The 143,860-nt window shown below is 31.5% G+C and overlaps 12 protein-coding genes, 1 long non-coding RNA gene, 1 other non-coding gene and 1 pseudogene across 26 annotated transcripts; 8 read left to right on the plus strand and 7 right to left on the minus strand.

The window, feature by feature from the left end:
• Window positions 1-4,851: 4,851 nt before the first annotated feature.
• Window positions 4,852-11,428, minus strand: OPR3 (oxophytodienoate-reductase 3). Of its 2 annotated transcripts, none has more exons than XM_039024820.2 (5): window positions 11,152-11,428; window positions 10,908-11,048; window positions 6,942-7,072; window positions 6,517-6,699; window positions 4,852-5,716 (listed from the first exon to the last, which is right to left on the minus strand). In XM_039024820.2, exons 1-5 carry the CDS (start codon window positions 11,229-11,231, stop codon window positions 5,055-5,057), a joined length of 1,197 nt encoding a protein of 398 aa, XP_038880748.2. In that variant the 5' UTR covers window positions 11,232-11,428; the 3' UTR covers window positions 4,852-5,054. The 2 variants fall into 2 exon arrangements, with proteins under 2 accessions (XP_038880748.2, XP_038880750.2); XM_039024822.2 differs by having other exon boundaries at window positions 10,908-11,062.
• A 4,992-nt stretch (window positions 11,429-16,420) lies between these two features.
• On the minus strand, window positions 16,421-32,344 carry LOC120070932 (uncharacterized). 5 transcript variants are annotated; one of them, XM_090310595.1, is made up of 5 exons: window positions 32,205-32,344; window positions 31,784-31,854; window positions 18,714-18,857; window positions 16,758-16,942; window positions 16,421-16,661 (listed from the first exon to the last, which is right to left on the minus strand). In XM_090310595.1, exons 2-5 carry the CDS (start codon window positions 31,788-31,790, stop codon window positions 16,653-16,655), a joined length of 345 nt encoding a protein of 114 aa, XP_090166721.1. In that variant the 5' UTR covers window positions 31,791-31,854; window positions 32,205-32,344; the 3' UTR covers window positions 16,421-16,652. The 5 variants fall into 5 exon arrangements, with proteins under 5 accessions (XP_090166721.1, XP_038878774.1, XP_038878773.1 ...); XM_039022846.2 differs by lacking the exons at window positions 31,784-31,854; window positions 32,205-32,344 and adding an exon at window positions 19,371-19,502; XM_039022845.2 differs by lacking the exons at window positions 31,784-31,854; window positions 32,205-32,344 and adding an exon at window positions 19,322-19,495.
• Window positions 29,883-31,145, plus strand: GRF6 (growth-regulating factor 6). Its single transcript, XM_039022974.2, has 3 exons — window positions 29,883-30,175; window positions 30,246-30,630; window positions 30,725-31,145. Exons 1-3 carry the CDS (start codon window positions 29,992-29,994, stop codon window positions 31,143-31,145), a joined length of 990 nt encoding a protein of 329 aa, XP_038878902.1. The 5' UTR covers window positions 29,883-29,991.
• Window positions 31,969-45,202, minus strand: ELF8 (binding protein). The gene is made up of 24 exons (XM_039022973.2): window positions 44,842-45,202; window positions 41,049-41,115; window positions 40,695-40,889; window positions 40,415-40,515; window positions 39,818-39,871; window positions 39,525-39,641; window positions 39,362-39,425; window positions 39,044-39,258; window positions 38,887-38,971; window positions 38,071-38,171; window positions 37,859-37,951; window positions 37,055-37,123; window positions 36,841-36,933; window positions 36,463-36,729; window positions 36,302-36,382; window positions 36,066-36,224; window positions 35,713-35,808; window positions 35,129-35,230; window positions 34,920-35,027; window positions 34,580-34,804; window positions 33,972-34,238; window positions 33,798-33,869; window positions 32,955-33,272; window positions 31,969-32,566 (listed from the first exon to the last, which is right to left on the minus strand). Exons 1-24 carry the CDS (start codon window positions 44,980-44,982, stop codon window positions 32,423-32,425), a joined length of 3,234 nt encoding a protein of 1,077 aa, XP_038878901.1. The 5' UTR covers window positions 44,983-45,202; the 3' UTR covers window positions 31,969-32,422.
• A 6,057-nt stretch (window positions 45,203-51,259) lies between these two features.
• On the plus strand, window positions 51,260-54,932 carry LOC120070724 (RNA polymerase III RPC4). 6 transcript variants are annotated; one of them, XM_039022581.2, is made up of 12 exons: window positions 51,263-51,480; window positions 51,627-51,698; window positions 51,856-51,922; window positions 52,005-52,060; window positions 52,146-52,203; window positions 52,320-52,359; window positions 53,173-53,268; window positions 53,373-53,419; window positions 53,528-53,588; window positions 53,819-53,910; window positions 53,987-54,223; window positions 54,489-54,932. In XM_039022581.2, exons 3-12 carry the CDS (start codon window positions 51,878-51,880, stop codon window positions 54,636-54,638), a joined length of 882 nt encoding a protein of 293 aa, XP_038878509.1. In that variant the 5' UTR covers window positions 51,263-51,480; window positions 51,627-51,698; window positions 51,856-51,877; the 3' UTR covers window positions 54,639-54,932. The 6 variants fall into 6 exon arrangements, with proteins under 6 accessions (XP_038878504.1, XP_038878509.1, XP_038878507.1 ...); XM_039022579.2 differs by having other exon boundaries at window positions 51,268-51,480; window positions 51,547-51,698; XM_039022582.2 differs by having other exon boundaries at window positions 51,268-51,480; window positions 51,663-51,698.
• An 875-nt stretch (window positions 54,933-55,807) lies between these two features.
• LOC120071475 (cytochrome P450 CYP72A616-like) lies at window positions 55,808-59,051 on the minus strand. Its single transcript, XM_039023786.2, has 5 exons — window positions 58,684-59,051; window positions 58,389-58,609; window positions 57,264-57,508; window positions 56,546-56,921; window positions 55,808-56,429 (listed from the first exon to the last, which is right to left on the minus strand). Exons 1-5 carry the CDS (start codon window positions 58,949-58,951, stop codon window positions 56,004-56,006), a joined length of 1,536 nt encoding a protein of 511 aa, XP_038879714.1. The 5' UTR covers window positions 58,952-59,051; the 3' UTR covers window positions 55,808-56,003.
• A 31,462-nt stretch (window positions 59,052-90,513) lies between these two features.
• On the plus strand, window positions 90,514-92,318 carry ELF4-L3 (ELF4-like 3). Of its 2 annotated transcripts, none has more exons than XM_039022423.2 (2): window positions 90,514-90,655; window positions 91,649-92,318. In XM_039022423.2, exon 2 carries the CDS (start codon window positions 91,686-91,688, stop codon window positions 92,028-92,030), a length of 345 nt encoding a protein of 114 aa, XP_038878351.1. In that variant the 5' UTR covers window positions 90,514-90,655; window positions 91,649-91,685; the 3' UTR covers window positions 92,031-92,318. The 2 variants fall into 2 exon arrangements, with proteins under 2 accessions (XP_038878351.1, XP_038878352.1); XM_039022424.2 differs by lacking the exon at window positions 90,514-90,655 and adding an exon at window positions 90,754-90,893.
• Window positions 92,319-100,670: 8,352 nt separating this feature from the next.
• On the plus strand, window positions 100,671-102,408 carry LOC150038032 (uncharacterized). The gene is made up of 2 exons (XR_016527579.1): window positions 100,671-101,570; window positions 101,892-102,408. It is a non-coding gene; the product is annotated as an uncharacterized LOC150038032 (long non-coding RNA).
• Window positions 102,409-104,342: 1,934 nt separating this feature from the next.
• LOC120071001 (uncharacterized) lies at window positions 104,343-105,068 on the minus strand. The gene has a single exon (XM_039022984.2). It carries the CDS (start codon window positions 104,932-104,934, stop codon window positions 104,563-104,565), a length of 372 nt encoding a protein of 123 aa, XP_038878912.1. The 5' UTR covers window positions 104,935-105,068; the 3' UTR covers window positions 104,343-104,562.
• A 1,432-nt stretch (window positions 105,069-106,500) lies between these two features.
• On the minus strand, window positions 106,501-109,910 carry LOC120071000 (mechanosensitive ion channel protein 10-like). 2 transcript variants are annotated; one of them, XM_039022983.2, is made up of 7 exons: window positions 109,837-109,910; window positions 109,613-109,671; window positions 108,021-109,488; window positions 107,801-107,924; window positions 107,400-107,693; window positions 107,123-107,325; window positions 106,501-107,032 (listed from the first exon to the last, which is right to left on the minus strand). In XM_039022983.2, the coding sequence occupies exons 3-7, from the start codon at window positions 109,421-109,423 to the stop codon at window positions 106,759-106,761; spliced, it is 2,298 nt and encodes a 765-aa protein (XP_038878911.1). In that variant the 5' UTR covers window positions 109,424-109,488; window positions 109,613-109,671; window positions 109,837-109,910; the 3' UTR covers window positions 106,501-106,758. The 2 variants fall into 2 exon arrangements, with proteins under 2 accessions (XP_038878911.1, XP_090166792.1); XM_090310666.1 differs by lacking the exon at window positions 109,837-109,910 and having other exon boundaries at window positions 109,613-109,747.
• Window positions 109,911-116,513: 6,603 nt separating this feature from the next.
• Window positions 116,514-118,161, plus strand: LOC120071547 (RING-H2 finger protein ATL52-like). The gene has a single exon (XM_039023875.2). The coding sequence runs from the start codon at window positions 117,370-117,372 to the stop codon at window positions 117,904-117,906; it is 537 nt and encodes a 178-aa protein (XP_038879803.2). The 5' UTR covers window positions 116,514-117,369; the 3' UTR covers window positions 117,907-118,161.
• Window positions 118,162-118,812: 651 nt separating this feature from the next.
• Window positions 118,813-121,433, minus strand: VPS2.1 (SNF7 family protein). The gene is made up of 5 exons (XM_039023874.2): window positions 121,130-121,433; window positions 120,179-120,309; window positions 119,599-119,703; window positions 119,221-119,481; window positions 118,813-119,107 (listed from the first exon to the last, which is right to left on the minus strand). Exons 1-5 carry the CDS (start codon window positions 121,164-121,166, stop codon window positions 118,970-118,972), a joined length of 672 nt encoding a protein of 223 aa, XP_038879802.1. The 5' UTR covers window positions 121,167-121,433; the 3' UTR covers window positions 118,813-118,969.
• An 8,010-nt stretch (window positions 121,434-129,443) lies between these two features.
• WAV2 (alpha/beta-Hydrolases superfamily protein) lies at window positions 129,444-134,331 on the plus strand. The gene is made up of 8 exons (XM_039023844.2): window positions 129,444-130,156; window positions 131,460-131,495; window positions 131,748-131,826; window positions 131,955-132,009; window positions 132,274-132,390; window positions 132,586-132,750; window positions 132,841-133,084; window positions 133,929-134,331. The coding sequence occupies exons 1-8, from the start codon at window positions 129,919-129,921 to the stop codon at window positions 133,943-133,945; spliced, it is 951 nt and encodes a 316-aa protein (XP_038879772.1). The 5' UTR covers window positions 129,444-129,918; the 3' UTR covers window positions 133,946-134,331.
• LOC120072398 (small nucleolar RNA snoR2/U65) lies at window positions 132,057-132,200 on the plus strand. Its single transcript, XR_005480458.1, has one exon. It is a non-coding gene; the product is annotated as a small nucleolar RNA snoR2/U65 (small nucleolar RNA).
• A 2,056-nt stretch (window positions 134,332-136,387) lies between the features above and the next one.
• LOC150038033 (PHD finger protein ALFIN-LIKE 3 pseudogene) lies at window positions 136,388-138,202 on the plus strand (annotated as a pseudogene).
• The last annotated feature ends 5,658 nt before the right edge of the window (window positions 138,203-143,860 follow it).

The raw sequence follows: 143,860 nt of genomic DNA on the forward strand, positions 1-143,860 counted from the left end.
CTGCCATCCTCAGTGATCAGCTCCACCGCACCATGTGGAAATATTTCTTAATGATGAAGGGACTGAACCAGCGTGATTTTAATTTTCCTGGGAAGAGCCGCAGTCTTGAATTGAAGAGTAAGACCTTTTTCTTGACTTGGAGGTTCTTACTGCATATGCGTTTGTCATGCCAACACTTGGTGCGCTACTTATAAATCTTCGCATTCTCATATGCGTTAATCCTCCATTCTTCTAACTCGACTAGTTGCGTTTTTCGTGCTTCTCCTGCTTTCTTCAAGTCAAAATTCAGCTTTTTTACCGCCCACAGTGCCTTATATTCCAACTCCAAAGGTAAATGACACATCTTGCAAAATACCAACGCATATGGGGACATACCTATTGGTGTTTTAAATGTGGTCCAGTATGCCCATAACACATCATCAAGCTTTGTTGCCCAATCTGGGCGTGAAGGCCTTACCTTCTCAAGTATCAACTTAATTTCTCTATTGGACACCTCGGCCTGACCATTCATTTGCGGATGGTATGCGGTGGCCATTTTGTAGAGGATGTTCTACTTGTGCAGTAGCTCCTTGATATTGCGATTGACAAAGTTGAATCCTTCATCACTTATGATGGCACGAGAAGTGCCAAATCGAGTGAAAATATTTTTCTTTAGGAACTGGGAGACTACCGCTGCATCACTTGCGGCGCATGTTATTACCTCTACCCACTTGGAGACATAATCGATGGCCAATAAAATGTAATGCTTGTAATGCGAGGGAGGGAATGGCCCCATGAAATCAATACCCCATACGTCGCATGACTCAAGCTCCAAGATATTGTTCATTGGCATTGCGTTTTTCCATGAAATGTTACCTATGCGCTGGCAGTGATCACATTTCATTGCATAGTCAGCCGCATCCTTGAATAATGTAGGCCAAAAGAATACACTTTGCAAAACTTTGGCTGCTGCCCTCCAAAGTTCCCAACATATGGTGAGTCGTGGCATTGTGACAGTATGTGTTGTTGAGCAGCATTTGGTACACATAATCGAAAAATCTGGTCTGCACCTCTTTTATACAGATTCGGTTCATCCCAATAATAATGTCTACATTCATGCTTGAGCTTCTTCTATTAGTGGTAGATGTAATCTTGCGTTGTTTGGACAAAATAGACAAACACTTAGACAAAATTTTGAAAAGAAGGTTTGAGCAGAATTTTGAAGGATAAAAGATAAAACAGTGTTATAGCTATGAATTAACTAAGTGTTAGTCAGAAAATACAAAGTGTGGGAAATGCTACTAAGTGTATGCATATAACTCATCATGGCAGTGCAATGAATAATGCAAAAAATAAAAGATCAAGAACATCGCAATAATTGACAAAAGATGATAAAGAAGAGGCTATTGCGTAGGGAAAGAATTGCTACTTAGTTGTATTAAAAATTAACTAAGTATACAAGAAATTACAATCAACGCAATACAAAACTTTTTGCATGTACAAAGAATCAAGTAATCAGCTTCTTTACCTAGAAAATCATGAATGAAATTATCTTATGTTTTTTATTCAGATGAGTGCACGATTAAAAATTAACACCACGCTTCCATTAACGCAAATACATTTTTGCTAAGGACGGGCAACAATGCATGTATCACCGCAACACACCCCTTAACTCAACGCAGTTTTGGACGGGCACACGGTATTTCTACTAGCGCAACACTACCTCAACATAGTGTGTTTTCGCTAAGGACGGGCTAACAATACATACGAGCGCAACACACCCCTCAACGCAATGCATTTGGGTATAATGGACACAAAGTGTATCTATTATCATGAAATGCACCCATCATCGCATTGCATACCAATTTTTTTTTCCTTTTTAATTCATCAATGCAAGTCACAAGGACCTTGCAGTATTCATTCTCTTCTTATGAAACAACCATTCACCAAAATACAAGAATAACACATTTAATATCAAAAAGTCAAGAAATTAAAGAGAACATGGAAATAAACGCAAGAGAATTAAGTGAAAGAAAATAAATTCATAAAGCATTGAAAGCAAGTTTAATGAAGCAATAAATGACAAAATTCATGCAGCAATAAAGACAATAATTAAGAAAGCATGTAAACATAGTATTGAGATATGAACCAAAAGATAATTTTCTGTGATGAACGCAATCCACACCTCCGCAAGCGATCCAGCTTGTCTGCACAATGTCGTCAAGGACATTGTTCACCTCCTTGCCTCATACTGCAGTGTGTACGAGAAGAGATACAATCTAAGTCCTTCTGGAGTCACACCGGGTATGGAGAATGCACTGCACATGTCTACAAACCTTGTATTCTCTGCAATCGTAGGTCTTGAAATTCTGACGCTTAGTCTGGTTCTGATGTGCTCCTGCGTGAAAAATATACCTGATCCCTGGGTCAGCTTAGATTTCTGGATCACTTCAGTACTCATAAACCGTCAGACTACTCTTCACGATAAACAACCAGTACAAAGAGATCTGTCTTGCAAAATATCACAAACGTGCTCAACACTAACTATTAGCAATCCCCGACAACGGCGCCATAAACTTGTAACGCTAAAATTTTAATTCCTTGTTATGCATGCATGTGTTGATAGATAATGTGCTACAAGCTCATGTCCCCGACAACGGCACCATAAACTTATAATGCAAAGTGTAATCTTAATGTTTAGTGAAAGTAAAGGATGATAAGAAAATGAAGATGGAATCGAAGGAAATAGAGGAAATGCATTGATCACAAAATGTATTAATCTCTTAAGCCACAATGTAATACAATACAGAGATAGAAGAGATATGGAGGGTCAGATGGGCAATGTCTTGCTTCCATCAGATGTGTGTCAAGGCTGTCGGTAGTGCCATGGATGGGGGGTGGAGTAGTCTCTCTCAAGATCTATCTCCGGCAAAGCTCCAGTCGTCACTCGGAATGGTAGGAGGAATGAAGAACTCTCAAGAATATCTTCTCACACTTTCGTCTGGATCACAAGGATTTGCCCGAAGGCAGAAGCTCGGATCCCTTCAAGTTGTGTTCTAAGGCTTCTATTTATAGAGCTTGATCACTGAAAGCATTAATGGTCCTTCTCTGAAATTCTACAGCTAACGACATGATGGACCTGCTCTAATCTCTGCTGCTAACGGCGTGGTAGGTGAAATGTCAACATCACCTTTTGATACTCCCAAGGTATGCATTCATGCTTGGTTTCTGAAGTATCATCGCATTCCACCACCCTTGCGTTCATCTCTCTGTTATGATTATTACTTTGTAGCCGCAACCTTTATGCGATGGACGCATGCGGTTGATGGCCGCAACATTCATGCATCGAACGTATGCGTTCACCTCTACGATGGCGAGATTCATCGTCACATGCAATCGATTCATGCATTAACTACAAAAATAGACAATTGGACGCAAAATAACGCATAATAGTGGGTTAGCCGAGATTTTCATTGCTGAACAATGCAAGCTCACTTTCTCATGAATTCTTAGTACAATCACCGCATATTCTACTTAACAACCCTCATAATTCTAAATAAAAGGCTTATAATAACGTACATTTCTGCCCGTCATCAGCAACAATTTCTATATAGTAAAATTATAGTAGATAAAAAGGTTTTCCAAAAATCAACAATAAATTAGTAATGAGGATTAAATTTCAAATTTATTAAAAGTAAAGTGACTAAAATTGGGTCATTTAAAGTACAGAAACTATAGCCTAAAAAAAGGGGGGAATTGGAGTGTATGGCGGAGTTTGAGGTTTCATTCTGAAAAATGACAAAACCGTCTAGAAATAAGAATTATGGCAACTCATGTGACATGCACATGACCACAATTTTCTAAATCCCTGATTTTGCAATCTCATGTCTTCAATCGTTGTTCAGCAACTCTTTCTTGAATTCCATCATCTTGGCTAGCTTTTAACGACCACCCTCACTAGGTTGCCGGTTTTTTTTCGCTTGCACACATGTTTTCTGCTTTTATTTCTACTTTGAACATCATTTTCAACAATGACATTCTGGGATTGATAGTGTTTAAAGTTAGCTTCAAGATCCAATGAGCAAAATAGTCACAGGGAATGAAGATGATGAGAGACCCTACAACTGGTTTAGTGTCAAAAGCAATCATATTTCCAATGGTCACGTCGTCATGAAGTTGCAGTAAAATCAACTTTGCTCTTCTCACCTTGGAGGAAATCTTGTTGTATACATTCATAAGTTTCTAATGACCCCCATAGACTGCTCGTCATCTTCCCTTGCATAAAGGACCATATTGGGTATTTTTAATTTTGCTTCTGGAATGTTTAGATACTATGTATTTGTGGTTCTAGAATGTCTAGGTAGAGTGTATTTGTGATATTCATGTTGTTTTTTAAGGAGCGTATCTATGCATTTTCATTTGTACTTAATTTTGTTGTTTTAGGATAGTTTTGTCATTTACTAATTAGTATTTTTTATTATACAAATTTGTTTTGCTATTTTTATAATTTTGAAACTTTTTTGCCATTTTTCCAAATGAAACTTTAAAATTTGATGTTTCTCTTGTCAGCCCAAAAAAAACTAAAATTGAACAAATATGTATCAAAAAGACCAAAATGGTATTTTAACATATATGTATGTGTCTATATATATATGTATATGTGTCTATATATATACATGTATATGTATGTATATGCATATGTATCCATATATGTATCTATATATGTGTATATATATATATATGTATCTATGTACGTATATATATATCTATATATGTATATATTATATGTATCTATGTACGTATATATGTATCTATATATGTGTATATATATGTATTTATGTATGTATATAGCTAGCAACACTTCCATACATCTGAGTGCGTAAGACATATCAAATTAGAGAACTATTTTACATAATTTGTAAAACAAATACAAGTATTATGATTATAAATACAATTAGGCAGTACCCAACTTGTATTTCCTCAACTCTTCCAAGATCGTGATAATACTTCAAATCACTGAGAAAATTACACTAAAATATAAGAACCTCAAGAATATTATGCTCAAAACAGTCCAATCAAAGGCGAGAAAGAGGCTTATTTTCATCACTTAAACTGTTAAGAAATGGGTAATCTGTATAGCCAACAACAGGATCTTGTGTATAGAAAGTCTTCCTAACATACTTGTTCAATGGTGCACTGAGCTTAAATCTCAAAGCCAAGTCAGGGTTGGCAATGAAAAGCCTACCATACGACACCAAATCTGCGTCTCCGTTCTCGATTGCTTCCATTCCTAGTTTTCGAGTGAACCCGCCGCTGCAAATGAATGTTCCTTGATAAGCTCTTCTTAAAGTCCTCATAAACTCAGCTTCCTCGTCTTCGCTTCCCGGCCTGCCCGACTCCGTCTGGCCATAGGCTGTGTACCGAGGCTGAGTTACATGGAGATAACTTAGCTTCGTGCCAACTTCTTGTTGGAGTTTGTTGAGTTGATCGACGACATGTAGACCGAGCTTGAGAGGATTGGAATCCATTGCGTCGAGGTGGTCGATGGCAGGAGAAATTCTAACACCAACTCGATACGATCCAATGGCAGAAACTACTGCTTGAATTACCTTCAATAAGAACCGAGATCGGTTTGTGAGAGATCCACCATATTGGTCTGTTCTATCATTTATACCATCTTTTAAGAATTGATCAAGGAGGTAGCCATGGGCTGAATGGATCTCAATCCCATCAAAGCCTATTGGTCATAACATAAACATCAAATTAATTATCAAAATTTATCTCAAGATTGCTAATTGCAAGGCATCTTTCTTCTTCCCACAAAAATGAAATATATTGGCAATAAATTTATCTCAAGATTCAATTTAATAACTATATGTTTTTTTTTTTTTTGTGAAAGTTCTGTTTACTTTCTTACCATTTCTTTACTATGGTTTTTATCTTTTCTAAGGAAATATTTGAATTTATAGCCAATTCCAAAAACAAGAAACAGACTTTTAATAGCTTGGTTGTGGATTATGAAAATAACCAGATGACCAAACAAAGAAAGTATTCATAAGTTTAATTTTCAAAAAATCAAAAATCAAAAATCATGAATCAACGCCTCATTTGGTAACCATTTGGTTTTTAGTTTTTAAAAATTAAGTCTATAAACACTTATTTCACCTCTAAATTCTTTATCTTGTTATCTACTTTCTACCAATATTTTTAAAAATCAAGTCAAATTTTGATAACTAAAAAAAATATTTTTAAAAAACTTGTTTTTGCTTTTAGAATTTAGCTAAAAATTCAACTCATTTATTTAAGAAAAATAAAAATAATGGTAAAAAATGAGAAAAAATAGGCTTATTTTTTAAAAGTCAAATGATTATCAAACAATGGACTGGTTCGTTTTAGATAACATATATTTCCAAAACACAATTATTTTCTAATATGAGATTCAGAAAAAAAATGTTGCAGAATGCGAAATCAAGATTCGTCTCAATCAGCAGATAATTCAGAAATTGTAAGTGAAATAGGTGTTTATAAGCTAACTACCTGCTTGAATAGCATTCAAAGCAGCATGTCGATACTGCTCAACCACGGCCTCGATCTCGTAAATACCAAGTGCTCGTGGGCTTGGATATGTGCCATAGGAGCCATCAGGAAGCAAGATTCTCCACCTCTTTGAAATGGGTTTGCTTGTGGATGAAATCGGTGGCATCCCACTAGGTTGATAGACTATGAGTTCATTCAGAATCATCAAAATTAGAGAGATCAGGAAGGAGATAAGAGATTGATTGCTAGTTTAGTTTACATATTCATGTCAAGCACAAGTTAATGCAAATAAATTTTGAGTGAAATATATCAACTTCATTTTTAAGCATATAAATGCATATAAACTTGTTGACTTTAAAATTTCCTTTTCGTATACTAATAATATGTAAGTTAATAAACATATCCTTGTCAGATCATAGTTGTACCTTGGTGTGAAGCTCGGCCTACGTGCCAGAGTTGACAGAAAATAATGCTGCCTTTGGCATGAACAGCATCCACCACTGGTTTCCATGCTTGCACCTGTTCGTCAGTGTAAATTCCAGGAACATGTGGAAATCTGCGAAGTTCAGTTTATTAGATACATGATTTAACTAATAATCTAACTATAAAGAAGGAATTTTGTAGAAAATGTCTAGGTCAGTTCGGACACATCTCAACTAATTTTACTAGACAATTCATTGTACATTGAACACATTTCCTAACTTTTTTGTTCTACCTATCGCCTTTATTGACCACTAGATCTACATGGTTGTTGATTTTGTAAAAAGAAAAATTGTAAAATACGTTTAGGAATAAATTATTTAATGTTCGGTTAGCCACCTTATGAAACTGAGTTAAAAAGAAAAATTGTAAAATACGTTTAAGAATAAATTATTTTAATGTTCGGTTAGCCACCTTATGAAACTGAGTTTTATGTCATTAATATTTTATTTAAAAAGTGATTTTAGAATCTATGGAATCAAAAAAAAAAAAGCACTACCCTAATAATAGGTTTTTTAAGTAATTCTATCTCAGCTTGTTTGGATTGCATATACCATTTAAGTCTAGATAATTAATGTCTATGTCAGGATATATAATAAAAGATAATCAATGTCTATGATTAAGTATATGTATTTGTTTTACCCATTTTATAAATATAAACCAAAATAAAATAATTACATAAAAAATATTAAAACAGTATTGATAATTTTATACTTTTAATTGATTTTGAAATGGTATTTTTAATATAATAGGTGTATGTTTCACTACTCTTGAAGATAAAAATTATAACTAATTAATTAAATGTAAGAGAGCAAATTGATATAATCATAGATTAAATTTGATATTATTAAATGTTTAATGAAATTAATTGATTAATTAATCAATTCAAATAAAAATAAACAAGTATTTTTAAAGTAAACGTTAATTAAAAATGACGTTGTTAACTAAACCATTTAAATAAGTATTAATTATTCAAAATAATAAAATTTTATCTTAAATAGTAAACATAGTATCAAATGTTAAAAGATAAATATATTAATTAAATTTTAATAAGTCTAAAGAATATATTTATATCTAATAATTAATTAAAAACAATTAGAAATAACTAATTAATTAAATTATATTTGTATTGTTCATCTAAGTATAAAAAGCTCACATATATAAAGGATATTAAAAAATCTATGATTAAAAAAATAGATAATAATATCTTTAGCTTTAAAAAGTGAAATCGTGCCAAACAAACAATGTATTAAATATTTATTTGAAAATTCATGACAAAACACATGAAACAAACTAGTCCTAAGAGGTTAAGATTCAAATTCTCACCTTTAATGCTGGTAAAAATATAAATGTTTCTTGTTTTCTTTATTACAACTATTGTAGGGTGGGGGATTGAACTTCCGACGTCTTGGATTGGAGTATATGTCAATACCACTGAACTAAGCTCATTTTGACATAAATAGTTCTTGTTGAAAGCTATCGTCAATATATTTCAATTACATCTAATAAGATATGGACCTAATGAACATTGTTCATTCAATATGGAACACTATACAATATAAGTGGAAGCCATGCACCACATAGTTGGTATGTTGGCATCCCAGCTTAGCTAAATCGTGTTCGTGGGATAAATCGTGCACCACATACACTTTTCATTAATGTACACAATTTATACCATTTATCCTATAGTTCACGATTTAACAACGCCATTTTTTTTAGAATAGTTTGTCAACCATCCTATTTTTGTTATTATTTATTTAAATTACATTATTTTTAAAATATTATTAGAAAATCCATCTAGAGTTATACCTATTTTTAGATAATCTATCAAATTATTCAACTGTAGCAAATTCTTTTTTCTTCTGCTACACCAGTCCATGATGCACTAACTTTTATTGAAAGAGGCCTTAAAAAGAAGAAAATACTTTAATAAATTGGCAGTTAGCTTTCTCAAAAAAGTAATAATAATTAAATAAAAATAAGATTTGGCTATTAATGCCAAGGGCCATTCCTATTGGTTTGTTTATATTATATAAAAAATAAATATTGATATACACATTACATTCAAGAAAATCTGCTATTACTGTATACATTAATAAATGCTGTAAGACTCTGATATATTACTATACACAGATGACACTTCACAGCTTCTTAATTCAAATTAATCAATTTCTTTTTATGAGAAATTTTTCCGAATTTTATTAAAAACTATGGGCTTAAAAAAAAAAGACTAGGGTCATTTTCAATGTTTAGAGAGGAGAATGATGCACAAAATATAAATATGAAAAGAACATCTATCGAAATTTAGCTTAGCATTAATTATCATATGCTTCTTTTTTAATGTTAGAAGTTCAAACCAGCGTATTAGTAAAATTAATTTAGCTTAAATAAATTTTCTCAAAAAAATGAAAGAGTAAAAAAAGAAAGTTGGTCCTTTCTCTTTCAAATTTGCGATTTAATCTAAACATTATAAATATTTTAGAAACGATAATTGTATACACGTTAAAATTGTAATATAAAGTACTACTCCAAAATGGTTTTTTTAAAATCCAAAATGGTTTTTCTAAAATAACTTGTAGATAATAGATTAATAATATTCTAAGTTTAATGTTTTGTATTTCTTATAATATTAACGAATAACAATATTATCTTTATCTAAAAATTAATTTTTTTCATTTATCTATATTTATTTAACAATAATATATATATAAACTTGCTAATATTGATATTTTTAATAAAAAAAGCATTTTAATTAAGTAAACACATTAAATTTAAAAAAATTAAAAAAAAATATATATTCATTTCCAAATTCACAATGTTGAAATTATTAAAAATAAATGGTATAATTTTGAGTATATTATAATAACATTAATATGATATTTAATTTTAAACGAGTAAATAAAGTATTTAATATTCAAATTAGTCACATTGAAGAAAACAAAAGTATCCATATTTCTTAATCTTAGACATCAACCATCTCGATAATTATTGAATTTTTTTTCTTTTTAAAGTATGATATTCAATCCAGCACCTAACCTAAGCTACATAACTCTCCAAATCAATCGAAAAAATATCTAATACGACGATATTATTAAACAAATTCCATACTGCCTAACTTGAAAAAAATAGATTAAAAATCACTTTTGATCCTTGAACTTTTTTTAGAGTAATAATTTAGTCCATGTACTTTGGTTTGTAACGATTTAGTCTCTATACTTTTAATTTTATAACAATTTGGTCTCTGAACTTTAATATATAATAAGATAGTCCTTATACTTTCAAAATTGTAACAATTTAGCCCCTCAAATAAAAAAAAAATCAAAATTTGATATCAATTTTTAATATTTTATAATGTAGATTTTATATTTTACAAAAATATTAAGTCTCTAATCGATCTGACGATTATTTATGTATGAAATCTCATTAAATTTTATCATTAATTTCTACACTAGAGACTAACTTGTTACAAATTTTAAATTACATGGACTAAATGATTATATTGTAAAGTCTAAAGTTTAAAGTCTACATTGTTACAAAATTAAAACATAAGGACTAAATTGTTATAAACTAAAATTGACCAAATCATTATTTTTATAAAAGTTTATAGAATAGAAGTAATTTTTACCCAAAAAATAACAATAATAATATGTTAAAACGTGTTAAATGCACATATACGATTGCAAATCCTATAGGTTACTTTACTTGTTAAACTTGTAACGCTACGAGATGGTGTAATTACCAAAATAACCCTCCTCCCAAGTTATCAGTGATCACTATCCATGTCAGCAGCAAAGTTGTGGGACCCAAAGAACACTAACTCACCAATCAACCCCACCACTTTGCCATAATAATTACTCTCATACTTAATTTACCAAAATAGCCCTAAGTGGAATCAAAATTTCGAAAATTACCCAGCGGCGGTGGCGGAGATCGAAGTCCCTTCGCTGATCAGAAATCCACCGTCGGTTGACCTTTGAGTGTAATATTCGGCCAGCGCCGCCCCCGGAATTCCATTCAAAGCTCTACATCTCGTCATCGGCGCCAGAACCACCCTGCAAATCGATCCCTATATCAACAATCATTCAAATTAACACTAACAAACAATCGAACTCTCTCTCCGAAATTGACCAAAATTAGGGCTAAAACTGAAGAAACCTGTGAGAGAGATCGAACTCCCCCATCCTGAACGGAGAGAACAACGAGACGCTTCCATTTCCAGTCGGAGCTTCAGCCATTTGCGATGAGTTCCGATCACATTTCGCCGATGGTAACGAGATTCAAGAGGTTTTTCGAGATCCCGCTCTTACAGAAGGCGTTTTGAGTGAGTGGGAAGGGGAAATTTTGATGAAGGAATTGTAATTGAAATGCTTGCGACTGGTCGGCGAAGGAGATAATGATCGGGTGCATCCGGATCTAGAGTTTGGCGTTGCGTGGACGATCACTCGCCGCTGGATGGATCTTGATTGTGTAGGTTGGTGGGTCCCAGTCGAACTTAGGGTTTGAAAACTTTTTGGATTATGAATATTGTTAAATGGACGGCTTGGTGGCTTTGGCTTTCCACGCGTATTTTAATTCCACGTGTATTTAATTCTTTTTCTTTTCTAGAAAAAATCGCCAATAATCTTTTTTTTCTTTTTACAAATTTGTGAAGTTTGTACCACAAATCCGAGGCGGTACCTACCTAGACGTTGGAAGATCGATCATCATTCATATAAATATTGTAATAAAAAAATTTAAGTTGAGGGTACAAATTTTATATCAATTAAAATATACTCACTTTGATTCTTTTTTTATAAATTTAAGTCTCATACATATTTTATGAACAGAATAGAAAATAGATACAAATTGATCAACTAATAAGAGTTTAGGTTAAAAATGACACAATTATTATTATTGGTCCAGGATTTTAAATGATGTAATCTCAAAACCTATGAATATAACTTGAAGAGATTTATTAATTTTTCCTTTAAACTTTTATAGATATGGTAATCTTAACTTTAAATTTTTATTCGTGAATAGAATTTCATATACAAAATCATTAATAAAAAGTTTCCCATTTGTATTTAGTGAATAAAGCATTTATCTTAATATGAAGTTATGATAAAAAATGATAGTTAAAGAGTACAAAAGTTAATGTTAATAAGTAAAAAATTTCCATGTATATTTTGATATGAAAGTTAACGAAATGGTAAGAAATTTTTTAAAACTTAAGTAATTTTTGGCTCGCAAATTAAATTGTATCATTGAAAAACGAATATATCTTTACAACATGTGTTTGCATGTCCATGATATAAGTTTGCTGACCTAATTAGTTAGATAGATCTATAATACATCTAGAGCATAAAATTACACTCTCATTTTTACTATAATAGTTTTAGAAGCTTAAAAAATGAAGATTTCAATTGAAATATTTTGTAACAAAACAATATTTTGAGTTTATAGGTGACTATTTCTCCATTCATTCATTTTTTTTTTTTTTTGTTAATCCCATCCATGCCCCTGGCTCCAAATATAGATGCTACAAGTTTAGTCTTCCATTTGGGCTACACAAGAGCTTCCTTAACAACATATATTAATTTTTTAATTTAATCACATATATTGCAATTTGAAATAGATTGTTTAATGTATATAAAAAAAATTAAAACAAATATAAGACTATTATAAAGATTTTTTTACTATTTAATATAATTTCGTATTTGAAAAAAAAAATAATTATTATAAATTTTATCCTTTGAAAATGGTTCGAATTTGATTCGCAATATCATTTTATTGCACAACATTTATATACATAATGAAACATTCGTTAATTTGTAATAAAAAAAAAAAGGCTGGAACATCAAAACATATTCATATCTATTTAGTTCAATAATAAACGGTTTTATTTTTTATTAGAAAATGTATATGCTTCTTATTAGCCAATCATATATACAAATAAAAATCTAAAAACCTAGAAAGAAACATTCTTTCTTTGAAAATTAATGGTAAACAGGAATATCTTATTAATTAATTAATTTAATGAAAAAAATTAATCCTACCAAAATTGAGAAGAAAAAAAAGTAACAAATATTTAAAAAGTGATAAGCGCTCACAATATTTGATATATGCAAAGTTAGATATCCTTTCAGAATTTTTGCAAACATTCACAAATAAGTCTAACTTAACAATTGATTTCAACCGAGAGCTTAGTTAGAAGAATGAATAATTCTTAGATCAAATTTAGCATCTATGATTGTCACTCTTAAATCCTAAGATAATTCGCTCTAAAATTTGTTTGATCAAAACCAATCTAATAAATCAGTTTAATCATCAAATTTTAAACAATATTTGAAAAAGACCACCAAAAGGGGCTAAAAAAACACAAAGTTTTAATAATTTCATTAATCTGAATTTTGAATAGAATCACAAGTCATTTTAAACACCAATGGACATTCAAAAGGTCCAAGAAAAATACAAATAGCAGAAAATAAGTCACAAGAACTTGAAACTCATTTGCATATTAAATAAGAAGTCAAAATGCAAAACTAAAAATGTAGAAATGATTCATATAGTTTTAAATAACTCCTTTAGAAAGCGACAAGTTTGATATGCACGTTTGACAATGTTTGACATTACAAATTCCAATGCAATGTACACTTGACAACTCTTCCTTCACAATTTATGCACAGTTTTTTTGTTCTTTTGTATACTTAACCTGTCATCTTTCAAACTATGCAATTTTTTCGGTGTCATCTTCACTCCATTGTCTTCAAGATTCATTGAACTAACAACATACATTAATTTGTACTTGAAAATTTTTGTTTTTTCTAGTGCATTAGTTTAGCCTTCGAAGACGTAGTGTGGAAGCCTCTTGAATCTTTTTTGTTTTACTTTTTGTAATAGCTCTTTGAGATATATACAATAGATAAATGGTTGGATTGTAAAAAATAACTAGTCAAAATAAATTTTAAAAATGAAAGGAAAGAGAAGAGAATAGAAAATGAAAAATGATTACTATGTGTTAAAAGGGAAAATATATATATATATATATATATATATATATATATTTATTTATTTTTTTTGAAAAAAAAAAGGTTGGAATGGAAGAGAAAGGAGAGACGGGGGAGAGAAAAATAGATAGGAGTTAGGGTAGGAGAGAGAAATATGAATATATGTATGAAAATGAAATATATATATAGATACACGTGTGTGAGAGAGAAATTAGTTTGAAAACTATAAAATTTAGATCCATTTGGTAATTATTTGATTTTTTTACTTTTAAAAATTAAGTTTATAGATACTATTTTCACTCTCAAATTTCTTCTTTTATTATCTACTTTCTATCAATGATTTAAAAAATCAAGTCAAATTTTGATAACTAAAAAAAATAGATTTTAAAAACTTGTTTTTAGAATTTGGAATTTGACTAAGAATTCAACTATTGTACTTAAGAAAGATGCAAATTATTATAAGAAATGGGGAGAAAATAAGCTTAATTTTCAAAAACAAAATGATTATCTAACAAGGTCTTAAATGTCACTAACGTCAAAATTTGGCACATTCAAATATTAACCATCCAAGTTAATTCTTTTTTGTGGAATTTAAATTTGAAAAAATAAGGGAAGATAACTACAAGATAATGTAGATTTGAGTTCGAATAAATCAAGGTGTCAACTAATCATTGATCCAATCAACTAATTTATGTAGATAAGAAATAATCTATCTCATCCAATTCTAAGAGGAAAAGGTAAGTTTCATGTCATTCTCTCTATAAATACAATATTGTAACTCGATATGAGGTAACTTACTTCTGAGATATTAAAACCTCGTTTTGAACTTAAATTTCTGGCTTATTTCTCATTTTATGTTTTTCCATCTTTGACTTTGACATCAAAGCCATTTTTCTTTATTTTAAGAGTTTTCTCTTTTCAAAATTAAAAATTACACAATGTTACAGTAATTCCAAGAACATAAAATAAAATACATATAGTAAAAGAATAGAACAAGACATAAGGTTTGGTAAACCAGTTTGGTGCAATACTACATATGTCTGGGAGACAATATGCCTGAGGAAAGATATTTTCACTAATGAACAGTTAAACATTTACAACATTGTACTTATCTATAAATACAAAGCTTCTACAGTGACACACAAACAGTACTCTAACTTAGTGAATAATACTTAGGCTCCCCTTTAGGGTGAGAATCCCTCTCATTGATAGCTTTAATCCTTTCTTATTTCAAATGAAAACCATTTCACTTGATATACTTAGACTCCTCCTAAGTGCGAGAATGTCTTCTCATGTAAAAGACAATGCTCCAATGTGATTAAGAGAAACAACTTAAAATCTTCAGAACTTCCAATTTCACAATCGCTCGGATTGACATACTTCTTGTTTTTTGACAAAACACAAGATACGACTCGAATCTTCTTCAAAAGTGGTAACTCTAAAATGAACAATACAAACACTTAAATATGCACAGAAAAAAGGAACAATCATACCATTACCAAAATTAGTCAAGCCTCAAATAACGAAAAAAATCTTAAGAAGAAACACACATGATTTTTTAGATAAGGAAAGAATTTTCAGATAGAAACTATATCGTGTAAGACATCCAGTAGAATAACTCATGGGACAAGATGAAAGACAAGATTACTAACATCTACGACACACCAAAAGAAATAGTCAACATGGAAGCATTAAGAGTTGATACTTTCATTTATTAATTACTATGGTCCATGTCATTAATAGATTTTTTGTTCAAAAAAAAAATTTGATCCCTAAATTTTCATAGAAGTATTTAGTTATTGAACTTTAGTTGGCAATAATTTAGTCCCTGTACACTTACATTTATAAAAATTTAATCCCTATATTTTGAAATTTATAAAAAAAAAAAAATTAGACTTACATGAGAAATCTTTCAAAATTGTCCATTTTTATTATGTGTCCTTTATATTAAACAAAAATGATTCTCGATAAATTTATAGATCAATATTTGTAAGAAATTCATTAAATCTTAATAATACTTTTCACAATAAGACTAAATTGTTACAAATTGTAAAGTAAATAGACTAAATTGTTATTTTATGATGTAGCTTAAGTAGTTTCAAGGAATAAACCTCCAAGAACCAATCATATGAATCTTTCATTAAAGTGATTAGGGGTGGAATCAGTTCGATTCGGTTCGGTTTAGAGATCAAACCGAACCGAATTAATTTATATATAAAACCGAAACAAATAGTAAATCGGTTTCTTCTTCTTTTTTCTTCTTATTTTTAAACCTTTTTTGTGTTTATTCTATCTTTTATTTTCCTTCTTCCTTCCACTTTCTCTTGCCTTTTATTTTCCTTCTTCCTTTTTTTGCAATTTGTATATTCTCTTTTTTTATTTTACAAATTTTTCTAAACATAATTTAAATATCAATCCACAATAAGAACATGTCCAAATGACTACAAGAAAAAGTTAAAAACTAAAACGTTCTCCAAAGTACACAATATACAAATTTCAAACAACTATCTTCAAAGTTTAAGTAACATAAAAGCAAATAACAAGCCAAACACTTAATAATAACATAGTAACATATTCCAAAAGTCCAATCAATACAAACAAATTTGTTCGCTTGTCAATCATTATTCTCCTTCTCCTTGTTTTTTGCATTTGCCGCTCCGTTCAATCCTGTTATGAAGACTAAGAAACAAATTATAAACTTGTTAGTAGTTACTATAATAAATATATGAATAAATATGTTAAGAAAATACATAAATATGTTTAGAATATACGAACCTTCCTCTTCATCTTCAATTTTCTCCAAGTATTGTCGTAAACCAATGCTAATTTGTTCAGAACGTAACCAGTTTTGTGTACATAGTTTTGTGCACATACAAGTGCCTCAACAGTGGTTGGAGATAATGAGGTACGAAAAGGATCGATTACTCTCCCACTAGTGCTGAATGCGGAATCAGAAGCAACTGTAGATACCGAAACTGCTAAAAGATCTCGTGCAATTTTGCTAAGAATATTATATCTGGAAGAATTCCCCTTCCATCAATCTAAGATATCAAAGTTATCCTCACGTTTAACACGAGGCTCCAATAAGTAAATATCAACTTCTGAATCCACACTTTGCAAATCATCTTCATCCAAATCTTTAAAATTAAAACGGAAAACCTCTGAAGCACTTGCACTTGTAGTTCTAAATGGAGAACTTTTAGTGGTACATGAAGATTGACCCCTATTAGCAACTGATAGTGACAAATTGTATTCATTGAACAATGCTCTCAAAACACCCTCTACCTTACTTCCTACGGATTTTGCCGCATCAACATCAAATAATTGATTTAGGCAATATAAAAAAAAAAATCCATCTTATAACGAGGGTCCAAAACAAAGGCAACATACAAGAATAAATTTGTTCTATCTTTTTTTTCCCAATACTTATCAAACTTTTCTTGCATTTTCGTTGTCATTTCTTGCAAAAGCACATCATTAGGACCAGTTGCACTTGAATATTTTTTTATGCAATTCTGAACAATATTAATCTCATGGAAGACTGTATTGGAAGTAATATACAAAGACCCTGAAAGCCTAACAATTACTTCATAGAACACTAACAAGAATTTGGTAAATATTCTCGCAATTTCCCAATCCCTAGTGGTTGGTTTTTCCTCCTCATTCATGTAGACTGTGTCGTAATCTTCTAACCTCTCAAATGTATTTTCAAATTTTACAGCTGCCTAAAGCATCAAATAAGTAGAATTCCATCTAGTTGGAACATTAAGACATAACATACTTTTACTATCTATGTTCTCCTCTTTGATACACTTCTTAAATGTGGAAAGTCGAGCAGTAGAAGATCTAACAAACCTCACAGCATCTCAAATTCGAACCAATGAATGATTAACATCTTTTAGGTCATCGCATACAATTAATTTCAATATATGTGCACAACATCGAACATGCAAGAATTCACCATCTAACACCAACCCATGTTTAAAACGCTTCTTCAAATAAGCAATGGCAGTATCATTTGACGAAGCATTATCAACTGTCAATGTCATAACCCTTTCAATACCCCACTGTTGTAGACATTTCTCAACCTCTTTTTCTATCGTCTCCCCTCTATGATTGTCAATTTGAGTGAAATTAAGAATTCTCTTATGTAATTTCCAGTCTTTATTAATAAAGTGTGCAGTCAAAACTAAATAGTTCATATTTTAGATTGATGACCACGTATTGGTTGTGAGTGACACTCTATATCTTTCTTTCACAAAAATGTCTTTCAACATCTCTTTCGTGCTATCATATATTCCCAAAATATCCTTAGCAATTGTTTTTCGAGAAGGAAGAACAAAATTAGGTTCTACTAACGTCAAAGTCCCATTCACAAACCTCTTAAATCCTTGGTTCTCCACGAATTTAAATGGCAACTCATTTATTACAATCATCTCAACAAGTAGTTTCCGAGCACTCTCAATAGTAAACATCTTATAACTAACGGATGAATATAAACTATCTCCAATACTTTCATTCTTCTTAACGGCCAACTTACTTTGTGTTACATCTAACTTACACTTCTTAATCTGATAAGAATTTTTTTTACAGTAGTTTTCAATATGCATTCTCATAGTTGAATTTCCATTCCTTCTAGGATGACATGCATACACCATACCACAATAGTTACATTTAGCATGTGGATCATCATCACTATATTTAGAACATTTAGTAAAGTAGATCACATACCATAGATGATTTTTTCCTCTTTCTTCCATTTGCATTTTGAAACTGTCTCCTCACTTTCATCTTTTCGTGGTGGTGTTGGTGGTGGCATCACAACAACATCATCATTGGAATCGTTGCTCTTGCTCAAGCTCATTATGATGATACCTATAAAGGGGAAAATAGAGAGAAAACTTATTACCATCAAATAAATGAGATTAAAATTCTATGAAAATCATTTACTTAAACTCAAAATTCAAATATTCCATTCCCTCCTTCGGCCTCCACCACATATTCCTTTTTTTATTATTTAAAGAAAAATTTAAAATTCAAACATAAAGTCAAGTGAAAAAAAACTAGGAAACAGAAACTTGAATGTCAAACGGAATGGGTGGAAAGAAATTGGAATCTTCTGTGGAGATCGTCGATGTCAAGGGAGAAGGAGAACTGATGGAAGGTGAAGAGATGGAAGCTGAAACGTGAAACCTGAACGGAGGGAAATGGAATCGGAACCGTCGTCGTCGACGTTGAGGGAAGGAGGGAGAACTAGGGGAAGGTGAAGACTGAAGAGATAAAGACGAAGAGATGGTTATTGAACGGCGAACGTGAATGGCTGAGGCTGAAGACGAAACCTGAGGTCGTGAACGTCGAGTGACAACTGAGGGAAGGTGAAGCTGAAACCTGAGGCTAAGGTCTTGAACGCGAACGGCGAACAGCTGAGGCTAAAGATGAAAAGATGAAATTGAATGACAAACGCGAATGGTTGAAGCTAAAGTGAAAACGAAGAGATGAAATACGTGAGCGGCCCGAACCCTAAACATATATATATATATATATATATATATATTTATTTATAATTTTATATATTTATATTAAAACGGTTTGGTTCGGTTTAGGAATCGGTTTTCAAACTTGGAATCGAACCGAACCGTTTAAATTCGATTTTAACATTCCAACGAACCGCATCAAACCAAATTTTTCGATTTTGTTGATAAATCGGTTCGGTTCTATTCGATTTTGCAAATTGATTCGGTTTATGCAATTTTGCTATCCACCCCTAAAAGTGATAAATTGTTTCGTACCCGAGGGGAAAAATCCTATTTATAGATTTTTATTACAAGTAGAGGTAAAAAGGAAAATAAGCTGGTCGAAGAAGTATGGCCTCACCAACCTCCTAAATCTTGAACATGAATATTCGAATTAAAGAACTTAAGAAAATATATGGAAAAGAATCGGGTAATATGAAATTGATAAGAAATAAAGGTTTGGAATATATGGGTTGAGAGAAATTGGTTGCACAAAACATAGAGCTCGTCGGAGAAGGTGCTTCCCATCACCTTCAACCATGGGTTCCACTTCATGAGTATCACTTTCTTCTTCATCTTCCTTCAGATCGGATCGCACAATCTCGAGGTCGGAGGTACTAAAATTTTCTTCCCTTACAACTTCCACGCAACCGATTGGAACTAGGGTTTTAAAGTTTTTAATCCCTTCGCCCATGGTCGCATACTTCTTCAATATCATATTTTCTCTATCTTAATTGTTTTCATTTTCTTCAATTTTGTTGATTACATGGGTCTCAATGAGATTTTTCCTAAAATTGTCGTCGAGATTTTCTATTTCGAAAGTTTCCAACTGAGATTTCTTTTCTTCAGTATGCAAACTCAATTATTCTTGAATTCCTACAAATGATTTGATATTTGAACTAAACTTTAGGTCATTTTTCTCAATGAACATTGAACTTCTTTTGTTATTTTCTTTACATTCTCCAATGCTATAGGATCAAAGTAGTCATTTTGTTGGGTTCTTGAGTATGTTTTATCTCATAATATGTATAGGACTTATTCTTTTGTTTTCTTGAATAGGAACCAATCAACCTTTCTTGGTCATGTTTCTTAACCAAAAGAGTAATTTCAGGCCTTGAACGTTCTTCTTTGATTGTAAAAATTCATTCTCGATGATTTTTTAACTTTCTTATTTCTTAACTTGAATTTTAAAGGGTTCACCCTAAATATATGTAGGTTTTTTTGCAACAAACACAACACTCAAAGTTCCCTTTTATGATCGTTGTCGCCAAAATTATTTTAGTTTTCCACTGGCGGCTATCAACATTGGCCCAGGCAATTATTCTGATACCAAATTGATGTGGCCTAAAGAGATAAAAGGAGAATTCTCTCCAATATTCAATCAAAGTCTTTATTATTTACTAAAGCTTAAAGATTAAATTGTTATCGATTTGAAAGTGTTGGAAATGGCAGGACCCTCAGAACGACGAATAGTGAACCATCAAGGCACGATGGTCAAGCGAAGAGAAAAAACCTGCAAAATATAAACTCATTATAGACTGAGTTGCAGAGCTTGCTCTCTTTAAGACGTTTCGCAGCTGTCTAAGTGTGCAAGCAGGTCAAAAAAATGTCATGTCGTCCCCAGGATAAAACAGCCAAATGAAAACCGATCGGAATATGCATCGTTACCGACCAGAACATACACCCTTTATAAACTCACTGTTCGGAAAGCTAAGATGGAGAAGGAGAGGAAAAATGAAGTGGAAAATGAAAAATTAATTATGTTTGTCGAACTGCTGAAGGTCACGCCTTTTTTTTGTTAAAAATAATAAATAATAAATAATAAAATAATATTTTTATTAAAATTAATCATCACACACACGTCTCGCCCGCCCGACCGGACGAACAATGACGCGCGTGTGAGACATCCACCGAACCCACATTGGTCTATCTTCTCATTCCCTCCAAAACACGGGTACCCCTTGGGACCCAAACCCAAAACATAAGATTGGAGTACATAAAGAAGACTTCCAACACCAAATTTTCCAATGTGGGATTCTCCAACCAAAAAGTTGGTTCCCTCTTGTTTTGAAAAGTTAAATTTTCACCCAACAATCCCCCACTTGGAAATTTAAACAAAAAATAAAAAGAGAGAAGATTTCGATCGAGTAGTTTCAGTCTATACAACACTGTGCATAAGTAAAGGTGTCTTACGACTTGAACCTTTACATAGTGTAGATGATTCGGAATATACTAGAGTAACCCTTGGTTTTAAACTCTATCTCTAGCAGCATCTCACATAGAGTGTTATTAGGGTGTAGTACGAAAGCCCGTGCTTTAAGGCCTAGCACGTGAATCCCAGTTTAGTGAATGCTCTAGAGAGTTTGTCTAAAAACTCCATAGGAAGCGGCCCTCACTTCCACATTCACACAGGTGAGTCTATCAAGAGTATTCATGTAACAAGGTACCCCACTTGTCATCAAGTATAAATTTCATTAAGAACTGAGTTCAACCTTTCTTACGCTTCAGGATATCATGCTCAAACTTTAAGTCATAGGAATGGAACTCTGTGTTTGGTTTAGCATGATTCACTGTATATCACTCATGATCAGTTATTACCCGTTGAACCTGTTTCTTGGGATTTCAAGTCTATAGGTTGGGTTTTCCTCACTGTGATTCATCTTTCGATAGGCATGAGTCCCATCCTTTTTGAGGTTTTGAAAACCTTTTCTCTGGCCAGTCCTTTCGTCAAAGGATCTGCCAAATTTTCATCAGTTTGTATGTGATCCACTCTAACTGTACCAATAGTGAGAAGCTCTCTAATGATATTGTGCTTACAACGTATTTGACATCTCTTTCCGTTGTAGTAACGGTTCTGAACTTTTGCGATTGCTGCAGTACTATCGCAATGGATCAATATGGCTGGTACTAGATTTTCCCATAAGGGAATCTCTTATAGCAGACTTCTAAGCTAGCCTGCTTCTTCACTAGTTGTCGCTAGTGCTATCATTTCTGACTCCATCGTAAATTGGGCTAAAATAGTCAGTTTCTTGAACTTTCAAGAGACAGCTCCGCCAGCTATATTAAAGATATAGCCACTTGTAACCTTTGAATCATCCGAAAGAGAGTTCCAATCAGCATTGCTGAACCCTTTCAAGACAGCGGGAAACTTTTGATAATGTAATCCTAGGTTTTGGGTTTTCTTCAAGTATCTCATGACTCTTTTTATAGCATCTCAATGCTCTTTACTAGGTCTACTTGTAAACCTGCAAAGTAATCCTACAGCGTAAACTATGTCAGGCCTAGTGTAGTCGACAGCGTATCTAAGACTGCCTATGATGCTCGGATAATCAGATTGATTAACACTGTCACTAGTGTTCTTGAACAACTTGACCGTAGGGTCATGAGGAGTACGGGCTAGTTTACACTCAAAGTAATTATATTTCTTTAGAATCTTTTCTATATAGTGAGATTGATCCAAAGAAATTCCCTTTTCATACCTTTTTACTTTTATGCCTAAGATTACACTAGCTTCTCCTAAGTCTTTCATGTCGAAGTTCACACTCAATATTGATTTTACGTCATTTATGACGTGCAAGTTCAACCCAAAGATCAATAAATCATCTACATATAAACACAAGATAGTGCAGAGGTTATTATCAAACTTATAATAGATGCATTTGTCACTTTCATTGACCTTGAAACCTTTAGATAGGATAAGGTTGTCAAATTTTTCATGTCGTTGCTTAGGAGCTTGTTTTAATCCATAGAGAGATTTGTCTAATTTGCACATCTTATTTTCTTGACCATAGACAACAAAACCCTCAGGTTGTTCCATGTAAATCTCTTCTTCAAGTTCACTGTTTAGGAAAGTGGTTTTTACATCCATATGATGTACTACAAGATTATAAAAGGCCGCGAGAGAGAACAGGACATGGATAGAGGTAATTCTAGTGACAGGAGAGAAGGTGTCAAAGTAATCTATGTTTTCTCTTTGTCTATAGCCCTTTGCTACTAACCTAGCTTTAAATTTATCGACATTCCCATCAGGTCTAAGTTTCCTTCTCGAGATCCATTTGCACCCTATTACCTTACATCCTAGGGGAGATCTACTAAGTGCCAAGTTCTATTTGACTTAAGTGAGTCCATCTCATCATTTATGGCTTCTTGCCATAGGTTGGCATCTACTGAGGACAGAGCAGCCCTCAAATCTTTAGGGTCTTCTTCTACATTGTAGGTCAGGAATTCATTTCCGAAATCTTTGACGGTTCTAACTTTTTTGCTTCTTCTAGATTCTTGGTCAGTTTCCTCTCTAGGGTTAGGATTTCTAATTAGGGTTATACTACTTGATCCAGAGCCCCCACTATTCCTTGATTTAAAGAGAAATCTATCTTCAAAGAAGTCGACATCATTTGACTCAATGATCACTTGATTCCCTAGATCATAGAACCTGTAGGCTTTACTATTTAAGGCATAACCTATAAAGACACTCGTAAGCTCTACTAGCCAACTTTCTCCTTTTTGGGTCAAGAATCCTTACAAAGGCTAGACAACCCCAAGTTCTAAAGTAAGACAAGTTTGGTTTCTTATTCTTGAGAATTTCGTAAGGCGAAGTTTTGTTTTTAGATTTTGGTATTCTATTTAGGACATAACACACGGTGAGGATGATTTCACCCCACTAATAAGACACGGCTCCTGAACTAAGTAAAATAGCAACTACTAGCTCAGCTAAAATTCTATTTTTCCTTTCGGCTTTTTCGTTCATTTTAGGAGAATAAAGTGCGGTCTTTTCGTGTATTATTCTATGTGAGTTAAAAAAAAACTCATTAAAACTGTCTGAGTCGTACTCGGTTCCCCTATCACTACAAAGTCTTTTAACCTTTCTATTAAAATGATTCTCTATTTCAGAAACAAAAAGTTTGAACGCATCAAAAGCATCACTTTTGTTTTTCAGTAAGTATACAAAAGTAAAATCAGAGCGGTCGTCAATAAAAGTAATGAAATATCTTTTACTGTTCCGAGTCAAGATGCCATCAAATTCACAAACATTAGAATGAATCGAATCTAGAGGCTCAGAATTCCTAAGTATAGATTTATGCAGAGTTTTAGTAAGTTTAGCCTGACTACAATACTCGCATTTATCAAAATCATTAGTGGATAACTTAGGTATCATTTCCAGCCTAATCATGTTACTAATTAAATTTTTATTCACATGACAGAGTCTAGCATGTCAAATATTCATAGAATACAAAATATACACAGAAGATTTCATTTTATTAAAATCTAAATTTAATTTGAACACTCCCTCAATTGCATACCCTTTCCCTACAAATACATTATTTTTGGTAAGGGTATATAGGTCTGCCCCTATAGTTTGAGTAAACCCGGCTTTGTTGAGGAGATAGGCCGAAACGAAATTCTTTCTTATCTTCAGAGTGTGCAGAACGTCCTTCAACGTGAGGGTCTTTCCAGAGGTAAACTTCAGTTCCACCTCGCCGATTCCAGCAACTTTCATGGAGTGATGATCTCCCAACAGAATATTTGTATCCTTAGTTTCAGTATAAGTTTTAAATAGACTAAGGTCGTGACAGACATGGCGCATAGCACCATTGTCTATCCACCACCCTTCACAACCACCGACAAACACAAACGGAACAGAGCGCCAACGGAACATACACCCTTTCTAAACTCACTGCTCGAAAAGCTAAGATGGAGGAGGAGAGGAAAAATGAAGTGGGAAATGAAGAATTAATTCTGTCTGTCAAATTGCTGAAGGCCATGCCTTTTATAGGCCTTCAGCGTCGAACCGTAGGGAGCGAAAAAAGTTCTCTGCCTCAGAACGTGCGCGAACAGAACGGGATGTGCGGACGAACGCGGACAGAACAGACCGTTTCCTTCTTTTTTCGGTTAAAAAATAATAAAAATAAAATAATATTTTTATTAAAATTAATCATCACATGCGCCTTGCCATGCCCGACTGGTGGCGCATGTGTGGGACGTCCACTAAACCCACATTGGTCTATCTCCTCACTCCCTCCAAAACATGGGTACCCCTTAGGGCCCAAACCCAAAACACAAGATTGAAGTATATAAAAGAGACTTTCAACACTAAATTTTTCAATGTGAGATTCTCCAACCAAAAAAGTAGTTCCCTCTTGTTTTAAAAATTAAATTTTCACCCAATAGAAAGTATGAAGACTAAATTCTTATCGACTAAAATTTAGAAACCAAAAATATTTTTTTTAACAAACTTTTCTTTTTTTCATAGAAAAAACTTCATAAAACCAAAACTTTAAAGAGATGTTTAACATACAAGTTTGACATCTTAAACTGAAAAATGTTAAACACGAAAGATTAGACCGAAGAGTTTGAGTAACCGAGTTTTTTTAAAAAAATAAAATAAAATTATGTTTGAATCAAAAAGTTTAGAAGAATAATACCTAAAATTTGAGTGTAGTTTTAAAAAATTTTGGGTTAATGAAGTATTATATTTAATTGCATTCAATAAATAAATGGTTAGATTTTAAAGTAGTTTCAGTTTTCCATTTTAATTATTTTAACATAGTTAGAAAATTAGTTACCCACTTAACACAATGGCAGTTAATATCATCATCACATCAATGTCTTTTTCTTTTTCTTCGAGCAAACATCAATGTCTATCTTTTTACATTCAAAATTTTAGATAATTTATATCTCGTTTGATAATCGTTTTTTTTAGTTTTTTGTTTTTGAAAATTAAGCCTATATTTTCTTATTTTTTTTACCATAATTTGCATCTTTAAGTATAAGAGTTAAATTATTTGCCAAAATCTAAAAACAAAAACAAATTTCTAAAAAATTTTTTTTTTTAGTTTTCAAAATTTGGCTTGGTTTTTAAATATAGTGGTAGAAAGTAGATAATAAAACAAGAAATCTAGAGGTGGAAGGGGTGTTTGTAGGCTTAATTTCAAGAATTATAAACTAAAAACCAAATGATTATCAAACGGTGGCTTTAAAATTAGCTAACATCTTAAGGTTTATTGAAGGACCTCTAGTATGGTTAACTTTATTAAGGTAATACCAAGTCAAAATGAGCTTAGCTTAATGATATTGGAATGACCCTTGTTCCTAAAAGTTAAAGATTCAATCCTCCACCCCACAATTATTGTACTTAAAAGAGTGGTAAGAACAGCAAACTTATGTTTCCAATCCTACCAAGAAATTTTCAAACACTTATATTTACAAGTTCAGTCATGAACTTTCAAGTTTGTATTTAACAAATCTTTGAACTTTCAATTTTGTATTTAATAAGTCACTAAAATACAAAAGTGTATTTATTTTTAGTATCTAGTCTTTCTTTTTGCGTTGTATTTAATAAGTTATTAATGTATTTGACATCATTTTAAAATTTTGACTCGATTCAACACATAATTGAAAGGTTAGGTTTTGGTTAGATTCACAATCCACTCTTTTAAAATTCTAAGTATGTCAAAGACTCATTAGATATAAAGTTAGACAATTTAATGACCTGTGAGACTTTTTAAGGAGTGTTTAGTTTAAAAAGTTTGTGGGCCATATGATTAAAAAACATCAAATTGGTATCTTTTTAACTCCTTACAGCGTGTACTTCAAAAAAAATAAAAATTTCTTCAGACTCTACAACTTAACTCTTTGTTCAAAAAGTCCGATCAGCCCAACCTATCACAATCCAACTCGAACTGTATGGGTTGGGTTATTATTAAGTTTATGAATTGGATTGGGATGGATTGATTCATAGATTCACTTAAAATAACTCAAACTTATTATTAAGTTTTAAAAGTACGTTTTTATTACTTACAATATAATTACATATACATATACATTTTAATTTTACTTAATTTCATGATTTTCTTAGATTATTTATGCTCCAACAACTATTAAAAAAATACTTTTTAACAATTTAGAAAGAATTTCCATAATATGAATAAATATTGAGTTGCATAAAGATAATTAAATAAAAAAATTATATATAAACATGTTACTTATTTTTCAAACAAAAATTTAATAATGGCCTGAGTATCCCAACCCAAATGTTCTATGATTGAGTTGAGTTAAGTTCATTATTTAGGTTGAATAAACTTACAATCTAAACAATCGAATTTGATAAATAAAAATTAAAAATGAAAACAAAAAAATGTTCTAACTCAACCCAACCCACAAACACCTCAACTCTAAACACTCCTTTTAGTTAACATGACATACACTCAAGGATAATAACAAAAATCCCACAAGATTAAAGATCTCTTCAAACTCAATGACTTAACTCATTGCTACGAATTAGTGGTTGTTCAAAAAATGAGATGACCCGAAGAATCCAATAAACTCAATCCAACCCGTATAGTAAATTGGGTAAAATTGATTCATGTTCTTCTCAAGATAATAACAAAATCCCACAAGAAAGATGGTGAGGTGGAAAGGAAATGGGAAGGAAATAAAATAGAGAAAGGGAGGTGGTTTTTAACAGCAAAAGTAAGCCTGTCAAAGTTCAGAGTGGGGTCCTTTTTTCTTGTACCTTGAAAAGCTATATGCATGTGGTTTGAATCTGTCATTCATTCAGATTCAGATAGCAACTGTCCATAAAAACAGTAATTTTCTACAAGTGCCAAACTTGTAACACAAGCATCCAAACACATTACACTTTCTTCAAACAAAAACCCATCTAAATCCACTTCCTTTTCCTTCTGCCATTGCTGCTTTGAATGTGTTTCTCCCCATTTCTCAACCCTTCAACCTCATCATATAATGATAGGTTCTATCTTCTTAATCTAAAAATTTAAATTAAATTTTTAGAACTTAAATTAATTTAATATGGCATCAAAATAAGAATGTAAGTTCAAATACTACGATTTTGTTTCCTTCATATTTTGTACTTAATAGTTCACAAATAGTTGAACCACTTAAGTGTTGAGATGTATTAAATTGTTACATTTACTTCCGACCAACCACTTCAGAAGTTTTAGATCCGTTTCAATGGTTGAGTATAACCATTTACTTTCAACCAACCATTTCAAGAGCTTTAGATCCACTTCAGAAGTTGAGTTTGCATAGTCAAACTAAACCTTTTAAATTTTCAAAACTTGTGTTGATTTAATATGGTATCAAGACAAGTATAAGTTCAAACTCCTAATACGACAATGTTGTTTTCTTTATATTTCGTATTTAATAGTACACACACAAAAGTAAGTGTTGAAATATATTAATAGTTGCATTAACTTTCGACCTATCACTTCAGGAATTTTAGATCCACTTCGAAGTTGAGTTTGCGTAATCTAGATTTGCAGAACCGAAGATGTCCATCCGTTTGACGAAATATAAATGATAACCCCAAGTTTTTCAAACTCACCTCCCAACCTATGCAATTACTTTTACAAATCTAAACCATCAACCAAAACACAAGTCACATACACACAAGTTTTCTATACACTATTTTCTTTACACAAGACACAGTAAGGTTATTAAAATGGTAAATCAAATATCTTCCAAGAGTTTGGCAAGGTAAAAAGTGTCGAAATAAGGAAGGAAAAGAATCTCTAAGCAGCTAATAGAAAATTAGAGAGTAGATATGTATGAAGTGGTGAAATGTTAAAAGAGATCGGAGAGAACATCAACCAAAAAGTAATACTTGTGTAGTAACTGTAAAGTAGAAGGAAGCACGAAACAGTAAAGAAAGCACTTGGGAAACAAAACAAAGCAAATTTCAGTATCAGTCTGAAACACACAAGAGGAAAAGGATAAAAAGAGAAGAGTGTGTTTCTGTTTTTATCAGAACATAAAAGACCCTTCCCTGAGCAGCTGAATCACTCATTTTTATAAATTTCCAAAATTACAAAAAAGGTCAAATGGTAAGTGGGGGTTGCTGAGAAGGAGAAGTCTGCAAAATTCCGAGAGAAAAGTAAAAGAGATAGAAGCAGACAGTAAAAGCTCAAACCGTACAAACAATATATATATAAAATATCTTTTTTCTTTCTTTCTTCTTCTAAGGCATTGGCTTTCTGACACCAACTCTTTTGTGTCACATTTTATAATAAATTCTCTTAAATCTGTATTTACACTGTTATTTATTTCCCCCTGCTTTAGTTTGTGGGTTTCTGTAGAGATGTCAGAGACAAGAGCTGCAAAAAAAAAAAAGGGGGAAAAAAAAGGCAGTTTCCCTCCACAACCAGAAGTTACAGAGAGATGCAGTCATAATATGAAAACACTTGAACAGACAATAAGAGAGAGAGAGAGAGAGAGAGAGGTGGGCATGCAAGCACTATAATCAGAACCATTAGTTTACCCATGGCTGAAGATTCTGCAACCCAAATGGTCTATTAAATAAATATACAGTATCAGACTTGAGCAATACTCAGAGGGCTCTAGTAATAACCTAAACAGAGGAGGTTTCCCACACTCTTGCTTGGTTTCATCATCTTCCTTAGAGCTCTGTTCTGCCTGTCTTTTGAGGTTCTTGGTTGTTTTTCAACTGATATATAGACTCGTTTCTTTTATCTATTTTAAGTATGAGTACCAGAAATATGCTTCCTTTCACATCAGCTCAGTGGCAAGAGCTTGAACATCAAGCTCTCATCTTCAAATACATGGTTTCTGGTATCCCTATACCTCCTGATCTCCTCTTCAGTATTAAAAGAAGTGCTTTGGACTCTCCTTTCACTTCTAAGCCCTTCCCCCACCATCCTCAACATGGTAAATCAACATCCTTCCCTCTCTCTTTCTCTCTCTTTCTTCCTCTCTGAAATGTTTGTGTTTCATGCAGTTGGATGGAACTATTTGCAGATGAGTTTGGGGAGGAAAATAGACCCAGAACCAGGGAGGTGCAGGAGAACTGATGGGAAAAAGTGGAGATGTTCAAAAGAAGCATATCCAGATTCGAAATACTGTGAGAGACACATGCATAGAGGGAAAAATCGTTCAAGAAAGCCTGTGGATGTTTTGAAAACAACAGCAACAAACGACATAAACCACCTCTCAAATCCAGCATTTTCTTCCTTAAACAACAACTCATCCTTACTCTCCTATCGACCGTTCCCCGCTCATCAAATATCCTCAACTCCTAATGGGAATGGCATATCAACCAAAGACACCAATACCCTCTTGCTTCTTGAACCTGGTTCTTACTCGGACAGAAACCCAGATTACAGGTTTGTAGAACATTCTTCTCTTTGGAGTTGAAGTTTTAACATTACATATTGAGATTCTGAACTTTGTCCATCTTATGTCATTAAAACGAAGTAGGTACACTTACGGGCTAAAGGAGGATGTAGATGAACATGTTTTCTTCTCGCAAGAACCATCTGAAGTCACTGCGAGAACTGATTTCTCTTCGTCCATAGCTAATTCTCTGCAACTGACACCACTAACAATGAGTTGTTCTTCTCTATACCCAAAACAGAACAATAGCTCCTCTTTGCAGAGTGATCAATCATGTTATCAGCTTCATCAGAGCCTCACAGACCCTTTGAAGCAACAAAAGAGAGATGAATCACAGAAGACCATTCATCGATTCTTCGATGAATGGCCTCCAAAAGAAAGAGGATCATGGCTTGATTTCAACAATAAATCGTCAAATACTAGCTCAGTTTCCACCACTCGGCTCTCAATTTCCATTCCCACAGCTTCAAACGACTTCCCCATTTTCAGATCAAAAAATCCATAGTGAAACCTAGCCCCAAACTCCCAATTTTATTTTCTTTGACCTTTCTCTTTCTCTAAAGTTAGCTTGTTCCTGTGCAGTTTGTTCCTGTGCTTGATCTCCAGGGTGACCCCAGCTGTTCCTAGTTGAATTTTGTTTTGTTCCCAGGGATGTACTTCCCTGCTGAGTTTTCACCCCTTATTTTTTCTTATGTAGGGTGTGGTTGAATTGGGCCATGGGTTGTTTATTAAACGAATGTTCCATCTTTTTTGTGTACTTGTTGACTTTTCTACATCACTTCTTACGTAGGAGGTTTCTTATCACTTGGACAATGCTGCTAGACCATGGGGCTCAAACTTAGTGGAATAGTCTGCCTAAACTGATTATATTGAAGGGAAGATGATATAAAATTCAACTTCCCCAAAATCCATTTTCTTATACTTGTCCCAGCAACTAAATTGCATAAAGTAGGGAAAATATAGGCAATCTGCTGGTTACAAAAGTGAAGGTACCAAAATTATAACAGTTGCAACTTTCAATGTCAGTAGTTTTACTGCCCATCCTCAATTGTTAGCATACAAATAGGAACGTTTCCATATTTAAACAAAATATATTTTTGTAAAGCATTGCAAGGAAAGGTAAACAATGCTTCTACGACTAACCTGCCATCGATATAATGAAAATTCAGAGTGGCAGCAGAGTTGGTGTTGTTGGCACATAAAACAACGCGTCCCTGAAATCTCCAACAATAAGACTAAGATAAGATTGGATTCAGTTCCATTTATTAGCAATAAATAAAGATTTAAGTGAGGAGTCAAGGCAACCTTCGAAAATCTTTAATAACCTGTTACAGAAAAACAAAACCCCTCTTTTTTTCTACTAATTAATCAACGGTAAAAATTACATGATAAACAAGAAATACAATTTCTTTACTCTACTCGTGTTAGTCCTGAATGCAAGTCATCAGTCCATCTCTCTATCTAATTTCCAATTGTTATAGAACCACTAACTACATAAATACAGAACAAACTTCACTAAGTTGAGGGGCTTATCAGGTGAGAGAGAGAGATATTTTAAATTTACTTTTCTTTTGGCCGTAACATCACAAAAGGTTTAGTCAAGACATTGATGCCTCAGGACGCTGGCAGTAGAAGCAGCCAATGTAGTTGTAATAATCCATCAAGTTGCTTCCTTTCACCTTAACTTTAAGGGCAGCTGGTACGACGTGATTGGGATATCTATTAAACTCCTGAACCAAGTTTGAGAGTCAATGATGGTATCCAGTTTGGATTATTGCTATCTCATCTGATTTCTCCATCACTATCCTCAAGTCCTGCAGAGTTTTCTCTTTGAAGTCTTGACTCTCGCTGTGTATCCTTAGGCTCATCCTCTTCAGATTCCGACCAGGTGGCCCTTCGTCTGGCAGCATTGGATGAAGGTACACCCTGCAATTTCAAAAGTAAAAAATAACTAAATGACTCAAACCAAACTAATTGAGTAAAATACCTAAGAGTATATAAAAGCATTGGTCTAGCCCGCATACAAAAACGAGAGCCACTTTATATAAATATAAATCAGCAGTTACTTTGATTAGCAATTCAACCTCAACAATGGAGACTTTAGAAAGGACGGGCAAATCGAATCTAAATTATGATCATGAAGAAACTAGGTGAGATATATTAAACCCTTTTTGTTAATAAGAACACCATTGTTCCTCTAACCCTAGATGCAATGATTTAAAGCACAAATTAGGTGCAGTAGCAAGAGGCAGTATCAAGAGTCGGAGATGCTAATATTTTCTCAAAGCTAATATCAAGGAATAGTATATATTACCGCTTCATCCTCAGCATCAGAATCTTCAAGCCCAGCTTCAGCAAGAACATCTTGATCATTCCCTTCTAAATCATCTCCCTGATCATTCATTTGGCTCCGGGATTCCCTATAACTTATGTTATTATCTCCGTTGTCTAGTTCTTGATCATCCATCATATCATTGTCAGCCTCCTCTGTCTCATAATGTGATTTCCCCTTCCTGTCTTTCTTTCTCCTCTTTCCACCTTTCCTTCTCCTCTTCTCACTATTACCAGCTTCATCATCATCAATCTCTGACCTCTCTCTTCGTTTACCAGGTGTGGTGCTCTTCCATTGCTCCTGGAGAAAGTTTAGATCACATACCTTTAAGCTTTGATTCTCCAGTTAAATATCTCAATCGACCAAGAAGGAAAAACATCACTTGAAATAAAAGCACTACAGGTTAAAATAGTCATCCAAATAACATGCAACAGAATATCACATCAACTTCTTATGACAAAAAGTGTAGCATTACTCAGAACTACACAACTGTAGTGCGTACATGCGAACTCAAGCATAGAACCCTGCTCTAATGCGAATTATGCTACAAACAAATAAAAGGAATTTATCTAAAATATTGCACCATAGAAAAGGTAAAATGCATCAACTTTCCCTCTAAACTACTAAACTCCGTTTGAAACCATAAACTCCTGCCTACCATGATAAATAAATGAATGAAGAAGAGTGTCTGAACACAATTCCTTCAGCACTTTCGCTTACTAATACAAAGCAGTTACTCAAAAATGAATTCCCTTTCAAATTTTTTAAGCTCTGTGATAATATAAATCAAATACTCAAAGAAACAATATAATTCAAAACAATTACCTTCACACGTTTAAAATGCTGCTCCTGTTGCATCATCCGTTTTTCCTCATCTTCCAGTTTTCTCCTCTCCAACTGTTATAGCAAATAATATCAGACAAGAATTCATCATTCACAATAAATAAATGTGTTTTATAAATAGGAATAGATACAACTTATGAAATTAACAATTCGCACTTGAAATTTCCTTTGCTCATCTGCCTTACGGCGGGCATCCTCCGCCAATGCAACTTGACGTGCAAGTTCTTGTCTTTGACGGATCTGCTGCTCTTCATGTTCTGCTGCTTTGAGGTGAACTCCTGCAGCCTCCAGTAAGTGCTTACAGTAACCAACATGAGTATCAATCTTCTTCTCATCAAAGCCATGAAAGTGGAGGTTGGAAGCTGCAGATAACTGACTAAAAACACGAACAGCATTTTCCAACTCCGCTACTGTTGAGCGCACCTAATAAATTTCAATGGGGCAAAAAAAAAATTAATGCAACACCCAAGCAAAAGGGGAGAACATGTGGGGTCAAAGATTGAGGCAGCATAATGGGATAACATAATTTGTAATGTAAAGCATTACTATGAACAAATTCATAATTTACATGGCTTTACAACTCAATTATACCATAGACACAAGGAGCTAAATAACTGATATAGCAAGCAAAAACTTGAGGGAATGATGAGCATATTTCCAGGATAACTTATTAATGAATTCAGGCCTCCTTATCGAGATAAAGAAATTTCTCCACAGATATACAACATCAATAAATATTTAAGCCAAAAATATAGAGAAAACACCTCATCTGCTGTCCTTTTTGTCTTTTGTAGTGTTGAAGCTGAAAACTTCTGCATTGCTACACCAGCATCAAATCTTAAAGTGTAATTTGAAGGTGCCAAGTGGATAGCTCTTAGTAGGGTCTTTTTGCAGTCTTGCCATTGTTCGGCTTCATAATATGTACGAGCTAGATATAGAAGAATTTGATAATCCGTATTGTAATAAAACTTCCGCAAGCAATTTTGATACTGCAAGATAACATTTGGCATTAATTCATGGATAAAATAATGACAATGACTTTTTATTAGTAAGATTAGGACAGGACACCTACAATTCAACTGTGGACAAGGTATAAATACATACCATTTTAACAGCTAATGAAAAATTTCCTTGAGCAAAATAGACATGTGCCAAATTGATCCACACATCTGGCATCTGAACAAAAATATTCCCACTTGCAGCTTCTTGAACCTACAACAGCTAAAAAGTTAGCAACAGGTGCTAATGGCCTTAATTTTACAAATAGCAGGTTCTAAAAGGTTCTAGTATGAAGTAACAATACGAGTGCTCACTTGTGTAAAAATATCTTTTGAAACATCGAATTGACCTTTTTCAGCCAAGATTACCCCAGCTCCATTAGCAGCATACAAATTAGCTGGATGTTGTACCAGAACCTGCTCAATTAAAGATTGAATACCAACCATTAAACTGCAAGATCAAGGACAGGAATCACAATTTACAATAAGGAAAAACGGAAGATTCAACAAGGGCACCACAGAGTTACGAGATTGGAGTCCTCACAAATATTTGAACTTCTTTATCTGTTCAAACTAAGGCATTGAAAAACTCATATACAGCAAAAAAAACATATTTTAAAACTTCGCTTATAGAATATCACACATACTCTTTTTAATAGAAAGTAATACGTCCATCATCGTCCATTTAAACAACTGCAATAAATGTGTCTTTTAATCAGAAAAATTCAAGTATATGATATAAGATGCTGAACTTCATTCCATCAACTTTGATAGATCAACGTTGTTTAAATTTAATGAAAAAGCCAGCAGAAACATTCAACCATGTGTGGATATTGAATCAACCATCGGGACTTAATTGACAAAATAAACAGCCAGATGACAGAGAACTGAAAACATACCCTTGTATATAGTTCCTTGGATTTTTCCAAATGAGTAGCCTCCAACTTGGGATTTCTTTTTTCATTTCGAAGTGCAGCAAAGTAGTTCCAGTTCCCCTGTCCAACGTTAAAAGAAAAAACAGAGAAAATAAAAATGATGTTTCAATGGGAAATAAAGATGATAATGCTGAAAGTAATTTGAAAACACCAATAACGCTCTAGAAGCTTTATATAACCAATACAAGGTGGGATGCAAGTGTGATTTCCAGAAAGATGGCACATTGGAAATTTACAGAAGCTACACATTCCTTAGAATCAAGATAGTAATATTTGACAAGAACTAAAATGAATGTGCACAATTAAAAGTAACCCACCAGAGAAAGAGTTGCATAAGAATCCTTTCCATCAGTGGCTTCACCTGCAGCCCGGAAAGTTTCTTTTGCCCTAACCCAATCATCATTTTTTAACTCAAGCTCGCCAAGCATAGACAAGGCATTTGAGCACTTGTCATTCACTTTCAGAGCATCATTAACCTATGAGAGGAACATATTATTAAGAATACAAAATTTATTTCAAGACAGAAGTAGATGTGCCAGAAGAGTTAACAGACCAATTCGATGCTTAATTGAACATAATTTCTAGCTTTTGCAATGGATGCAAGCCTCAGGTAAGCATCTACATAGTCTGGATACTGTAACGAAGACAGGAGATGTTAAAAGCCAAGTGCAATAATGAACCCCAAAGAGCTATTAATATAGAACTAACACATACCTTAAACAAAATCAAGCGGTAGAGTACACTTGCAACTTCAATTTTATGCAATTGCTCTAATAATCGAGCCAGGTTAAATAGACTTGTGACTTTCTTCCATGGTAGTACAATTGAACGACCTTCCCTCTCCAGTTGATAAAATAATTCCACGTCCTTGTATTGAAGAACAGACGCACTTGCTTCAATAGCAGGGCATCTCACTTTACCATCAATAAAATCTAGCCAAATTCCATCACCTAAAGCCTCCTTGAAAATTTTCTCCGCAAGCTGACAAGAATAGGAAGTAAGAAAGAAAATAAAAGAGGAAGCACTTCATAACTTGACCTAGAACAATTTTCGATGTAAACAATTATAATCTCAACATCAAACCATACACACCTCAAACTCTTCTCTTTCAAAGTGAAGAACCCCAAGATTGTTGAGCACTTCAATAGGTACTTCTTGACCTCCCTTTCTCAAGAGAATGCTGGCCTGTAATAACACTCATCACCAAAACAAATCATTAGATTAAAGGCAATAAGGAATAACAAGTTAGGAAGTAAATACCGATCATATAAAGAATCTAATTGCAAAATAAATAAAAAGTCCTTACAGTTTTGAAGGCATCCAAAGCAGCACCTTCATCAGTTGAAATCAACAATTCTCCAAGATCTAAAAAAGCCTGCCATGCAATTTAATTCTTCGTTACATTACATGTAGTGAAAACTAAACGGTAGTTCGTCCATACATATGGCAATAACAATAGTACTTGCTTTGACAGAAAAGCAGAAATTTAGATGTTTGTCCTAGGGATAGCCTCCAATCAAATGTAGAACAAAATATTCTAGTTCCACTTTTTGTAAAGAAACTGAACAGAAAAATAATTGGAGAATGAGTGTGACGTGATGTGACATACAGGCTACAGCTTTACACCCCCGGACTAAAGAATTATAAAATTAAAGAAAACTCTTCTTCTAAGCAAACAATAAAATTTTCAGGAAGTTCAATTTTAATGTTGAACGTGCACTAGGCCTAATGTCAATTGGAGCTAATTGTTTTATTGCCATCATTTTTCAGCTGATAGATTATAGAAAACTTGTTAGTTACAGAGGCAATTCTTGCTAATGCTTTCAATCAGACAAGTAATCTAATGACCATTTGTCAAATAATTTGATCAACTGTGAAATGCCACACAAGCTCATGAAAGAAATAATCTGTCAATGCCAAAGCACCAAAAGTAAGTGTAAGGGAACAATCACAGCTTTGTAAAGTAATAATGATAAAATTAGGCATTAGTACCAAGGCATGATCAAGGACAGGGAATCAAATAAACAAGTCCAACATTAAGGGTGGGAGATGCCAACTTGCAACATCAAGACATGATAAAGCCTCTTAAATCCCCCAACTTAAGGTCTACCTGTGCATCACGTGGATCAATTTTTGTAGCTTTCCTTAAAGATTCCTGGGCCTTCTCAGCGTGTCCAAGTTGAACATAAATATGACCAAGTACCTACATCAAAACCAGTAACTCAACTAATGAGACACAAAATAATGAAGGCTAGAAATACAAAAACCTTGGGCCTACAAGTAACTGGAACACATCTAAATATCTTTTTAGTTTCAACTCACTTTCAATGTCTCACAATTGTCGGGATAAACCTCCAAAACTTTCTCAAAGTTTGATAATGCACTTCTAAGATCTCCCATCTTCAATTGAACCTGACCCAAACCTAAACCAAATAAACAAAATATCAGAAATAATGAATTTAACGACAAATCGATATGGCAACATCATTAGACAGAATAGTAAACTATTGATGCAGTTATCACTTCAATAAACCCCCCTGAAAAGCCATAATTTGTAAGTACACCTGCAGTAAACTAAACACAAGGGGAAAATAGGAAATAAGCACTTCAAACAAGAAGATAACCTAGTCATCTAAAGAATACACTTCAGGGTCATTATTACAATAGGGCAAAAGCCTTGGGACTGGGGGCATGAAGCGCCCACAATTGAAAAATATATTTATACATGAAAAAATAAATTGATATGACTAGTAAGATCATTGAAATGTTAATAATCAAAGCTTTTGCAAGAGAATTTTTAGAGAGAGACAGGTTTTTTGGAGCAATTTTTTTTCTACTTTTTCTGGATAAAGAAACGTCATTTTTTTTTTTTACTAATTCAAAGAATGGAGAACTCATTGCCTAGGCACCCTTGTTTAAACATTCATCAAGATAGCTAAAAGATTAGAGCTTCAAAAGCAGTGGCACATTACAGTACCTAAGAGTTTGCAAGGGAGAGAGAAGAGGGGAGGAAAAGGTCTGGAAAAAAATATATTAAAAAGACTTGGCATTACCAAACTCAAACTATTCTAACATACCCAAAAAGAAAATAAATCATAAAGCCACAGACAGATAGAAAAAATTGGGAAACAAACTTACCATAATAAGGAAATACAAACTCACGGGGTTTATTAGCTTCCTTTGCAGATGCCATGTAGTACAAACCAGCTTTCTCATAGTCTCCCTACAGACATTCTACCATCAGTATAGTAATCTTCTCCTTCTTAAGGTTATGAGATCAAGAAGGCTACCATACCTTGCTATGGTAAGATCGAGCAAGATTATAAAAAGAATGAGACTTTGTAGGCCCATGGTTGGTAATGGCAAGTGCAGTTTCAGTCAATTGCTCCACCAAAAAGTGTTGGCCAGTAAAGAAAAAGTGATTTGCCAAGTAATTCAGAGCCATTGCACAAAAAGGGTATATTTCAAATGCCCTCTGCATCTTTTCCATCCCATTTCTGATTCGACCAGCTGCGGTGGTGAATATACACCACAATGGAATTACTCAAACGTATCAGAAAATATGACCTAGTAAAAATAAATGAGAAGGAACGGAAGCCATGATGAAACCTACCTTCATTTGTGTTCAGATCAATGATTGCTAGAGCAACAAGAGCCTCAACATTTTCTGGATCCAACTGCAAGTATAAAATTAAGAAATATTAAGCCAACATCAACTTCAAGAAGGTAAGTTCGCATGAGTTTAATTGATGATTGAAAAAGCTAATATCACTAGCCTGCAACACTCTCTCAAATGCTTGCTGAGCTTTTCCATATTGTTTTAATTGGTAGCGGCAAAGGCCTATGCCAAGTCTTACAGCAGCAGGGCAATCAGGATACACTTGCAAGGCCCTCTGTTAGAAAATTCATGTTACAAGACCAAAGGCATCATCAAATTGGTTTGAGATAATTGTACCTTCCAATGAACTTAAGTAATCAAGGAAGAGGGCAAGTTGGCCCCCACTGAGCATAAAAGATTACAAAGTGGATTCAAAATCACTTAATGTGCAGACATGCGAAGACAACCAACCTTGTACAGCTCTAATGATTCAGAATAATGTCCACGGTTGAATTCAACACATGCCTGCAGATATGCCAAAGTTGTTGAGGGGAGAGATCAACCAACACAAACTCCTTCAGTAATCAGTCTTGTTTTAAGAATTGGATCACACCTCAACTAAGTTACTAGCAAACTTAAATATGAAGCAACAATAATAATTTTACACCACATTGCTGAGACCAGGGTGAAGCACATGATCCATCAGGTACATCAGATAGAATAGATAAATTGAATGAGAATTGCAAACTTTGAAAAGGTTCATAAGATCAAGTACAGCATATTCTAAAGCAATTAACATTCAACTACTTCCAAATATCAGATAAAATAGGCATGCAGATGCATTTCATCTTGCAAGGGAATATATAAAATAGTAGCGTTGAAATTTTTTTTATTATAAAAAAAAAAAGTCTTTCAGAAAAAGCCACTCTAAAATCAAGGAGTATTAAAAGAAACAATCTATAATCAAGGAACCAAAAAAGTAATCATCTTCTAGATGACACCTTTTCCATGATCTAGAGTTACCAAAGACCAGTTAACTATGAGTCAGGTGAAAGATTTTGCCCGTACTTGACCTAGAAGAGCAGGAACATTGTCACGATCTCCATCTAAAACAATCTTGAATGCAGCAAATGCCTGTTCTACTTCCCCTTTGGTCAATAAAAGCTGACCTGTGAACATTTCAAGCATTATAATTCCAAGCATGCTTCAAAGAATCATTGAAAAGACAAAATCAAAGGAAGATCACAAGCAGTTTAAAACAGATAGCAAAAGGCAATCATTTGAGTTTAATTTTAATGTCATAACATCTAACTAAACTTAAAACAAAATTTTAACTAGAAGAGTTTACCTTTTCCGACCCAAGTTGAAGGTTCATGCATATCAATTCTTGACGCTTTGTTGTAATATTGTGTGGCCAAAATGAAATGTTCTTCTTTTTCTCGTTGTTTTGTCTCAATTTTTCCAAGATAGCTGTAGTAAGCACCTAAGGCATTCAAGATTGCGATTCTTTCATATCTAACATCAGCATAGTATTCATCGATTTCTGCAACATTAATGAAATTACAAATGTTGAGATAAGATTAGAAATTTTTTTAGGCTGTGGGCTTGTTTGTTCTACTCAAGTAGCCGCAACTAATTAAAGTATTACACTTACTAAAAATAAAAATAACCAAAAGTCCAACATTTGAAAAGAAGCCAATACCTGGACTCGACCCTTCCTCCAGAATTTGTCGGAATTGTTCCAGTTTTCCTTGCTTGAAGTATTCCCTCTGGAATGTGTAAACGAAATGATACACAGAAACTCAGACATGGATGTATTACATGCTAAAAGAAACCTCAAAATATATATACTCAGAAATAACATATTCAAAAAGAATAGTTTGTCCTAAAAGGCATGAACTTCTAAGTTTGATAGTCAAGTTATAATTGATCTTGAAGTAGCAATTGACTCATTGTAGCCAATCATCATTCGGACAGCATAAACCAGAGGTGGAGAAATGATGGACATTAGTTTTAAATTAAAATTAAATGCATGGGAAAAATAATTCTATACTTAATAAATATGGAATTGAACCAAATGAATAATCTAAAAGTGTATAGTGGATAACATCACCTCTGGCTGCGGATTCAAGTAATCATTTTTTTTCTTGATAAGGAATTGAGCTTACATTGACATAAAAGAAAGAATGTACAAGGGCATACAAAAAAACAATCCAACAAAAAAGGAGACTCCAACAAACTACAAAAAGGACCTCCATTCCAACAAAATCAAACTAAACTCATAGTTACAAAAAGGCCTAGTGACCGATGTCTACAAAGAAGCATTTAACCTCACAACCTCCAAGACGTCGACACACAACCTCTCCACCTCTCTAAAAATCCTATTGCTCCTCCCAAGCCAATCTTCCAGGGAAAAAAATAAATAAATAAATAAACCTAGCTTGACACAAAAAAATAATAAAAATAATAAATCCTTTCTCCTAGAAAGGAAATTTTAGACGCACCTCTCCTCAATAATAGTGTAACCATCTCTATTCCAAGACAAAGATAACAAAGGTCCCAAACCAACCAAGCCTGAGAAACTAGACAGACAGACATCCCCAAAACAAGAATAACAATTCAAGTGGTCATAGAAAACCTAGTGACACAAAGTTTATGGTAAACCCTCTAACATGTCGGCCAAGAAACACATAAAATCTGAAAAAACCTTTGTCCAAAAAAACCATCAAATCTAGAATAACCTTTCGCCAAAAAAATATTACATTTGAATAGGAAATGTTTTTACACATCTATACAACCAAGAGCTAAGCTTGTCTCCAAGCTCACACAGTCACCAAGTTTTCTTTATAATTGTGAGTGTAAGGGCCAACTTGCGCGTATCTCAACTAATCTCACAGGACATCTTACCTAATCTCCTATATTTAGGTGCCAAAGAAACTAGTAAGATACTAAAAGAGACAGTGACTGTGCACAAACCAAAAGAGAGGCTATCGTTATAAAGCTCGACATTGAAAAGGCTTTTAATACAATCAACTGGAATTTCCTCGATAATTTGATGATTGTCAAAGGTTATGGGCGCAAATGGAGGAAAATGGATCAAAGTTGTATCTCCTTGGCAAAGTTTTCCATTATCATTAATGGTAGACCAAGGGAAAAATAAGGGTTATTCTTCATCAAGGTGATCCTCTCCCCCTTTCTAATTATTATGGCGAGTAATTATCTAAGCAGGATGCTTTCTCAAGAGGCTGAAAATGGTGTTTTCGAGGATTTTAGAATTAGAATGAAGGTCTATACAACAATCATTTGCAGTCTGCCAATGACACGATTCTTTTCTCCTCTCCAAGAAAAGACAAACCATCTCTTCTATTAAATACCATTCACACCTTTGAAGATGCCTCAGATTTTGGTATGAACCACATGAAATCAGAATTCTTGCGCTTAAACATGGATACTTGGTTGATTGTCTCAATTTTGGATCCAAGGTTGGTAATTGGCCCTCCATATATTTGGGCTTACCTCTCAATGGAAAGGCATTCTTGGTGCCATTTTGGGAACCTATTGTTGAAAAGGTAGAGAGGACTTAAAGGTTGGAGTGGTACACATATCTCGAAAGGGGGACAATTAACTTTGATCCAAGCAACACTTCCCATGTACTCTCTCCCTTTTTGTGATCTCATCCAAAGTCGCGGCTCATCTAGAAAAGTTTTATAGAAATGTTTTCGTGGAATGGAAATACAAACAAGAGGGCCTTACACTCTTTGAAGTAGCAGAAGATTAAACTCCGTATTATTGAAGGGGGTCCTGAGCTGACTGACTTAAAATTAAAAACCAAAGCCTCCTTGCTAGAGATACCACGACGAGAAAACTCACCCTTCAGAGGCATCTTATTGTTTACAAAGAATGACCCCTCTCTTCAACCGAACCAAACAATGTTCAAATTATTCGAGGGCCCATCGAAAAATATCATACAGAACAAGGAGTTGACTCTTGACAACGTTGTCAGCTTTGTTGGAAATGTGGCAGCCACTTCCTTTTGGAATGATACATGGATTGGAACTTCCTCCCAAAGAAGCTTTTCCTAGAATATTCGCACTATCACTACACAATAATTCTACTATTGCATACTATTAGAATAGAGAGACAACACCCTAGAATCTTCACTTGAGAAGGCATCTCACTGAAAACGAGATCAATGAACGGTCCCTACTATCCACAATTATTATCTCCCCTCTTCCCTTGATGGAGGATTGTTGGAAATGGTCCATGAACTCCATGGGGTTATACACAGCCAAGTCTCTATCAAGCAAACTTTCTTCCAGTGGAATCATCCACCCAAAAGATCTATACTCAATCATCTGGAAAAGTCCCATATCTAAAAAGGCCAAAGTTTTCCAATGGGAACACAGCCATGGATGCATAAATATTGTTGATATATTGATCAAAAAAGCCTCTTGGATCGTCTCTGCCGCTAATAGGTGTACCCTTTGCCACAACTACGAGAATAGCAGGACTATTACTCACCTCTTTGTCACTTGTGAATATGCTCATGCTTTTTGGTCAAAGATTTTGGAGGCCTTCCATTATCACATGGTCTTCTCCAATGATCTTCTTATCCTTCTACAGTCACTCCTCACCTCACTAGTCACCCATTCATAAAGGAAAAAGAGGTCCTATCGACTTTCTTCATTAAAGCTTTCTTTTGACACATTTGGCTTGAAAGGAACTGACGCATCTTCAAAGACAAAACTATGACATTTTCATCCTTTTTTTAACACCTTACTTATATTGCCGTTTTTTTGGTGTAAATTCACCCCATTCTTTAGTGATTACAATCTTACTTTTCTTACTTCTCAGTGGAATAGGTTTTTGTAATCTACATGGCATTCCTTATCCTTTTGTAATTTCATTCCATCGATGAAATTAGAAAAAAATAAAAATTAAAAGGATAATAATAAAAAGAAAGAAAGAATAAGAAGATTGATGGCTACCATGGACCAAACACATTCCCTCTAAGTCCTTTATTATACAATCCCCATCTAGTTCGCACGGTTACCCAATTGGAAACCAAAGCACTCCATCAATCAATCTTCACACTCGTACCCAAATTGAAGTTTAAAAAAAAACAACAAAAAAAACAAAAACAAAAACAAAAACAAAAGAAAAGAAAACAATATGACTAGGTTCCAGTCGCATAATCAACAACTTAAAAAGAGCTCCTTACATTAAAATACCCGCAAAAAGAAAAAGAACACGCACGCACGCACGCACAAAGAATTTGGTCACCCCCTCGTAGATCAATAATTATTAGTACGATACAAGCACAATACTGCATCAACTTCACCCATTACGCATATCACTCAAAAAGTTCGAAATTAGGTATTCATAACTGAAAACAAAACCTATTCATACGACAAAATCAGGCGTCACAAGATGAGCAAAGGAGGGAAGTTGAAATCAAAGTACATAGCATTGTAGTTATAGAGAGTAGAACGAACCGCGATGATTAGCCAGAGATCTAACGGAGCTTGCTCGGCCTTGAGTATGTCGAGAATGTCGGAAGCGTCTCTGGGGAGTTGATCGAGAGCTACTCTGACCTCCTCCTCCGAGTTCTGTACCGGTATGTACACACAAGCCATGCTTTTCCTTCGAAACGCTAAAGCAGGGCAAGCGGAGGAGGGGAAGAAAATCACAGAATTGTTCGCCGGAAAATCTCGAGCCTCTGACCGCCTCTCTTCTCCGGGAGAAAGGAGGAATAGAAATCAATAGAATTTGAAGAACAAAAGAATGAATCACGAAATTTGATCATAGGGCACTTTCGTATTTTGGTATTTTATAGGGTTAAGTATCTATTTATACTATCTAAAATTTATATTGTATCTATGCGTTTATAAACTCTTGATTTTACCTTTTGCCCTTTTTGATGCTGGTCATATGATCATGTTAGGCAATTTTATTTTTAAATCAAAAAATAATATTTTCTTCTAATTTTAAGCATCACATATAAATTTAAAATTAAAATAAATAAACGATACCGATACTTTTTTATTTCGAATCACGAAAATAATTATTAAAAAAAAAAATAAATTTTATCACATGTTATCTCTATTTCAAGTTAGAAGGGGAAAAAAATTAAAACATATCACATTTTATCCTTAACTTTTTTAGCATCATATATTTAAAAAAAAAAAACAAGACAAAAAGAAAAAAAAAATCATATTTTGTCTAGAGAGGATCTCTACTTTACGTTTAATAAAGGGAATTTTTTTAAAAAAAATCACATTTTACCTTGAACTAATATTTATTCCACATTTAAGTAAAGTAAAAACTGTTTTTTTAAAAGTCATGTTTGTGGCTTTAACTAATATCTACTTCACGTTAAATAAAAAATTGATATGTGTGTATTTGAGTACATATATGTATTACCTTTGATTCAATAATCGATGGTTGATATTGTCGTATGATGATGCTTGAACACGACAAAGTATTAGGGTGATATTTGTGAGGCACTTCGAGAACATACAAGTACACTCATTGCAGCTAGACGAGGGGGAAATGTAATGATCTTTTGATGTATTGTTTGTAGAGGTTCGTGTGATTGTGGTTAGATTATGAGTCATTATTTTGGTCGTGCAATTGCATTTGGCAGGAAGTTGGACAGTTTGATAGCTATGTAGTTGTTGACCAGGGAGGAACACATGCAACTCCATTTGAAATCAATAGCATCAGACGTTATATTCATAGGGCGCAACACGAGATTTAATTCCATAGTTTAAAGATCTCTTAATATCGTATATAGGATCGAATGACAATACTAAATGGGTGATTACAGTTATCTGCCACTTTTAACTTTGAAACCCTAGTTGATATACGTGTGACAACCAAACTTTAATGTCAATCTAACAAAATAACATCAAGCAATCAATTCAAGTTGATAGTTAATATCACAAATATGCAAAGCAAAAGATCAACAAATCCTAACATGCAGTCTAAACATTACAAAACAAACTAAGTACAAAAATAAAAGGAATTCAGGAAAAAGAAGACACTAAAATGCATAGTGGTACAACAATTTGCCTACGTCCACTCTCCAATACACCTAAAACCTACACAACCCCCCCTTTTTACCTAAGTTAAAAGAGAATCTCGGATCCTCTTCACTAGTTTATGATCTAACCTTTTTTTCTCTCACATCCCAAATACGTGCTCACGCGTTAATATAAAAAATCAATTTTAAAAAAAAAAAAAAAAAACTCAAATATTACCTCTAAATAGGTAAAATTCACAAGTTTATCCTATGACACTCCAACAATTTCCTCTCGACTATTACACTTGTAAAAATGGAAGAGAATGAGAAATATACAAACTTTCCAAACACTTAGAGGATGAACAGATGGAATAATATGTTTTTTTTTTCAATAAGGTTTTTAGGATGATGATGAATGATTGATTAAAAAAACAAAAAATAGGATTGATTATAAAATTCGAAGGGTTTAAGATTGATCATTGAATCTATGGTAAAAGGATTAATGGCTGTGATTAAATGATGAGAGAATGAATGAAATTAAATTCACGAATCATAAAAAATTGGATGGAATTTGAAGGAGATTCACCTTTTTCATTTTTAAAAAACAAAAATTCATAGATTTATGATGTTACATGTTACAATCTCATGTGATCTCATTTTTTTTTTTTTTCTTCTTTTTATTTTCATCTATCTCTTAAACAACATATCACATGTCATCTTAGTGTTGAGCCGTGTTTGCCATGTCACTCTCATGTCATCGATCACATCAAATTTGTTTCCAATATTTGTTTACTTGTATCTTTTTTCGTTTGAGGTCCAATTTGAGTTATTCGAAGTGCATTGAATTTTTCTCTACAAGCCTACGTCTAAATCATTGGTAAATAAGCATTCATTATCATCAAACATATGGTATACCTGAAGCTCGTAAAGCTAACATTGTGGCAGATGATTGAGCTTGACGGGGAGCATATATGGCTAAATCTCATTGTTGGTAGGACAATTTTCTCAATTGGCTTTATCACTTTATCTTTTGGTTGAGGCGGATTTGGCCTCATTCTTTACATAATCGATGGATTTTTTATTTTCTATAAAATAAAAGCAATATCTTACGAGTTTGATTGTCTCAACAAATTTACCCTTATACCCAATGTGAGCATGACTCAATTGACATAAAAAAAAATGCACATTCTCAATCAAAAGGTATGAAGTTTGAATTCATCCACCCCACACTGTACTAAAAAAACAAATTAACTTTTATAACACATTTTATGTATACTCGAGTCGTGAACAAATTGTACTATTGTTTGATTAAAAAAAATCTAGATCATATAAAAAAAAAATATCCCAAATGTTGCTATTTATTTATAGAAAACATCATTGTTCCTTTGAAAGTTATAATATTGTTATTCACATGTCATTGAAGTATAAAAATAATCATCAAAGAATGGTTAAAAAATGTCCTCAAAATTAACAAAAAAAAATAATTATTATAATATTAGGCTTAGGTCTGATCTTAATCTAACAAATATTATAGTCATTGTCATGTCGTTCCACATCGCTACCATATTAATTATTTCATCATTCATTCTAAAGGATTTCTACCATCTGAATAGAATAGGATTTTTATTTTATTTTTCGAAATAAGGAGCAAAGTTGAGGTAGATTCATAATTTGGTAATTGTGAATTTGAAATTTTCTAAGTAAATAAAGAATATACAAATAAGCCAACATCGAACTAATATAAATTTTGTTCTGTTGACCTTTTGACTAGAGGTTCAAATTTTTCATCTATTGTATTGTAAAAAAAAATTATTAAAAATTAATATAATTCTACGTTCCGAGAAATAAAGTTTAAATTTAATTGGTTAAAAACTTTTTATTATTAATTATCATCCTTGCTATAGATTTTGGAAATATGTTCTCAATATTCTATTTTTCTTCCATGAAAATTAATATCATTATCGAAATAATTTTGATAACGATTAACTTTGAGATACTAAATTTAATATTTATTGGAATACTCGACTAAAATCGAATAAACTATTTCATTTTTAACCAACAAATTTTTAATGGTTGTTTGATTGGCAACTCATTTTTTTAATGTATTCAAATTCAACAAATATGTGTTTGACAGACAACCATATTCCGTGTATAAAAATAGTTTTTGGATTTTATGATCTAAACCGTGCAAATTTTGAAGATATTTTCTTTTCAATGTGTCCAATTTTTTTATTCTAAATTCTAAAATATAGAGTTATATTAAATAAAGATTAAAATATTTAAAAATATTGTATGTCGTATTAGAGACTAAATTCATTTTTAAATTAATATATGTATTATTGTATTATAAATTATACAATATTACAAGATAATAATTATGCAAATTTTTAACATAAAATATTTTATAAACATATCAGAAATAACTTCGATAAGTTTAGCTTTTATGATTTACCAATAAACCATCAAACACATTTTAAACCATTATTTAAACTATAATTAAAATTCTGAATATTGGCAACATGTATTTGAAAACAAATAAATTTATGTTTTTATTAAATCTCTTGTTTTCAAATTTTTCTACCAAATAGACCATAGTGGTATAAATTTCTAACATTAACATATATAAGTTATTGGGTAAAATATTTTTTTAGTCCATGAGTTTTTAGAAATATGTGTGGTTGGTCTCTGGACCTTTAAATTGACCATTTTAGTCGATGAAATTTCAAAAATATGTTTGAGAAGTTCATCTTCACTAACAGAAATGTTAAAACTAAACAAGATTTTATATTTTTTATTTCAATTTTTCATTAAATACTAACTTCCAATCATCGACATTGTCTCTTAATCAATTTAAAATAATTAAAGTGAAATTTTAAATTTAATTCTAAACACGATGAAAAACAGTGAAAATTAATCAATTATAATTATATTGATTATTTTAAATTTACTGCCCTATATTAACCTTAGAGAATTGTTGGGTTGTGTGCCATAAAACTCGTAGTTTGTAATTACTAAACATATATGAATTTTATTCATACAAGTGTTGTTGATTGTTTTATAACTCTAAATCCATTAAACTACAAACCCTTGGCTATCGTCATGAATACGTGGATTTTATGTGGAGACATGAACTAGATCAAATTCGAGTAAAATAACCTAAACAGTCTATAATACTTGGATTAAGTTGGGTACCTATTTCTAAAGATACTATCGAATACAACACACTTTATGATTGTTACAGATATTGTAAAGTGTCATAAACAATGTGATCAGTTCGTTCATGTAAAGACATGCGAGCGAGGGTATTCTATGCGATGAGAATGTGTAAGACATATCACGAAATAATTATTGTTACGTATTGACATCGTCTATTGTTAACATATATTAATTTCACTTATTGATTACCTAGATAACTTGATCTGAATCCTAAGCTATCTATAAACTTCTGTTTATTTGCGATTGTCCCTTAATCTGCATATGTAAGGGTAAGCTCAACATTGCTGCTCAATATACCTCACGTTTAAGGGATAAAGACCGGGTAGATGGTTGGGGACATGGAATTTACAAAATGAAATTCACTCCTACCCATTTTAAGGATAGTAAAAATGTTGCTCCCTTAGGGGCTGATCCTGACTCTTGAACAAGGGGCCCTATCCTCTTGTTAGTCCGATAGATAATGGATTTAGTGATTATGATCTTAAATCAATTGTTCATTGAAGGGACAGTGGTACTTAAGGAGAAAAGATGTTACTCAGGAGTATTTCAGTATTTGACTTAGCTAAGGTTACGAACAACCTGTGAATGATCAACTTATCGATGATGGTTATATCAAATGGACCATAATATATCTACCGTGAAGGGAGTGCAACTACATGCTATAGTGGACAGTCTTTTTAGTTAACGAATGTTGATTAACTAGGTTAAATAGTTTGACCGGTTAGTCTTGGATTGTTGGAGCCCATGATCTGTAGGTCCATTGGGCGTCTTTGCTAGCTCGCTATGGACAAAATTGAAGAACTAAGTAAAGCAAGAATTTGAAATGTTCAAATTCGGGCTTTAGGGAAAGTTGTATTTTATATGAGATATGATTTACAATTATTTATTTATTAGAGTATTATTGAACATTAGCATGAAAGTGTTTTTTAAACTTGATTAATGTGACTAATCAAAGTTATGTGTCAAAAACAATTTAACATGTGATATTAAATTTGTTTTTAAATATTTTCTAAATCACGAAAATGTTTTTTTTTCATAAAAAATTGATTTATTTGTTTTTTAAATTAGTTAGTGGAAAAATCTAAATTCATTTGTTAGATTTTTTCATTAAGTGGACTTTGAAGTGACACTTCCAAAGCTTGACACCTAAAGATTACATACTAGTGGAGTTTGAGGTAGAAGACATGCAAGATAGAATTTTGCATGTAATTTTGTCTTTAAATAGTTTGGTTTTTTAAATGTATAAGAACTAATGCTTATTTGACTCTTGACTTTACTCTTCCACCAAAATCTCCTTAGTCTCCTCTTCACTATAGTGAAATTCCCGTTAGTTCACTAGTAAAACGGTCCCACAATCGTGTTCTTCAATCGGAGAATAACAAGGATTTACAGTTGGTGGTGTCAATCGAGCACGAAGAGGAAGATTGCGGTGAATTATACAAAGGTTATATTATATAACCGTTTAGGCATGTTTATTATTAGTTTTATGTAATTAGAATGTTATCGATCTTCGCTTTTGCTATTGCACACTTTATAAAATTGAGTATTTATTTAAAAAAGCAAAGTTAAAAGTATAAATTTTAAAATTTAGGATAAAATTAAAACAAAACTCAATTGTAAATTATAATATTTTGAAATATAGGGATTAAATTATAAACCAATTTTTTAAGAATAAAAAATCATTCTAAGCCCTAATCAACGGGCTTGCATTTTGCAAACATCACAAACAACCCACGCAAAAGATTGGAGGCGTTCTATCCACCGACCACCGGAAAAGGCTTTAACCACCGCCAAATCTACCAATTCTAATCGATACTGAGAAGAATCGTTAGTCTCATTTAGCGTTCGGCGACCAACATTCCTTTTTTTGAATCTATCGATCACCCATTTAGAGGTAAATGCTTTTTTGACTTCATTCACCTTTTATTTCTTTTACAGTTTAGAATTATTTTGTTCTTAGATGCTATTTTTCAATGGAACCGTAAAACTGATTAAGCACAAGAACAAAATTATGGAATAAATTTATATATACGTATAAAGCGAACGATGTTCAACATTGAGGCAATGACACTGCAGTTCCGGTGCGTCTCATTCACTCTCAGAACAGAACAGGTAAAATCTTCTGACGCCATTCTTCTTCTTCTTGATGCCCTGTTTCTTTGCATGTTTATGAATGTCAAATCACGCTATAAACGATCGTTTTTTTCCCTTTTTTTTTGGTATTGGTTGTGGCATTTGACAATATTATAACTGATCATTTTTTTTCCAGATTTGAACGAACATTTGAAGACATGGAACAAGATCCGCCGAAAAACAAGACAGCTGCTCCAAGGAAAGTATGTTATGGCTCTCTCATCTATCTACTTGTTTGACGATTTTAAAATTTTTATTTTCATCTGATGGAATGGTCTGCTGCAGTTGAAATTTGCTCCAAAAGCACCTATTCGTCGTATACCAAAACCTGAAGTCAAAGCGTGAGAACATTGCTTTCAAATATAGTAGCACCTTCAATTGTTCCAACATTCTGTCGTAGTCAAAATGTATGTTTGTTTTATGTAGAGAAATAGCAGAGGATGCTGATGCTGCTCAAGCCAGGGATTTACTAAAACGCTTCAATGTATGTTTGTTTTCATTTATTTTCCGTTTCCTTTTATTGTTGTGCATATAGAATATCCAGTTGTTTTACACTCTTGTTCTCTGTTTTCACTTTAATTTCTTGATGTATTATTGCAGGAAAGCACCCTTAGGACAAAGCAAAAAATTGGGAGAAAAGGCGAGTTGCAAACTTCCATAAATTTGTCATTGTTCATAACTAATTTTTGGTTTTGAGCTTAATGATTTTATTTATTTAGTAGATAATTTTAAATTTAATTGATTAATCTTCTGATTGTTTTAAATTGGATGTGAAAGGTTACTCATGTAGTGCTAGTTCTCGGTCATGCTTCTTTTCATCGATTGATGATCGTAGTTGGCTATCATTTTTTTTTTAATTTCTTTTTTCCATCTATTAGTCATGATATACAAAATTCGATAGTAGGATTGATATGCATATTGGTTTATGTGTAACTATGTATTAATCTATTTATATATGCGTGATTGAAATTAAGTCTAAAGATTTGAATATCTTAGGTTATTTTGCTTAGGATTCTTCTTCAGAACAGACATCTATAAGATCACATGAATATCTTAAGAAGACTGAGGGCAATTTTCCATCTGCGAAAAATTGAGGGAGCAGAAAATTGTAATATGCTTTAATTTTCTTGACGAGCAATACAGTTCCGTATTTGGAATTTCTACCATTTGTGTAGCCAAAAGAGATCGCATATTAAGTTTACTAGACATCATGAGTGTAATAATGAATTTGTAGAATAATCCATGAAGTTCTGATAATATGGTTCAACATATCAATTATGCATCATGTGGTCTTGCCCCAACTGTGCTACCTCGCATATCAGGAAAATGTGGTAACTTTTGTTTGTTAATGAACCTCACATCTAATCGAAATTTACTAGCACAACGACTAAAGATTTTTAGTTATTTTAACACGCCTCTGTTTCATTTGCCTGCCTGTTATATTAATATGCAGCGGCACCTACACAAGTTGCATTTGGTTCTGGAGGTACTTCGAGCACCTTAAGATCATATGGTGTTTCAAAAGCTGGAAATAGACCAAGAAATGAAGGTTGGCTATTAAACTACTAAAATCTACTCTACTCAAGATGTAATTGTTTGATTTACTGCACATGAGAGGCTTTCAATGCTCTAAACTGAAAGGTGATTATGCAGATGGAACTCTTCCGTCTAGTACAAGCAAGGAGTATGTAGAACCATGGGTCAGTAAAACATACAAGTCATCAATTATTTTCCTTTTCAATTCCTATTTGCGTCTGCCTTCTCCATCAGTATGTCAAATTAGTAATTCTATTTTCATTTTACTCCAGGATTATTACAGTTATTATCCTGTAACTCTTCCTTTGCGGAGACCATATTCAGGAAATCCAGGTATCTTTGTAAGTTCATGTTATTTACAAAAACTAAAAGGAAAATATTGCAGTGGACAACTGGATTATTCTGAGATGCAATTTATCCTCTACATGTGTGGTTTGCATACTTATCATTTCTGGAGTACAGTTTTCATGGTGAAAACTATACCTGTATCGATGAAAACTGTACCCACATCCTCTGCATTCTTCATCAATTATTTGCTCTAAGTTTTATGCACTACTTCATAGATTCTCTAAACGAAGAAGAATTTGGAGAAGCTTCAGAAAACTTCGCCTATGATGAAAATACAACTACTCCAGCAATGGATCTTGGTTTATTGGTTAGTCATTGGATCCTGTTGATGGCATATCTTGAGCCTCTTGTTTCCAATTTTACGCTTAATGGTTGATTGGCAGGAGGAGAATCCAGAAATGGACGTCTTTTTTCTACAATTACCACCTATGGTGCCTATGGTAAAGCAATCTTCTACTGTAGAAGGGACGGGGGCAGCCAACAGCCTGGAACAAAGTAAAGGTTCACAACCTCGACAGAAAGCCTGCTTGATGAATGAGTTACCTTCGGGCTCCATGGGTAAATTGCTTGTGTATAGGAGTGGTGCTGTCAAGTTAAAGCTTGGTGATATTATATATGATGTGAGTTTATTTATTTTTGTTTCCTACCATAAACATGAGCATGCCAACTTCTTCGCTATCTACTCTTTCACCAACTTGAATGATCTCTTGAGATGAAATATTTTATATTAGAAGCATGAAGTCTCTGCCTCAGCTTTTTAAATTTTTCACTTGATGAAAATATTTACTACTTATGTATAGGATGTTCTTATTTATTTAAGGGCTATTCTTAGATGAAATCTTAGATTTCGCGTTCCTTCTCACACCAGTTTTAAAATACGGGCAGGTTTCTTCTGGAATGGATTGTGGCTTTGCACAAGATGTTGCAGCTGTCAATGTGGAAGGGAAGTGTTGTTGCATCGTTGGGGAGCTTAGCAAGCGTGCCATTTTAACACCAGATGTGGACTCAGTGTTAAAGAATATTGAGGATTTATAATTATTTTCTCTGAAGGTGGAATTTTTTCATAGACATCAATGTGTAGAGAAATTGACGAGAGTGATTTTTTTTTTTTTTTTTTTAAATCAAACCTCAAGAGGATAGAACAACAAAAGATAACAGCAGAAAAAGATGCACTGGTTCATGCAAAACAGAAGAGTGACTATTTTCTCTCTTGTTTAGCTTCGAGTGCCTAGATTTTTAATTATGAACATTTGTCATGCGATCAAGTAGATCGATTATACTAATTACAATTTTGACAAGAGCAATAAATCTCATTCTACCGTACCGAAATATTTTGTTGGTCCCCCCTTCTTAATGCATTTCAGTATTATAACTTGAATGCGATGTATGTCGTTATCTTAATAAGCATTCATTGTCATTGCGCCTCTATGCGAGCACCTTTAACCAGGCGCTCGCTTGTTGATTTGGAAGATTAGGAAGACAAAGAAAATGGTGAAGAATATGAAAGAAGATACAGAAGAGGAGTAGAAGAAGAAGAAAAAAGAAGAATAATAGTACGAAGAAGTAAAATAAGAAGAGTTGGAAAAGATTAAGAGGAAAAAGAAGATGAAAAGTCTGAAGTTATGAAAATGCACCTTCATTAATGTGAAAAGAGGTTGCATGCTGCATGCTATATCTCTCCTCCATGATTGACAGATGGCCATTATTTCTCTTTTCCAATCAATGCTTTGGTAGTATCATTTGTTAATCAAAGTCTACTACGGAAACAGATGACATTATTTAAAGTATGTTCTTTTTAGTTGTCATAGGCTCACTCTTATAGCACTAATATGTAAGTTGTTTTTGATGGTGTAAGTCTAATTTACTTAAATATTAAATAGCTTACATTGATATTTTCTCATTTTTTGAGAATTAAATACTCCTTTTCTTTTACATATAATAGTTGTAGATAATGTTAATTTATTATTTTATTAAGTGGGCCTTGTTTCACTCAGACGACGCCTTTTCGTCGTCTCTCGTCTTAAGGTGATTAAGAGACATGTCCCCTTAAGATGCGCCTTGCGCTTTAAAAACACCGTTGTCAATATGTTGCAAATATCAACTGCGATGAGTGAGATCTAGAGAATGTGTTACATTCTTTATCTTTCGAGGTTTTACATAGTCATAGAGGTGAGATGCTTTCAAACATTAGGTGATCAACTGTAGGCACTAAAAATGCTCTCACTTTGCACGATTCTTTATTAAAATAAAAATAGCATATTTACAGAGAAATCATTTGACTAGTAGATTCTTATCAGTTCTTTCTACAGGAAAACAAAGTACAGTACAAGGCTAGATAATTTGCAGAAATGCCAAACATGATTTTCATCCCTCAAAGGTGGTACTTCATTTACATGCAACCTATAATTGGTGAAGTTTCAGCTGGGCTCCATGCTGTGGTTGAAGAGTCATGACAGTATGAGGAGCATGTGCATAAGAAGGAGAAAGCTCAAAAGAGAAATTCTGTAGAATCATAACCAATGCGACCTTAGCTTCTAACATAGCAAAGTTTTGTCCAATGCAGGTCTTAGGCCCCCATCCAAAGGCGAAGAAAGCCAACTGATCTTTGCTTGCCTTCGAAACTCCTGCCGAGAATCTCTCTGGTTTGAACTCTTCTGCATCTTCTCCCCAGTACTGGGGATCGTGGTGAATAAGCAGCGTAGGTAAGGTAACATCAACCCCAGCTGGTATTAAAACTTCGCCTATCTTTGTTTCTGCATAAGTATGTTGATATTGACCAATAACTGGGGGGTACAACCTCAGGACTTCATTAAGTATCATGGTAACCTGCAGAGTATTGTTTTGTGAATCAGTAACTTTTTTTTCCTTAGATTTTTGAAAAACAATTAAAAACTTGTACCAATAGGTAAATGAAGATTGCTAAGTGTGGAATGAAAACTCACAATCTTGAGGTGGTTTAAAGATTCAAAACTTGGTTCATTCTTCCCACAAATTTGCAAGACTTCCTGCCTAGCCTTTTCTTGCCATTCTGAGTGCATGGCCAAAACGATGACTGTCCATGTTAGCAAGCTTGCTGTTGTTTCCTGCCCTGCAAGGTAGAACTGCTTGCACTCTTCCATCACTTCATCAACTGTCAGTCCATCACCTTCTTGTTGATTTTCTTTCTTCTTTGACTGCAAGAGCAGGCTTAACAAATCATCTACATTGTCTTCCTGGTTGCTCATGGAATTTTCTTTTCTTAGAATTAAACTCCCTATCATGGTTTTGATCTCCTTGTTCATCTTCTCTCTCCTCCTGTTCTTAGCTGTTGGAATAAATCTGCATATACACAAAGCCACATGTCCATCTTGAAAGTTGGATTTCACAATAATTTTAGCTTCATTTTTTCCCATGGTTATAGAACTTGGGCTCCATACTAATCAATTCTAGTTATCTTAATTTGCAAACTAATTTTTTTTTCATCTTCTGCTTATACAAATTATTTCTTTGGATAAGAAACAGTTTTATTGATAGAATGAAATATCCAAAGATGACAAATTATTTAGTCATGGGTGGGACAACTATTCCTACTCAAGTTGTCATTCTCAACCCAGCCATTCAAAAGACAGGAAAAGAATAGATGGTCAGGGAAGTAAAATTTATGAATAAGAGAAATTAGACCTGAAACCAGGAAGATACAAGGTCTGCATAGCATCAAGAGTAAGATGAGTGAGTTGTTTGAGAAGTTCAAAAATCTTCTTCCCCTCTTCAAAGTTGGAGCTAAAGGCAGCCCTGGATATAACATCTGCAGTTAGTCTCTGAAGTTCAGGCCATACATCCACTTCAACACTGTCTTGATTTGCAGCCTTTTCCTTCCATTCCTCTATCATGTTGCTACAGCTTATACTAAAGGCTGGCATCATTCCCTTCATCAACCAAACATTTATTAGTATGTTCTGAACTTCCTTCACTTGACTTTCGGCTCTCTTTGAAACAAAAACATTGGTTACTGATAAATTATTTGCAACTTAGTGCTTTTTTTTAGAAAAATATTATAATAACTTAGCCTAGAGAAAACAAATTCTTTTGTACTACAAAATAGATAATATTTTCAATTTTGTTCAAAACCGTTTTACAACATTTGCTTTGTTAAGCTACAAGATTTAGTCCTTGAAGTGAAAACAATGATGTGATAGGAATGGATTAGGGTATTATTAGAGTATTAAGAGCATATTAGTAATTAGCTCAAGAGTTTGTTATACTTGTTGGTTATAAATAGAGGACGAGGGGATGAAGAAGGGAGGGAATGTTTTGGTGTGTGATCTCAAGAGGGGAGCGTCCAAGTACCTCGAATAACTTGGTTTATCTTGTAGTTTAATTACCTATCATATCTCGATATATTTGGGTTCGATCGTAATATTTAAATAAGTGTTTCAACTTTCAACCTGGTGTGTAATGAGTTAATGAATTTTCAATTTTGTATCGATGAATGTCTCATAAACCAAGTGTCTATAGGACATAAAATTGGAAGTTCAAGGATCTACCAGACATTTTTATGTTCTAGTATATAGAGTACAGAAACCAAACTTAGGGCCCAGTTTGATTGACTTTAAAAAAAAAAAATTATTTTTCAAAAAACTCATTTTTATTTGAATACTTTTGATAAAAATTGATTAAAATATACTTGAAAAGTTGTCAAATACTATAATTCTTCCAACATGACTTATTTTTTGAATTAAATACTTGAAAATGAATTCCAAACATATTCTTATAATCTATAACCATAAATATATTTTCAGAGTATACCTTGAGCCTTTCATGATGAAAAGCAGGATTGATAATCCTCCTATGTTTAGCCCATTCCTTCCCTTTTAGAGTAGTTAATCCCCTTGTTAGCTTCAGAATAAGTGGGTTCAATGGTGGCTTCTCAAAGCTACCCGCCTTGTTCGATAGTACTTCTTTCATCATTTCGGGGTCCTTCACTATCAATCTCGGATTTGTTCCAAACCAACACATCGATACCTTTCCTACACACAAATGACGAAGTATTAAAACTTATTCTAATACAAGATACAACGAGATACAACACGACACAACATACCATATTTTTTAGCGTTTACTGCTGTGAACGGATCGACACGTTGAACAATCTGATGATCTAGACTCATAGGGGTGGACCATGCTTCAGTGATCATCCTCACAAACTCTTTGACATCACCAACCATAGGCTTGTAGGAACTGCCCCTAATTCCTTGTCTTTTCAACTGTCTTTCCACCAATTTGGGTCTCCACCAAATGGAGTGAAAAGCTTTTGCTACTCCAAAAACAACCAAACAAAGTGGCAATGAATAGAACACAGAGTATTCCATTTTTGTTTTAAACGATCAAACAAAAAAGGACCTTCACAGTACTTTGTTGTTGTTGTTTACATTATTTCATTTGGATTTTATATTCCCAGTTGGTCAAACTTCTTATCTTGAAGAGCTAAAGTTTGTCATAAAAAGAATTATTAAATTATTAGAATTGTTGAAAATTTGATTTTGCTTGATGAACAAGGTGTTAAAGGCCCACCTTTTTTGGTTCAAATATTGGGCCATCAAAGAACCGTAACACCATTTCTGTTGGGCTGGGCCCGCTGTTGGCTCGATCATGCGTGCGGTACAAGGTATTGACATTTGTATACTGGTAAAAATTAAAAATTAAAATCTTAGAATAATTAGCATAATAATAAAAAGGATAGAGGTTAATTTTGACAATGAATTGCTTATCTACATGAACAAACTGCCAATTTTAGCCATTTTGATTGCAATTAAAAAGTTTGATCTTATAGAACCGACAAATCACCAAAAATAATATCCACAATTTAACTATAGTTGTCGGAAGACCAACTACACCCAACATCTTTGGAAATGGTAGAAACATAAAAATCAACAAAACTTACAAAACCAACAACATAACGGGCTATATAGTGAGTAGCCTTATTACATACATGGGGATAGATGAGGAGACAGGACCCGACCGACTTGTCAAATCTCAAATTTTGACAACAACATCCTTTATTTGGGTAAATCTTTCAAGCAATTGTTTAGCAAGTTCACCACCTCCTTCACATCAGATTCAACCACTAAAGAGGCAGGGGAAAGTAAACAAGAGGAGGAAAGAAAAGATAAACCGTCGATAATAGCCCGAGTCTCGAGCAACTTTATGAACCACTCATGTCTTGTAGCCTGACCCTTTAAGAGATCTGAAGAGTCACGCACCACCCAACCCACACCACCTAGATACATATCCTTGTTCCAAGAAAAATCAACGTTCATCTTCCACTCGCTAATATGGGGGAGGGGGCTTCATTAAACATGACTTGTCAAGCTCTCCAACTGGCTGGGGCAATGATCAGATTTTAGAACAGAGCCTCCCCTATCAAAGGTCAGAGTAACATTTCTAAGCAAAAACTTCAACGGACCCTTTGACCCATTGGAGTTTATAGAGATTTTGTGGTTCTAAAGGCACCACAAAATTGTGATAGGCTTGCTTCGCTCCCCCTCATCAAGGTTGTTGGCCATCCAATGCCATAGCTCCCATGGATGCCAGGAAGACCTGCACGATATAAAAAGAGACCGCATATTAGGAAGGAACTTAAGCCAACAATTCTTGGCCAACTCACAAAACCAGAGAGCATGAGATGCAACTCTCGCTCTTTTCTGCAAAACAAACACAAAGGGTTAGCAAATACTTCTTTTTTAGAAATATTGACATTGGTGGGGATGTTATCATTCTTGATTCGCCAAACACAATGCTTAGCTCTGGGAGGGCTTTAGCCTTCCAAAGGGAGTTCCACAATAGCTTCCCAAGGTTAACAAACAAGGAAACTATTTTAGAAGTCGAAAAGGAAATAGCCAAGTGGTAAACGCTTTTCACAATGAAGCGACCTTTGGGATTGTAATTCTGAATGATCACATCCCTGGTAAATGTGGTCCCATCCTCATGTTAAGAATGGCTTCCGCATTAAGGGAAGGGAAGCTGCTTCTAACGAGACCCTCATTCCAACGACCATCTTCTCCTAAAAGGCTATGAACTAACTTCACAGCAAACTAGCCATTACAAAGAGAAGGGTACAACTTCCATTTCTGTTAATCCATGAGTCAAGATCAAGTCGGATACAATGGCCATTGGGTTAGAGATCTTTGGGATTAAAGAAATCCGTATTTTGTTGATGTGCTTAACGTCTTTCCCTTCATTCAGAACTTTCAAGCACACTTTCGTAACAGTTGCTTAACGCCTCCCTTCAAACTGTTATTTATAATACATGTGAAATTAATAGTTTGATTGTTTCTTTTAACGAATGTGTACTTGTTATGAAAGAGAAATGGAAGACATAGACACGTGAAATTAATATTTTGATTATTTCTTTTTAGGAAAAACAAACTTAGAGCTAATGTTTTTGTTTGTTTGTTTAATCAATAGAATTGTGTTCATAAAAAAGGAAAAAAAGAAAAAAAATGTAAAGGGTTTAATATTAAGATAATTGTTTTAAATGATAAAACTACTGAAAATATTTTCAAGTACAGAAAAATGTCACTATCTATTAGTGATGGACCGTAATAGACATTCATCACTGATATCGATGGATGTTCATCGCAGTCTATCACTAAGATAGTGTTTCTTTATTTAAAAACAACTCTTTATATTAGCTATTTTGACCATTTTTTTAAAAAGAAAATTTCATATTAAAATATATTTATTATTTGCAAATCTTTTCATCTCTTGCCTCTTTAGAAAACCAAAGGTCAATTACATTTCTTTCTCCAATACTAATTAATCTACTTATCAATTCTCATTAGCGTATTATTATTTTAAAAAATAATTAAAATAACCATATAGTTAAAAATGAACAGGGTTGCATGTGATGTACGCTTGGTACTTTGGCCTTTGGAGTATTGTTGTTGACATTCAACATGCGGAAGCAATAAGAATCTTAAATACTATTCTATTAATTTTAGCAATCAAGGAAGCATGTTCATATTAAAAAAAATAGGGTTTCTGAAGTTGACATTTGATGAACTCTTCAAATCAACAACTTTTCAGCTTGAAATTGATCAAGAACTTAATGTAGACCACCCCAAGATCGTTTCTACAATCCTCTAAGACCTTATATTGAATTGTGGGATCCAAAGTGAGAAGGAAATTAAGGGACTTTGGAGAAAAAAATGGTTTTTTTTTTGTCTTAGTGCATGATGGTCCTTGAGAGAACAATTCTCTCAACCAAATCAAAATTACATCAATATCATTTTCTCATCAAGTTTTTTTTTTTTTCTTTTGTACAATACCGACATGTACTTCAATTTCATGAGAAATTGACACCAAGACTCCATAAAGTGAGTAGAATGAGGTGTAATGGGTTGAAAAACCCACTTTGTGAAATTTCACTTTTAAAAATTGTTTTTTTTTTTCAAATTTAAAATAAAATTTAAAGTTAAATATTAATTAAATAATTAACATTAAAAAAATAAATTAATTTTAAACAAAATCAATTCTAATAATTAATTTTAAATAAAATTAATTCTAAATAAATAATTAACTAATTCAATATCAAATATTAAATTAATCTAACTCATATTCCAGACATGAATCCCTATTCATATAATTAATAATTAAATCTTATTTAAATATTTTCCAACTCTCCAATGATGTGTAATTCGATAATTAAACGTTTAGTTATATCACATATAATTAACAATTCTCGTAATTCGAATTTGAACGTTTCAAATTCTCTCATCACTCCATTCTAAGGTTTTGTCTATTTATGGGCTAGTAGGGGACCTAATGAACTTACAGATCATGAGCTCCAACAATCCAAGATTAACCGACTAAACTCTTTATCTTAATTAACCAACATTCGTTAACTACCAAGTCATTCCACTAAAGCCTAGTAGTTGCATTCCCCTTATTGTAGATATATTTTTGTCCACCCGCTATAATCATAATCAATAATTCAATCTTTCACAGGTTGTTCGTAATAATGGTTGGGCCATAAGTTGTTTTACTCTCTAAATTACATCTTGCTCCTTAAGTTCGACTGATTCTTTAATGAATAATTGGTTTGTGATCCAATAGCTAAACCGAATCCCTCTCGGTCCAATGAGAGGGTGGGGCCCCTTGTTCAAAACCCGAAGTCAGAATTTAAGGGAACAATCTATCTACTATCCCTAAAAGTTGGTGGAAGTGGATTTCGTCTTGCACCCTATATCCCCAGCTATCTACCCAATCTTACCCTTGAAATGGGAGGCTTATTGAGCCGGCGCTGATGGGCCAACCCTTATTTATGCAAATCTAAGGATAATCTCCAATAACAAGAGTTCATAGTTAGCTCAGGATTAAGGTCAAGTTACCTAGGTCATCGCTTTGAAATAGTCAGTCTTAAACATTAAACAATATTATAAAGTAAGAGTGACTTATTTCTTAGTTTGGTCATATACAAACTCTTTGCACAGGACGTCCTCACTCGCATGTCTCTACATAAACGATACAGGATCACATCATTTTTATTAAATACAAAGTGGATTACATCCAATAGTGTCCTCAGAATAAGGTATCCAGCCTTATCCGTATACTATAGACCGTTTTGGCTATCTACTAGAACTTTATCCACTTTTATGTCTCTACATAAATTCCAAGTACTCATGTAATAGCCATGGATCTTAGTTTGTTAGATTTAGGTTCTTTTTAAAACGAAATGAACAATTCATACATTGAGTAATAACTTTATGAATAAACCTTAATAACATCTTTATTGCAAATAGAATATGTTTATGTTTACAAACTACGAGTTTTAGGACATACAACTCAACAAACTCCTACTTAGACTAAAACTCCAGTGAGTTTACATATATATAAATATATGCAAGGTTTAGTATGAGAGAATAAATACAATAAATTAGGGCATTTTTATACCCATGAATACTACCACTTACCATAGATTTATGAAGCTTATAGTTCTAGTCCGACTAAGTGACCCCCAAATACTTTAGCCGTGAGGGCCTTTGTAAATGGATTAGCTAAATTGTCTTCTGAGGCTATTTGCCTGACGATCACGTCTCTCGGTGTACTATCTCCTCGATGAGAGGGTACTTGTCATTGATGTGCTTTTCGCACTTATGGATTCTTGGTTCTTTGGAATTTGCAACTGCTCTACTGTTATCACAATAAAGGGTGATCGATAGATGCATATTTAGAACCACTTCTGAATCAGTTAAGAACTTTCTAAGCCAAACTGCTTCCTTTTCTGTTTCACATGTAGCTACATACTCCGCTTCCATGGTGGAGTCAACAATACAACTTGGCTTTATACTCCTCCATACTATAACACTTCTATTTAAAGTGAATATTGATATCGAAGTAGATTCCTAGAATTTACATCGGTTTGAAAATCAGAATTAGTGTATCTTGTAAGGATCAGATCCTTAGCACCATACATGAACATATAATCCTTCATTCTTTGAAGATACATGAAGATGTTCTTAACGGCAGCCCAATGATCATATCCAGGATTGGACTGATATATATTGACTATTCCAGCTGCATAGCATATGTTCGGGCGTGTACACAACATGACATATATCAAACTTCCTATTTCTGATGCATAGGGAATTCATTTCGTAACTCAACCTCTGAGGTTTCTTAAGACATTGTTCCTTAGACAAATGAATTCCATACCTGAAAGGTAACTTGAAAATTTGCATTTTATATCTTGACAACATCTTGTTTATACAAGATTCCTGAGATAATACTAGTGTGCTGTTCTTGCGAGTCTGAACTATTTGGATTCCAAGAACATATTGTGCATCCCCCAAATCCTTCATTTGGAATTCCGATGTCAGCCATCTCTTAATATCAACCAGAAATTCTATCTCATTTGCAATGAGTAGAATATCATCAACATATAAAACGGGAAAAGCTAGAGTCCTATTGATAATCTTCTTGTAAATACAAGGTATGTCAACGTTATGTTCAAAGCCATAAGATTTGATCGCAGTATAAAATCTCATATTACAGGATCGAGGTGCTTGTTTCAACCAATAAATGGATCTTTAAGCTTGCAAACGTTTTGCTCTTGCCCCTACTCTATAAACCCTTATGGTTGAGACATATAGATACTCTCTTCAAGATAGCCATTCAGAAAGGCTGTCTTGACATTCATTTACCATATTTCATAATCGTAAAAAGCAGCAATGGAGAGTATTCTAATAGACTTGATCATGGTAACTAGAAAGAATGTTTCTTCATAGTCCACCCCATCTCTTTGGGTAAACCCTTTTGCCATGAGTCTAGCTTTGTAGATTTGTACCTTACCAGATTGGTCTCGTTTTCTCTGGTAGATCCATTTGCAACAAATAGGTTTTACCCCTTCTGGTTGATCTACAAGTTATGAGACTGAATTAAAGTACATAAACTCCATTTCGAGATCCATGGTTTTTATCCATTGGTCTCTATCCATACCTTCCATTTCCTGTTTTAAGGTCAACGGATCCTCTAAGCCATCATTAAATATGACGACTTGAGTTTTTGTCAAACACATGTAACGATCAGGCTCTTGAAGAACTATCCCAATACGTCGAGGCATTCTTAACTCTTGAGAAGAATGTGATGGACTAGTTTCGTTAACAACTCTTGTAGCTTCTGTGTACTTTCACTTAATACTAGCTTACTGCAAAGTTGATGATTTTTTATGTGGTCTTCCTTTAAGAATGTTGCATTTGTCAATACAAATACTTTAATTTCCTGAGGATGATAAAATAGACCACATTTTGTCTCTTTTAGGTATCCTACAAATAGGCATACTTTTGACCTACGTTCCAATTTCTTTGAGTTTTTCACCAATACACGTGTTAGGCATCCCCAAATCTTGAAGTGACATAAACCACCTTTATGTCATCTGCATAACTCGTAAGGTGTTTTTGAAACACTTTTCGAGACAATCATGTTCAAAATATATACACATCAGTCTCTATTACATGTCCTAAAAAAGAATTAGGCAACTGAGCATAACTCATCGTCGAATGAACCATGTCTAATAAGATTTTATTTCTCCTTTCCACCACTTCATTCTGTTGAGGTGTACCGGGTGCCTTAAGCTAAGACTAAATTCGGTATTCTATCAAATAGTCCTAGAATTTTAAGTCCATATATTCACCACCTCGATCTGATCGAAGTGTTTTAATGTTTTACCTAATCGGTTTTCATCCTCTGCCTTATATTTCTTGAACTTTTCAAGTGTTTCAGACTTATGATGCATTAGGTAAATATAACCATATCTAGAATAATCATCAATAAAACTGAAGACATATTCAGACCCTCATCGTGCTATGACATTCATCGGACTACAGAAGTTTGAATGTACGAGCTCTAAGGATTCTTTGGTTCTAAGAGTTTTTCCCGTAAAAGATCTTTTGGTCATTTTACCCTCAAGACAAAATTCACATGGTGGTAGAGAGTTGTCTTTTAACTGTGATAGGAGTCCACTCTTAACCAATCTCTTAATCCTATTGAGATTAATTTGACCAAGTCTTAAGTGCTAAAGATAGGTACTAGGAGAAAATTTTCATTTCTTATTTTATGTTTTAGCCGTTTTAAATATCTTTATATTCAAAACAACTTTACCTTAGTTGGTTTTAACACATATAAGTTATTTTCCAATTTTGCAGAACATATTTTAATACCTTTTAAAATAATGAACACTTCATTAACTTAAAAAGAAACTTTATACTTTTGTTCTAGCAAGCATGAGATAAATATTAAATTCCTTCTCATGGCAGGTAGGGGTGGACAGAAAATCGTATTAATCGATTCGATTTGCAAAATCGAACTGAACCGAATCGATTTATCAGCAAAACTGAAAAATTCAGTTTGATTCGGTTCGTTGGAATAAAAAGGTTTCCTTTCTTCGGCTTTTGTTTGAGTTTGTGGCCGCCGCTCTGATTCGTGATTCCGATTCGTCATTCGAAACTCGAGCCTTCGTCTTCACTCTTCATTTCAGCTTCAGCCGCTCGTTCGAAACTATGACCTCATGTTTCGTCTTCCCTCAGTCCTCAGCCGATTCCATCTCTCCATCTTTATCTCTTCATCTCCGATTCCATCTCTTCGTCTTCAGCCGATTCATTCTCTTCGTCTTCCCTCATCGGTTCTCCTTCTCCCTCGACATCGATGGTCTCAACAGAAGATTCCACCCATTTTGTTCGGCATCGGGAATTAAGGTAAATAAAAAAATGAATATGTTGTTGTGGTGGAGGCCGACTGTCGAGAGAGGGAAGAGTTCAATTCAATGGAATATTTGAATTTTTATTTTAAGTAAATGATTTTCATAGAATTTTAATTTCATTTTCTTTGATGGTAATAAGTTTTCTCTCTATTTCCCCCTTTATAGGTACCAACACAATGAGCTTGAGCTTGAGCAAGAGCAACAATTCCAATGATCATGTTGTTTTGATGCCACGAGTACCACCTGAAGGATCTCTTACCGAAGAGTTCTATGAGCACGTTTGGATTGCTCCGATCTCATCGTGCCCGAAAAACATATTATACATTCAATACATACAATTATGCAAACAAACACTTAATTATCGGCATGCTAAGAAAGAGAAAATAACAAGGGAGAGAGTTTCATACCCGTTGAAGACAATCTTCGACACTTTGGAACTCAACACAGCAGAACCCTCCATGCGATCTACCAATGCCTATCAACAACGTCAACAATAGCAGCATCAACAACCATGAACACGAACATCGTGGGGACGACACCACTAGTAAAGAGCCCCAGGTATTCTTAGAATGATAACCCAAATCGTGGTCTTTGGTGAATTTGGTAGAGGAAGCAGGAAACACAAATCGTGTAGGCGATAAACAAGTGGGAGGGAGAAAGACGCTATCGCATAGCAGATTGCTTATCGTTTAGGAGAAGCTACACGATCATGTATGATTTACTAAACGATCGTTTACGAAAAGGTATATGATCGTTTAACTAAATCGGCACACTATATGATCTTCTAGAGAAGCTATGCAATCATGTAGGCGACAGTGTGCGATCGTTTAGACGCGAAGTAGATGATCGTTTATGCGGAAAGTGCTATCGTATAGGCTCTCAAAAAAACTTAAGCGATCGCTTTCTAATTCTACCTATGCACTCTCACAATTTTTTTTTTTTTTTTACGACTTTTCGATGGTCGGTTGAACAAAATGAAAACTATTTTTAGTTTAACTCATTGGTTACAATAACAGACGTTGCCCCACTAACCCACGCCTGAAAGTGAATTTTGGATTAATTATCATATAATTAACCAACTAACTAATTAATAAATATAATTATATTATATTTTTATCCTATAGTTTGATATCACATATCTATTATAGTATTTTCTCCTCTACTTGATATAAATCATATTTATATCTAATTTCCTCCAAAATAATGTATCTCATACATTTAACCAATTATATCATATATAATTAACCAGTCCAATTATATCATATATAACCGAACTTCCTCTTGTCAATTTGAACATTTCAAATTAACCCAAACACTGGTTTTTGACTTTATCCAAGCTACCTAGGGGACCTAATGGACCTATGGCTCGATGCTTCAATGGTTCGTGAATAGCCGACTAAACTCTTTAGCCACGAGATCTATCATCCGTTAACTGTCAGACATTCCACTAAAGACCAACAGTTGAACTTTTCTTACCACAGATATATTTCTGTGTCCATCGGATATTACCAATCATGAGTACGATGATCCTTCACAAATGCTCGTAAGTACAGTTGGACCAAATTATCGTTTTGCCCTTGTAGTTACATCTCACTCCTTAAGTACCACTGATTCCTCTAATGAACAATACAACATAGTCCAACTATGTGTAAACACCTCTTGAGCCAAGAGAAGATGTGTGGCACCACATCGTTCAAGCCCCGGAATCGGCCCTTAAGGGAGCTATCTACCTACTTACCCCTGCCTCGGGGAAGGAGTGAATTTCATCTTGTGTAGCTAAGTTCCCAGCTCCTAAATTAGACGAATCTCCAAAATGATAGGTTTGAATCGGTGACCTAGTCACTCGCACCCATACATATCAAAGGACCGCCCTCAATGGCAGAAGTTCCCAACTCACTCAGGATTGAGGGCATGTTACCTATGGTCATCTTAGTGAACTGAAGTCTCTGTCATGAACGGTGTTATATAACAAGACGTTAACACTTCGTGGTCAGGTCTTATACAAACTCTTTGTATAGGACGCCCCCGCTCGTATGTCTCCAACATGAATGATCAGGATCAGACCATCTGTGACACGTCACAACACTTGTGGACATTCCACAAAGCGGGCCGCATCCGTAGCATTACTAGGATAAGGTTTCCCTCCTATATCCATATACTACAGACCATTTTAGTTATCACTCAAGACATGGTCCACTTGTATGTCACCACATACATGTTTGAGTCACATACAGATAACCAGAGAATTTATGTTTATTGGTTTGTGGTAAAGTAAATAAAACAAGTAACTGAGCAAAATACAAGATGTGAAGTAAATATCTTATATTAACAATACAAGCGTTCGTACAAACTATAGGACACGAGACTTTAGGACATCAACCCCAACATCACCATCACGAAAAGATGAAAGTGAGGAGACAGTTTCAAAGCATGTAAATGGAAGAAAGAGGAAAAATTCATCTATGGTATGGATTCACTTTACTAAATGTTCTAAATATAGTGATGATGATCCACATGCTAAATGTAACTATTGTAGTATGGTATATACATGTCATCCTAGAAGGAATGGAAATTTAACTATGAGAATGCATATTGAACACTACTGTAAAAAAAAAAGTCCTTATCAGATTAAGAAGTGTAAGTTAGATGTAACACAAAATAAGTTGGTTTTTAAGAAGAATGGGGGTATTAGAGATAGTTCACAATCACATTCATCCATTAGTTATAAGATGTTTACTATTGAGAGTGCTCGGAAACTACTTGCTGAGATGATTATAATAGATGAGTTACCATTTAAATTCATGGAGAACCAAGGATTTAAGAGGTTTGTGAATGAGACTTTGACGTTAGTAGAACCTAATTTTATTCTTCCTTCTCGAAAAATAATTGCTAAGGATATTTTGGGAATATATAATAACACGAAAGAGATGTTGAAAGAAATTTTTGTGAAAAAAGGATATAGATTGTCGCTCACAATCGATACGTGGTCACAATCCAAAATATGAATTATTTGGTTTTGACTGCACACTTTATTGATAAATATTGGAAATTACATAAGAAAATTCTTAATTTCACCCAAATTGAGAATCATAGAGGGGAGACGATAGGAAAAGAGGTTGAGAAATGTCTAAAACAGTGAGGTATTTAAAGGGTTATCACATTGGTAGTTGATAATACTTCATCAAATGATACTGCCATTGCTGATTTGAAGAAGCATTTTAAGCATGGGTTGGTGTTAGATAGTGAGTTCTTGTATGTTCGATGTATTGCACATATATTGAACTTAATTGTATGCGATGGCCTAAAAGATGTTAATGATTCATTGGTTCGAATTCGAGATGCCGTGAGGTTTGTTAGATCTTCTCCTGCTCGACTTGCCACATTTAAGAAGTGTATCAAAGAGGAGAACATAGATAGTAAAAGTATGTTATGTCTTGATGTTCCAACTAGATGGAATTCTACTTATTTGATACTTGAGGCCACTGTAAAATTTGAAAATACATTTGAGAGGTTAAAAGACTACGACACAGTCTACATGAACAAGGAGGAAAAACCAACCACTATGGATTGGGAAATTGCGAGAATATTTACCAAATTCTTGTCAGTGTTCTATGAAGTAACTGTTAGGCTTTCAGGGTCTTTGTATGTTAGTTCCAATACAGTCTTCCATGAGATTAGTGTTGTTCAGGATTGCATAAAAAAAATATTCAAGTGCAACTGGTTCTAATGATGTACTTTTACAAGAAATGACAACGAAAATGCAAGAAAAGTTTGATAAGTATTGGAAAAAAAAAATATAGAACAAATTTATTCTTGTATGTTGCCTTCAATTTCTTTTGTATTTCCTAAATCAATTATTTGATATTGATGTGGCAAAAGTCATAGGAAGTAAGGTAGATGGTGTTTTGAGAACATTGTTCAATGAATACAATTTGTCACTATCAGTTGCTAATAAGGGTCAATCTTCACGTACCATTAAAAGTTCTCCATTTAGAACTACAAGTGCAAGCACTTAAGAGATTTTCCATTTTGATTTTGAAGATTTGGATGAAGATGATTTGCAAAGTGTGGATTCAGAAGTTAATATTTACTTATTGGAGCCTCGTGTTAAACGTGAAGATAACTTTGATATCTTAGACTAGTGGAAGGGGAATTCTTCTAGATATAAGATTCTTAGCAAAATTATACGAGATCTTTTAGTTATTCCAGTATCCACAGTTGCTTCTGAGTTCGCATTCAACACTAGTGGGAGAGTAATTGATCCTTTTCGTACCTCGTTATCTCCAATCACTGTTGAGGCATTTGTATGTGCACAAAACTAGTTACATTTTGAACAAATTAGCATTGGTTTATGACAATACTTAGAGGAAATTGAAGATGAAGAGGAAAGTTCGCATATTCTAACTATATTTATATTTTTTTTAACATATTTATTCATATATGTATTATAGTAACTACTAACAAGTTTATAATTTGTTTCTTAGTCTTCATAACGGGATTGAACGGAGTGACAAATGCAATAAAAAAGGAGAAGGAGAATAGTGATCGACAAGCGAACAAATTTGTTTGTATTGATTGGACTTTTGGAATTCAGTACTAGTGTTTAGCTTGTTATTTGCTTTTATGTGACTTAAACTTTGAAGGTAGTTTTTTGAAATTTGTGTATTGTGTACTTTGGATAACTTTTTTAAACTTTTTATTGTAGTCATTTGGACATGTTCTTATTGTGGATTGTTATTTAAATTATGTTTAGAATTTAAAAAAGAGAATATACAAATTTCAAAAAAAAAGAAGAAGGAAAATAAAAGGCAATTTAAATTATGTGAAAATTTTGTAAAATAAAAAAAGAGAACATACAAATTTCAAAAAAAGGAAGAAGGAAAATAAAAGGCAAGAGATAGTGGAAGGAAGAAGGAAAATAAAAGGTAGAAGAAAAAAAACGTTTAAAAATAGGGAAAAAAAAAAAGAGAAACCAAATCGAACCAAACCGAATGGAACCGGTTTGGTTCGGTTCAAACCGCACAAACGGTACAGTTCGGTTCTATATATAAATGATTTCAGTTCAGTTCGTTTGACCTCCAAACCGAACCGATTTTACCGCTGATGGCAGGAATGTAATTAAGATTTTCAAGTTAAATGAATCTATCATCAATAATAACTTTATATCTCCCACTGCTTTAGCTGAGATAACCTCTCTGGTCCGTACCTTAAAGGTTGTTTCGCCTTCTGTAAACTGCCTCCAAGAACTAGTTTCTTGAACGAAGGCACAAATATGATTAGCAGAACTTGAATCTAATATCCAAGTTAATTTATCATTTTTCACTAAACATGTCTCAATGACAAGTAAATTATATTTACTATGTTGTGCTTTCTTAGTTTCCTCATCTATAACATTCGTATTTACTACTTTTAACATATTTAGAACATGTTCATTAATAGAGGTTCTATCCTTTATGTCGTGATTATAAACTTCTTCAAGAATCTCGTTCATGACAAATTGTCCAAACAATGCTTGTAACAAATCCATGATTTCTTTAGCAGAAACCATGTTCTCAAATTTCCTAATTAGTATATCAAATATATTTGCTAAGATATGGATTCATATCTTTTCCTTTGCCTTAATCCATCTATCATATGCATTTCAAACTCTTTGGTTTGCATATGAGCTGGAAGATGGAGGACATTCCTCTGTTAGAACAAACTTTAAATCATCATCTGCTAGTATTGCGTTTATATTTGATTTCCATGTTAATAAATTAATACCGTTAAATTTATCGGAAGTGAGTAATTTAGAAGAATTCAACACGATGAAAATATAAATAAATTCTAATCAATATATTGCTTTTAAATCCAATCAAATTTTAGCAAAAGAAATAATGTACCCAAATTTCATTATTTATTTGCTATGATACTTTAATGAGTCAGAATAGGTACTACCGATGGGCAGTCAAATACTCCTTCACTTAAGCAATACATTCTTGACTAAATACTAATTCTAGAATAAATCTTATTTCTATAGTCATTTAGTTATCATTTTTGGTTAAAAACTTACTAACACTTAGTAACTCTTATAAGTGTAACACTCCATTTTCAGACATCAGAGGTCGGTCCCAACGATGCTACCGAATTGAAAAGTAAAAGTTGGGAATGGACCTAAGAGATCCTATCCATTCTTGGAGTTTGGGTTGTTCTGAGTCCTATGTTACAACCCTTTGAGGGGATAGCCGATGTAAAACGACTAGCTTATGCCGCCTAAAAACGATAAGCAGATGCAACATAGGATTCTCATGGTCCAAACTAATGGATGAGATCGTAGGATACGTTGACACACATCCTTCACCCACTTACTATGAACTACTTCCCCTATTCACCTTACTATTGACCTATGCAAACATTTTCCGAATGGAGGTCACTCCCAGGGTGACACGAAGTCGAGCATGAATCTCACAGTGTGAACTCTTAGGGACTTGAGAGCTAAGAATAACATATCGTATATGTTATTAATCTCCCACTGAAGTGTTCTATTTGTTTTCGGTAAATATTTACTTAGGTTTATTTTTTATAATAAACAATTTAAGTCTAGGTGATTATCCAAGTATAACGTTTATATTTGGATTTAACCTACGATACCTAGGTGATAAACCATTTTATTACCTCATATCGTTCACGCATGCTCAAAACCGGGTTAACAACGCTCAAGAACCAATTAAAATCCCTAGGTAGCAGGTGTTCTATAAACCACCAACTTAAGTACCCCTAGCCCTAGATAAGATTTTAGCCCGGGGGAGTTTGTAACCAAAGTTTTACAAGATAACCTATTTTAACTATTAAAACAAGTTGCTTTTTGTTAACCCTAAGTGAGCATGCATCTTATCTTTGTTATGGATTTTAAATGTCTAATTCATTATATAACACTTTATAAGATGTAGACATGCTTTCAATCTATAGCATTCATCAAGCATTCCACAATTAATACAACACTTTATATTAAAACATGAAACCTTAACACATGCGTACTATATATTATAACCATTTATAACATACTTTCAATGCATGTTACATGCTTCTTATGGTGGGATTTTAAATCTACATGTCATACTATATGCACATACAAGAATTATTTAATTATAACATATATTCATGATGCATAAATAATTAAACACACATTAATATGGATCAGTGGTGACAGAAAATTAGAAGTCAATTTTACTCGAAAACTAAAATCCATTGGACACGGTATGTGATGCATATTCTTAACATATGCGTTGATGGTCATGCGTTGGAATGATAATGCGTTAACAAATGTATGCGATGACCATGCGTCCTGTCACAAGTTTTCTTACGTTCACGCCAAGTATAACATGAACGCAAGTTTCTCAGGTGATCCGAGGTCAAACACAGGGACTTGTAGCTATATGTATGCGGTAATGTGCATGCGGCGGTTTAAATGGAAAAGAGGTTGCTAAGTTAACCCTACTTCTACTCTTATCTAACAGATAACGCAATGAGAATATGCATGAGAGGTATAGACACGACAACTCTTGACATAAAATAAATGTATGGGAAAATAGATAAAATGCGAAGATGATTTCATTGCAACCTTTAAGAGTGATCGCAAGAGCAACCTTAGTCAACGCAAGCCATGCAATAATGCTACACACACGTGAACCTAACTCTAGGACGTATGCGGTGTATCTACGATATTGTCGAGAAGCCTATGCTGTGTGATAGCAAATGGAGCTTATCCCTAAATTCTTCATTCTTGCCTATGCGTTCCAATCCGCTCTCTCGAGTCTTAGATTTTTGTTTTAGATTACTCTCCCAAGTATGTCTAAATGATGAGTGAAGTGCTCATAGGACAAGGTAACCGCATGAACTCTGCTAACCTAAGATTGTTCCTATCTCTAGTGACCAATGCATACATTGCTTAATGCGACCAACCACTTACCCTCCTGGGGAGTTGGTTCTTGCTGACTCTATTTATAAACAAGCAATGCGTTAGCCTATAGACAGACGTTGTCGCAGCTTCACATTAAGCAAATAAGGTTACTCACACACTCAGGCAACGCACACCTCTCGGTGGGTTGCTACATGCTTCATATCCCTAATCCACATGGATAAGTATGCGATACCCAAGCAATCTTACTAGGTGTTGCAATGAAAGTAAAGATGCTAAGTAAAGAAGATTGAGATGGAGTCGAAAGAGATAAAGAAATGTATTGAAAACAAATTGTATTAATTCCTTAATCACAAAATGTCATACAATACAATATGAGAAAAGAAAGGAGATTGAAATGACCTGCTGGAAGCAAAGACTTGCTTCCAGCGGATGTGCATCAAGGCTGTCGGTGGTGCCATGGATGGGCAGAGGAGCTGACTCTCTCGAGATCTAGCTCCGATCATCACTCGGAATGGATGAAGGAGGTGAAGAACTCCCAAGCGTCTTCTCACGTATTTTGTCTGAAACACAGGGGAAATCCCCGGATGATTTGAATTTCTACTCATCGGCTTCTATTTATAGAGCTTGGATCGCTGACAACATTAATGGACTGCTCTGAGTCTGACATTTGGCTCCTTTAGTCCTTTTTAAACCTCTACCACTAACGGTGTGGTACATAAAATGTCAACATCATCTTTTGGTTTTCTCGAGGTAGATGCGTTGATGTGTTCATTCCACCAACCTTGCGTTGATCTCATCAATATGCGTTGTTGCGTAGCCGCAATCATTCAATGACCGCATTCCCTTAATACTGCAACTCTACATGATGACCGCAATCGCTTGACAAGCGCAATTCCCATGTGATGGACGCATGCGGCTGATCACCGCAACATCCATGCATTGATTTAATGCGTTTGCCTTGCGAAGGAGAGTTTCTCCGCATGCGGTCGTTTATGCGTTGGTCTGGTTTTCGCGTTTGCGTCCACTTCCTGCATTAGCTATAAAAATAGAATATTGAACGCATAATTAATGCAAAATAATGGGTTAGCTGAGATTCAACATGTTGATTGCCGCAAGCTTATTTTCTCATGAATTCCTATCATGATTGCCACATATTCTGCTTAACGAACTTCATAATTCTAAGAAAAAAACCTAAGATGACATGCAATGACATGCATTTCTGCATGTCATCAATCAATTTTGGCATCTTAAGCAAGAAAACAATCTAAATTATTACAATAATAATTGAAAAACGATTTTAAACCACAATAAGACCGCACAAACTGACTCGAACCACTTGAAAAACCCTCGAACCAGCTCTAAAACTCCAAAAACTGGCCAAAATCGATCAAAACTGGTCAAATCAATCGAACCGAATCGGTCCAGACCATCTGAACCAACTAAGCCATATTCAGTCGAGCAGGCGACTCGAACAGAGTAGCTGGCGTGCGCGAGCTGACGAGTCACAGGATGGCTAGAGTGCATGAGACGTCTGAAACTCACGAGACGGCTCAAACTTCACGAGATAGGTCAATGGGTCACGGATGGGGTTTAGGCTGTCTGATGAGCGTTGCAACGCTGCGAGGTAGTAGCTTCAAAAACGTTTTTCTATAGCTAAGCTCGCTTCTTTCTTTATTTAATTACAACCTAATTGCAACTCTATTGACTCTAACAAATGTACAGACATTTAAGCATACATTAAGGCCTATAAAAAAAGAGCCAATTACAACAACTATCACTGAATTGAAGAGAAATCTAATGCCAAAATTGAAATTATTCATATCAACACCCACTTTCACATAACTTATGAAAAATATCTAGCAAGCTAAAATTAATATGAATTGAGTGATAAATCTTGCTTTGATTTCAATTGTTGGTATTGACATTCAACATGTGGAAGTAATTAGGATCTTGAGCACTCTAATTTCATTAATTTTGGCAATCAAGTAAACATGTTCATATTAAGGAGATAGAGTTTTTGAAGTATGGAGTTTTTGAAGTATACCTTTGATGAACCCTTCAAATCAGTAATTTCTTAGCTTGAAATTAATAAAAAAAAAACTTGATGTATACTACCACAAGATCTTCTCTACTATCCTCTAGGATGTTAGATTGGATTGTGGGATCCAAAATGAGAAGGAAATGAAGGGAATTTTGGAGAGAAAACTATTTTTTTTTTTTTTTTTTTTTTGGTCTTAGTACAAGTTTTTCTTCTTTTGAACAATACCAACATGCACTTCAATTTCATGAGAAATTGACTCCAAGGCTCCATAAAGTGAGGGAATGAGAAAGTATAATGGGCTGGAAAAACACAATTTGTGGAATTTCACTTTTAAAAATTTTTCTTTTCAACTTTTAATTTGAAATCAATTCTTTAAAATTTAAAATGAGATTTAATTTTAAAATATTGATTCAATAATTAATATTAAAAAAATTAATTAACTTTAAACAAAATTAATTCTAATAATTAAATTTAAATTTAATTAATTTTAAATAATTAATTAAACAATTCAATTAATTAATTAATTTAATGTCAAACATAAATTAATCTAACACCTATTCCAAACATGAATTCCTATTCATGTAATTAATATTTAAATCTTATTTAAATATTTCTCAACTCTAATTAAACGTTTAATTATATCGCATATAATTAACAATTCCCATAAATCAAATTTGAACGTTTCAAATGATCTCATCACTCTATTTTAAGGTGTAGTCTGTTTATGAGCTAGTAAGGGAACCTAATGAGTATTATGGGCTCCAACGATCCAAGATTAACCAACTAAACTTTTTATCTCAATTAACCAACATTTGTTAACTAGTAGGGGAACCTAATGAACTCCACTAAACCTACATATTATGGGCTCCAACGATCCAAGATCAACCGGGTAAACTTTTTATCCCAATTAACTAACATTTGTTAACTACTAGGTCAGCCTATTAAAGTCTAGTAATTGCATTCCCCTCACTGTAAATATATTTTTTACCACCCAATATAACCATAATCAGTATCAAAGTGAGTCGCATATTATGAGCTCCAACGATCCAAGATTAATCAGGTAAACTCGTTTGTACTAAATACCAAGTAAGTTGCATCCAATAGTGTCCCTAGAATAAGGTACCCAATCTTATCTGTATACTATAGACCGTTTTGGCTATCTACTCGAACTTGATCCAATCTTATGACTCTACATAAAGTCTAAGTAATCATGTAATAGGCATGAATTTTAGTTTAATGAAATTAGGTTCTTTCTAAAACGGAATGAGCAATTCATACATTCAATAATAATTTTATTGAATAAACCTCAATAACATCTTTATTGCAAATAGAATTGTTTATATTTACAAATGGCGAGTTTTATGACATACAACCTAACATGGATTGGACTGTAAAAAATTGTATAAGTTAAGATAAAATATCATTTTTATTCTTAAGTTATGCGTCTCTATTTAATCCTAAGGTTTCAAAATATTATATTTTTAGCCCTTAAGTTTTGAGTTCAATTTCAATTTAGTCTAAAGATTTCAAATGTTACAATTTTACCTTTGAAATTTGAATTTTGTTTCATTTTGGTCTCTATTGGTTTCAAGATTTACATTATTAATTTCATTTTTTTTCACTCAATACTCACTTCAGCCTTTGATGTTAATGTTTATTAATTAATTTTAATGGCGATGGAAAAAATAATAAAACTTAATTAACTAGAATTCTTTTATTTTTATTAAATTAATTAATAACCATTAACACTAAAGATCATAAGTGGTTGTTTAGTGAAAATCCAAGTTAAAAGTTTAAATCTTGAAATTTAAGGACTAGACTGAAATAAAACTCAAATCTCGAGGATAAAATTATAATATTTTTTAATTTAGGGACAAAATTAAAAGTGTAACATTTTGAAACTTTGAGACCAAATAGAAACTAAACCTAAAACCTAGAGACCGAAAGTATTCCACCCTAAAAATTAAAAAGAAAAGAAAAGGCACAGAGTTGAAACACTGTGTAATATAAGGGGTAGTACTGGAAATATATGAGATTTTAATATTAGTGTAAGGGTGTATTTGAATTGACTTTTTAAGTGTTTATAAGTGAAAAAAAAGTATTTATAGACACTTAGAATGTCAATCCACAAGTCATAATTGTCTTTAACATAGGCTTTGTTGCAACAATGAAATATGAAATCTAAAATGGCAATATGAAGGTTTTTTAAAACCTTAGTCGGAAGCGAGATTGTTTCCCCCTTTTTAAATCTACATGGAAAATAAAATTCAGAACCCTATTATGCATTCTAAATAAATTATAACATGCTGAGAACAAAAATATAGAGAGAATTTGGAGTTTGGATTACTAACCTCTTGAAAAACCAATTCTTCACGAATCTTCCTCTCGATCTGGCCACGATCACTTCATTTCTCCTTAGGATCACTAACAAAAACAACAGGAATACCAACCCAAATTGGACACTACCAAGAGATAATCCTCTTTATTTTCCTTTAGGGATTGAGAATTACAGGAGTGTGTGGGGCTCTATAATTAATTTGGGAGAGTGAGAGATTTTATGAGAGAAGAAATTTTGTAGGGAATTTTTTTCTTCTTCGTGAGAGTGTAGAGAACCAATTGATCACAAACGGTCTTGGTTTTGGAAGATGAAGATTGTTGTTTTTAAAACTATCCATTCACCATCATCAAGAGAGAAAATTAGGGAGGAAGTTAGAAATAACTCCCTCCATTTAAATTTCAAATAATTTAACATTTAAAATAAATTAAAACTAGTTTTGATTTATTTAATATATAATTATACACTAACCACCTTATATAACATATATATTATACTATATGTCATATCTAATATAATATAACATATAGTTTTAAAATGTCTCAAGTAAGATATAGTATTTAATATGAATTAAATTCATATTAAAATTAATTATATGATTCCAATTCATATAGTTAATATTTGAATCATATTCAAATATTTATTTCCTCTAAAAAATATATATTATAATGTATCAAATAAATTATATTAATTATATTATATTATATATAATTAATTCCTTCAATTAATTTAAACATTTCAAATTAATCCAAAATTAATTTGATTCTCACTAATCCCAGTTGAGCTACAAAGAGGACCTTATGAACTTACAGATTGAAACCCAATGGTACTTGAATAATTAGTTAAATTTCTCAACCTCCATTAACTGTCAGTCACTCCACTAAAAAAGCTACACATTTCGCACTACAAATATATTTTTGTATCCATTGGATATGATCAATCAACTGTGCGATGACTCTTCACAAATTACTCATAAGTATAGTTAGGCCAAATTACGATTGTGCCTCTATAGTTACATCTAACTTCTTAAGTACCACTGATCCCTCTAATGAATAATAAGTCATAGTCAAGCTATGACCAAACCCCTCTCGGGCCAAGAGAGGGTGTGGAGCCACATTTTTCAAGCCCCGGAATAAGCCCTTAAAAGAGCAATTTATCTACTTACCTTGACGTTAGAGAATGAGTGAATTTTGTCTTGTGTAGCTGTCTTCCTAGCTCCCTAATCAGATGAATCACCAAAATGGTAGGCATATTGAGTTGGAGAACTAACCACTCTCACCCATGCAAATCAAATTAATGCCTTCATAGGCAGAAGTTCACAATTCACTGAGGATTCAGGTAATGTCAACTATGGCCACCCTAGTGAAATGTAGGCCTCTACTATTAACTATGTTATATAATGAGACTATTCATTTCATGGTCTAGTCTTATACAAACCCTTTTGTATAGAACACTCCCGCTCACATGTCTCTACATGAATAATCAGGATCAGATAATTTATAAAACTTTATAATAATTGTAACATTTATAAAGCGGGTCATATTCGTGTATCACCAGGATAAGGTATCTAGTCTCATCCATCTACTACAGACCGTCCAGGTTATCACTTAAACACAATACACATGTATATCTCTACATACATGTTTGAGCTACAAAAGATAACCTTAGATGTTTGTTTATTGGTTTTGTGGGTTAATGCTAATAAATGTCGAATAAATTACCTCGAATTTATTAAATAAATAAATTGTTTGTACGCTACAATTATAAACTATAGAACCCATAAGATTTAGGGCATCAACCCAACAAATAGACCATTGCTGCCAATAATAGGAAAGTATTTTATACTTATTTTTGACTTTTTTTTTTAAAGGAAAAACAAAACAAACAAACAAATTTGTAACTTCATATAGATGGGTTCGCTGTGCAAATGTCAAATTTTAACTTTAAAACTTACGAATAATTATTTTATTCTTGAAAATTATGTTGGTAAACGTCTCGAAATCAAAACAAGAAAATACTTGTACCAAACAACAAGATTACTGGATAAAAATATACTCCAATTTAACCCAAAAAAAATTAAATTATTTAATTAAAAACATCCGACAACTTGCCCAAGGCCCAAAATCGAAAGGCGCATTGTAGCCCAAATGGGGTCCACACATTCCCAAAAGGAAAATCAAACTCAGCTAGTCCCGATTTATTAAAAGAGAAACGACCAAGTCGACTCATCACTGGTAAGTACTCTACTACCTCAAGAGTCACACCTACTCTGAATACACCTCAAAAATTGTATCCCAAACGAGAGTTAGAGATTGAGCCTTATAAATAACCTCACACCATCAACTTCAAGGGATAAGCAATTCCCTTTGTGCTTAGTCGAGTTAAATATTCCATGTACTAACTCAATATTCCATGGATTAACTTAGGCATCACAACGAATATGACTTGGTATCACGCCAATACATGCACTTTTGTAAATCACCTCTAACTCCAACGACGAGTCCGAACCACAAGAGAAGACTAGTAGAGCAAGGAGTGGGGAGTTTCCATAACAAGATATCCATCCTACTAACACAACACATATTAAAAATTAAGACGACCAACACTTATAAAAAAAATAGTATCATGTAACTATAAAGACAATCTATAAATGAAAACAATAAAAAGAAATCCATAGGTAGCCACAACTCTAAATTGAGAGTATTAATTATACCAAATAATTACGTATGAATTAAATGGATAAAATTTTAAAACGAGTTTTGTGAAAATTAATCTTAGTAACATGAAGGGCATTTGCGAAAATTTATCTCAATTGACTCGAAAACTTTAATGGATAGGTCAAAGGACGAATATATATTATAAATAATAGGGGGAAAATAAAAAATGCTTGGCGTGATGCAATTAAATTTCTCCTATTTATATTCTGATTCTTGTTCTTTTTGTTGATTTTCTCTGGTTGTCTTTTTCTTTTTTTAATCTTTGCTTTGCATCAAGAAGAATCTAGGATAGTTGATATATATATATATATATAAAATATCTTGAACTTTGAAGGTTTTAGTAATACTCTTAAATTATAAAAAATAAATAAATGAAATATATATAAATGAAAACCGTTGATAATTTGTTTTAAAATTGCCTTTAAATTTTCAAAAGTTTTAGTACATCCTTAAGCTTGCTTAAAAAAAAAATACTTTTATCATTCCTAAATAGAAGAAAACCGTTAGTATCTCGTTTTAAAAATATCTATGAACTTTCAAAAGTTACATTAATGTCTTTAACTTGAAATCCCACAAAATTACATTATTGACACAAAATGGAGGCACTAATAATGCACATATTTTAAAAGTTCAAAATTATTTTTGCAACAAGGTATTTTTATTTATATACTAACAGTAGATATTTTTTTTAATATATATTATATATATAATTTAATTTAATTTAAGGGTATTTTTAGACTTTTTAAAAGTTTTTGAGAATTAACAATTTTAATCTAAAATTAACCGTAAAGATATTGTTTAGTTTGTCTTTTTTAAACACATGCACACACACGCATACTTACTAGACGTGCCAAATTTTATTTTAGTGCATAGATTTTTTTTAAAAAAAAATCTAATTAATGTAATAGTCTTATTTCATCAAACAAAGTAGGAATTTATGGAATTTAAAAGGGAAAGACATTTAATAAACATATTTACACTGTTAGATTATGATATTTGATGGGATTGATATGTTTTTTTCATTTGTTAAAACATTATTATTATCTTTTTAAGAAACCAAATTTTTAAAATTAATTTTGTTTCTTACATTTTCAACTTCAATCTATTTTGTTTCCATACTTGTAAAAGAGTTCATTTTGGCCTATAATTTAAGCTTTGTCCATATATAAATCTGCAAATAATTAGGAATTAATTAAGAACATAATTGTAATGCTACATTTCTTTTATTAATTGTTTTTAAATTTAAGTAATAATATTTTAAAAAGACTTGCAAGTAAGTTAAAAATAAAAATAAAGAAAATTACTAGCAAACAAACATTGGGTTTTTAAAATATAAAAGAATAAAACAAGAATAAAATTGTGGTATAAACTGTACCTTTAGCAACTTGTATAATAAGATATTGTACTTTAATTATGAATAATACCAATATTTATATTTTTGCACAAATAGCACTGCATGTGTGTAATGATAAAGTTGGCACATGATGCCCTTGTAAATAGAGACTTCATATATAATTTTTTTCCTTGTTCAAAAAATAGAATTATCAATGCTTGAAATGATAATTAATACATACAAAATACCGTAAATTTATACTCGAGTTTTTTTTAATAGTTTATGTATACAATATATAAGAATATGTACTAACTATATTTATAGTACCGTTGTAATTGGCTCTTAAATAAACAACATAGGAGATTTTTTTAGTAGCGAAAATATATTTTTAGCTATCATAAAAGTCAAGGGAGTCAATAAATTCGTAAATAAAAAAAACGATTAAAAGAGATTATCACAATATGATCATAATTAATTAGTAATTCTCTACTACTAAATATATGAGATAATAATAATTTAAAAAAATACTTTGAATTCGTATTTGGTGGTTACTAATTAAGAGGCATGCTTGACAATTTTCCAATTTACCTCTTATTAAAATGTCACAAATAATTGAATAATCTTTTTTCACAGATTGATCTTTTGTATAGATTAAGATATTAAAGTTCAACACTTAATTAAGAACAACTTATTTGTAACAAATTACGAGTTCGATAATTTTACGTGTTATTTAACTACTTAAACTTTTAAGATTAACTTTCAGATAATAGTAAAATTAAGAAACAAAATACATTCATAAAATAAACAGTCAAAACATAATAAAAAAATTTCTCAACTATAACTCGTTCTCATACGTAAAGCTTGTATGTCATCTGAGAGATAATTTGCGAGACCTAATTCTAAATTATTGAAACTATGACACAATATATATTACAATATAATATAATATAATATATAACATATATCATTGTGTTTATTTCTATATCTATTCAGATTAAAAGGATTCCTTCTCATCTAACCATATTATATATAAACATGTGATAATCTATGGTTGACCATAAATTTAAAAAAATATATATTTGTAACTAAAAAGAAAAAAAAAACTATTCTTAACCTTCCTCTATATATATATCAAAATAAAATAGTTGGGATTTTAATCCCCTAACAAGTTCTCTCTTTAAATATAGTTTAAAAAAAACATTTCTTATACATTAAAGGAATTATAAACACATATGTAACGACCCGGGTTTAAGAGAGAACATGAATGAACCGAGATCGCATCCAAATGAGAATGATCCTAAAGATATGAAAGTATGGTTAAGATAAGCTTAAAAGAATTGAAAATTACTATCTATATCAAGAAAGTTGTACCATCCTTTTGGGTGGCTCAATAATAGAAACTCCATAGTTAAGAAGCATAGCCAGGTCGCAATAGACATAGAGAAATGCCGGAATTATCCAGATTTTGAATCTTAGACCTAGAGTATCACAACATATATTCAATATTAAATGGATAAAATTGCATAGCGAAGTCAAATTTATAAATTTTGACAAAGTTATTCCATAGCTAATTAGTAAAACCCATTTTTATACAAAACTTTATTTTATTAGAATTAATGAATTTATGAGTATGTTTACATTGTTTTATATTAAAATTAGTAGGTAAATAAAAACTGAATCGACGGTAAAATTTACAATAGTCAGACTATGTTTACCCCAGTGAAAAGGAGTAAATTGACAAAAACTAAATGGATGGTAAAATTTATAATACTCAGACCATGTTTACACCAGTGAAAAGGTAATAAATCAATGGGATATGAAAAGAGGGCTCAATTTGATTACATTTGGTGTTGTTTACTTATGTTTTGCATCTGTTTTGACACAGTGCCCCACTTCCAAATATGTAATAAAAAATGAAAATTTGTTGACGAGCAGAGCGTACTCAATCCAAATGCGTCTGAAAATTATATCATATCATTACCGTTACTCTTTCATAGCAAAATTTTTGAATTTTGGTATGTTTATCATTATCATTATCGTTTGACGCTCAGAGATAATGATAATGGTAGTGGTAACAATAAATGCGAAAAAATTCATAATTCAAAGTAAACGTGATTAAAAAGCAATTTAATTATATTTGCGATTCAGATTCATTTATAGTTGATCTATCAATGAAATTTCATTACGATTATACTATGAGATTTGAATGTTTAGGATCAAAATAGCTCCCTTCTAACAAATTTATAGTTAAAATGGATACTTTTCTTATTTAATAAAAAAAAATGGCGTTTTGTTGTTGACAAGGAATCTATAATTAAATCATCAACACCCAATAAAAAAATATAAATATAATGTATATACTTAATTAAAAGTTAACCAATTTCCAGGAAATTCCCTGATAGGTTGATGATAAGCATGATTAGCGTCGTTACAATCTAAGTCTAATCCACTTGATTATTAATAAAAACATTAATATATATTTTTTTATTTTTCTAATGGATTTAAACCCGTAGTTGATTAATTGGTCAAACAGATGCAATAATTATTTTTAAATAAAATATTATATCCCAATCTTTTTATTTTTATTGTTTTTTTAAAATAATTTTAAGAGTAGTCTCATTTGTGATGATAACAAAAGGTAGTTTATTTAATATTTGGCAAGTTAAAAATTAGATTCTATATTATGAGTGATGTCTCTACTTAATCTTCAAATTTCATCATTAATGATGTCTTTAAATTTTAAATTATCCTAAGAATATTTATTCTTCTTAAACGTCGGTTTTCATAATTTCTCTTATCAACTTTGCATTCATAGATTTGATCCTTCCGTCCCACATGTTGTACAAATGAATATTTTCTTGATGATGAAATGTACATTTAGTTGCTCGAAAAAATAAAATATGGTTAAGATCAAGAGGTATAATAAAAAGGCATTAGTTAAGCGAATTTTCTATTTGAGAATAATTACCAAAATATTATAAATTATCATAAATGTTAAATATTCATATCGTCATTTTTACATGGTTGAACTAGAAAACAAGTGTTAGCACCCAAAACTTACCCCAAGAAAAATAACAATTTTGTCGTAAATTTTTAGTATATAACGGTATAATGTTTGTAATTTATTTTTTTAATAAAAAATTCAGTATCTAGTGTAACATATATTTTAAATATGAATAGGATATTTTATAGATATAAATTTCAAAGTCAAAATGTATTTTCTAAAGTATACTATTAAATCTATTTATACTAAAAACAATATGTTTCATCTTAACGAGAATTTTTAGCATTTGGTGTAAATTTTAATAAATTTTTATTATATGAATTAAATCACAACATATTAAAAGGAAGAGGGGGAAAAAAACATTACAACTTATAAGCTACAAATAAGGCTTCCGACGTCCGTAATTATTTGGGTGTATTTTCGCACAATTCCTTCTAAATATTTTCATTTTTTTTTTTAAGGAAACATTTAGATTTTAAGATAAATTATGAAAATAGATATATGAGATATTATTTAAAAAAAAAAAAAAAAAAATCAAAACACGGTTTACACTTTGAAAGAATTGGTAAAAGGTAGATAATAAATTTAAAGAGGGTCAAATTAGAAAATTAATGGAGGATTTTCAAAATATAAAAATAAGGAAAATTATTTACATAAAATAGTAAAATTTAATCATTTTAGACTTATATTATCAGTTTCTATCTATGATAGATACTGATAGACTTATATCAGCCTCTATCAATGATAAACTTTATTAGTTTATGTCATCAATAGACATTAATAAAAGTAGTTTTTTTTTTTTTTTTTTTTTGCTATTTTTATAAATAGTTTGATATTTTTTCTATTTGTAAACAAATTTCAAACTTAATTATATAGTCCTTTAATTTGAGTTTTTTTTTTCTTTTTTTTTCCTCAAATTTCAAAAGTGTTTAATAAGCTCGTAATTTTAAAAAATATCGAGTAAGTCATTCAGTTTGGTATATTATTAATGATTATAAATCATAACCTAACCTAATTATTTCATTTTAAAGTAGTAATCAAAATAACTATTTAAGGGGGAAAAAAAGAAAAAATAAAGAGGAAAAAAAAGCTCCAACCAAGGCATATCCCATTAGGAATCATCAACATTCTTTAACCGCATAAACTTTTAGGGAGAAAGTGAAAATATCAATTTACACACTGAAACTTTGGAAGTTTATCATTTATATTATCTATTATCTTTTGTTTTGAAAAAACATCATATGTAACTTACAATTGTATTGATTAAATTCATAAATTTTTGTAAATGAATCAATTTCAACTCACAATCATAATTTTTTTGGAGAATTTTCCATGCATATATTCTAATCATCCAATTCTATAAAATCAATATTTGAACAAGTCTATAGACATGTATGAATTGATGTATGAATGCATTTTGAAAAAAAAAAATATATACATTTTCCATCCCTAGATTTTGAGTTTATTTTTCATTCGGTCTCTAGATTTCAAAATGTTACACATTTAGTCTATAAGTTTGAAAATGTTACAATTTTACCATTGAAATTTGAATTTTGTTCTAATTTGATTTTTTATATTTCAAGATCTGCCACTTAATTTCGATTTTTCATTAAATACTAATTTTCAATAATTGGCATCAATCTCTATTAATTATTTAAATAATTATGAAGTCAAATATTAAACTTTAATTCTAGTAGGGGTGAAAAACAGTGCAACTTACTTAATTTTAATTATTATAGTTAATTTAATTAATTAACATAATTAATACTAAAGATAACAAATGAGTATTTAATGAAAATTTAGTTTAAAATTGTAAATCTTGAAACATAGATATCAAATTGAAACAAAATTAAAATTTCAAGGATAAATTATAATATTTTGAAACTTATGTACTAAATTGAAATAAAACTCAAAACTTATGATTAAATATTTAACATTTCAAACCTAGATATTGAACAAAAAGTAGATCAAAAGATATAAACCAATATGATTTTTTGAAAAAATTACCTTTTTAGTCCTCAGGTTTTGAAGAATATATGTGTTTGGTCCCTAATTTTGAAAATGTACCTTTTTAGTCTCAGATTTATAAGAATAAACTCATTTGATCCTATAAGAATGAACCCATTTGATCTTCAAGTTTTCAAAATATACATCTTTAGTCCCTAAATTTTTAAAAATATGTTTAAATCCTCCCTCCCCTAAATAACTTCATACTATTGTTTTAAATAATTATAGGCATTCTAAATTAGAATAAAATTCTTAAAGTCACATTAACTTTACTTTTTTCTAATTTTAAATATCATATAACTAATATTTAAAAAATCAAATAAAAAAATCTTCAAAAATGTAGTTTTCTAAAGAAAAAAATCAGTAATTTTAAATATAATCCTAACAAAATGCTTAAGTTAATTAGCTTATAAAAGTTAAAAAATGTAAATTATAAATTTCATATTATTTAAGTGATATTTAAAAATATAAAATTATATTAAATAATAAAAAATAAATAAAGGAAATAATAATTCGATACGTCCCATCGAATAATTAATTCGAGAAATACTTCCTCTCCCATCCAATTAAATTCATCAAAATTATTTAAAATCAATACACGAATATATACAGAGAAAATCAGAATACAAATTCCAAGAAAATTACATGGGAGCATTTGTTTTTAAATTATTATTAAAGTGCTTTCGAAACTCTTTTTACGGTGGGCCCCACAGCTCTGCTAGGTCAGAGACTTTTATTTTAATTTTATACCACTGTCCACATTAAATTCCACGTGGACACACCCAGAACAATCCCAGATTTGCATCTGAGCGAAACACACCGGATTGTACCCCTCCTCCTCCCCTCAGAATCAAAACTGCAAAAATAAACAAATTAAAATAATACAGGTGGATAGATTTTTCTTTTCCTTTCCTTTTGAGTTCAGTATTTATATTTCTTTCTTTCTTTATTTATTTTTGCCATTTATTCCAATATCTAACCTTTTTTTCTTTCTTTTTGGAGATATTATTATATTTTGTTTTTATCCTATTCAAAAATACTCCCAAGCTTACATTTCATCCTCTAAAATTAATTTATTGTTTGAGCTATACTTTTAAATTTAATTTTATATTATTAAAAATGATTAAAGTCATTATAATTCATAATAGGACTATTTTCAAATATAAATAAATGAATCAACTTTTTTACAAATACACTAAAATGTCCCTTGTCTATCGATATTAGTGATAAACATTGATAGATACTTATTACTTCATATCACTGATAGACAGTGAATTTTGTTATATTTGAAAATATTTTCAATAATTTTATTATTTTAAAAAATTATCCTTTATATAATATAAGTATGTTTAAACTAAAAAGTGGTTTTAAAATAGTCAAAATCACTTCTATCTATTTGTTCAACATTATTGTTCAATAGATTTTTAATCCTTCGAAATCAATTTTTATGGTATGAAAATTAAGATTTAAATATAAAATTAAACATTAAATTGATTTTGTATGATTAAAGACATGTTTAAAAGTAACTTTGAACATATGTATAGAAGTCATTTTGACAATTTCAAAAATACCATAAAATATTCAGACACAAATACTTCAATGATTTCAAAATTACTCAATAAATATGCTCACAATACCTATTAGCATAAAGAGGGGAAAATTTTTAATGACAACTTTATAAATGTAGATGTAGATTAAAAAAAAATGGTATATTCCCTAGTAAATCCATTACAGATGTTAAATTTGAGAAGAGAAATTTTAGGAAAATTTTCTGATTTAAGTTACTTTTACAATTTTTCTCCTAGGTTCAACTATGTGTTTATCCGTCCATTCTTTTACAATACAAATGTAGGAGGATCAGACCTCTAACCTCGAGATTAGTAACAAAAACTAATGTCAATTAAATTATGCTTATGTTAACATGTCCGTTCCCTCTAATAGCTTATGAATTTTTTTAAAAAATTATTCATTGAACCTGCCACAATATGTCGAGCTATTTTTTTTTGTCTCATTTCTACATCCAACGGTGTAAAATTGCCGCTACAAACTATCAATAATTTCTCAACAGATGGATCTACATTATTAATAATATAGAAATAAAGTTTTTTTTTTTTTTAAAAAAATTGATATAAAGGGGTTAGAGGTAGAGCGTGACTGTCAAATCCTATATATTCCTCCTCCTTTCCATTTCTCTCACTTTCCCTCTTTCAGTTTCTCTCTCTAAAACCTCTCTCTGTTGTAATTCTCAAGGATTCAGAGGGTAGGGGCCTGTTCGGGAGATTCGATTGAAGCGGCGATCCTTTTTTTTTTTTCTTTTTTTTTTTTTTGGATTTCTGGGTATTTTTTTTATTTTGTTTTCCCCCTTTTTTCTTTCTTCTTTATACTTCTCCTCGTCCTTTGGAACCTCTTCTTTTGTTGAGGTCTTCTCATTTCAATCCGTGTGTCTTCTTCTCTCCGAATATAATGTTCCAGATTTTCAAGGTACTGACTATTACAATCTCCCTATTTTTATCTCTCCGATTCTCTCTTTTAGCTAACTGCTTCGTGTACGATTACAAAAGGAATCACAAATCATAATCAATCTATTTCAGTTCCTTCTTTGTTTATAATGTTTTATAGTTTTAGACTTGGGAGTTTCCTTTTTTCAGTCTGTTGATGCGTTCTCTGAGACATTGATTTTGATTTCATCTGCCTGTTGTTGTCGTAAAGGACTGATTTGGTGAGATTTTTGGAATTAGTGTTTTATTTTGAAGTTTTTGGCATCTGGGTTGTGGATTTTGTTCAAATGGGTTTTTGGTTTGCACTTCTTTGGAGAGGAATTTGTGATTGTATTGGTTGAAATTGGAGTTTGTTCTGGTTTTTATGATATGGGTTTGGGAATTCTTCCCAATTACTCAAGATGTTTGTTGTATTGTATGTCAATTGGGATTTTATTATTTTAATATGTTGATGAGTTTATAGTTGAATATGTAGTTTAGAGGATCAATAATGCTGTCTCTATTGAGGTGCTCTCCTCATGGGCTCATATTTCTGCATCATTGACTGGTTTTTTTGGGTCTTCGGGATATCTGTTGTTTAGAACTCTGAGCCTTAGTCGGGTTTTTTCTGAGCACATTAAAAAAGGTTCCCTTTTATGGAAATGCTTCTGCTTTTTCCCAATCTCATCATAAATCAATTAAAAAAAACCATATAATTAAAACCCTCCATCTTTGTTATCTGATTCCTCTGTTTCAAAACTGGACCGTGGTTGTCATGATTCCTTTCTACAGTTCTTGTCTCATGTGCTTAAATTTCAAATTAACAGGAAAAAGGAAAAAAAGAAAAGCAAATATCTTAACAAAGTACCAAATGTTTCTTCATATTTATGGGTTTCTCAGTTAAAACAGAAATTCATGAATTACAAAGAACTGTCATTATCTCTTTCTCATGGTATTCTTCTTCTTTTTCCTCTTGTTCTTCTTTGTTCTGATGCAGAGAAGGTTCTGATTTTAGAATTCTGATCTGTAAAAGCATGGAGGGTGATACATTTTCAGGGCTTGGGAGTAGTCCACAGATTGATAGCAAGATTTTACAGACATTTCAGAAGAATTTTGTTCAAGTCCAAAACATATTGGATCAAAACAAGCTGCTCATCAGTGAGATAAATCAGAATCATGAGTCAAAAATCCCTGATAATCTTAACAGAAATGTGGGTCTGATCAGAGAATTAAACAACAATATCAGGAGGGTTGTTGACTTATATGCTGATCTTTCATGTTCCTTCACCAGATCCATGGAAGTTTCTTCAGAAGGTGATTCAAGTGGAGCTTTGAAATCAGATGGAAAAGCAGGTCAGAAGAGAAACAGAGCTGCTTAATCCACAAAAAAATCATCTTCTCCATTCTTTGGCGTGGTGGGAGAGGAGGAACAAACATATTTCTCATCTCTGTCAAAACAAAAGGCTAGTATAATCAAATAGATTCTCTGTAACTTTCTTGTATGATTTAACTATCTAGTTTTACTTAGTTCTTCTTCTTCATCATCATCATCATCATCCCTCTCCTGCATTGCTTAGAGAAAATAATTGTCCTGATTCTGTATTTAATTGCTTTTCTGCCTAACTGTGGATCTACTTGAGAAAATTAAGCATCAAATTCTCATCTGATTTCTGGTCTTGGTTCCAACTTTTATGCTCTGTACTTTAAAGATTCTTAGGGTTGGTTTGATAACTCTTTAATATTTTATTTTTTTAGAGGTGTTTGATGAGAACATAATAATTTCGAGTGTTTAACTTTTTGAAACTTTTTTTCACTCGAACATTTGGTGCATGCTTGGGTGTGATTTCCATATCATAATCATTAAAACCATGTTTTATAGTGATTTTAAAAATGACAAAAGTGATTTTAACTATTTTAGAATCATTCTCAAACAAGATATAAGCATGGATTAGGATTACTAATGAAGCTTTAAGATGCTTCTTTTACAAAATTTCTCTCTTCAACAAATTTTGGGCCAAAATCTCATCTGGATTTTAGTTTTCTTCCCAAAATTTCCCTTCCACAGCCATAGCCATAGCCACAGTTCAGCTTATAGGTTACTGTTTTGGGTCTTCTTTTATGAAAGCTATGAACTCAAATCTCTTCTGTTGCTTTCTGCTCAGAAAGTTTACTGTAAAAATGGTTTTTACTGTCCATGATTGAGCTTATTACAGAAGAGCTGTGGGAATTGAAAAAGAAAATTAAGATAAAACCAACAGCTTTTAGCTGGTTTCTGTTTGGTTCTCTATCACACACCAACCAAACAGAATCTCAGATAAAGGATGATTGGCTTTTTGACTCTTTTTCTTTTTCCTTTTTTTTTTTTTTGGATTTTGTTTTGTTTTGATTTAGATATGGAAGTCTTGCATTCCATTCTATGTGATCAGTTACTGTTTCTTGGTTGGGTTCTGCTTTGCAAGTTATAGTATTCTTTAGGGAGTTCAAACAAAACATAAAAGCTTTAAAGAGATAGAGAGATGTGAAACAGCCATTCTCAACTAGAAGACAAAGTACCAAAACAAGGGTATGTTTTGTGGGTTAGGAATGAACTCAAATTCCCCACTCCTCTTTTTTATCTCAACTTAGAAAAGGTATATTCTTCAAAAAATAATAATAATAATAATATATAAAAATTCTAGTTATGTCCAATAAGTCTTGTTTGATGATGATTTGATTCCTCAACCTTCTCTTTTCCTTCTTATCTTTTGCATTGAACTTTTCCTTTCTTTTCTAGTGGACCCATTTTATACAAACTTGTTTTTATCATTTCAAAGAAATTATTGAGTGTATATGTTATTCTCATGATCCTTATTAGTTGTGTAGTTGAGAGACCTAAATATACTTTTTGACTATGATATTAGATGTACTTTAGTTTATGCCAAAAAAACACACTCGAGGAGTTTGGATGCTTTTCAATTTTTTAACATCAATAAGCTTCTTTTACAATGGTAGAAGTACAGGATCGAACCATCAACTTTTGAAAAATATAATTGGTGTTATTTATTGAGCTAAGCTCAAACATAAGATCTATGTAACTTTATGTATTTGACTGGGGAATTAGGGTTTTAATTCCTTCCATTTTTATTTTTTTTTTTTGTTACAAGTGTCCTAAGACAATTGTGATTGAGCTTCTCGAGAACTCACCTTACTTGAGATTTGACAAAATGAGTCATGAACTCCACGAGAAAACAAACTTAATTGGACCAATCATAATTGGTAATATTTACCATTCTGTTTTGAGTATGACAAAATTATGATTGAACAACTTGGTGAGATGTACAAAGATAAAAATATGTATTTGAATATTCTTCTTCAGTTCAATTGAACAAACAAACAAATGGAACTACCTCAATTCAATCAATAGTTTTGCCATTTCAACTTGTACCCTAATGGAAAATATTTCAAAGGGATTCCATAATTATTGAAGTTTCCTTTTAAGATAGAATGGTAAGAAAAAATAATTAACAAAAATATTCCATGAAAGTGGTTGGGAAAGAGAGAAAATTTGTTGGGTTTTGAAAAGGAGTAATATGAAATTATGAAGTGTTAGAAGCATAATTATTTGAGTTCTACTATGGTTGTTGGAATTTAATAATAATAACAATAATAATCCAACCACGTGCCTTTCAAATGAACCCAAAATAAATAATAATAAAATAAAATAAATTATTTTTTTTTTTTCTTTTTTCAAATTTTAATACAATATTAAATTATTACTAATAGTGATATAGACTATAGATATTGTTGAATTGGAAGTTAGGTCCAACGTCCTTGTAAATGGAACCCCTTCGACATAACTTTATTCAATGTCTGTTTTACTATTTTTGGAATTTATTATTTTTTGCTCCAATTCGTAAGGTTGTATTGATTTAGATTCTAAATTTTTTATTTCATCTTTTTTTATTCTAAATTATATAAATGTTGCAAATCTAAACTTCAATATATATATATATATATATTTTAAATGTTGTAATTTTAATCATTTAATAAATTTTTCTTCAAATATTGTTAAAAAAAAGTTTGCTTTTTATACGTTTAATGAATTATAAAACATGTAAACATATGAGTCGATACATTTTTTAAAAGAGAAAAATAACGTTAGAGCTAATTTTTTGTTGTAATTTATGGATTTTTGGAATGTTATTCGATAGTTAATTTGTGTAGCTCAAATTTATTTACAATTTTTTTTTGTTCGTATTAGTAGGTGAAGTAGCATAAATTGAGTTGGTAGTTAAAATTGCAACACTTATATAAGTTTGTGGTCCAAATTAATATGATGGGACAATTTGAAATTAATATTTTTTTTTTTTTTATAGGGTTTCATCATTTTATTTAGGTCTCATTTGGTAGTCATTTTGTTTTTTTTTTTTTTAATTAAACCTATATTCTTCTCATTTTTTATAATGATTTACATATTTTTTTAAGTATAATGGTTGAATTCTTAGCATAATTTCAAAAATAAAAATAAGTTTTTATAAGTTTTTTTTTTTTTTGTTTTCTTTTCAAAATTTTACTTTGTTTTTAAAACCATTGGTAAAAAGTAGATAACAACAAAAGAAATTTGGAGGTGGAAATAATGTCTATAGACTTAATTTAAAAAATAAGAAAAACTAAAAACTAAATGATTACCAAACGGGATCTAAAAATTTGAAAGATAATTATTGTGATGGTCTGATTTACACACATATGACTAATCTCTAATATAACTATTTGGCTCTACGATATTTTGTTGCCATAATTTCATAAAACTTTTACATAAAGTCCAATTTATTCCTCTAAAGTTTCTTTTATTGTGTTTCTTTCCTCACTCGTTTAAGTTCAAGTTTCAATTTACTAAAATTAAAATTTTAAAATTAAATTAGATTTGTTGGTAAAAAAAAAAAAAAAAAGAAGAGTGTTTCTTTATTGTCTAGGCGAATTTAATTCAATGAATATTTATTATGTATTAGCGATCAAAATATATGTGATTTAAATACTCCATCCTATATGTTCACTTTGACGACGGTTAATTATAAAATATCGAGATATTATTAGAAACAACTATGAATTAATTATTATATTGAATAATTGGGATATTTAGCCATTTTTATAGACTGTATTCGTAGGTCCAATATTATTTCAAGTCTACTTTTGTTTAATTATTCATTTTTCTTTTTATTCCTTGTATTTTCCCAACAACTTATAAATAAAAGCTTGACCATACATTCAAGATATTAATTCCTAAGCTTCAAAAGGTCTCAATTATTTCCCTATGAATGTTTGTTTTCTTTTTTGTTGTGTAGTGTATTAAAAACGTTGGGAAATTTTGTAAAAACCACCTAAATAATTATATAACTAATTAAAAATTTAAATTTAAAAAATAAATAAACATCGACATTTTACTATATTTGAAAATATTTTCAATAGTTTTATCATTTAAAACAATTATTCTTGTCAATATGGTTTTTATGAGTTGGGTTTCATGTCAATTCAATACATATGTAATTTTCAATCTGTCATATGATTTTTCTAATTTCATCGCATATTTAGGTAAATTTTACAAATAATAAATATTCTGGATTGTATAACTAAAATTCAAAGCTAATAATTGTGACAATTTAAATCCTAAAACTCTCGATTAATTATTTATAATTATTTTTACTCGATTCGATTAAGAATATAATGTTCCAATCATCTAAATATTCCTTTGAAATCCGACCAAAAGTAAAGAAAGGTCTTGTTTAATAAAAATTAACAATAAAGGTTATCGTGCAATTCTTTCTACATACGTTGGAAAAAATAAATAAAGGAACAAACATGTGAAAAGCCACTCATATTAATTATAAAGCCGCTATTATCCATTTTTGTTCTACCATTTCTCTCCAAAATCCCTAAATTTAAACAAACTTTTATACTTGGTGAAAAATATGTATTAAAGATATTAAAACAAAATTTTGATAAATGGAATCTTAATTAATTAACTAAAGCTTACAATTTTAATTCGTACCATCATTAATTTATGGTTTTAGTTGACACACAAAGTTTGGGTAGAACTTATTACTTTCATTTCTGATTTTTATTTGGTAAGGTCTTACAACAAAAATAGGATCAAACTATATGAACCAAATTTCCCCTTGAAATTTAGCCTAAATTATATAGTACCATATTCAAATTTTAAAGTCAAAACGAGTCCTAACTCAATTGACTTATCGTATGTACGATCAGATGAAGGTATGAAGCTCAAATCGCCCCCAATTGCTATTGTAATGAAAAAAAAAATAGAAACTTTTAAAAATCAAACCCAAACTACATTGATTTAACCATTTAATAAACGTGACACAACATAGTAGTTGAACGCTGGTCTTACCACATCAAGTTATACCTATTTTTTCTCTCTTTTGAATAAAAAAATGCATTTTTTTCCTAATATTTTATGAGCAAATATCAATTTACAATCTTAAACTTGGAGTTGTATTAATTAAGTTAATAATTGTATCAATTTAAATTTTGAACTTTAAAGATTGTATCAATTTAAATCTTCAACTAATAATTAAATTTTAACTCTGAAGTTTCATAATTGTATCATTTAAACCTTACATTATGTTTTATTTGGATAAACATTGTGTGAGACTTATAATTTTATCAATTAAACCTTTAAACTTACATAGACGAATCAATTTAGACTCTTAATTAAGATTTATTTGAAGTTGTCTATTCAAGTTATAATCGTCAAATTTGTTGAATCGACATTTGTAGAAGTTTACACACCTATAAGAATTTATGCACTGAGGAATTTGAAATATAATCCCAATAAAGGTTCTAAATCAATTCACTTATAACAATTTATAAGAGTAATTGAAAAAAATTAAGGTCTTGCTTGTAACTATTTCGTTTTTTACTTTTTGGTTTTTGAAAATTAAGCTTATTTACTTTTCATTTCTTATCATAATTTGCACATTTCTTAAGTAAAATGATTGAATTCTTAGCCAAATTTCAAATAAAAAAAATAAAGTTATTTATTTAGTTTTCAAAATTTGCTTGTTTATGGAAGTGGAAGTACGACTTAATTTTTTTTTTAAAAAAAAATCCAAATGATTATCAAACGGGACCTAAATATTTTATGTGATATTTTTAGTGTAAATTCACACAAAGTTCATGGATTAAATTGATAAGCAACTTTAGGGTTTAAAATTAATGCAATCCTAAAATTTAGGGTTATAAATGGAAATTTACCCAAAATAATAATAATAAAAATAATCATTTGAGTGAAATTAAAATTGCAAAACTTCCTTGAAATGGTATTCAAGAACGGAGATATAATAGGTTTTTATATCCTGTGGCTGAGGATTATGATTAAGGAATAATTGTGTGTGGTTGTACATATCGTAGTTACGGTACAGAATGAGTTTGGATCCACCGCACGAGATTCCATCTTCCAACTCAATTTCAGAACCTCTTCGTCATTCTTATTTCTTAAACCCCACGTGAGAAACGGTGTGTTTGGTTTGGAATACTTGTGGACAAAAACAAGGATAACAACGCGAGTCTCTTTACTAAAAGTCTTATATTTTATTTTTGTCCGACTTTCCTGTTATTTTCAAAAATGTCGAGATGACTTTTTAATTATATAAAAATTAGTATCTAATTATCTTTTTTATCTTCGATCTATGATTAATTATACATATTCTAAAAAAGAAAACTAAAAAATTCCCTGGATTCACGTGTAAGATTTATTTTAATCATTTTTTTTCAAACCTCCCACCCATTTTCTCTCTATCCCTCCTCTCTCCATCTCTCGTTCTCTCCATCTTCATAGCATCCCACCAGCGACCACACTAGACAGATGACTCTGGATGGACGATTCGAAGCAGAGAATGGCGATTGCATCGCCGACCCCACTAGACGGAGGACTTGGAGCAGACGAATGGTAGACTTTGAGCTGGCGACTGACGACGGACAACGAACGATTGAATCGAGTTCCTTCGAGGCTCATTTTTCGAATTGCTCCTCTTCTTAATCGGGTTCCTTCTCTTCATGGTTTCATTTGTGATAGCGACCGTGGTAGGGTTTCACAAAGAAGAAAAATATATGAAGATGGGGTTCTTGCTCCCGTAAACATAGGAGCTCTTTTCCTTTTTTTTAATAGATGGTGATATATGTACCTTTTTTTTTTTTTTGCTCTCTCTCTTTCTTTGTAGCTTTTGTAGTAATTTTAATATATACTAGGTTATATGTAATTGTTTATTTTTTATAAATGAGAGTTTTTGAGTTTTTCCTTGTTTAGACTTCATGTATTATGATGTATATAAATTTTGGTTGTTGGGATTTTTAACTACTTAAATGGTATATATATATAAAATATGATGTAAATGAAATTTATGATATATACTATGATTTATGTCGAACAATAACCCAATATAAAATTTATATATCGTGGTATATTTCATATATTGATTAAAATATTTTTAAATAACTAACCAAATATTCTAAGATATATTTAAAATAACCGACAATGAAAATGTGAAATCTCAACGATTACACTATCATTAGTTGATGTACAAAACTCATAAAGAGCAACCAGAATATGAAAAAGGCCCATCACGTGATTTCCGACCAATTTGCTAAAATTATTATCAAATTTTCGAATTTTTCAAATATGTAAGAAAAACCTGAAAGTTTGCTATATTCTCCAATTACTCGAGTCTTTGTTTATAGAGTTTTCAAGAGCCTTAGTGAGCTTGGGCCTGATTGCCTGTGGGCTAAAATATTGGACTTGGACTATGGTCAAAGTAGGGCAAGTCCAACCTTTCTTTTCTTTGGCCCAACTTTTTTCCGTTCACTTGAATTGGATCAGACCTCAAATTTAGATAATTTAGATCTCATTTGATATCTATTTTATTTTTTAAATTAAACTTATCAACACTATTTCTATTTTCAAATTTCTTCATTTATTATCTACTTTTCACCAATAGTTTATAAAACAAAGTCAATTTTTTTAGAACTAAAAAAAAGTAGCTTTCAAAAAATTGTTTTTGTTTTTTGAATTTGAAATTGAACTGGTATTTAAGAAATATGTAAATCATGGTAAGAAATGTGGACAATATAGGCTAAATTTTTAAAAACAAAATAGTTACCAAATGAGGTCTTAATTTACTTGATCCAATTCAATATACAATTTTAGTCTCATTTGGATTATTAACCAAATTATCAATCGTGGTTCGAGTTTAATTTGATAAGTATATTGTTGACCAAATGGCCGGAAAGAAATGACGTTTTTTTACCACATCTATTTATATATTAAAAAAAAAAAGAGGAAAAAACCTCATTTTCAACAACTTTTTAAACTCATGTTCATATATCTAAACATGCTATCAAACACATTATTTTTTTTTTTTTTTTAAATATGACATACAACCATGACTTTTCATTGAATTATTGTCATCAAATATATTTGCTATAGCTTGGCGATATTATTTCAGATAATCAAAGTGTTTTTTCTTAAACATCTTAATAAATAAATTAATAAAACACTCTAAAAAATATTGTTTTTTTTTTAAAGCCACCCCATTCAAATTTAAAGCTATTTTTTTCAACCAACTTTTAGAATATGTCCGTTTATTAATTATTATTATTATTTTTTTAGATTTGAAAATAAAATTCATAGACATTACTTTTACTTCCAAATCATTCTTTTGTTATTTTTTTTACCCATAATTTAAAAAATAACAAATTTTGAAAATAAAAAAATAAATAATTTTTTTTTTTTATTATTTTTAAAATATGATTAAAAATTCAACTAAGAAAGATGCAAAGAGAGAAAATAAATTTATTTTTTTAAAAACAAAAAAAAAACAAAAAAACTAACTGGATAACGATCGTGACCTAAATTATTTAGATTTGAAATTTTGAATTGGGTATTTTTCTAACAACAATAATAATGGAAAAAAAAAAAAAGAAAACCCTAAAAATGATCTCATACGTTGTTCTGTGATTCCTATAAGATCCCAACTTTCGCCAAGAACCCTTAGGGTTTCGAACATTCCAGAACCTTCCTCCTCCAACGTCAGGAAGACGATGCTCTCAAATCTCGCGAAACAACGGCGACACTCAGTTCTTATTTACTGTTCTTTTCTCTCTCTTTCTAAGCATCTCAATCTTTATTCACAGATTTTTTTTAATTACTTAATTTAATGATTTTGAGCTATCTTGATGATCTTTAAAACGGTAACGTTCGTGTTTGATTTGCTCTGGGATACCTAATTCGTCTAATACAGTTTCTATGGAGATTGTTTTTATGATTTTTGAGTTCTTTTCTGTTGTTTCTTCCCCAATGGCTGAAGGCTATTTTGATTTCATCCTGTTTTAGAAGGTAAAAGAAGAGTAAGCAGCGTAGCAATTTGATTACGAGGGAGAGGTTTTATTGATTTTGCGTGGTTTGTTTGCACATGATCATATTGTTATTTATCACTATGAAGGTCTGAAAGACTTCATCTCATTAGAGTTGATTAGGTAAATTAGTTTATGTGTGCTATGTTTGATAGAGTAGTGGTTAAGTCTGGTTAATGGTAGTGCTTGCAATCCGTTATATTAAATTTATGCGACTTTTTTCATGGATTGAATATTCTGTGATATATTTTTCTTCAATCACTGTTCTGTTCTTGTGGTTGAGATTAAAATGGAGTAGGACAGAAGGATTGTTAGTTATACTGATTCATTTTTGTTTCAATATTGTCATCTTTACAGCAGGTTGGTTATCTTATATCAACCCTGTCTGAGGATGACGAAATTGAGTTCCTCCGTACCATTATTCTCTGTGGAACTGTTTTGCTTTCACTGCGTAACCCAAGGAGGATACAAATCTCTTCATTCTTGGCTGACTTTTTACAAGGTCTAGTTTACAGGTGAAAACAAACATGCTTATGTTCTCAACTTCTCATATTAGATTAGATAGATTATTTTCTTTTTCAATGATGAGGCAATGTTTTTCTGTCATCTATAAAGCAAATAGGATACTTCTATACCAAATTTGTGTCGGAAGATGACAATATGAATTGTGCATCCTCTATTCATTTTGAAGAACTGGAAATCCCTTCCATTTCTTCAAGTAGAGGTTGTCACGAACACACTTCAAATGTCTCTGTTTGAAATTTTGATTATGGTTACTTGAATTTTTTTCCCCTTCCAAATGAGTGATCTATCATATTATTGACTATATATTTCAGTCATCCATAAAGCAAATAGGTTATTTGTATACCAATTTTGTGTCGGAAGATGACAACATCAACTGCGAATCCTCTACATTTTGAAAGGTTGGAAATCACTTTCCTCTTTCTAGTAGAAGTTATCACAAACATATTTCTTCAATTGCCCAGGTCTCCACACTTGATGTTCTTACCAAGTCTTGTTATTTACATTCCCTTCATCTGATCTTTTTTATTATCTGTGGGGGGTATGTCATAAATGTATGCCTTCTTCTAACATTCATGTTTTTAGCTAAGGATGCAATTTTTTTCCCTGCAAAACCCAAAATTATGATGCCTGTAGTGTTTAGGTTGAATAGTTGGAGGAGGGTGGAGCACATTATGTTGAATAAGTGGTGGCTAGTGATGGAAGTTGGTAAGCTGTAATTACTTGTGTGTTGTTGACTTGTTTCTTCTTTCTATAACGACTTTATAGGATTTATCCTATAGGTTGTACAATTGTGTCTTTGAGTTCTAAGACTTTTTCTATCGATTTCAATTCTGTGCTGCGATCCCCGCTGGGGTCTATTATGGATTTGACTCAAATGTATTTTTTGTTTTTTTGGTTGGAGTTTGTATTTTCTGAACACTACTTGATTCAATAAGGAGTTTGATTTCTTGTAAGAAGAAAATATCTTTCAGTGTGTTTGACCATCTATCTCCTTGTACATGTTGTTCTGAGATTGTAGATTGATGATAAAGTGGAAATGTTTGTAAGCCCCTATTCTTTCTCACTAGTAGCTGTCTAAAATAATTTAGTCATTTTAGTTGCTTGTCTTCTGAACTTGTGTTCTTGGCTCATTAATTCTTTTCTTTTTTTCTTTTTTTAAATCATCAAACAACTTTTAATTTACATTTGAATTCTATGTCTACAATGCCTCACCTCTTAAGTTGATTTTTTTAATTAAATTATAAGTTGGTTTTGGATCTTTTAAGTTTTTGTTTATTTGATTTTACATTTTGAAAAAGTGCCTAAGTTCCCAAACTTTCGATAATTGTGTTTATTACATCCTTCAAGTATTTTTAGAGTAATCTTTGATTTTGTAATTTATAGGATTATGAATTTTTAATTGTGTGTTTAATGGGTCAATTTGATATTTTTTTTAAAGAAATATTAAAGACGAAATTGTAAAATTGAAGCTCAAAATTCAGATGCAGGTTATTTCAATTTTTAGGTCTTTAAGTCTCATTTGATAATCATTTTAGTCTCCATTGCTAATCATCTAATTTCTTGTTTTTCATTTTTAAAAATTAAATTTATTTATTTTTTATTTTTATTTTATTTTTAATGATGGCTTGTATCTTAAGTATTAAAAGTAGAATTCTCAGTCAAATTAAAATGGACTTTTAAAGTTTTAAATACTATTTTGGACCTTTGGTACTTTTAATTCTTGTTATTTTATGGTCAACTTTTAAAATGTTTATTTTGGTCTTGTAGAAGTGATCATTTTGGTTCCATCATTCTCATTTTTTACTTGTGAAAGTTTAAGGATTAAAATTAATCAAAGTAAAAAAATGCAAGGATCAAAATGAACATTATGAAAGTTTAGGGACTATAATGAATCAAAGTTGATAGAATTTGAACCAAAATGAATATTTTGAAAATATAAAAATTGAATAAAAGTTAAAAGTATAAAGATCATGATTTAAGCATTTTTTTCTAGTTTTCAAATATTGGTCTGATTTAGAAAAAATGAGAGAGAAAGAAACAAAGCAAGAAATCTAGCCATATTTGTAGGTTAAATTTTTTAAAAACCAAATGGGGCATTTATTTATGGTTTTTCTTTGAAAATTAAGTTTAATTTAGCAGCTTAATTCTAAAAGTAAAAATTAGTTTTTAAAATTTGACTTGATTTTTGTGAACAAAAGTAAGAACTGTGGAAGAGGTTTTTATAAGTTTAATTACATAATTTTTTTTAATATGTCAAAAATGTATCATACTGTAAGTAACAGTTGTAAGTTTATCATTTGAATCTCATTGGCATTAAAAACAAATGAAAATTGTTCAGAGAAATGAATACTGGAATGTATAACAGTAATACCCGGGTATGAAAAAAGAATCACTAAATTTAACATACTTCAAATGATATAAAGCTTAAAACTAACACATCAAGAAATAACGTCTCTATTGATTCTGCACTATGCTTTATTAGGAACACGTTTTGATTTCTCCTTGATTCATCATTCAAGACCAAATTTGGAATCGATTTCATGATTTTAAGCAAATCTTATTATTTTAAAAGATGGGTCACGTTTCATTTTTGCTTTATCAAATCAAAAAAGCAAAAGAAAACTCATAAATTGACCTTCCATTTGGATTCAAAAAATAATTTTAAATCACGTGATTAGAAATTTAATTTCATGATATGTGAAAAAATTAGAATATGACAAAGTTGAATTAGTAATGTACTTGTAAATGCTGTGAAATCCGAATTTTGCTGGAACAGTAAGAAATATCGAAATTCATTTGAAATCTAAGAAGAATTGAAGAAAATTAGAGTTGAATGAAACAAAGTTACAACTAAAATCCATACATTACCACAGACAGCAGCTTGCAACAAATTAAAAAAAAAAAAAAAAAACGATTGGATGACAGTTAAACAAAAATACAATTTAGAATTTACTTTTTTTTTTTTTAACTTCACAATTCCACTCAGCTTCGCTTCACCGGATCGAAGTTCGCGACGCCGATGACCGCTCCCAATATCGCCACCACCACAGCTCCACCGGCCGCAATACTCAGCAAGAAGTTCTTCAGCGACGGCGACACTCCTGGTCCGGCGGCCTCTGCAACCTCCGGAATCACCATCGACGCCGTCAAAGCAGCGGCCGTAATTCCAGCAACAGCCTTCTCCTTCAACGAAGATCGGACGGCGACGATCCTTCCGTTGGATTTGGGAGCGGCAGCGATGGCCTTGCGAGACTTAAAAGAAGGCAACGGATTGAAGAAAGCGTCGTTGGAGAGTGGCTTATGAGTGGCGTAGGTTAATGGCAAGGCCATTGAAAGTGCAGAAGTGGAAGCCATTGACGATGAATTTGGAAGCGGAAGCTGCTGGTGCTGTGAATTTGGGGAATTTTTGGAAAATTATGGGGAAGATGGGAGTGGGCCAATGAAATAGAAGAGGAAATTTGGGGATTTTTGGTGAGGTGGAAATCTTCATCTTTGTCTGACGTGGCAAATTCTCAATGCCTTATTGGTGGATAACGTTATCTTATTGGTCCAATCATCATCTCCTTTCAAATCCTCTTGTAGGTTCTCACACTTTTGGGCCTTACTTTGGGCCTCCATATTCTTCAGGTTAGTCTCCTTATTCTCTCCATCTACTCGTAGAAAGTTTGAATTTAATCTTTTATCATTCTTTTATCATTTTAGAAATTAGAATTTAGTTTCTATACTTTGATAAAATCTTTATAAATAGTCTCTACTATAGAAGTTATGATAAAGAGAATTAAGATAATTAGTATATTAGAGGTCAAATCCATGGTTGAACAAGAAAAGTTCATCCATAAAGAGACGAGAGAATACTCAAATTGACTATTTATAGCATTACAAAAAAATAAGACAATTAACTAAATAATTCTAATTAACATTAATTAATCTAAATTAACAACTAAACAAATATTACTAAAAATATAATGATTATCTTAATTTTCCTCATCACACTATGGAATTTATTAGCTAATTATAAAAAAATATTTTCTAATTATAAACTTTATGGATTGAATTAACAATTTAATCAATTATCTAATAGGATTAATAGGTGTCTAAATTTTAAAAAGTGTTTAAGAGATTCTTGCGCTTTTAATTTTGTATCCAATAATTTTTTTTTTTGGAAGAAATTTGTCTAATGGATGTCCAAGATTTTCAATTTTTGTATGTTATTAGGTCTTTCACCTATTTTGACAAAATTTCCTCTCTTTTATTCTTCTCTCAAATTCTCGTATCTAGCGAATAAAATTTAGATTTTAAGGTTGACAAACCTCAATTTATATTTATTTAATAGAACAATTATCATGTAATTTTATGTTGGAAAAATTAAATATATTCTTTAATTTAAGAAAAAATTAAATATATTAAGATCCTATTAAATGCAAAATTGTAAGTTTAAGAATCTATTAGATAAAATTTTTAATTTAGGAAGTCATTAGACATAAAATTAAAAATTTAGAGTCAAATAGACCAAGTTTAGAGATTAAACTTGTAATTTGATATTTTTTTTAATTTGGTCGTAGAACTTTAAAGTTTATGTTTATTTGTCTTTGAAAAAATCTATTTATATAATAAATCACCAACATATTCAAAATTTATAAAATGAATTAATTTACTATATATGAATTCAAATTTTATGTCTAACTTTAAATATGTGTAACAAATTTTTGAATTTTAAAAAAGAATCAATCAACATTGGCATAGTTCACGACATAGCCAGATCAGTATGAACGGTTCAGACTCTACATTGAACATCAATTAAAGATTAAAAAAAAATCATTTTTTAAACTTATTGTCACTAACGCCATTGCAAAACAATTTTTTTTTTTTTTTTTTAAAAAAAAAGAAAGAAAAAAAAAAAAAAAAAAAAAAAAAAGAAACAAAAAGTCAACACTGTTGTTGTTAAATTTCAATAGTCAATTCTCATAAATTGTCAATAAATAAAATTCAAAATTTGTTGAGAACAACTAATCAATATTTTACAATTCTTTTTCCCTTACTGGTACAACTCAAAATTTGTTCCCTTCCCATCAAAGATTCAAAGCCATTGAAGCCAAAAAGGAGATGAGTTAGCCATTGTTTTTGTAATTTTGAGAGCTTTGGTAAGAAAATGAGCAACTGAAGAAATGACCTTCATCTTCATCTTTGAGATGATGGAATCACAGAAGCTGCTGAACCCACATAGTTGAGCTGAACTTCTTGAGGTAAAAGATGATACTTGATACCGAGATCTTCGAAAATTTTCTTCAGCTCCAAGACTAAATCCGATCTGCGACTGCTCTTGTCGCCATAGTTTTGAAAGTTTATGGTGTGATTGACACACAGAGCTAGTTTCATCTTGTTGATATTCTCGATCTCCTTCACGATGACACTATGGTTCGGTCGCCAGAACTGGGGTTTGCTTTCTAAGTATCTGAGTAATACATTTGAAATGATATGTCAAGCAAATGGATGCTTTGAAATGATAAAGAAAACAAGCATAGAGAAACTGAATGGAACTTACGTTTTTATTCTTGCTTTTAGAGCTCCAATGCTTTCGATTGAAGTGGAAAAGTCGACGGAAAATTCGATCGAATCACTCATTTCAGGGCTCCTGTAGTAGTTACTGATGGGTTTGGTGGCTAGCACAGAATTTGGATAGAAGATCTTCTCATTGTCATATCTCAAGAAGATTGTGGTTAAAATGTTCATTTCTTCAACAACCATCTGCAAGTTAGAATTAAACCAGGTGAGGTTGCGCTTCAATAGAATCCAAAAACATTCTGAGTTGAGAAAGTTACCTGCACACCATCTACGACACAACGATCCCCCACATCGAATGGATGCATCACGAATACGAATATGATGGCTTCAAATACAGTTCTGGCAGTGTTACCGAACATGAAAACCACCAACAGAATCTGTGATGAAACGAAGACGAGTACTTGCGTGGTCAAGAAACCCATCAAAAGTAGCCATTCAATGATAATCACAATCAGTACAATTGCAGAAGCAAGCTTGTTTAGTTCCTCTATGGCAGTCTTGGTGTCATTCAATGAGTGAGCTAGCGACTTGCGTTCAATGTAAACATTCACCTGCAACATCAAAAATAGATTTCTAAGTACCATGTCTGTAAGAGGTTTGCTTAGAATTGCGCTCTTTAATACACTTAGGTATTCAAAAGAAAATGCTAAAGATTTACCAGCCAATTCTTCAGGGTTTTTCGCTTTATCTTTCCCGTCTCAACTCCTCCTTCAAACAATGGCAGTACATTATCAATTTCCTCCTTACTCATAAAACGAAAGAGGTCGTCTTCATCAATATACCTAACCATGGGCACAAGATTAAAAGCATTAGTTAACAAAATTCTCCAAATATAGTGAAGTGGGATATTCAAGATCTTTAGAAGGTAAAATTCTCACTTGCTACCCGGTTTTGCAACGTTTCTGAAAATCTGGTAAGCTGCGGCCCTTGCTTCCCATTCGCTGTTAATCTCCTTATCTTTTTGCTCATTCTCTTCCTCTTTGAAATTCTCTATTGTATTAGAGATGGTGGACAGCCCTGAACTCCTTATAACATTGATTAGCCCTCTCATAGTCCAAGCAGAGATTTTTTCTTGCTTCATCTTTTTGAGTTTATCTACATCAATAACCTCTTCTTTTCCTTCATTCCCACCATCACTTTCTTTCTTCAAATGCCTGAAACTCAACTGCCCTGTGCTCGCTGCTCTCCCGACACTCTCCGCCATCTCCATGATTGGAGGCCCTGATAGGATGCGTAGTATATATTGATGGAAGATTGATTCTTGAATCCGATCGAAGAATCTAGCGCATTGAAAAGAAGCAGCTAGTATCTTCACCATCAAAGTTTTCACCAGCCATAATCCAGCTCCAATAAGAGAAGCACCGAGAGCTCGTGTAATGTAATTCAGAATCTCATTGCCTTTCTTAGATCTCTTGCTGCTTTGATCAAATAATAGACCCCAGGCTAGGAGAACCAAACCCAGCCAAATAAAAATGATAACACTCTTCCTCAGACCATAGACAAAATAAAGAACCTTTCTTTTAAGTAGAAAGTTTCTTTCAATCAAGAAAACCAGGCAATTGATAAACCATTGCGAAAACAAACGACCGCAGAAACTAACTAACACCAGAACACACCATTTCCAGAGTCCTAATCCCCATATCTCTTTAGTCACCAACTTGTCTATTGTTAAGCTAGCAATTAAACAACCTGTTAAGCACAAAAATGCAACCCATTCAATTAAAACTGTTCTTTTCAATTTCTTCCCTGATCTTTCTTTCACTTTCAGTTCTGCAGTTTTGTAAACTTCTTCATCATCTTCCTCCTCACTTCCAGTAGTTCCAATCAATGGTGTTTTCGGAGTTATCGGAGCCGACTTCAAAGCTTCTTTAGGACTAGTCACAGTGGTTATCTTAGCTGGGGAGTCCATCTTAGGAGAGCTATACAATGTTGATTTTGCTTTAGCCTTTTCTTCTGCTAAACTTGCACTATCAGGACAAGGAGACTCTATTAACCTCGATTTTGGCTTTGAAAACGACGAACGAGCAAATGATGGGCGTCGAATCGCCGTTTCGCCTGGAATTTTTGGAGGTTTAAGGGGAGACATTCTGGAAATCTCATGTGAAGGAGAACTCCCAACCACGGATTGCGGAATTGTGCACCTAAAACTCCGAGTTTCTTTTAGGTCAAAATCAGGAAAAGAAGAAACAGAGGGTTTAGTGAGATCTTTACTTGTGTCAACTCCTTCTTCACCTTCCAAAATTCGTAAAACAAGTTGTTCCATTCCTTTCTTATCCGCCATTTTCTGCTTTAACACCTCTTAATTAACCTCTTACTAACATAACAGACAATGCAATCCCAAAAATCCTAAGAAAAAGAAAACCAAAGGATAACATTCTAGGTTCAACTTCAGGCCATAACAAAATCGCAGCAAAATGAAAAGCTTAAATGCAACAGATACACATAGAAAAGTGAGAGGGATATTTCAAACCTGGCAACTTGAAGCTCTCGGATTATGACTTTGCAATGGTTTTTGAGCCTCGAAAATACCTTGAGAAAACCAAAAGAAAGTCAATAAGAGTGGCCGCTTTCCATTACTTTCAGACAGGAAACTTAAAACGAAAGAGAAAGAAGAAAAAATACGACTCTGAGAAATCTCAAATCAGAAGAAGAAGATGATGATGATGATGATGAACAATGAGAACAGAGGCCTACCGGACCAGAGCTGAGCACCGGCGAGTTCCATTCTTTTTTCGCGGGTTTGGTTATTATTTAAATAACGCAATGCCAAAAGTAAATAGATAACAAATACATATATATACCCATAGCCTTTTAAGAAAAATGGTTAAAATAGCGTTTTGGTCCTCCTAGTTTGATGTTTGTTTAATATTAGTCTATTTACTTTAAATTATCTAATTTAAATTCTTGTATTTAAAAAAAAATAAAATTGAGTCACTCAAATTTTTTTTTTTTTAATTTTATTAAATAATAATAATAATAATTTTCATGTTAGATTATTTGGATATGTTTTCAAAATTTATAGAAAAATGTTAACAAGTTAAATATATATATATTAAATAACAAACTAGTAACGGATACTAAATTTACTCATACTTGATTTCTTAAATGATATTGAAGTGGTAGAGTGAAATTGAATTATAGTAGTTTCTATCTAGATTGAAAATCGAAATTTGCATGTTCCTTATAATTGTTAAAAAAAAAAAAAAAAAAAAAAATTATTTTTTTTAATACTTTCATCAATTATCAATATAAAATTATCAACCACATTTTTTTTAATTCAACCATATAGATAGTGAGAATTCATTAATTCAAACTCTCAATTTCTTTGTTGAGAATATATGTGAGTTACACCGAATATATATATATATATATCGTCGAGTTATTGTCCAACTATACTAGTTTTGATAGATTCATGCATTTGTTGATTTATTTAAAGTTAGAATTAAAAAAATGAAGAGCAATTTTTCACTCCATAAATCATTCTTCACATACCATTTGAAGTTTACCCAAACCATAATTTATAGAACCAAAATGGAAATTTTAATAATCATAAGGACTATTTCTAATTTCAAGGTTAGACAACAAAAAAAAATATCAAATTAATAATTTATATATTATTTCATTATGAAAAAAAAAAGTTAATTTTATTATATAATTTTATGAAATGAAAATTTTCACATATAAAAAAATAGTCAAACTATTTATAGAAATAACAAAATATATATATACATTTATCACATAGTATCATGGATAGACTTTCTATCGATAAAAAAAAATTAAATTTTACTATTTTATCCTTATCTTTTTAATTTTTAAAATTTTTCATGAAAAGTCTCGCCTTGGATTTTGGCCTCCTGTTTTGCCGTATGGCAAAACAACAATTTAAAAAATAATAATAATAAATAAATAAAAACACGTGATGTCCTTGTAATAATGTCGTGCGATTAATATATTCATATAATTATTTTTTTCCTCTAAAGATACAGATCCATCTTCAAGCCCATACCTAATCCATCATTGAAAAATATTCCCCTTTCCAGAAATAAAATAAAATTTATAACTATTAACATTTAAATATTTTAAAAAGCCCCCCATAATTAAAATAAATTCAACAACAGTATAATAAAAACACAAAGAAATAAATAGCAAGAGAAAAAAAAAGAGTAAAATGGGAGGTGTTTTTTTTACCGTGTCTTGAATGGCAGTAATTTTTCTGGAGACGACGAGCTTGCTGTGAATTTTTGTGGAAAGTGAAATGATGTGAGAATGAAAATAAAAAAGAATTTAGATTTATAGGTTTTATAGTGAGGTAAAAAGCAGGGTAAATCTGTTAGGGAAAGTGTTAAATGGTTTAGTTTGGTGTAATTAGGTTTGTATGCAAAATTATTAATATTGTTTTATTATCATATTGTTATCCAATCATAATTAACTGTGTTTGTTTAATTATTTAGTTTAATTAAAAAATGGTGGTTTAATTATTTAGTTGAATGGCTTAATTTTTCCTTTTTCTAGTTCAAACTGTAAACTACTTTTAGGCCCAAACCAAAGCCCATCTGGCCCAAATCTGTCTGTCACAGGCCCAGTCCTCTTTCTCTGCCCATGTGGCTCTTTTTAATTTTTTACTTTGGAATATTTAGATAATTTATATTTATGGTAGATAGAGTGAATATATTTTTTTTGTATTCTGGTTGTTTTTGTAGTAGTGTATCTTTTCATTATCGTTTGTACTTAATTTTGTTGTTTATGGTAGTTTTATCATTTAATAATTAGTATTTTCTATTATTTAAAATGATTTTGCTATTTTTATAATTTTGAAGCATTTTTGCCATTTTTTTCAAATGAAATGTTAAAATTTGTCATTTCTCTTGTCATCCCTATGGAAATTTGAAGGAAATAGCAAAATTGGGGTGTCTTTTGATTTTTGTCAAAAAAAAATTGAAATAATAAGATTTTTTGCAAAAGCGTGTCGTGCACATGACATGTATATTTTTAATCCCCAAATTGCCCCTGGTATGGTCAATTAACAGTTTTTTCGAATACTGTGTAATTGTTATATCGTGTTCATAAATTCTCAATAGAAATACCGTACAAATAAAATCCTCTGTTCTGAGACCATATATCAATTATCAATAGAAATACAGTGGGAATGGAATCATCGGTTATGAGACTCCAACCTAACGGATTCAAGAGATAAAAGTACCGAATTTTTCTTTCAGTTTAAAATTTGAATTAACGATTTTATATCTATTTTGATTTGATTTAACCACTCTTCAAAAATATTCAGAACTAATCAATATTTAATTTGTTTATCACCATTTTTGTTTTAATTTATAATATATATTTAAAATTTTACATTATTTTATTGGTTTTTAATTATTTTAAATTCGAAATAATTTTTTTTATCCGGTTAGGATTTTACTTGATATTTTATACATATTATCTTCTAACAAACTGTATATTTCATTTAAATTTTATCTTTTTTTTTTGTATTTTTAATCACCTTTTATTTATTAACATCTTATTATGTTATTATACGATTAATTTGTCTTTTTGACAAACAAATAAGTATTCACTTTTGTAGCCTCTATAATGAGTTAGGCTTCTTTCGGGGATTTATGGGGAATAATAAATATAGTGTAATTGTTGAAGCATTAATGAAAATGAAATTATAAATAAAGTGTAATTATAAATAAACGAACTTCCTTCCTGGTTTTTCTCCCCAAATTATATTTTATTTAACTACTTATCGAACTAATCACAATAAACAAAAACAAAAATTATATTTTATTTAACTACTTATCGAATTAATCATGATAAACAAAAACTTTCTAATTTTTCTCTCCAATTTATATTTGAATTTATCTTTCATTATCATATTTGATTTTATCTAACTAATTTTCTATTTATTTAAATGTTTGTTACAAATTCTATTGTATCTAAATATTTTTTTTCATTATTTTGTACATATTGTTATCAAATTAATTTGATTTATTTGTTCATATTTTCGATGTTTTCAATTTTTCATATACAAACACATAAAAATGGCTTGTTGTACGAACATATAAATGAGAATGAATCTTTAAAGGTTTGAAACATGTGCGTGTGTATATATATCTTGTTCAGTTTATTATTAATATTGTGATTATGATTATGATTAAAATAATATTAAAAAACCATAAATCTCACATTCTCCATCTTATTCACTCGGCCGCCCCCAAAATCTCATTTTCTCATTATCAATCTCAGAAACCTTTATTGAATTTCATTGTCTTGATTAGTTTTTGATGACCACCCTGACCACCCTTGCTAGGTCGCCGACCTTTTTCGCTCGCACACATGTTTCCTGCTTTTGTTTTTACTTTGAACATCGTTTTCAACAATTACATTCTAAGATTGATAGTGTTTAAAGTTGGCTTTCAAGATCGAGAAAAATGGTCATATGGATGATGAAACTCCCTACAATTGGTTTGGTGTTCAAACACAATCATATTTTCAATAGTCACATCGTCATAAAATTGCAATTCCTTTAAAATATTCACTTGTCAACTCAACTTTCCTCTTTCTCACCTTGAAGGAAGTACATCGTTGTGAATATCCATAAGTCTCTAATGACCTCCACGTACAATCAACTTTGCTCTTCACACCTTGAAGGAAGTACATTGTTGTGAATATCCATAAGTCTCTAATGACCTCCACTGCCTGGTCTTTCCTCGCATACAAAGTCGAAAGTGTTAAAAGATCATACTAAGTGATTTCTAATTTTTGCTTTTGGAATATTTAGATATTATGTATTTATGATTCTAGAATGTTTAGATAGAGTATATTTGTGGTATTTGTTTGAAGCAGTGTATCTTTGTTTATCCTTAATTTATTGGTTTAGGGTCGTTTTGTCCTTTAATAATTACTATTTTCTATTATATAAAATCGTTTTCCTATTTTTATAATTTTGAAACATTTTTGTCATTTTTTCAAATGAAAATTTAAAATTTACTAATTTTCTTATATATATATAAATGTTCAAAATTTTTATATATAAATGTTCACATTTTTTATTTTACTTGTGGACTTGCAGTAGGCAAGGGGATTATAAAAAATTATATATTTTAGGCTATTCTTTTTCCATTACTTTTGGGCTATCTTATTTCGATCTACGATTTTCAAATGTTGAAATTTAGTTCTGATACATTTTTAAAAAGAAAAATCAAATTGTTATTTATTGTTTGTTTGAAGTTAGTTTTTGGTGGATTAAAATATAATAATTGACAAAATGTGTATATCGTTTTAAAATTTACCGACAAGGTTAATAGATATCATTTTTCATTATTTTTTTATATTAAAAAAAACCACTAAACTTTATATTTTATTTCAATAATATATTTAAATTTTAAAAGTTGCATTAATACCTTTTAATTTAAAAAAAAAAAAAACAAAAATACGTTTATCGTTAGTATATGGATGAAAAACGTATATCACACACCCTCGAGAGATTGGGGAAACCTTCTTTTAGTTGCCATAGGCCCGATCATCCCATTCGCTCCAATAGACATGCACGGTTCTATAGCAGGTACAAAGAATGAATCTATATCTGTGTACGAAAGTTGTTGGCCAACGGTCGTTCAGCTGTTCGATCATTTTCTTTTCTCCTATATTAATTTCTTGATTCAATAATACTCATGAATTTTCAAAAGCTACAATAATACCTTTAACTTTTTAAAAAAGATGTTAAAATATTACATCACCATTAGTATAGTTACACTCCATCACCTCTCTCATTGAACTAAATTCAGGAGAGTTTTATCTATAGCCCGTTACCCCCAAATTATTTATCTATTTCAATCTATGACCTAACATTTTCTTGTCTTTGTTCGTTTGTACCTCATTGGACAGTGCATGATATAGCAACAATGGAAGGTTCGCCAGAGGTGGGTTTTTGGAAAGGATGAAGAAGAGGAAAAGGAGAGAGAAATGTTGTATCATTAAAACAAAAACTAAATTAACAAAATTTTGTCACATCAATTGGTCAATATACCATTTACTAGCCACATCATTTTACCATTAGTCAACTAAATGTTACAATAAATCTAAAAGACGACCATTTACAATTATTTATAAACTTCGAGAAAATATTTGTTTTGAAATTTCAAGAAACTAAGTAGACATCAACTTCGAACATCATGAACTAAAAGTATATTTTGTCGGAAACATTTTTAGTTTCCAAACTTATTTGTGACAATTAAATCTACTTTTAGTTTGGTAATAATAACCCTTTATCGTAAAGTTCATAAAAACAATTTAATTAATTTACTTTAAGATTTGTAATAATTTAGTTGTTATGATTTGACAGAATATGCCAATTTAAAACTAAGTCGAACTATGTAAAAAATATAATTAAAAAAGAGTTTAATAGTCAACCTCTTACAATTATAAATTAAAAATACCACCCAATTGAATTAAAGCTGGCCGGTCCTGTCGTCTTCGACCAAACGACACGTCATTTTAGCGTGGATTCAAGGTGACGATGACCTATTGGAGTAAACACCAAATACGACATGTCGTACTTCCATTGAATTAAATTGAACCAAATAGCCACTTTATACACCACAAATACAGTCTCTTTTGACTAATAAAACTTGGAAAAAGATACATTTTTGGTCCATGACTTTTAAACCTATTTGATTCATAAATTTTAAAATATTAAATTTTCGATTCTTAAATTTTGAGTTTGGATTCAATTTAATCCATAAGTTTTAAAATGTTACAATTCTGACATTGAAATTTAAATTTTGTTTCAATTTGATCCATAAATGTTAAGATTATACTTTTAATATCGATTTTTCACTAAATACTCGCTTTTCATATTTAGTGTTGATGTATATTAATCAAGTTAAATGAAATAAAATAATTATCATTAATTAAGTTTCATTATTTTTAATCACTGTGTTAAATTAATTAATAAACATTAACACGTAACTTAAAATAAGCCTTTCGTGACAAAGTTAAATGTGTAAATCTTGAAATATAGAGAACACATTGAAACAAAACTCAAATCTCAAACGTGAAATTGTAATATTTTAAAACATAGTGACTAAATTAAATCAAATTCAAAACTCAAAAGACTCCGTTTAGTAACTATTGGAGGAAAAATTTCAAACCAATCATGGATCGCCACATCATTTACTAAATTAATGACGAAATTCTGAAATCATCAAATTTGGGACACACAAATTTGTGACCAATTAAGAGTTTATGTGTCCCCAAATTGAAATTGAAGACAAATTATACTAGAGATCAAATCACACCAACTCAAGTTCAACTTTACGAAATACGTTTCTCCAAAAATATTGTGCGAACAATAACAATTTCGACTTTTGTTTTTTATTTTTTAAAATTAAGTTTATAAATATCACTTTTACTTATAAATTTCTTACTTTGTTATTACTTTTTACTAGTGGTTTAAAAAACCAAGCCAAAATTTAAAAACTAAAAAAATATAACTTTTAAAAACTTGTTTTTTTTAAAAAAAAATTTAGCTAAGAATTAAACCATTGTACCTAAAAAAAGATCAAATCATTGAAACAAATGGGAAGAAAATAGGCTTAATTTTTAAAAACAAAAAATAGAATGGTTACCAAACGGATCTAAAATTCAAATAAAAATTAAACATTTTCTTTTAAAAAAAAAACAAAAAATAAAAAAAATCAAACCTAGTTTTAAGGAGCAGAAAACCTATTTTTCCCTAAAACTTTCAAACCACAATAAATATTCCCAATTTCTCACATTGCGTCTTTTTTTTTCACCATTAAAACGACAACATTCCTCTACTTCCCAACGCTTCTTAGCCTCTACTACTTGTCGTTTTGGGTCCCAAAGATTTACATAAAAATTCAATTATTAAAAATAAAAAAAAAAAAGATTTTAAAAACAATTATTGGAGAGATAAATATGTGTTTCTTCTTATCAACAATTTTGTTTCCTTTCATCCATATTTGTTTCTGTCTTCTGATTGTACTCTGTTTTGTCTTCATTCTTTGGAAGCTTACAGTTTATCTCCTTTAGTGAATTAAACTTCCCAACAACAAATAAAAATTCTTCCTTCTTTGACCGTAAATAGAACCTCTTATTATCAATTCAATCAATTATGATAATTCTTCTTCTTCATCCTAAAAACACCCATAAAACAAATCTCTGTAAAATCCTCTGTTTCTTCTTCAATTTCAGAATCCAAAAATGAGTGATTCTTCTTCAACCTCTTTTGCTCAGCCAACGCCTCATCCTGCAAAATCAAGCTTACCCATGTTGTATTATGGCCTTGTGGTCGTCGGGACGGCGGCGATTGTGTTAGTTCTTTACAATTTCATCGTTATCAAGTGGTGCTCTGACAATCGCCACCGCCGAGCTTCGCCGGCGCTGGCTGGAAGTTATGCAGAGATGATGAATTCAAGCCGTAGCTTCCACAGCTCGCTGTGCAGCTTCAAATTCAAGAAGGGATCCACGGTGGCAGCGGCGGCGGCGGAAGAAGAAGGGTATGGGAATGAATGTGCAGTTTGTTTGTCGGCGTTTGAAGATGGGGACGAGGTTAAGAAATTGCCAAGATGTACACATATGTTTCATGCTTCTTGTATAGATATGTGGCTTTTCTCTCACTCCGATTGCCCTCTCTGCCGTGCTCCGGTGGTGGCGCCGGGGCTGAGCCAGCACCAAGCCATGGCGGAGCAAGAGGAGAATTCAGGGCATGGTTTGTTGGAATCCGGCGACTTGGTTTGAAACCAATGATGTTCATATTAATTTTGAAATGGGTGGTTGGATTTGGAAAAATTCCAATTCTTTTGTTTGTGATGTTGTTTGTTTGGTGGTCCAAGGATGAGGATAATGAAGAATTTGTAAAAGTTGTAGGTGTTTTAGATGGGGTGTATTTATTAAATAGGCCCCATTTCAAGAGAACACGTCAATTACATTTAGTCGTACCTATGTTCTTCTATTATGCATATAATAAAATATTAGATCTTTTTACGACCCAAATTAGTAAATGGTTTGCTAATGTCAAATGACTCGAATTTTAAAATTAAACATTTCGTTTATGTGGATCTCACCTAATGAGATCCTAACTGCAATTTTTATTCGAGAAAAGTCATAAAATCATAAATTTTATCATTGACCGAAAATTTGTATTTTTATAAAAGATTTTGATGCACTTTGAAGTTGCATTCAAGGTTTCAATAATTTGAGACAGGATTCCGAACGAGGACTAAAGAAAACTTAAAGTTGGTTAATACTTTGTGATGTAAGTAAAAAGTTAATTTTCACTAGGTTTCATAATCGAGTCATCTAACATTTCTGAATATCTTGGGTCATTTATACTAAAACTCAGGAATATCCTACCACCTAAAAACAACCACTTACTTTCAAATGAAACACTTTAATCTTTCCTTGTTTACATTAAATTATTATTTAAATTTATAAAATTGTATTTAGTTAACCAAGTTTGTAATTGTAGTCCTATAATTGAGTTAAATCTTTCAAAAACATCTCCACCATATCTGGAAGGATCTTATATAAACTACATGATACATCGAAAACCTATAAAAAATATAGGGACTAAATAAAAACGGAACTCAATAGAGCCAAAGTGTATAAAGAAACCAATATATGTATATACAGTAGGAAATTATATTTGAAGAACAAGTTTAAATTCCCATTTATGTCATATAGCCAAAACAAGGTCAGGAAATCATGGAATTAGGTATTATATGACAGTGGCAAAAGTGGTCCCTCCTTTAGTCTGGTTGGACAGTAACAATATAACACAAGAAATGAAGATATCTTACATTTACATTCTCCTTAAATTATCTAGTCGGGCTTGAAGATCGCTGTCTATTCCACCATCGTCGTTCCCTGTTCCTTCTGCTTGTGCAACCTTTGTCTTTGCCGCTGGTGCAGCGACAGCAGTCGACGGTGCATTCACGAGCTGTGGGGGGAAATAGTTCAGATACAAAAATGGTCAGATCATTCATTTACAGAGGGGTTGATACATTGCACCAGCAAGAGAAATGAAGGAGGGATATTTAAAGATAAAGTTACCTCTTGGTTCATGTCAATTCCTATCTCATCAAGAACCTGGTTGACCAATTCTTCTGTCTCTTCCTCTTCTTCATCCCCTTCCAAAGCATCATCAATAGCATCTTCCATCACTTCAGTCATCAGTTCCATTTTTTCATTCTGTTTCATAAATTCTTGCATAATCTTCTGCAGGGATGGCAAGTTCATCTGTCGATTCATTTGTCCCATTGCCTTTGTGACTCCTTTCATAGCTTCTCCCATTGCTTGAGTTGATTTCAAAGTCTAAAAAGGTGGGTTCAACAAAAATATTAAGTTATCAAAAACAGGCCATCGCTCATGATATGTAAATTGATGTACAAAATATCAAATGGAAAGAACAAGTTATGAAATAAATTGTACCTGAATTCTAAGAGATACCCCCTGCAGTTGTGATTTAAGCTTGTAGAATTTTTCAATCTGGTGCCTGGTCCTAACTAGATCTTTTGCCATCACTTTCACAGCTCCCTGCGACAGTAACATATCATACCTTATTCAGATGTAATTCTAAAAACACAATTGTGGAGCATTTGAATCGTGTTATAATGTTTTCCCCCTTATTTGATTTCATCTTTGACACTTCGAAATATGACATACACCATCAAGTGAAACTTATTATCAAAGAAGGAGAAGGCTAAGAAAATTGTTAAATCACCAATTAACCCAAAAGCTCAAATTAATGGGTGAAAAGAAATTTAATATTATATCAACAATCTAACAAAAATATATGTTGAACAACAATATTCAGGTGATACACGCACACACATCTAAGATAAGTAATTCCAAATATCATTGATTCATGAAATATATCCCCTTCCAGCCATGAAGAAAACTGTCCCAGCTTCAGAGAATTCCATTGATTAAAAGAAAGGACTCTAAAAAAGAATGGCATTTCACAAAAGAAAATATGAACGTTAGATGGGAAAAAATGAAGAATACACACCATTTGCCCTTGCTTGGCACTTTTCTTAATCTCTGCAATTAGTTTCTTCTCTTGTGTTTGAAGACCTTGTCTCTCCCTTTCAATTTCTCTGATCGATTTGTCCAGCATTCGCTTATTTTCCCGGAGGAGTTCTGGATTGACAATAATGGTACACAATATCAGATGCCATAAGATTGACTAATACAATTAATACTTTAATGGCAAACCTATGCTATGCTAACCATTCCTTGTGTTAAATTAACACCAAACAAAGACTCTTAATAACTATCAGACAAGGGTGTTTCTATATTAATTCTTAGAATTCCTTACATGAGGGCTCTATTTAACAATATAGATATTGGAATAAGAAGAAATAACAATATTCAGATATAAACATAATTTTTATAGCTTTATAAATCATATTAATTTGTTGCTAATTCTAAGAGTTCAAACAGTAAAGCTAAAATGATTGATTACTTTTAACGCCTCGGCATCAAAGCCGTGATGCAACTAAAATATCAGTGGAAGACAAATGAAGAACAATAAAACAAACATAATCAACAAAAAATGCAGTTCGCTTATTGATCACAATGAAAAGGTGTAAACACCTTCGAACTATCATGCGCAAATCATTCCCCCTTCACCAACATTAACAAAGCATTTCTTCAAAGACAACAAAAAATCCGAAATTAAACAGTTCGCTTAAGACACTGAATCAGCATCTGTATGTAATAAACAGACTGGAAAACGAACTTTTCAAAGTAGGCGAAATGAAGACCTCCTAAACCGTAGAGGTATAATCAACTAAATTAAACCATAAACTCCAGGAATCAAAACAAATGACCTCAACTATCAAATACAACAGAATCAAATCATTCCACCAGAAAGAAGTAGATTATAAAAAATTGAAAGCAACGAAAACTGAGAATTTGTCGAAAGAGAGAAGAAAAATAGTGATCGAAGAGCATATACCGGCCGGAGTTTTGCGCTTGCCCAAGAGAAAACTCATGGCGGGCGATCGGATTATAGAAAGAAAATCTGAATTGAAACGAACGTATCAAAATCTCAATAGAGGCGATCGGATCAATGAATTGGGTTGTGGAAGAAATGCTTGAATGAATTTAATGGTGGCTTGAAAAAGGATTCTGCTTCTTCCCGAATCCCTTTTCTTCTCTGGTCTCCTCGGAAACTTCCTTTACGCGGTATTGTAAAATAATATTAAAAAAAAAAAAATTAAGAATGAAGAATTATTCCTCAAAAAGAGGAAAATATCCCAAAATTCACACTCCAGCAAATGGGATAGTAGGAATCGTGGGCCCCACTTCCTCGTGTAGTTTTTGGGCCTTTTCTTGGGCCTAAATGGGCCGTGAAAATCTTTGAGGGCTTCAAAGCTTGGTGGAGTTTTGGTCCAAAATGCTGAACCAAAATTTCGGCTATTGAGTTATATACTAGATTTGAATTTTTGACCTCATGAAGACTAGATGTCATGAGATACGTTCATTTAGACTATTATTTTGAGTTATGGCTTTTTAATAGCATCCTATAGTTTTTATTTCAACAATAAATAGAGATAGGGATAAGGGAGGTTATCTCTATGTTGTTCTTACTTGATGACTTTAATTTTTGGTTGGAGACCAGAGATATTTGTATTTGGAGTTCTAATCTTATTTATATGTGGTCTTTCTTATAAGTTTTTTTTTTTTTTTTCCTGATTGTTGTTGGATTCTTCTCTGGCTAGCGAGTTAGTTTTTGATGTGTTCTGGAGAAATAAGATCCTTAAGAAAGTTAAGTTCTTTACCTTGGTAGTTTTACTTGGTTGCGTGAATACTATGGATAGGTTTTTGAGAAAGAAGTTTTTGTTTACGAGGTCTTTTTGTTACATTCTTTGTCGAAAGGCAAAGGATGACTTGGATCACCTTCTCTAGAGTTGCTTTTGCAAGGTTTGTGTAGAACTGTTTCTTTTAAGAGTTTGATCTTAAGTTAACTTGCTATTTTATGGTTTGGTGAAATGTGTACTTTATTGTGAATATATATATATTTGTTTTTGTGGGGGGATGTTGTTTGGTCCTTGACGAGGCTTCATGTATCTCGTTGGACTTTAGTTTCGAAGACTTTTTGTAATTATTCAATATGTTACTTAGTTGGAAACTATTTCTTTATGAGGGTTTTTGCGGGTTGGGTTTTTGTTACTCTTGTATTCTTTCATTCTTTTTTCTTTTCCTCTCTCAATGAAAGCATTATTGTCTAAAAAAACAAATAGAGGTAGATGATTTAAACCTCTAATGTTTTGGAACACATGTACAAACCAATTAAAAAATAATGATAAAATTTGATATTACAAAGATATTAGAGCATTGGATTACACAATTTCTTAAAAACATTAAAATATAAGTTTAGTTATCTTTCAATATTGTGCTTAACATACCTCTAAATTTAAATAGTGTATTATCATATTATTAACATTTGTCTTAATTCACATATATCTTCAAAATAAAATTGAATTTTATGTCTTGTTAAACATTAATTATTATTATTATTTTTTAAATATCTAATATGATAGAGATTTATGGGCTATCAGAGAGTTATTCTTTATTATTTTCTTAAATCTAGAAACTTATTAGATGCAACTCAAAATTTTCATGGACAAATTTAGTTCAATATTTTTTACTTCAAATATCTATAGATGCTCATGCTTTTGTTTTAGTTCAACAAGTGATAGTCAGGAGATTTAAATTTTCGATCGAAAATATATGCCTTAAACAATTAATTTATAGCTAAATTGACGTATTCATTGCATTTTCTTCCACTTTATCTTTTATTGAGATAAAAAAAGAGTAGATATTCAACGACCGATTTGTAACATAAGTTATAGATGCTTTAAATGGTTAAGCTCTACCTTGCTTTGTTGGGCAAAATTGGATTTTATGTATTGAATTATTGTTTGAATTTTGTATTACTAGTTAATAACTCTTGAAGACTTACCATAATTAAGTTGAAAGAAATATATTAAGGTTCTAGATCTTTGGATGATTTGTTTAGGTAAAAACAACAATCAAACCACACAAATGTCTACTCCCTCAATTTCTCATCCGTTAAGAGGGAGAATACTATCTAGAAAACATCTTTTTGGACCAAAAGAAAAGTCTTGAGCGGATGCCAAAGTTGTTATCACATAAGCAACTTTATTTTCCTCTTGAGGAATATGACAAACACCCAAAATAGTAACAATATTTTTCTTTTTACAAAAAGAATATTCTCGAAAAGGACTCCAACCTTAACAAAGGAATGCTCCTCCACTCCATTCAAAAGATTGACAATCTGTAGATAAATTTGAAACATGTAGCATGTTTTCTATTAGACCAAGGTATTTCATTAAATTATAGTTTATATTTAGTTGAACTTGCCAATAAGTAAAATTTGTTCAATCGAAATAAATGATTTACTGGTATATTCAATATCAACCTTGATTTTTTTAGTTCATTTTTTTAATCTAATTTGGATAGAGGTACGGATTTGAACTTCAAACTTCTCGACCGATGATATATATTTATGTTGAGAACGATTTGGGCTTTAAGCCCTTTACAATGTCTCATGAGAGATAAATTAGAGATTTTTCTACATAAAAAGATTTGGACTTAGTTGGAAGGTTTTAATATAGAGCTTACTTTTGGAATTTCAAAAAGTGTAAGTGGTATTAAAATCTCTCTTACTTCTTTTTTCCTACAAAAGTTTTGTGGCTGCATTTTTCCAAGCACTGATTTTTTATCTTTTGGTTTTTTTCTCGCTTTAAACAAAACTGTTATCTTGATTGTAACTCTTCTTTGATAAATACATGTTTCGTTTGAAAAAGACATCGTATTAATCTAGGAGAGCAAATGAGGTGTATTGATTAGCACCGAGGTCATACCAAAAACGCTTTTAAGATAGTGGTTCTTCCATGACACAAATGTTTAATTTCTTCATCATATTGATTTACAATCTAAACTAATTGAGTTACTCCCATATTAACATTAAAGATCATATAGCAATATAAATATAACTCAACCAACCTCATGTCTTCAATCAAAAGCAATGAACTAAAAAAGATATTTATCATTATATTTATGTCCTTCAAATTTACATTTGGCCAATTTTGTAATTTTAGAGTTTGGTCTTTGGTATAGGTTGCTTTTAGGCTTGACCAGCTAACTCTTTGATACTAAGGTCCACTAGCATGATCATCAACTACTTTCTTCACATGTTTTTTTTTTCCTTTTTTTTTTGATCCTCATTAATGTCTACTTTTTCTTAAATTTGTTTTTGATTCCATTGCTTGCTTGGTTGTCTCAAGACAGATCAAAAGGTGGAAATTCTCCCAATTTTTTATGAATAAAAAACCATCAATTATTTATTTTATTGATACTTTACTTTACATGAATAGTAAAATAAATTAATTAATTAAAACGTAATCATATCCTACTCATCCTTAAATTTTACTACTTTTCTAGCCTTTCAACTTTTTAGCTTTGGTATATTTTGAAACCAAACTTATTTGACTAATATTTAGGTCCTACTTAGTAACTATTCTTATATTTATTCTATGTGTCCATCGAGAAACGTCAAAATAGACCGAACTTAGGCCAAAAACTGTTAATCTTAAGGATGTTCATGGGTTGGGTTGGGTTGGGTTAAAAGACTTTTTAGACTCAACCAAATTGTTTGGGTTATAAATTTCTTCTCTTACCCAAATAACTCTTATTAGAAAATGAACCCAACACAACCCAACCATGAAATATTTGGATTGAATTGGTTCGGATTAATCAGGTCATTTGTTTAAAATTTTGTTCTAAAAAGAAGCACAACATAAATATGTAAAAATCTTATTTAATTATTTTCATATAATGAATTAAGATTGACAACTCAATTTCAATTTAAATAGTGAAAATTTTATTTCTAAAGGGTAAAGAAACTATTTCTAAGAGTTGTTGAGAATTATTTAAAAGATATTAGAATTAAATAAAATTAAAATAATATATGTACAAATAATTGTGTTGTAAGTAATAAAAAATATATTTTAAAGGTAATAATAAATTCGGATTGATTCGGGTTGGTTTGAGTTATATTAGGTGAACCCATGAACCAACCAAACTCACAAATTTTTCATTTATTTAAACCCAACCCAACTCAAATGAGTTGATAACCCAATCCAAACTACGCGGGTTGGGTTGGATTGATCAGTTTTTTCGGATCATCAGGTTTTTTTTAACACCCCTAATTAATCCTACTAAAGAAAAGTTATTTTTTTTTTAACTAAATTACATTTTGAACTTTATAAAACACGTGCATGCACATGTCTCAAATTAGTTAGTAGAAAGTGAATAACAAAATATATAAATTTACTAGAAGAAGTAGTGTTTATAAGCTTAATTTCAATAATTAAAAAACGAAAACCAAATGATTATCAAAGAATGACGTAAATAATATATTTAACATTTGTTTAAAAGTTTGTACATCTGTTAGACACATAAATACAAATTTAAAATTAGAAACCGAGAAAATAACTTGTAATTTAACCTTAATCTTGTCATTCTCTAATTACTATTTAGAGAATAAAGTGGTCTATCCTAATCACATTAAAAGTTTTTTTTTTTTCCAAAATGGGTCTTCTTTTTTTTAGTACACAAAGTACAATAATAGGGTAATGAAAGAAGAAAACTTGTTCACATTGCCACTTTGTGGAACCCATTGATGTTCTACTAAGGAATCACTTTTTACTGTTTGTTGTTTGTTTTCTAGCTAAACTTTGATAGTTTTGACCCCAAAAAAGAAAGTTTAAATACATTATTTTCTTTATCATTACACTCCTTTTTAAATAAAATGAGTGGACAAGAAAAAAAAAATTAAAACCCTACCTTTACAATGACCATTTAATTGATATATCAATTGATCTAAACATAGTTTAATTGATTAAAATATATTATCAATTTAGTCAAAAGTTTGAATTTTCATTCTTATATGTTGTTGAAGACAATAAGAAAGACCAAATACTATTAAATCATCGATTGACCTAAAAGCTTAAGCTGGTGGTTTAACACAAACGATTTAAACAAATTCTAAAGTGTTTAAAATCTATGATCGTTTTTAGTACAATAACAAAAGATGTTGAGATTTTTTTAGGAAAACAGAATAACAAACGTCTAGAGAATTACATCAAGAGACGTCAATAAAGAAAATCACCCAGATGAAGAGTTTGAGAAAAAAAAAAAACATCCGCTCTTCCAAAACTTTTCTAACAAGCTCTCCAAGATCTTGAACCATTAACTTAACGTCATCAATCATAAAAAAACACCTCAGTGAGATCAATATTATAAAGATGAGAGATCGAAACTTCGATCTTTGAGAAATAAGATTATACTAATTAGAAATTCATTTTAACGTAGAGATCTTGAAATTTGAACCTTTGGAATAGAAAGAATACAAGGTAATTACTTGATATTATAATTTATGATATATGATATAAATGTAAGAATAATATTTAAATACAAAATCATTATTTTCGTATGAATGTTGAAATTCTCAACTAAGATTCATAATTTAGTGGATGTGGTGAGCATTCATAATTTCTTACACCACAAAATATTTAGATTAAAATATATTTTTACTCCCTATATTTGGATAGAGTTTCCTTTTAATTTCTTTATTTTAAAATATTACATGTTTGGTTAAATTTTGAATTTGGTTTCAATTTAGTTTTTATATTTAAAATTATTATAATTTTACTTTTGAGATTTAAGTTTTATTTTAATTTAGCCAATAAATTTTAATATTTACATTTTTAACCTTCATTTTTCACTAAATATTCATCTCGGTATTTGGTGTTAATGTTTATTAATTTAAAACAATTACAAGGTAAAATTTTAAAATTAATTTTAATAGTGAAACTTAATTAATAATGATGATTTTAAATTAATTAATATACACTAACGCTAATGATTGATAGTGAGTATTGTGTAAATCTTGAAATTTAGGGATCAAATTGAAACAAATTGTAAAAATTCAAATCTCAATGGTAAAATTGTAATATTTTAAAATCTATTAACAAAATTGAAACCAAACTCAAAACTCAAGTACTAAGGCCCCTTTTAGTAAACATTTTGTTTTTTGTTTTTGAAAATTAAGCTTAATTTCTCTCATTTTCTTACCATTGTTTACATCTTTCTTATGTACAAAAGTTGAATTCGCAACCAAACTCCAAAAACAAAAAAAGTTTTTAAGAGTTACTATTTTAGTTTTCAAAATTTGACTTGGTTTTTGAAAATATTAATAAAAAAAAAATAAATAAAATATGAAATTTAGAGGTGGAAGAGTTATTTACATGTTTAATTTTAAAAAAAAACAAAAAACCAAAATCTATTACGAAACATGGCCTTAAATGTGTAATATTTTAAAACACAAGGATCAAATAAACATTAGGCTCAAATCTGCATCTTACGCATACGTGTGCTCTGGCTACTCTGCATCTTCGTTGTGAGGGATCTTTTGGCCCACCTACTTAAATAAACAACTTAACTTCAATAGTAAAACAAGCACCATTGAAGTTTACACACTTAACAAGTAACTCAATCTTTTCATTTTTTTTTCTATTCTTCACTTTTATCGAGGAATTCCATTTTCCCCTCTTAATCTACTTTTCATAAATCTCGAAAAACTCTATCTTACAATTCTACACTCTAATGGGCTGTTTGAGGCGCCAAGTTGAGATATAATATTTGGTGTTCATATGTCTGTGAAGTTTATATATGTGTGGAGTTCATATGTCCGTATCTGGGATGCAGAGTTATTTAGTCTGAGTTCATATGTCTGTGTTTAGGGTGCAAAGTTGCGTTTATATGTCTGAAGTATCTGGTACAGTTTTTTTAACTCTAAATAATATACTTTCATGATTAATATTTTTGTTTTGAAACTTTTTTATTCAATAATTACCCATCTTTGTGTTGAATAAAATATGGAATGCAATTTTTCTTCTATTTTTTAAAGCTTTTTTTCCTTCCTTCCTTTCTTTCTTGGGTAATGAACAAGAGTTATCTCATTACATTTTTTTTTTAAAAAAAATATGGTTAAATAAAATGAAAAATCAAAGAGAAAATAAAAATTTTTTAGTCATGATTTTTTCCCATGAATTTCATTATCACCTTATTCTTTTTATTCTTATTCCTATTGTTGCTCTTTATCTTGACTCTGTCATTTATTCTTTTAATTGTATTTTTTTATTGTCACCACATTTCTTCAACAATTTCATTTTCAATTCCTCCAAATTTGGAGGATCATCATAGACAAATCTTCCATTTTTCACTAATTTTTGCTAGATCATGTTCCAAAAAAAAAATATTATGTTATATATTACATATTTTTCAACTACATACATACTTGTTGTCTAAATATTCTTAACACTCATATGATATGTGAATTTAATTGAATACAAAAAATATTTTACAATTTTTTACGTATAAATATATTTTAACCATCATCAGTCTTATAATAATCGGAAGTAATTGTCAAAGTTGACTATCGAAGAATATTTTCATTAGAGTTTTGTAGTCGGAGGTGGTTGTCAGAACCTGAAGTTTGTTGCATGAAGGTGGTTGGAGTTGATCATCGGAGGTGGTTTGTGGGGTCCAGAGTTGGTCACGCGAAGGTGATCATCGAAGTTGATCGTCAAAAATGAATTTTGCCGGAGTTGTAGTTGAAGGTGGTTGTTGAAGCCCCTAGTTGGTCGTTAGAGTTGCTCACTCGAAGGTAGTCATTGAAGTTGATTTTCATCGGAGTTTGTAGTCATAGGTGGTTGTCGGAGCCTAAAATTAGTCATTGGAGTTGGTCGCGTGAAGGTAGTCATTGAGTTGGGTCACAAAAGTTGTCAACGGAGGTGGTTGCTAGAGTCCAAAATTAGTTTTTGGATGGACGCGTGAAGGTTGTTGAAGCCCAGAGTTGGTTGCTGGAGTTGTCATCGAAGGTGGTTGTCGGAGCATAGAGTTGATCGCTAGAATTGTCATTGAAGGCGGTTGTTGGAGTCTAGAGTTAGTTTCTGGAGTGTGACAAGTGGCCAATGGGTGGAACCATTGTAAACCTTGGAAGAAGGGAGAGTTGAGATGAGTTGGTAAAATATATTAACTCAACTTTATCAACATCTAAAATTGGTGGACCAAATATTGAATTGATATATTATACTAATTCAACTCATATTGAAGAGCCAAATACCATCTAAATACAAACTTATTAACTCTAACATATTAACTTCACTTGGTTGGTCAAACATCCACTTATGAGCGAAATTAAAATGAGGTGATCTATACGAAAACACCTCAAATTGGGGTCATATTTCATAACTTAAAATCATTTCACATTTTTCTTGCCAAGGGGGAAGAAAAATAAGGCGGAGCCTCGGCCACGGAATCGGAGTCCCTTTTTAACCTTTATTTTGGCAGAGTGCGGTCCAAAGCTCAAGCAGAGCAGCGCCATAGCCATAGCCCATAAGCACTGCTTGCCGATGTCACTGTGCGAGGAACACGAACACGCATACACTGTATAACCCTTCAACGGCAAATTAAACACCAACCCAAGTTTAGTTTTACTCCAAACTTCAAACCCAATTCCCCTTTTCAGTCCTTACATCTTCTTTCTTCTTCAAAATCTCATGAATTTCCCCATTACCCACCGACCCTGAATTTTCAATTTTCAAATCGAGGGAAAACGACCAAACCCAACGGCAACGGGAGAGATCGAGTATGGTATCTTATGTGAGTGCGTTGCTTTATGGCGTCGGAGGCTTGGTGGTCGCCGGAATGGCGTTACTGGTCGCTTTTCAAGAGAGATTGGTTTATGTGCCGGTTCTTCCTGGGTTTACGAAATCTTATGCGATTAACCCATCTCGGCTTCGCCTTGTTTATGAGGATGTATGGCTTCGATCTTCTGATGGAGTCCGCCTTCACTCGTGGTTCATTAAACTCTTCCCCGATTGCCGAGGTTTGATTCTTCTCTTTTCATTTCTCTTTTGGTTGTGTCGATTTTTCTTGTTGAATTTTGATGGATTTCGCTGGTAGGGTTTAGGTGATGCGGTTGTGTTCTGTTTTTTTGTGACTCTGAGCTGATTTTTGGACCTGGGACTGGCGGATCTTAGGTTTGTTTTGTGGTTGGGTTGTTTGATTAGTTATCGAGATGAATTTGTTTTGTGTTTCTCTTCTGAAGAGAGTGGTATGAAATGGAGGGAAGAGCTTAATGATTAGATCTGTCGAGATGGCCTGTTGATCATTTCTTTGTGAATAAGTTTGGATGCTTAGCTGATAAAATCTGTGCCAAATAAATTTAGCTTAAAATTGAAGGGGAATTGAGGATGATTGAGAATGTGGATATCTGGGACCTGGCTATTTGGACGAGATGCTGGTGTACTTGTTTAGGGGAATCTCGTGATGGGTGCGTCAGGGACTGTTGGATAGCTGGATTCGTACTGCATGATTTGTACCTTGGAATGTAAAAGTTCTTTTAATTGTTGCATTAAAGAGAGTACTATATTGGGTGAATATGGAATTCAGGTATTCATGTTGCTGGGTATCACATGCTGGATTTAAATGGACAGTGGTTGAAGTTTATTCTGGTTGTTGAAGGTTGAAATGAAAATGCTGGTTCAAAAGGGGTATCAGAAAAAATGAAGATATCTAACATTGTTTATAAGGTCTCTTTTGTTGTTATATTTGTGGCATGCAAGATGGTAACAAAATGTTCCTAGAGAGGAATCCAGATGTGGAATCACCTAATTTTTAAAGGACTTCTAAGAGGATTGGGGCTTATTTTGAATTAAAAAATAGAGAATTTTCCCTTGCAGGTTCTAACATCTTGTAAAATTTCATCTTTCATGGTGATTACACACTGATGCAGGCTTGAATACGTGTCTGATGCTTATTTTAAGGCTCTAAATGGTTGTAGATGATTTGAATCGAAGGCTTGATAGAGTTGGAAAATAACATTTCTTTAACAGTACTCCTGTATTGATCTGAAGGAAAATTTCTCTTTGGTTCTGCTTATATAACTCCTAAAGTGTATTTTCTCATACATGCTTGTCATCAATTCTTTTATTAGTTATGGGGATATTCTTCTTTCATGTATCTTTTTTCCTGGTTATTTTAACTGTATATTTGTCTGTTTTTCACCCTTAACAGCTTAATTTATACTGCTTTGCTTCTTACTTTTCTTTTCCCTCTTTGGGCTTGCATATTTACCTTAATGTGGGGTAAGCTTTCAAGGCTTACATTGTGATACGGCTGTTTTGCAGGTCCTACCATCCTTTTTTTCCAAGAGAATGCTGGAAGTATCCTGATTGTCATGGCCATCTTTGTGGAAGTTGGATATAAGAAAATTATTGTTTAACTAAATGTTCTAGCATGTTTATATATCCATCTTATCCATTTTAGATTTGAATTTTGTTCATGATGCACGTGTGAAATCTTGACTCTTAACTATATATATTTGGTAATATAAAAAATAGTCTGTGTATGCTAGTAATATGCTGATGGGTTTTCGGGTTCAATTCCTATTTTTTGACCTTGACTTCCTGCTCTAGACATCGCCCATCGTCTTGAAATGGTCCGCATCATGATACAAAGGTTACAGTGCAATGTTTTCATGCTTTCATATAGAGGGTATGTTATTTTACATAAATGTGGCAAGCTTGTCTTTTAACATATTTCAGCAGCAATATGTTCATTGATATACATATATTGCTGCTACTTTAATGGAATGATCACTGATGCCATATGACCTTAAGCAGTTATGGAGCAAGTGATGGTTATCCTTCTCAGCATGGAATTACTAGAGATGCTCAGGTGTGCTTTGGTCTTGATTCTCTGTTCTATTATGTTCTTTCGACATTGGTTCGATGCCACGTCGTCGATAGCTCAAGGGCGGTGATCGACGATGCTATGATTGAACCAAAAATAAGTTTTTTCACATGTCGATAGGAATCTGTTTATCTTTGTTCTATAGATTTACAGAGCCGTTTTGTGTGATTACATTTTTGTTCTCTTTCCAAATATTATGTTTTTTCAACAAGAGTACTTGAAAACACTGCTTTTATTTTACTTGAGTAGGCTGCATTGGACCATCTTTCTCAAAGGACCGATATTGACACGTCTAGGATAATAGTGTTTGGAAGGTCACTTGGGGGTGCAGTTGGAGCAGTTCTTACCAAAAATAACCCTGACAAGGTATTATTTGTAGGGCTACGCTTGCCTTTTGATAATGTCACCTAGAGATTTACTGTGACTTTTTTGAATCAAAATGTTCCATGTCCAGTGTGACTGTCAACCTTTTACTGTCATAAGATACGTTGATCTTCTTCAAGTTTTTTTGTGCTTTTTATTCTGCATTCTGTAGGTTGTTTACCATATTCTGAATTGCAGGTTGCTGCATTGATATTAGAAAATACTTTTACTTCAATTTTGGATATGGCTGGAGTTTTGCTACCCTTTCTAAAGTGGTTTATTGGAGGCCCTGGATCAAAAGGTCCCAAGGTTCTCAATTTTCTTGTGCGTTCTCCATGGAGCACCATCGATGTAGTTGGCAAGGTGGGGTTTAACAGTTCAAAATATCGTTATTTTTTACATTATTTCTTGCTTCGGTTGTATAAGTAGCCCTTTTTGAAATTATCTCTGCAGATTAAGCAGCCAATTCTTTTCTTATCTGGATTACAAGACGAGATGGTTCCCCCAGTCCACATGCAGATGCTGTATGCGAAAGCAGCTGCTCATAACAACCGTTGTCTCTTCGTCGACTTCGCCTCTGGCATGCATATGGACACTTGGTTAGCCGGTGGAGATCATTATTGGAGAACAATTCAGCAGTTTATTGATCAGAATGTGCCAGAGAATAGAGAAAGTGAATCATCAGGAGACGACAAAGGTTCGATAATTCCTTGTTTAAGAACAAAGATCTCAATTAGAGTTTGTTCCATGAGTTTTTCTACATAACTAACGATGAAACTCCTTTTCCGCCAGTTCTTATTAAACTGGGTATGGGTTTGATAGGTTATTCAAATAGGACTAGTTATAAATCACTCGCCCTGCACCCCCCGGTTGATAAAAATAACGGCTTTCATTGAGAAAAATGAAAGAATACATGGGCATACAAAAAAACTGTCCACAAAAACTCCTCCCCTACAGGAAGGGACTCCAACTATGCAAAAATAACACCTATTGAATAGTTACAAAAGGTCTTCAAAACCGAGGCCCACAAAGAAACATGAAAGCGAACAAAGGACCAAACTTTACTAAGATCTTTGTCCACCCCTCTAAAAATCCTGCTATTCCACTCACCCCTACAAAACCCACAAGATTGCACACACCCTAGCAAATTTCCATTTGCTGTACTAGTTATAAATCACATGAACTAGATTAGTTAAAGATGGAAGCATTTCTGAATCTTAGAAACACTAGTTGAATTCATATATGTTTTCTGGAATGAATATAACCTGAACCTCAAGTATAGGCTTTGAGTTGAGTATTGGAGAAATGCCTTCTGTTGGATATGTACTATTGTTTTTTTGCCATTCATCCAAATTCCTGAGCTTGGATTGTCCATTATATTTTATTTTCGGTATTTCATCGTATCGTTTTGTGTTTCTGGAATGTGACTGGTGCACCTTTTTATTTAGTTCTTGTGTTAATAGACATTGGCTTTCATTTTTCCTCGATGAAGCTGAGGATACTTGTCCTGGATTATTTATGGTTTGTTATACTGGTTTCAGCTTTTGGCACTAGATAGATGATGACTTGCTGCGAAGTGGGGTTTTGAATTATATTGATTTGGTCTTCCTTCTCCAAACTGATTTGTGGCATATCCAGGAACTAGAAGGTCTCTGTCTCTTCTGTAAGAAGTTGGGTGCAGTTGAGATTTATCAGAGCAAATGGAATGTGCTATAGTAGTAGTAGTAATCAAATATTCACTTGGAGGGGCTTCCTTTTCTTAATGGGTTTTTGGTTTTTAGGTTTCAGATATATGGCAGAGAGTCAGAGTGCCCTTTGATATGGTACTATTTGGATTTCAACCATTTTGGTTCCACACCAAAAAAACAACTAATTTTAGTTGTGTATGATAATTTGAAAGGCAAAAAGAAGAAAGAAAACCAAGGCAAATGCTAATTTTTGTTTTGTTTTGTTTTTTAATATTATGCAGCTGCAGCTTATCCAATCATTTATTTATTATTATTTTTAGTACAATGGGGTTAGGAGACTCGAATCATATATTTCTTGGACGTTACTCAATTTGATGTTTCTACACAGTTAGAATTTGGTTGAAAAATAAAGATAGAAAAATGGGAAAATTATAACCTACATTTTCCTTCTTAATTTAAAGATGGTAAGTTTCAAAACAACTCATTTGTATTTTGTTTAGAAGGGTTTGATAAAACTCTTGGTCTTCATTTGATTTTTTATTTTTTATTTTTGAAATTTAAGTTTATAAACACTTGCTAAATTTAGAAAAATTAGTTTTTGTTTTTAAAATTTGATTAAGAATTCTCTTTTGTACTAAAGGAAGATGCATATTATTGTAAAAAATTGAAAGATGGATATTATTGTAAGAAATTGAGAGAGAATAGGTTTATTTATTTATTTTTTTTTTAAAAAAATCAGAAATAGTATGTTTGGTTGTCCATTGTTTTTTTTTTCTATCTTAAAGTTCTACATTACACTGAACAATTTTTTTTTTTTTTTTTTTTTTTTTTTTTTTTTTTTTTTTTAATATTGATTGTGTTAATACAAAAATAATCTTACTAGTATATAGAGATTGTGTAATGATTAAGATATTAACATAATAAAAAACTAAATTGTCAACACTAAAATACAAGTGGTCAAGACATGTATATACTCTTTATTTTCAAATGAATTCCATTAAAACCACCTTAAATTGATGAAATAAGAATATCATCCTACCAAAATCTTGTCAAAATATAGCAAGATAGATTATCATATAATTTTTTTTTGTACAAAAACCATCATATAATTATTTTCTTTTTCTTTTTAAATAAATACTTATTTCTCATATTAATGAAAAATTATTATTATCTATTTTATTCGAACATATTTTTCAGACGTATGTTAATCCTTATATTTAAAGAAAGGTCTACACAGATATGTATATACATTTTAAATGATCCTAAAATAGAATTATAATACATTTCTAAATTGATTCACTAATAAAAGTCTAAGATAGATAAATAGTAAACATTTTCATTCACTAGTAAAGTATAAAATATATTTTTTTAATTAATATAAATAAATTTTTAAAAATAATTTTTCATAAATATCCATAGGCATTTTATGATTATTCCTTTCACCTTTTCCATAAAATTAAAATTTCAACATTTTTCGTCATATCTAACGTTTTAAACTTCACAATCTTCCCATTATTTGGAGTATAAATTAAAATTTCCCCACAAAATATATAGGAAAAAAAATACATTTTTTTAATCCTTAGTTTTGGTTTAGTCTCTATTTAGTCTCTAAATTTCAAAACATTACACATTTAGTTTTTAAGTTTTGAATTGATTTCATTTTAGTCCCTAGGTTTCAAAATGTTACAGTTTCTCTTGACATTTGAGTTTTGCTTCAATTTAGTCCCTATGTTTCAAGATTTACATTTTAAATTCAATTATTCATCAAATACTCATTTTTCGTATTTAATGTTAATTTATGTTAATAACTAAAAATCATTAAAAAATTATAATTAATTAAGTTTCACCATTTTTTTTTATCACATCTAAAAATTCAATTCATAATTATTTTTAATTAATTATTAGAAATTGATGTCAATAATTGAAAGCAAATATTTATGAAAAATGAGGTTAAAAGTGTAAAATCTTAAAACTTAGGGATCAAATTGAAACAAAATTCAAATCTAAAGTGTAAAATTATAACATTATGGAACCCAAGGACTAAATTGAAAAAAAAACTTAAAACTTAATGGCCAAATGTTTCACATTCGAAAAATTAGTGACCAAATAGAAATCTAGACCCAAAATCGGACTGAAAAGATAATTTTTCCCAAATATATATAACATGATTTAAACAAGAAAATGGCATGGGGTAGACGTTAATAGTAAACATATAAAATAGAGAATATAACCTCTGAAAGAGAGTAGAAATTAAAAATTTAAAACGTAGTGAGAGAAGGGAGAAAAAAAAAGAATTCAGAGTTTCTAAAGTAATGGCGAGAGACGATGAATCGAAATCCAATAACAAGAACTCCACCCCAGAAACGACATGTCGTTTTCCTGATCTTCCTCGTCTGACCGTCAAAGAGGCTTTCGACGATTATTATGGACGTCGATCCGCCATTATCAAAGCTCTCACCACTGGTCCAAAATTTTAATATTATTATTATTATTATTTTCTTTTCGTTTTATTGATTTATCTTATAATTAAACAGTGATATTTGAATTTTGATTTTTTTTTTAATACAGATGTCGATGAACTTCTTCGCCAATGCGATCCAGGTTTCTTTCTTCCTTTCTTTAAATTTCTTTAATTTCTTTTTAATGATAAGGGAATATTACATTTCTTTTAATTTCCATTTAGTTCAAAATATTAAAATATTTAGTTCTTAAATTTTTAATATTTAGTTCTTAAATTAATTTTTAAATTTTGAATTTGATTTCACTTTAGTATTAAAGTTAAAAAAATTACTTCTTTACGATTGATATCTAAATTTTGCTTCAATTTAGATTTTAGATTTCAAGATTTATGCTTTTAATTTCGATTTTTCATTAAGATTTAATCATTAGCATTAATAATATCTATTAATTATTTTTTTAAAAAATTATAAAGTAGAATTTAATTTTAATTTTAATAGTGATAAAAATTAGTGAAAAATAAAAATTAAAAATGTGAGTATTTGGATTAAAAAATTTATAATTAATTAGATTTCACATTTATATATTAATTAATTTGAAAGAATTATAATTAATTAAGTTTAACTATTTTGCATCATTATTAAACTTAAAATTAAATTTCAGTATATAATTATTTGAAATTAATTAATAGAAACTATTAATGTTAATGACTAAAAGTGAGTATTTAATAAAAAATCGAGTTGAAAAATGTAAAGCTCGTCAATCTAGGGATCAAATTGAAACAAAACTCAGATTTGAAGAATAAAATTGTAACATTCTAAAATCCAGGGTTTTAAATTGAAACCAAATTCAAGGCATAAGGATTAAATGTGTAACATTTTCATACCTACAAACCAAACAAATACTAAACCGAAAACCTAGGTATCAAACTGAGTAAGTATTTAATAAAAAATCAAGATGAAAAGTGTAAATCTAGAAATTTAGGCATTGTTTGGTAATAATTTTATTTTTGGTTTTCATTTTTGAAAAAGAAATCTAATATCATCCACATTTCTTACCATGATTTGCATATTTTTTAAGTACAACTTTTGAATTCTTAGGAAAATTCTAAAAACAAAAACAAACTTTTTTTAGTTCTCAAAATCTGACTTGGTTTTTAAACAATTGATAAAAAGTAGGTAACAGAAGAAAAATTTGAAGATGAGAATAGTGTCTATAGACTTTATTTTAAAAAATAAAAACAAAAATAAAATGGTTACCAAACGTGATTTTAGGGATCAAATTTCAAAGATAAAAGTGCAACATTTGAAAATATTAAGAATAACTTTTTGAAACTTACGATCGAAATGAAAAAAAAAAATGTATTTTCGTGTAATTAATTATAATTAAGTAGGGGTAATTTGGGGATTTCGTGTTAATGTTTTGTAGAGAAGCCTGATGTTTGTCTGTACGGTCTGCCGGACGGAGAATGGAAAGTGAAGCCACCGGTGGAACTCCTACCCTCCGAAGTGCCGGAGCCTACCGTCGGAATCAATTGGGGCAGAACTTCCATGGAACATAACCAATGGCTACTCTATGTCGCCTTTCATAGTGAGGCTTGGTTGACTTCCTTCGCCTTCCATTCTTTTCGAACTCCATCCGAAAGGTATAGTTTATCTGAAGGATTTTAAAATAGTTAAAATTATTTTTGTTATTTTCAAAATCATTCCAAAAATGATTTTAATTATAATCAAAATAAAAAATGCGATTAAAAGTATAAAATTTAACATTAAGTTGATTTTGAATGATTAAAGGTATGTTTGAGAGTGATTTTAAATCCGACAAAAGTAATTTTAATAATTTCAAAATTTCTTAGCTCTCAAACATGGACTAAATTAGATATTTCTTGTATTAATGAAAAACTACTATTTTCTCCTACAATAATCCCAACATATTTAAAGAATTCTTACACATATACGTGTATATATGTAACCATTATTGGTCTAGAAACTCTAATAATTATTAGTTTGGGATTTTAAGTAATACAAATTTATATTCAAGAAAATATTTAATTATTTTATTAGTTTTTTTTAGTGTGTTTATTTATTTTTCTTTGTGGATTTATTTCCTATTGTTTATATTGTCTATGCATACATGCCCATGCAGAGAGAGTCTATTTAAGATGATAAACGAGTTGCCGACGATAACAGATAAGGTGAAGCAATTTGTAACGACGGAGGAAGAGTCTAAGTTCAGGGAGAGGTTCAAAAATAAACATTTTACAGTGATGAAAGCCCGAGCGCTGCAGCCGGTGGTGGCGGCAACGGTGGAGGAGGTATTCAAGGATTTTGCCGGCCGCCGAGCAGCCATAATCAAATCTCTCACCATAGGTATTCTTTTGGATTTTTTTTTTTAAATTTTATTATTTTTTATTTTTTATTTTTTATAATCTAGTTTTTATTTGGTCTTTTAGATTTCAAAATATTACCATTTTACCTTTAAATTTTGAATTTAACTTATGTTTAGTTCATAGATTTCAAAATATTACATTATCTTAGTTTTTTAGGTTAGTTTTATTCCGCCATTGTACACTTTTATACTTCTGAACTTTCACTAATATCCACTTTCATCTTATTTTTTTAGTTAATTAATTTAAAATAACCATGAAATGAAGTTAGTATAAAATTAATTTTAATAGTAATAGAAAGTTGGTGAAAACTAATAAATTTTTATTATTTTAAATTAATTAATTGACATTAACATTAATGATCACTAAAAAGTAAATAATGAAAAAAAAAAATCAATGCTAAAAGAACAAGTCTATAGAAACAAAACTCAAAACTCAATGATAAATATGTAACATTCAAATCCTAAAGACAAAAATTGGAAATTATAATTTTGAAATTTAATGACTAAATAGAAATATAGAGACCAAAAAGAATGGTATTTTTTTTCCTATTCTTGTTTCTTCCTCCACTCAAAGTTCAAACAACTTAATTTCTTTAATTTTCTTACTATTATTTATTTCTATGTTGTAGATTTCAGAAAAAATCTATTCGATAAATTAGTTGATAATATTTTGAAACTTGGACTTATCAAATAAAAACGAAATTCGGAATTTAAGAGAAATCAAGAACTAAAAAAAAAACCAACTCAAAATTTAAAGATCACTTTAAAATATTTTTTTTCTTATTCTACCGTTAAAGTTCGTGAATTTCATGACCAAACAACTTCATTTCTTAACCCAAATGACAACTTAAAATTTTCTCCTTTTTGTTATAGATGTTGAAGAGTTTGTTCGACAAATTAGTGAGAAGGAAAAAGAGGTGTGCCTGTACGGACATACGGACGGAGAATGGGAATTACGTGAAGTAACGAACGGAGAAATGATGTGTAAGAATCGGGATCCGACGGTGGGGATTAACTTTGGGAGAGAAGGGATTCCACTGATCCAATGGTTGAAACTTGTTGCCTTTCACTCCGACGCTTGGTTGATCTCCATGGCCTTCCATAACTCTTCCCACACTCATTTCCGCAAACTCGATAGGTATAATATATAATTATTTTCGATATTAGCTTAAAAGAAATTTTATTTTTTTCTTAATCTTCGAGTTTTAAAGAATATCGTATATTTGATCTTTAGATTTTTAAAATATATCTTTCTAATCTCTAAATTTGCAGAATAATTATGTTTGGTTCTTAAATTTTCAAAATGTATTTTTTTAGTCCATAAGTTTTCAAAGAATAAGTTTAAATTAAAAAGTCATTAAAGTTTTTTTTAATTATTATATGATATTTAAAATTAAAAAAAAATATTTTTAAAAAATAGAGAGAATAGATAATTTTTATAAATTATTTTTTAATAAATTAGTTGAGGAACATTTAAAATCTATTTTTAAAAATTCAAAACCTTAATAAGGACATTTTCGAAAGACTAGAATGGTAATTTAACCTTAAAAAAATATTTATGAAATATGAAGCTATTTCAATTGTTATACTCATAAACTTTGAAAAGTTTCTTTTTAATTTTTAAAGTCTAATTATTATTTTTTTTAATATAAAAAAAGAAAATCTTTGGAGGCTTTGTCATTAAAAAGTTTGTGTAGACTTATGTATATAGCTTAAATGAACAAATCTAGATACATACATACAAGACATAAATTTTAGAGGTTAGAGCTAAAAAAAAAAAATCATAAGTGAAAGAATATGGAAAAATTCGAAGGAAGACAATAATAAATACGGTCAACACCGTGTGTCTTCATTTATTTATTTTTTTTCTAGGTATGTGTTTAGATTTATTCGTATAAGTAGATGCAAAGTTCCCTTCTATGAATTTTAATAGCAAAATCTTATAAGGGTTGTTTTGAAACAAGTTTCAAACTTTAAGGAGTTAGTTAAAACTAACCCTATATAACCTACGTGTATCTTAATCATTTAATTCCTCTCGTATCTACTTTATCTTTAAACTCTTAAAAATATCAAACAAGTCCCTAAGCTTTATATATTTATATATATGGAATATTGCATATACATAGGGAGCGATTGTTTGAGATGATAAATGAGCTGCCAACGGTAACGGAGGCAGTTATGGAATCAACATCAAAAGAATAAGAAAGTTTTTGTGGATATTGTGAAGAGAAATACAAAGAAGAAGAGTTTTGGATTTGTTGTGATTATTGTAAAATTCGGTACCATGGTAAATGTGTAAGGGTCACGCCAACAAGAGCGTAGCTCAACTGACATAATGTTTTTATTGTTAACCTCGTGGTTTGAGGTTCGATTCTCCTATCCCACACTTTAATTACAATATGTCCTATTAAATGTAACAACATTATCAATTAATATTCGAACTAATTGTTCTAATAAAAATACAACATTCTTTTTTTGGATGGTTTTTAAATATAACAAAATTAGCCAACTTATTTATAAATATAACAAAATGTTATTTTTAATCAGTGATAGATGATATATGTGAAAATATTTTAAGCTATTATTCTATTCATGTGTATATATATGTGTGCGCACACACTAGTAATCAAATATGTGTTATTGGATTTCTTTCCACTACTCTGTTATATGTGCTTTTGGTAGTTTCATGATTTAGTTATGAATGTGACATATTTGATAGGGATCTTTTGAAATGCTTAAAATCATTTTTAGTCCAGTCGTTTCAAAATAACTCAATAGCATGTTTTTAATAATTCAAAATCAATTCAAATATCGATTTTATGCTATAACGTTAACAACTAAGAGTATTTAGTGTAGAAGATTGATTTGTTTAGTTGCTTAGTTGGATTAAGGAGTGAAATCTATATTTGGGTAGCTCAACCTGAGCTTTTAGTTCAGGAGTAATTAACATCTATACATTTTCTCTTGAGATCGAAGGATCAAATATTCATATCTCCACATTTATTGTATTAAAAAATTTCTCTATTTGGCTTGTGAAGCTTTCTTTTCTTTTTTAGCTATCTTTTATGGTAACTCATATAAATAATAAATTAAAGGTTGAATTATAAGTTAACTTTCCATTTGTGTCTATTTGACCTCATAAACTTTAAAAATTGTCCACACGTCTTTGAAATTTCAATTTTGTGTCCGCTTTTAATTTTAAATTTTGTTTAACGGTGTATTTGGTTTAACTTTTCAAATGTTTAATTTTGAAAATAAGTCTTTCTTTTTTTTGTAAAAGTTGAAGTATTTGACAACCACTCAGAATAGCTTTTGATACACATTCAACGTGTATTTTAAATCGTTTTTATTTAAATAAAAATGATTTTTTAATAACATTTTTTTCTCTAGTTAATCCAAACATACCTGGTGATAATCGGCTTATTCAACATTTGTTTAAAAATTCTTAATTGTACTATACATAAAATAAAAGTTTAGGACTTATTAAATAACATACGTGAGATTTAGAGATTTGAACTTCCAACCTCAAGAAAATGAGTACATATCAACTTTTATTGTCTCGAATAATTATTTTTTGGAAAATTTTCATAGATAGAAAAAATGTTAAACTATTTACAAAAATAGCAAAAAAGATACTGATAGACTTCTATCCATTTCTATCAGCGTCTACCAATGATAGACTTCTATTCGTTTTTTTCGCTTATAGACACTGATAGACTTTTATCAATCTTTATCAACCTTTATCAGAGAAGATTAAAAGTTTACTATTTTATGTAAATAATTTTACTTATTTTTCTATTTTTGAAAATCACCTTAATTTATTTTTACGTGAGAATACTCATGTTGGCTAAGAAAGTATTATAAAATTTTCATATTATATGGTCACTTCATTGTCTTAAAAGTCATACAGAAATGCAAAATATTACAACCACTTGTTATTTGATGACAATTTTAGCATCCTAATTATTGTCTTAATTATTGTCACAGATGCATATTATCCCGCAATTTTCATTAATGTTTCAAATCCAAATTTTCGTTTTAGGTCACTACGACATCATTCATATCTCAATTTTTGTATAAAATTATAAGGAACTACTCCAAAAATATTTTAAAATGTTTTATGAAAATTTCAAAATAATATCGTAACTTTTGAAAGTATAGAGATAATTTTGAAACGACTGATAAAGTTGAAGCTATTTCTCATAATTTAAGCTTTGAATTCTACACGAAAGGCTTTGCAAAATCAATGGTTTGTTGAATTTGAAAGGGATAAATTTAGAAATGCAATGGAGAAGAACAAGAAATTGGGAAAATTTCGTAAAATAACCCAAAAAGCAAAAACTTTTCTACGGATGACCTCTTTCTAAAAGCTTATCTATGACTGACCTTTTGCCCTTGTGAAATACCAATTTTACCCCCAATTTAAAAAACCCTTTAAGCCGCGATACGAAGCATCGCTCACCCCACTTTTTCACTTACATCTTCTCACACTGTGCGACTTTGACTCTCGTTTTCTCTCGTTTTTGCTCTCATACCTGACTCGTTGTCTCTCATCTTCATCTGAGCGTTTGGCCACCTTCTCATTGGTCGTTTGTACACATTTTCCACCATCGTTGATCTCTGAAAGGTATGTGACTCTTCTCCTTGAATGCATGTTTATATTCATTTAGTATTCTTGCCGGTCGTTTAGGGTTCACAAAGGATTCACACCTATCATGTTGGGAAAATCCTAAAACTCGTAGTTCGTAAATCATGGAAACATATTCTATTTATTAATAAAAGTATTGTTGAAGTTTTTTATTCCATAAAAGTGTTATCAAAATTGGATTATGTAATAAAAATCCAATAAACAGATCCATGACTATTATATGAATAAAAGAGGATCAAGTTATAGGATATAGCCAAAAAGGTCTATAAGTATGTGGATGAGATTGGGTACC

The sequence above is a fragment of the Benincasa hispida genome, chromosome 2 (genome assembly GCF_027475165.1).
Source record: "Benincasa hispida cultivar pf3 chromosome 2, pf3_genome.v1.1, whole genome shotgun sequence".
NCBI lineage: Eukaryota > Viridiplantae > Streptophyta > Magnoliopsida > Cucurbitales > Cucurbitaceae > Benincasa > Benincasa hispida.

Bases quoted from the DNA above. Each gene is read 5' to 3' on its own strand.
- OPR3 (XM_039024820.2), bottom strand. From the start codon at position 11,231: ATGGCTGAAGCTCCGACTGGAAATGGAAGCGTCTCGTTGTTCTCTCCG. The intron at 6,700-6,941 runs GTACAACTATGA...ATGAACTCATAG, and splicing joins AGGCCGAGCTTCACACCAAG to TCTATCAACCTAGTGGGATG. The intron at 5,717-6,516 runs GTAGTTAGCTTA...TATGACCAATAG, and splicing joins TTTGAATGCTATTCAAGCAG to GCTTTGATGGGATTGAGATC.
- GRF6 (XM_039022974.2), top strand. From the start codon at position 29,992: ATGAGTACCAGAAATATGCTTCCTTTCACATCAGCTCAGTGGCAAGAG. The intron at 30,176-30,245 runs GTAAATCAACAT...TGTTTCATGCAG, and splicing joins CCCCCACCATCCTCAACATG to TTGGATGGAACTATTTGCAG. The intron at 30,631-30,724 runs GTTTGTAGAACA...AAAACGAAGTAG, and splicing joins GACAGAAACCCAGATTACAG to GTACACTTACGGGCTAAAGG.
- LOC120070932 (XM_090310595.1), bottom strand. The intron at 16,943-18,713 runs GTATGTGATCTA...CGGTATCTACAG, and splicing joins AGAGGAAAAAATCATCTATG to TTGCTTCTGATTCCGCATTC.
- ELF8 (XM_039022973.2), bottom strand. From the start codon at position 44,982: ATGGCTTGTGTGTACATACCGGTACAGAACTCGGAGGAGGAGGTCAGA. The intron at 40,890-41,048 runs GTATTGGCTTCT...TTAATGTTGCAG, and splicing joins GGAGGAAGGGTCGAGTCCAG to AAATCGATGAATACTATGCT. The intron at 36,934-37,054 runs GTAAGGACTTTT...GTGTTATTACAG, and splicing joins CTTTGGATGCCTTCAAAACT to GCCAGCATTCTCTTGAGAAA.
- LOC120070724 (XM_039022576.2), top strand. From the start codon at position 51,878: ATGGAACAAGATCCGCCGAAAAACAAGACAGCTGCTCCAAGGAAA. The intron at 53,911-53,986 runs GTTAGTCATTGG...GTTGATTGGCAG, and splicing joins CAATGGATCTTGGTTTATTG to GAGGAGAATCCAGAAATGGA. The intron at 54,224-54,488 runs GTGAGTTTATTT...AAATACGGGCAG, and splicing joins TTGGTGATATTATATATGAT to GTTTCTTCTGGAATGGATTG.
- LOC120071475 (XM_039023786.2), bottom strand. From the start codon at position 58,951: ATGGAATACTCTGTGTTCTATTCATTGCCACTTTGTTTGGTTGTTTTT. The intron at 58,610-58,683 runs GTATGTTGTGTC...ATTTGTGTGTAG, and splicing joins AGTAAACGCTAAAAAATATG to GAAAGGTATCGATGTGTTGG. The intron at 57,509-58,388 runs GTATACTCTGAA...TGGTTGATGAAG, and splicing joins TTCATCATGAAAGGCTCAAG to GGAATGATGCCAGCCTTTAG.
- ELF4-L3 (XM_039022423.2), top strand. From the start codon at position 91,686: ATGGAGGGTGATACATTTTCAGGGCTTGGGAGTAGTCCACAGATTGAT.
- LOC120071001 (XM_039022984.2), bottom strand. From the start codon at position 104,934: ATGGCTTCCACTTCTGCACTTTCAATGGCCTTGCCATTAACCTACGCC.
- LOC120071000 (XM_039022983.2), bottom strand. From the start codon at position 109,423: ATGGCGGATAAGAAAGGAATGGAACAACTTGTTTTACGAATTTTGGAA. The intron at 107,326-107,399 runs GTAACTTTCTCA...TCTAACTTGCAG, and splicing joins GTGTCGTAGATGGTGTGCAG to ATGGTTGTTGAAGAAATGAA. The intron at 107,033-107,122 runs GTAAGTTCCATT...TGTATTACTCAG, and splicing joins CTAAAAGCAAGAATAAAAAC to ATACTTAGAAAGCAAACCCC.
- LOC120071547 (XM_039023875.2), top strand. From the start codon at position 117,370: ATGAGTGATTCTTCTTCAACCTCTTTTGCTCAGCCAACGCCTCATCCT.
- VPS2.1 (XM_039023874.2), bottom strand. From the start codon at position 121,166: ATGAGTTTTCTCTTGGGCAAGCGCAAAACTCCGGCCG. The intron at 120,310-121,129 runs GTATATGCTCTT...TTGTCAATCCAG, and splicing joins CAAGCGCAAAACTCCGGCCG to AACTCCTCCGGGAAAATAAG. The intron at 119,482-119,598 runs GTACAATTTATT...CCACCTTTTTAG, and splicing joins GGGTATCTCTTAGAATTCAG to ACTTTGAAATCAACTCAAGC.
- WAV2 (XM_039023844.2), top strand. From the start codon at position 129,919: ATGGTATCTTATGTGAGTGCGTTGCTTTATGGCGTCGGAGGCTTGGTG. The intron at 131,827-131,954 runs GTATGTTATTTT...GACCTTAAGCAG, and splicing joins TTCATGCTTTCATATAGAGG to TTATGGAGCAAGTGATGGTT. The intron at 132,751-132,840 runs GTGGGGTTTAAC...TTATCTCTGCAG, and splicing joins CCATCGATGTAGTTGGCAAG to ATTAAGCAGCCAATTCTTTT.